At 41.1% G+C, this 124,723-nt stretch overlaps 1 protein-coding gene across 4 annotated transcripts; it reads right to left on the bottom strand.

Annotated features, from left to right (window-relative positions):
- Positions 1-11,528: 11,528 nt before the first annotated feature.
- On the bottom strand, positions 11,529-119,516 carry SLC1A2 (solute carrier family 1 member 2). 4 transcript variants are annotated; one of them, XM_084630759.1, is made up of 11 exons: positions 119,177-119,516; positions 49,753-49,892; positions 47,152-47,304; positions 46,205-46,455; positions 41,637-41,805; positions 38,623-38,749; positions 32,189-32,422; positions 27,589-27,783; positions 23,321-23,455; positions 15,812-16,043; positions 11,529-11,692 (listed from the first exon to the last, which is right to left on the bottom strand). In XM_084630759.1, the coding sequence occupies exons 1-11, from the start codon at positions 119,191-119,193 to the stop codon at positions 11,618-11,620; spliced, it is 1,728 nt and encodes a 575-aa protein (XP_084486885.1). In that variant the 5' UTR covers positions 119,194-119,516; the 3' UTR covers positions 11,529-11,617. The 4 variants fall into 4 exon arrangements, with proteins under 4 accessions (XP_084486885.1, XP_084486886.1, XP_084486884.1 ...); XM_084630760.1 differs by lacking the exon at positions 119,177-119,516 and adding an exon at positions 79,254-79,316; XM_084630758.1 differs by lacking the exon at positions 119,177-119,516 and adding an exon at positions 74,495-74,561.
- Between the last annotated feature and the right edge of the window lie 5,207 nt (positions 119,517-124,723).

Here is a 124,723-nt window from a genome sequence, read left to right on the forward strand (position 1 = left end):
GATTTAATTTTTAGTAGACAGCGGAAGGAGGTCAGGTTGCTAAAGCAACTGCATGTGTTCAGTGTTCTCCTTTATTTTGTAACAGGACTCTCAGGCTTCTCTAGAATTAGAATTTCAGTTTAAAAATATACATTGAAAATAGGACATAAAATATGCCACTGGGCTTCAAACCTCCCCGCCCCCACCAAGACATGTGTGTATCTTGGTATAACTCCACATTCTGCAGTGTGATATCAATAAAATAACACTCATGTTTCTTTACAGTTAATTACTATTTATGTACTACAAATATTGGGAGTATACAGCTCTGGATTGATATTTCTGATGCTTAGACAAATACAGATCCAACCTCTACAGTTTAGAATAGAAAGCCAATCAGATCATTCAATTTTATTCAAATTCATATCCAAGGAATGGTAAATAGTTCAGTAAGGGAGTACCAGCTAGCAGAGGTGACTAGCAATAAAAATTGATTGAGCACTCAAGTCACATGGCTTTTTTTCTGTGCCCTGCAACACACAGCAAGAAGGCCACAAAAGGATTCCTGGCACCAGGTGAGCACATTTGCACGAGCACACAACTTTCCACCAGTCAATCGTTTGTGCAAACAAAATATATCACTTGCATGAATGCTCCCTGAAACAACTCTAAAGGAGTCACGTCAAAGCGATCACAGCTCCGGTGACAATTTTGTCTTAGGCCTTTCTATAGCTCCATGGCTGTGGTATAGAGACATTCAATTAAAAGAGTAAAAATCACATTATTTTTTGCTCAAGGATTTTCAATGCTCCTGAGCCCTCCTAGATTTAGCAAACTGTAGTTGAATTGGGGGTTGTTTGTAGTGGCTGATCTCAGTCCACCGCCTACTAAACAGCTGTCCACATCATGAGAATCACCTTCACTATTAACATTAGCATCTTAACCACACCCCTTTGTTGGCCAAGCATTGGATTAAATGGGCATGGAGAGTGAAGTTCAACCATAAAGATGACGAGTCCAGAGCTGGATAAGATGCATTAGCAGGGCAGGGAGGAGCTTGCTACTACCACTGTGCTATATCTGTTCTGTGCATTACTGGAGTACTTCAGATTCAGTTTGGTATTCTTTAGTGGAAAGGAGGAATCCTTTAGTCTGTGGTTTCAACAAATGAATTGGTGTGCGTTATATACAAATATCAACCATGAGAATTACGAATCAACATTTATTGAAGATATATACATAAAAGGTACAACACTTAGTGAAATATTGTATTCACGGATTATTTCCAGTATATAAAGAATGTCCAGTTTGTTTTATACATGAAAGTTACAGAAATCAGTTCACACAGTAAGAAAGCATTTAAAGCAAATGGCTAAAGTATTACTGTAAGGAAGAGAAGTTCTGAATTACTTAGGCATTCCTACTACACTATAAAAGAAAGGGGGAGCCCAGAGTTAGTAGAAATTTTATCGTCTGCATCCATTAGTCTTCAAACAAAATGTGCTACAGATACTGTACAATACGTCACTTCAAGTCCCAGATAAACATTTACAATCGAAGGAAAAGATCAAGCTTCTTTTGTTTTGTTTCTTTTTACATGAAGGAGCCAAGCTAGTGAGTGGGCCTCTCTTGAGAGGAAGCACGTGAGGAAGCATGTAAGGCCTAGAAGTAAGCAGGGAAGACATGGAGTACTGTGGAACATTCAGTTTGAATGGAAACATAATACATCTCATAAGAAACCAGACATCCCCCACTGGTTGGGCCTGATTCTGAACTCATCCCAGTTTTACCCTGGTTTAACTCCATTGACTCTAATGGAGTTATTTTCAACTGTGAGGAGAATCAGGACCATTGTCTCCGGGAACTAATTGGCTTGGTGCATCTCTCCCGAGGTGTCTCAGATCCACTGAGCATCAGTTGCACTTCATAACACTTTCAGTTTTCAGTCCAGAAATGAGGATTTCTTCCTTATAAGCTCATGGACATGACTTATAGCACAGGTTTTACAATATCCCTGCCATTATATATTTGCCCTATATGCATTGTATGGATGTATAATTCTGCAAATCAAATAAGCATAAATGAACACCAAAGACCATTTTTTGTCTTTTTTGCATAACTGACATGCATTTGGTTTTGTGCTTAATTCTCAATATCTATTAATATCCTTATTTGATAATGGAAACAGCATTAGTCAATCCATTTACTTATGGTTCTATAAATCTTATGCAGATTGTTTCTACAGAGGAAATGAAATGAAGGTTCATGCTTTGCATTCCAGGGCACATAATAGAGTAAGCAGTCAAGCATGTGCTTCTGTTTAAGACTAAATGTCAGGCTTAGTCATGGTCTTCTGACTTTAGTTTCTTCACTGGAGTCTGCAGTCAATGAGTAACTGAAAGTGAGTCACAGGAATCCTGAAACTCTGCTGTGTGAATATGGATTCCTTGTTGTAAGCTACACATATTGCCAAAGATAGACATGGTGCCGAGAGGGAGAGTAAAAGTTAATTTTTCCTTCTGACCATTGTGCTAATTTACACAGTGACTTACTAACCTTATGTTGCTACAATTCCAACATGTCAAGTGTACAAGAAGCATCTACTCCTAAACTAAATGAATCATGCACATGCACATTAATTCATAATGTATTAACTATTGCATTCACGGTGCAGCATATCCATACTGCAATCACTTTCACTGAGGGCCAGGGAATTTCAGATGCAATGCCAGTTAGATAGTTGAAAACTCACAACATATCTACGAGTGGGCTGTGTATAGGATTTGACCATTATCAAAACAAGATATGCATTGACATGTTGTTTATATACATAAACATACAAAGCCAGTTATCAAGCTATGGCAATTATTCAGTTAAATGTCTAAAATAAACACAACACAGACAACCAAACCAAAAACAACCAGAAAAGAGGTTTTCAAAACAGAGATCAAATTTTCTACTTTATCTCAATGCACATCAACAAACTAAATTACATGAAAATACAGCTACCTGTACTGTATGCACCATTTCACTGAAATTGCACATAGATAGCTATGTTATCTACGCAAAATGGGGAGAGGCACTGATCATCATGCTTAAGCAATGAGTAAAAACTGGTATTTATAAGTATGCCATGCTTTGACAGCTATTAATACTTCAGCTACACACTACGCTACCTTCAACTCCAATTAAGAGAATACCTGATATGACTGATTTAAAAATATAAGGAGATTAAAAAATAAGGGCACATCAATACATAAATATATATCTTTTACCCACATAAACCTCAGGAGACTATCAGGGCCCTACAACAAATTTCTGAAAATGTATCTGCTTTGTGGACAGGTGGCATTTTCAATTCCATGTTCTTTTTTGTCTTGAATTGTAGGCCATGTGGTTGATTCACCACATAAGGAATTTTCCTTGATGTAATTTTTATTGTTGATTTTAACTAAGCAATTGACTGTAGTCATTTTTATTTACTAATTAAATATGCTTCATTAATTTCATGACCTTAAGTCCAACAGGTATTTGCCTACCAAGAATTGATTGTTATAAAAGAAAAATAAATCCCACTTGTCCTGGTCAAAAATATATGGTTTGTTTTTCTTATAAATGTTTAAGAAGGCAGGAGGTATTTCTACAGTGCTACCCTATTAAAGTGGTCCCATTGTTGTGTCATTGGTCCATTTACATGAAGGCAAAGCTAAGAGGCCAAATACTGAATTCTTTACCGAGGCCAAACTCATACAAGTTTTGCCTGAGTAAGATCGACTGAGTGGCTGATCCTTTACTCCTTGCACATGCAGCTCTCCAGCTCATAACCCAAGCGTTGTGGGTAAATCAGTTATTCAGGATCTGACCCCGAGAAACAACTAAGGATTTGGCCCAGGTAAAACCATGCCAAATGTCACACATAAGGGATGAGCAATCCATAAAATTGTCAATCTAGAAGATTGTTTAGGATATAATAATACAGTGTTCCATAGTGAACTGCAGCATTTAAGGACACCTCGAAATTCTTAATTCCTAATTGCATTTTGTGCTTTGCTTATAATTCATCACTAAATTGCTTTTCTTAGTTCATTAAACAAAATACAGGAAAAAAATATTAATCCTAAAATGTTGTTAGAAAACTGGTTTTGCTCTAAGGTATGGATCACCTGTAAGAATTTTTTCCCTTATCTTATATGGTCATATATAAAATATTATAAGAAAATATTTGTGTGTCTGTAAATTACAGATACTAAGTAATTTAGTTCCATCTACACTGTAGTTCTTTCTGGTTTCTGGAGAATAGGTACACACCCATAAAATCTGTATTAACGGCTGAATCAGTTTTGAGCATATCATATTTAACAAGTGTAATTACATGTGTAATTCTTTTCTCATGCATTCTATAAATTACAGTTCACACTAGAGTATTAACTGGATACATTAAGAAAGAAAGCAGGATAGGTAAGAAAGAAGTCTATAGATTTTTGTTGCAATATTCTTTAAGAAGGAAAGACAACCTGCAGTTCATGAGAAGTTACAAGCCTACATGAAGCCAAAAATGGAAATACTTGAATCTATAGTATTGACTGCAAAATCTGTTTGTAAATATGCTTTGCAAATGGTCTTCCAAAACTCTAGAAAAGAATGATACAAAAATCCCCATGAAGTATCCTATTTATGTACAAAGCACTACGCAGTAATTAGACCATCTAGGTTATGTGATGCTATCTATGAAACACAATTTTGTAAGTTTCCTCTCTACTTAAAGGTGTATGTCTCAGAGTATTTATTGAAAATATTGAAGACTCTGCTGTCTTTAGTTACGAAAATCACACTAGAAGCATTAAATACTCCAACAACGGCAGGTGACCGCTCTGTACAAGAACCTAGAATGACAAATACGTGATTTGGGGAAATAAACCAAAAAGCTGGGTGATGTCATAATATTATACCTCCCTACCTCTCTAAACCCTTCATTAGCACATTGGTGAGTGGCATCTTTAACTAGCAGAAAACCTATGTAGTGCCTCAACAGTATGCTTAAACAATGTTACCATATGGAGTTCAGAGTTTATAAAGGACCATGGCTTTAAATGCATCACTGCCGTATCCATTAGGAACTGTAACTGTGGGTAGCAGAGAGCTGCCAGGTTTCAACTTATCAGATGAAGATGTCTCTTGGGTAGGAAGAAAGGCTGGGGGTTGGGTCTAAAGAGTCTTGTGTCACTAAACCCATGCATTCCACAGATAAACAAGTTCTCAGTGCCTTGGCATTAGTGAAAATTAGCAGCATTGTGGCTCATTACAGCAACAGATTTCAATTCAATACCAAACAAGAGCCTAGGAAGAAATAAGGGGAAGCAAAGGGTAACTATTAGTGTGGACCCAATTCTGCAGTCCTCTCTCTGGAACAGCTCCCATTGACTTTAGTGGAAGTTTTGCCTAAGTAATGCCAGGATGGCAGAGTCTGCCTGAGAACTGCAGGATTGGTCCCTGCATGTGTGTGTGTAGGGGTAATGGAAGATTACTGGAGAAGTGAAAAATATATGTTACAAAATATTGCTTCTAGTGAATATTGAGCAAGAATTTAACACTTGTGGAACACCATCTCAGGGCAAAGTTCAGCAAATTCGTTTCACATCTCCTCCTTATCCTCCCTTCCCTTTCTCAACCTTGCTGTGCAGGACAATTGCTTTTTGTAATGTCTGTAGCTATAATCTGTACGTCACTCTTCTGCAAGACAAAACTAGATAAAAGTCTTTTCTTCAACATCATCAGCATGACTGAAAAAGATCACTCTCAAACCTATGTTTTTTCAAAATATATTCTATGTGTAGCAGTAATTTCAACACAAGATGGCCTAAAAATTAATAATCATGCTACTGCAGCAGGAGCAGAATTGCTCCCTGGTGTAACTCCATTCAGATCAGTAGAGTTACACCAGAGAAGAATTTGTCCCAATGTGCTATATGCTTATGACAATAACCCACAAGGCAAATATTACAGTAATGGGCCAAGAATTCACAGTAATACGATCAGCTGTAGTCCTCTGGCTCAGTACAGTAGAATACTGCAGTGTATTTTTATAAGTTGCCTTTATTTATTATTCTGTGCTTCCTGGAGTAAAACCAAATGCAGTCAACAAAAATGGAACAAAAGGGACTTAATCTAATGAGAAGGAGATGTACTTTTAAATATTCATAATAGGGTTTTTCAGGCCTGGTACTGAAGCTCAAAGCCTTTCTAAAGGCATTCACAAGAGGCTGTGGAAGTCAGAGGGTAGATTGGCAACTGATGCTGTTTTCAGAAAACGGTTTGCTTTCCCAGCCTCATGCTGCTGTATGATGCCTGTTGTAGCAGCTCAGCAGCAATCAAAGAAAAGACAGGCAGTTGCTAGTGTAAATTAATTTGAGCTCTGTTGGGTTTTGCTGCCGCTTCTATTGTAAGACAAGTAGTTTGCTCTGCTAAACATCAGCATCCATCAAAGTACCAACCCAAGGATTGATGATGGAAAACAAATCAGAACTCTCTGTTGCTCATAGATCTTTAAAAACCCGTAATGTTTGGAATTCTGTGTTCCCAGAGGTGTTGGCAGAGTCCACTTACTAGGATTCTAGACAAAAATGGACACTAGCTATATGTCGGGGTATAAACAGAGAAGAAACTTAATGAGAGTGGTCTGAATTCAGATGCAGAGGTTTAAACTCACTGCTGGGATGGGAAATTATTTCCCTTTATTGGCAGAGACCTTTTGGATGGGGGAGGCATCGTCAGCTAGAGAACCAAGAAAAGATAATTCACTGGGATCAGACGGAAGGAATTGCACAGTCTGTTTCCATTGGCTGAAGGAGGTGGGAGGGTCCACTGTTGGACCTTGACCCTTCTTAGATTCTTCTATATTGCAAGAGTTTAAAAAGCTTTCAAAAGGTGACACAGACCATTCAATCAGTTTAATATGAATCCATATTATTGTTTGTTGCTTACCTGCCAGCATTGCCAAAACAAGCTCCCACAATAGCCCTATTTATGAACAAATTAATCCCTCATTATTTTAGCTTAAAGCATTCATTGATTTTCTTCTGTCTCTGATGTTGTGGCCCATATTTTGGTCTTTGCAAGTGGAGGAAAGATGGTGTATTTATAATTATATATGACTGGGATTGCTATATGTACAGAAACTGAAAACAGACCATTTCAAATAAGACAGCATGGGCCTCAACATGAAATACAGGCTCTGATCCTGCTCCCACTGAAATCAGTGATGAAACCCCACCTGCTTTCCAACAATGCAGGACCAGGGCTAAAGTCTCCAGCTAGCACTAAGAACAGACAATGTATTAATAGCAACTTCTCTGGAATGGTGCAGGGTGAAAAATAACAATCCTTCTCCATCTTAAAATTAACAGGAGTTTTTAATGTATATAGTTGGGTTGATCAGGCTCTGTACAGGCTGCCAGGTGCTAAGTGCTTCTGGAAGGAAGCATACATCCTCAACTCCCAAAGGGAATTCAGAGTGGTCCGCAACTTGCAGGCTGTTTTCAAAGAAACAAAAATAGTCTCTCCGTTCTAAATGACAGGGGCCCCCCTTACTGTAATACTGTCTAATTGGCATAAATATAGGGGCATCTTAATGCATGAGACCTGTGTAAATTTGTTTTATACAGGGTGCTGGTGAAGTCTTTGTTTTTCTGGAGGAGGAGTACAGAAGAAGGAACACATTCAGAAGCAAACTGTTTCCCCAAGTTAACTATAATGTGCACTGGGCCTTGAAGACTAGCACCAGAACAAACCCTAACAGAGTCATGGCCCTCATTCAGCAAAGTTCTCAAGCAGGTGCTTAAATACAGTCCTATTCAGAAAAGCACGTGCTGCTAAATTTTAACCTAAGGATGCTTACCAGTATCCAGGCTTCCCATGTTCCACTGATGATGTCAGTGTTCTAGAGGGCACATATATATCCTACTTCTATAAGCAGCAGGGCAATAGCTAAGAGCAGAGCAAAGCAAATGACTGTAGAAGGGAACTTCAGTTCATATGGAAATAACTCCCAGCATGTGCTGCTTTATTCTGTGCACATCCTTGAGTTTTGCCATCCAAACAATGGGGAAATGAGTAAAGGAAGAAAACATTCTGAAGGCCACATGCAAAATAATGAGACTAAAGGAAGGTGTGACAGTGACAAGCATTATCCACTCAAATGTGAAACTTGCATTAGCTCGAGTGGCCATTTCCTGGGTTTTTGTCTTGTTTGTTTAGTTACGCAGCAACCCAGCCTCATGTGGAATGAACAAATTACCAACTACAAGCCAAGTATGAGTTACATTTCCCCCCAAGAAAGCTTTTTGATGGTTAAATTCAGTACTGTGCCAGAGTAGCTACATGTTAAATATTACATGGGAGAATTCAGCCTGGCAGATAGCCAAATTGTTTCCCATAAGCAGCACATTTCTAAGTAGAAGAATAACATGATAATTATCTTTTGAAAGTTCCCTGAGTTACTGCAACTAACAAACTATAAAGTCTTAAAAGTCCTACAGTCTGCTTTTTTAGTCAAAACTAAAGCCCCAAATTTGCTCTCTGTACGTGGGTAGAGTTACTCTAGATTTTCACCTCCTCCTCCTCTAGTCCCATCTGAAGAATCACTTTTTAAAGGGAAATCTGGCCAAAGCCAGATACTCCATAGGTGTAAGGAAGGATGTCTGAACCCCTGTTTCTCAATAGGTAACTGTGTGGAGCGGCTTAGTCACATGGTGCTGGCTCTCCTACCTGTTTTCAGCTATCATATTGCTTTAAAAGACAGCTAAAAATAGACTAAACACTTTCCTAATGTTACCTTTCTCTGTAAGCAGTTGGTGTAGCTGCCACAGGGAAGTTAGATTATTATGAATAGGGTGGAAGTGGTTTAGGAGATCACCTCTCTAAAATATGGGCCAGGCTATGAAAGTCTTTGAGAACCCAAGCTCAACACTACAACAAACACTATGTTCTAGTCTGGTACAATTGCAGGGTGATCATATGTCCCGTTTTGGCTGGGACAGGCCCTTTTTTAAGCCCTTTAAGCTCTTGGCTGTCCTAACTTTTTTAAAGGAGGCATTTATCCCGTTTGCTCTTGATGACTTGATCAGTTGGCACGAGCAAATGGGACAAATGCCCATTTTTGTCCAGAAAAAAAAAAGCAGGGTGTGGTGCAGAGAGGGTGAGCAGAGATGCCAGTCCCCGGTTGTGGTGGGAAGGCAGAGCTAGGGGGGAGACAACATTCCAGCATGGGGGGGGGCACCAAGGTTCCAGCATGGGCAATAGCCTTCTGAGTGAGCCCTCCTCCTCACAGGGTTCCAGCAAACAGCTTCCTGAGGGGGCCCCCGGAGGGCACCAATGATGGGGAACAGCCTTACGTGGCGGGGAGGGGGAAGGGGCTTCAGGTGAGCAGCTGGGGGTGTCCTGTTTTGTCTTTTGGAAATATGGTCACCCTATACAATTGCTACTTAGCTCTCAGTGACTTATGAGATGAGCCAACAGCCCAAATGTTAAATAGAGTTCATTTTAGAGAGTGTTAGAGCTTCTCTTGGGCAATTGATCCCTTTCTGTGGGGATCAGGGAAGTGAACTCTTCCTCAAATCCAGACTAGGTCCCTGATCCTGAGTTCTGCGTACCCACAATTTCCATTAAATATGTTGAACAAGATGGAACAGAATTCCATAGAATGGTACAAAAGACCTACAGAAAAGGACTAAATTCTCTATTAAATTCTTTAGGTTGTCAGAATAATGTCCATAGAACTCACAGTAATTTAATAGCTATTAAATTCATTAGGACTTTTCATTTAGTGAGACAGCAAGGGGATGTCAAAAGAGCACTAATATTCCCAAGGAAAATACTGCACAGCTACAAATATTTGAATGGTGAATTTGTTGACTATAGGTTTGATTCTGCAAACCATTAAACAGGTGAGTAGTCCTTACAAGCAGGGCAGGGGCCCATAGTGACTTCAGTGGAATAGCTAACACGAATACAAATTAGCAAAACCAGACTGGATTATTGTTTAAACTCTACATTCATACATGTTGTTCCTGTTTACGTCCATGGTAGCATTGCACTATGCATGGACAGAGAGAAGCACATGTGCGTCATTTCCCATCTCACCTTGTAGGTAGGTTCATTATAAGCTCATAGGCTGGACAGCTCAGAGAACATTTTAAGAAACACTCACATCACAGAAGGTTTGTTCAGTGGGCAGGGTTTCCCGCAGCTACCTGGCTCAGCTTTGCTGTAAAACATTATTAATTTCATCATAGAGTTCACCTATGTCTTTACAAAAGTGAGACTGATTTTTAACAAGCACCTTTTAAACAACCTAAGAGAATGATTATTGCACCTCTACATCTTACAGATGAATGAGTTAGTTATACCGTGTCAACAAAACTCTGCCTTGTTCATTCATATGCCATGTGGACTAGAATCACTGCTTGTCTGACATCAAAGACATTTATACAAATTGTTGCTTCACAATAGAGAGATGGGGATTCAATTTATTGGACTGAATCCTGAAGTCCTGGTTTACTTTTCACTCAGTCCTAACTCTGGCAAAATTCCCATTGACTTCAATGCAAAATTTGACCAGGTAATGACTTCAAGATTTAGTTCATTGACTCAAATCTAAGACGTACTTGAGAAGAAAAAATAGTTATCACTTCAAATTAAGTGTCCTAAATATACATTTAGTTTAGCGTAGTTAATAAACCGACGCATGCTAAGCACCATTACATTTTAACACGCTATTAGATATAATTGCTTGATATTGAAAAAGAATGTTCAATAACCATTTGGGGACAGATTCTGGTGCTCTTCCTTAAGTTAAATAACACCATTCTCCTTGAATAGTTTCAGTGGGACTACATGGGCTGTAAGGTCCTATTTGATGTGAAGAGAGCATCAGAATCTGGCGCTATCTGAGAGAGGCCCAAAATCTGGCCCTTTGTATTTACTCCACTGATTTTAATGAAGTTATGCCTGGGATGAATTTTGCCCCCAAAATCTAAATGAAATATTTATTTGAGAAACTTAATTTAAAGCGTACCTGGTGAAGATAAAAATTCTGAGTCCCCCCCATGCCAGCTGCTAGTTATCAATAAAACTTATAGAAAACCTTTAGAGACACTTACAATAAATAGTGTAGTTACACAATGTTGACTGTACCAAAAGGTACACTGCAGTACGGATTTGTACATACATCACAAGAAGAGACACTGAGAACAATTTAAGGTTTATATGATACTATATGTTCATTACCCTGAGTCCCTGGAGAAAGCCATACCGGCTTTTTGATCTTTCCATTTTGCATCATCTACATTTTCTGCATTTTGAGCAAAAGGGAGAGGCTGGTGAGAATATATCTCTTAACTCAGAGTGTTCTCCAGCTGCATCCATTCAAACAGTAAAAGTGAGACAGATAGTTATGGATCACTGTTTGGCAAAAACACGGTAGCTACAATGACTTGATGAGATCATTGCTAAGTTTCAGTTAAATTAAATAAGCAGAAACTTTAGATGTTAAATAAATAGAGAAATATTCTTTAATCTTGATATCTTTTACCATAAGATAGCTTCAGGGGTTTATTAATGATGGAGATGGGACTCGCTTTCCTTAATTTTCAGGTTTCCAAGGCTCTTCCTCAACAACATTGAAGTCTGCAGATTTGCCATTGGTTGCCAGTGTCACCTGCAAGTAATTATCATTGACATCTAACTTAAAGGCCAAGGCACTTTGACAAGATAAGTTATGAGTTATATGGAGAAGCATGATATTTATAGGAATAACATACTCCATGTGTGAATATATATGTATTTTATATTTATTTATTCATAATTCACAGTGTCCCCAAAGTGTGGAGAGGTGCGGGGGGGGAGAGGACGGTAATTTTAATATTGGCTAGAAAACATTAGTGAACAATTTTATTTTCCCTTCACTGTTTGAAGTCATATAGTTTTCATAAATATTTTGCACATATAGACAGTCCTGTCACTTTCAGATTTTTCCTAATTTGCAAGAAGAGTTTAACTTGAACTAAAAAATTTTCCTATAGAACTCATCTGCATTTCAGGACATCTACTTGAGGACATTGAGGAATGTGAAAGGGACAGAATGATAGAGAAATGTGGATACATATATACACACACATTACAAAAACTTCAAAGAAAATAGCAGAATAGTTGCTCCACAGACATGTTGTAAAGCATCTTTCATTGTGCCACTATTTCTACTCATGCATGTGAAAGGTTCAGTTACAATCAGGCCAAACAATTCTTATTAATACTATATTTTATACACAGAACTACAAAAAGATCATTGTAGCATTTCAAGGTTCATGCTTCAATATTAATTTGATAAGTATACTGGAAGACCAATATTGGTTTATCAGTTCATGGGAAATGTTGGTCGCCAACAGTCAATATAAAAATAGCCATGTGAAATCCTTAACAGGAGATGTGTGGGGCTCTAGCTAAACTATTTTGTTTGACTGAGGAAAAATTAACTGGACCTTTACATAGTATGTGAACCTTTGGTCTAATTCTAAATGGATGGCCTATTCTTTCCTAGCTTACCTTCCAAGTTACTGTCCTCAGCTTCATATGAAAACTTAAAGACAGGACTGATATTCCAAATGATGGGTAAACCATACGTATGGAAGCATTGGGACAGGGAAACATTACAAAAATGCACCAATGTTTAAAACAAAGCCAACCTTTTTCACAGATAATTGGAAGGGAAACACATGCAGTTACAAGAATAAACAGCATATTTGGAACTGAAAACCACAAAAAGTTGTGTGAAATGTGATCATAAAAATAGAGAAATATCATGTAATAAGAGCCACTATACTCCAACATAAAAAAATAGGCTACTTATTATAAATGTACAGTGGCTGCACAAGACTATAAACTACTTGAATTATATGGAGTATATTACAGGAAGTAAATAGAGATGTCATGTTAATATATTAGCTTTTCAAAACTTTGATCAGAGTTGCAGCAAACTTTTCTCCCCTTCAGTGAATTCTGCAGGATAAGGAAATCTCTCTTCAAGCTCAAGACCTTGGTATTTGGAGCCTGATATGGTAACACTACATCATCATCACCACCAGAATATTTTGCAGTTGTAGAGCACTTTACATGTTCAAAGTGCTTTCCAAATATCAGCTAATCCTCACAACACCCCTGTGAGGTAGGTAAGTATTATTATCCCCATTTGGCAGGTGAGGACACTGAGCCAGACAAGTATTTGCCCAAGGCCAGTCCTGTGTTTACTCTACAAGGTCAAGGTTCCTCTCATACACCTGAATGTACTAATTAGGGTCCCAATGAAGAGCAAGCCTAAAACAATGACAAGTGTCAAATTTTGCTAGCTTAAGAGTCAGTGGTATCCAAACAAAAAAGGCCTGCTGATATAATTCAAGAATTGTGTTAAATTCATGTCTGGTAAACAAGAACAGTGTGGGACTGGAAAACAATGAACCAAAATTGGTGTGTTTGAAATTAGAGCAAACTGGTGAACAAAATAATGAGGGGATGGACTAGTGCATCCATCACTCCCTTTTGAGGTTCTTAAAAGAGACTTGGGGGCGGGGGTGAAAATTAGCTGAGGGAAAAACCTGGCTAGCTCAGCACTGGTAGAGTGCAAGAAGGGGGAAGGAGCAAACGTCACCATTATGAAAGACAAAATTAGGGAAGTTCTGTTTCCCTGGGTTCTGAGAGTTCCTGTAATGAGGAACCTTTGTAGCTCAATCCAGTTTCTCTGTGGATCTGTCCAACAAAAATCCCACCTTAAAAAGTTCCTGGTAGCAGTGTCACCAGAGCATCATCTGCAAGTGATGACCTAAACCTCAAAATCCCACTGTGTTTGGCGATTGTAACACAGCCAGTAATTTATGGCTTGTTGGTATCTTTTAAATGAAAGACGGACTGGTCCTGAAAAGTCCTGAAGTGGTACATGTTCTGAACGCCTTTTAAAATCAAGCCCAGAGTGTATCTTCAGGTTAGGGTGACCAGACAGCAAGTGTGAAAAATCAGGACAGAGGGTGGGGGGGTAATAGGAGCCTATATAAGAAAAAAATCCCAAATACTGAGACTGTCCCTATAAAATCGGGACATCTGGTCACCCGACTTCAGGTGCTTCCTAGTAGCACTAAATCCAATAGAATCAGCCAGTAATTGTCAGGCCAAAAAACCCAGGACTGATTCTAACATCAAAGGTAATTGGTTCTTTCCACTTCTTTAGGAAGAGGAACAGTTTTATCAGACTGTGAAATGGTTTTTCAAAGGAAGTGATAAAAATCCCATCAATCCGGTCTAGAACTGGTAAAAAAAAAAAATCGATTTTTTTCATGAAAAATGTCTTTTTAAAAGAAATGGATATTGCCAGACAATTTCTTTTCCTTTCAAAAGAAAAACACAAAAAATTGTATAAAAAGTTCATTTTGTTTCAATTTTCAAATTTTTATTTCTTTCCCCGCACCCTACTTCCCCCATTTCTTCTTGATTTTCCAGTAGAATGAAAGGGAAGAGAAGAGAAGAGAGAGGGGGGAAATATCCCCCAAAATTGAAAACCAAAACAAAATGATTTTTTCATTCAAAATGAAAAGTTTCATTCATCTTAACTTCATCAAAAAAAAAAAAAACTGAAAAATTCCATGAAAAAAAAAGTTGAACAAAATGAAAGCTTTGGTTAATTCAAAATTTTTTCAAACAAATCATTTGACCCTGGATAGGGCAAACCTCTGAAAAAATGTACTGTGAAGAATGGTCTTTGGCTTAGGGGTGGGGACAATGACATCATAAATCTTTTCCATCTCCATTGTCTATGATAATTTAGCAATTGGATTAGTAGAGATGGGACTCATGTCCATATTCTAAATCTGTTGTGGAGACTTAAAGGTGCCAGAGAAACCACAAGCTTTCTCTTTCTTTCTGTAGACAAATATCTGGATGTGGTTGACTCACTAGCCAATCTAGACATGTTTTGATAAAATATGGAACAGGTCACTTGATATACAATCAGGTGGGAGGAGCAGGAGAAGCAGCTAAAGAAAAAATTGGCCATAACATGAAAAGTTTTAATTTGGTTTTGAATTTTTCCCTTTTCAATTAAATATTGTCCTTTGACTTTAATCAGGCCTGTCTGAGTCCTGGTTGCCTTGTAAACCTTTATACACAAATCACTCAACCTAGCTTTTCATTCAACTGGTGGGGTTTCTGAAGTTCGCTTCACTCTAATCAAGACATTTTTTTCTTTTTAAAATCCAGGTTAGTTACAGTGAAGATTAGATAGAAATTGCAAAGTTTGTATTTTTACAATGACTACCAAGAATGATGATGAAAGAAAAGCATACATGTGCTGTATGAGTGCTGGAGCGATCAGCTGATATGGTGCATTTAACACGTGTGTCTCTTTATGGCGTATCATGGAAGACTGCCATCAAATAACAATACTTGCACTTGGTTTGCAGCTAGCCTTCATTTGAGCAGCAATAAACTCTCTGTTAACAAAGGAAACTAAGTAGATAGCCATATTCTGTCTGTCTTGGAATATTCCATAATACGCTGCATAATCCCTTAGTTTTTGATATGTAAACATTGTATATGATTTTTCACCTCAAATACCATGTTTAAGAAGAGTGCAAAAAATCTTTGTAACTTTTTAAACTTACTTAATGTCTGAGATTCACAGAGACTGTCACATTTGTGAAACAATAAAAAAAAATACATGCAGGTTAAAAAATGAAGTAAAACACAGCATGCACAGCTATATACAAGTCTCAATATCCATAAATGTGAAAGGTACCTTGCATTCATCTACTATGACAGAGTTGTGAGCTGCATAAACACATTGGTTTGAGTTGTTTTCCCTATGATTTTTCATGTCATCATAAATTGACTGAGTCTTGGTCATTTCAATGTCTTCATGCCCCTTTTGCTGGGAATCTAGGTTTTCCAGCTCTGCCTTGGAGAGGTGATACACAATGCCAGCACCGAAAGAATCTCCTACAACATTTACTGATGTTCTCATCCGGTCTCTGCAGAAGGAGAGACAGACAGGTTTGATAGTTAATGATAAATCAGTTTGGAGTTCACTATTAGGGAAAGCGGAAAGTTCAGGATGAAAGGAGTGCCTAATTTTGCAGGTGCTGCTGCTGCTGTCATTTATCCTCTACAGAACGTTTATGGGATCTTTAGAGTGGAAAGGATTTTAGCTTTCAAGAGAAGTTGAAAAGAATTGCCTTCCCAGGGGACTATTCAAACAGAAACTATATACAAACTTCCATGGCACAGATGTCCACAGTCACAGATCTGGTTCCCTGATGTGGCAGAGTGATTGTCCAAAGAAACACCAAACTGTATTTTGTATTTTGCTGAGATCTGTAAAGTGCCTGCTTCTTGGGTTGGAGATTTCATATCGATATGCCCTTCCCACCTCACTGTCAGTAAATTAACCTGAATTCATCAGGGTCACGAATTCTCTTTACACAACCAGAGGAAATGATTTTTAGATTTAGTGATGTATTCCAGCTCTCGGGTGGTATAAATAAATAGCCTCTCCCCTTTATTCAAACTCAGGAAGCTATGGGAAGATGATGTGAAATCTCGCTATGGGACTCAAACCTTCAATGCACCTATTGGATTCTGGTCACTTCGCACCATACAGACACATGGCCAGCTGTTACAGTGGCACTGTGCCCATTCATACTGTACTGCCAGTATTGATCGGGTGTATGTGCCAACAAAATATAGGTCATAACCTGTGAAATGATAAACCAGTGACACTTCTTCAGTAATAAGAGCCTCCGGGTTGCAAGTTGATGCCAAATTAGGCCCACATGCTTCTTTACAAGGAAACATATTTGTTGGCACTTGCAGACATTAGACCATACAGTGGAGGCCCTACCTTTCTCCAGTATCCTTTTTACACTGCTGGTGATTCTGACCATGAAGGAATAGATTCTCCCCCACACCAGAACCCTGCTGAGGTGCAAGTTTTTCAAGGGAGGTTGTCTGAGAACAGGTTTCAGGGCTCTGATTCCATGCCTCCTGCCTATAGCAGACACTTGAGCTGCTCCATTGCACCTGATGTAGTCATTTATGTCAGTGTAAATTAAGTGCAAGTAGATGTAAAATGCTTTCACTCTGGTCTGGTGCCACTTTACACTGGGTTTACACTGATGTAAATGACAACAACAACACTGTGGGACTGTTAAAACGTCACATTTCACCCCAAGAGGCAGCTGTGGTTCCGGGGCAGAGGAAGTGATCCATGTATAGTGTTGTGAATGTCTATTTAACTTGAAAGGTGCTTTGAAATTCTTTTAGCGTCCAAAATGTAAAACATAATAATAATAATAATAATAATTAATATATCTGTAGCCCTCTACCGATATTAGCTGGACAGAAGCATCCTCAGAAAACTCTGTTAATTCTAATCTAACAAACCCACAGCAAGCAAGGGAAGAATCCTTGTGGTGTCCTGGTTTCTGCTTCATCAGGGAGTCACTCAGAAATGGGAATACAGAAAGGCTGAGGTGTATTTCCAAAAAACCCAAGTCTACTCAGGAAGATTGAGCAATATGAACTTTGATCAAATGACAGAAAAGCAGGCATGTACAATTCCATGCTGGTAGAATTCCTTTCCCCATGACAGTCATTGATTTGACAACATTGCTTTTTCCCTGCTCTTTCTAATATTGCTGGTACTAGGTTTGCATTGTACTGCCGCTCAGCACTGTGCTAAAAGTTTAAATCTGATTTACAAATCAGTTAACTACTACTAATCATTTTATATCCTTATGAGTGAAACTTTTGTTTAGCGCTTTGACAAAAAAATTCAGTGTAAACATTTACAAAACCCAATTGAATCTATTTCACAAGTGTTTTTCATTATTTTGCCATTGTATCTGACAATTATGGTGGAATTTCATAAGCATATCAGCAAATTTTTTGCAAAATATTCATCAAAATAGTACCAAAGTGTGAAAAACATTTTTCATTTATGGCCAATACTCACAACAAAACATTATAGAAGGAAAAATCCCTCCAGTTTTGCTTTGCTTGAGTGAAAGTTTTTACACAGTTATGTCATGCACGTATGATCCTAATTCTAGTGGAAGTGGCAGACTTGGAAAATATTACTTGCAGAGGGTTCATTTTTTAATAAAACCCATCAAATATACTGTACTCAGCAATAAGATCTCCATGGAAACATTATAGAACGCCTGAATAATTTTGAGTGAATAGTGTTACATCTTGAATGAATTCATTAATGCCGCTCCAGGGTGCTCAGAATGCCAAGACAGGAGGTGGAGACCAGAATCCACAAATATAGTTCCAGTATGTTTTATATTTAAAAGGTGAGGAGATGCCTCAATCTATCTGTGTCTGTTAGTAGACAAGAAAAGACATTCAACTAAGCTAACGGCACAATGTTTCAGAACTATTCACTTTAGACTGGGCTAGATTGACTTAACGGAAACACGGAGTGTGAAATCCTGGCCCCACTGACTCCCATTGACTTCAGTCAGGATGATTACATCCAGAGAAGAAGGATGGGTAAAGAGAGAAGGTTCCATTCATTTTTTTCTTAAAAACAATAGACCAAATTATGTTGATTACAGTGGTACGACCCCACTGAAGTCAATAGGGTTGCATCAGTGTAAATAAGAGGAAAATTTGGCCTAGTAAATTATTTGTGCAGCATATCGACTTCAATGTAGCCTGAAACATGAATTCTGAAATGAAGACTGAGAAAGGGAGTCAACCTGGCTTCTGCTGAGATACAGCAAATATTTTGGGAACACAAGGAGTCTCTCTCTCTTCCAACTACCCAAAATACTTAGTAATGTCAAGATCAGAAGAATCAACACATGGTTGATGGCTGGGTCAGCAATGATGAAACCCAGAGATCTGAAGAAGAAAGGATTTCTCATACTTATGTTATTTCTCTTGTAGAATCAGATCCAGCTCCCATTGACTTTTATGAGAGTTGGATCAGGCTCATAGGGTCTGACTCTGTATTCCACTCACTCCAGTATAAATCAAAGTTAGCAGCACTGGAGGCAATAAAGTTATACCACTATATGAGTGAGAGGAGAAGCGGGTCCACCAAGTGGTGTTGGGTGTTATTATTAATACTAGTATGTAAAAAGACGTTGTCCCTTCCAAGGAGTTTCTTGACTAGATACTCTAGATCCTAGAAATGATCCTAAAAAGGAGATTAAATAAATTCTTCAAGGCTCCCACTGACTCAAAAAGTGACATGCTTAACTTGCCTTCATCTTGTTGGCACTTAGGGGAATAGCTACTTCTGTTTTTCATATTTCATTCTACTTGAGTTTACATTCTAGAGACAGACCTAAGCAATAACATTCAAATCTCAACTTTCCCAAGGAATGTGGGCCTAAGCATTTTGAATTTAGACCCATGTTACACAAGCTACAGAAAAGATTCAGATGTCATGCAGACTTTACCAGTTGTGTTTCTGAATGTAGGTGTCTGCTTTAGATGTTGGATCTGAGCAGTTTTCCCAGTGCAAAGTACTTCCGCACCTGGGCCCATGGTATGGCATTTGCTAAGCTGGTCAGTCTCACAGCTGGAAGGTAGCCAGCTCTTGGCTACAGCTAATGATGCTGGATTCATTCCAGATGTTGGCATATAATGCTTTCCTATTAAATGTCACCACTGTGTTTTGTTTAGTTTTAAACTGAGAGAGTTGTGAAAGCTTGGTAAATTTGCCTGATAAAGTTCTGTGTGTCTGTCTTTCTACCCAATCTCTCTGTAAAAGAGAGGGACCAATGAGGATATGATCTGCTCTAGATCCAGAACTCCCTTAAGCCTCAATTTGAGGGGATGGAGAGTCAAGGCTGAGATCCAGTCAAAACTCAGGTTTGGATGTGAGTGTTCTGAAATTGTGAAAGCTGTTTTCTGTGAGATTTCAGCCTAATCCTGTCAAATCAGGTTATTTTGTGATCTTTCCTTTCATCTTGAACAATAAAAAGCTCACAAGATGAGCCATTTTTGCAAGATTTTTTCTAATTTGACCTGAAATGCCAGGATAATTGCTATTCTTAAAAGATTTCTACTGTATTGATTTGCATCCAGTTCCAAGACAAGTTCCAGATATCAGGCTCATCATGATTGTTTGTACCTGTATCCATCTCCTGTATTTATATCTATCACTCAGTCAGTTAATAGAGAGCCTGATTCTGATCTCACACAGAAGTTAATGGATTTACACTGGTGTAAAACTAGCATAAGCGAGGTCAGAATCAGGCCCTGAATGTTTCATTAGCTTTATCAGCATGACAAGATATACAGAACTTGCCTCCTTTTTTTCTCTCTTGAGCCTTGACACTAAGCCTGCTGAATTGGAATTAATTTGCAAACTGGATACAATTAACTTAGGCTTGAATAGAGACTGGGAGTGGATGTGTCATTACACAAAGTAAAACTATTTCCCCATGTTTATTTCCCCCCCTCCCCCCGCCCCCGCTCCTCAGACCTTCCTGTTAACTGCTAGCAATGGCCCACCTTGATTATCACTACAAAAGGTTTTCTCTTCCCCCCACCCCCCGCTCTCCTGCTGGTAATAGCTCATCTTAAGTGATCACTCTCCTTACAGTGTGTGTGATAACACCCATTTTTTCATGTTCTGTGTGTATATAAATCTCCTCACTGTATTTTCCACTGAATGCATCCGATGAAGTGAGCTGTAGCTCACGAAAGCTTATGCTCAAATAAATTGGTTAGTCTCTAAGGTGCCACAAGTACTCCTTTTCTTTTTGCGAATACAGACTAACATGGCTGCTACTCTGAAATAAGCCTCTGATATTATCACTATGGATTCCACTGTTGCTTGTCAGGCCAAAGAACCCCAAAGCCCTCCCAGTCTGGGAGAAGGTTCCAGGCTTGTCTTTCACTTGGAAACAATCCTGTAACATTCCTTTCAGAGGTTCCTTCTCTGACTCTGGCCTTGTCTATACTAGCAAGCTTCATAACTGGGATTCACCACCAACACAGCTTCATGGCACAGGCATTGCTACTCCCCTGTCGTTTAACCCTCCTCCGAGCAGGGCTAGATGACACAGAGGTAAAATCGTCTGAGCCCTGCCCACACTGTAGCTCCCACCAGTGGAGCAGCACTACTCATGAATTACGGCTCTGAGGTTCGCTAGTGTAGGTAGGGCTTAAAATGACATTTCCCTAAGAACCCAAACAAACCACATGCTGTATTTACGCATCCTCCTACCAGTAGCAGAACGCTATCTACTTGGCCTATTTTGAGTTCCAATGAAAACATATATTTAAAACCTGAACATGGACCTCTGCTTGTCCTTCCACTCCTAGCTGCAAATTCCTACGCCGCTTTCCTGTTTTGAGCCATGACTTCACCAATATATTTAAAACCACATAATATCCTCTTTTCCCTTCGCCAGCTGCCTGCTGAGCCCCACCCTGGTTCCCCATTCTGAGCTATGATTTCACACAATTACAATATATTTTTAAAAATCATGTTTTCCCTTTGCTTGCCCCAGCTGTAAATTCCTGCCTCATTTTCCCCTATAACTGGGACTGGAGCTGTGAACTGTTCTTAGACACTGGTGTGTCACAGACAGGGTGATACGCTGGCTGTAATTGAAGAAAATCCCTCATCTCAGATCTAGCAGATATATCAGAGAAGGATGGCTAAAGGAGCTATGTTACGGTGTGGATTGAGACCTTGAATGCTTCCCAATACGGCAACAAGGGCCAATGGCAACAAGGGATAAATAGCATATTATGTCACTAAAGTTTCAAAGCCAAATACTCAGCCCTGCTAAGCCCCTTCTGCATAACTCCAATGGCACAACGCACTGAAGATGCGTCAGTTGGGCTACTGGGGATTCCCCTGGCCTGGGGACATCAGTAAGTGGTATAAAGCTGCATAGCTAGAGTTACACTTCTTCCCAGCATTACTGCCTGCAACCTTATAGCTTAGGCTGTGTAGTGGTGTGCTGAAGCAGGAAAGGCAGTGACCGGAGAGAACTGTGCTCCAGTAATTCAGGCTGATGTAAAGGTTTCTAGGGGTCTGTCACCAATCAGTGCAACTTAGAGGAGCCCTGGGACTGCTCTAAGTTGTGTTGATGGGCTGAACTGGTCCCTGGGAACTCTGTGGCAAGGTGGCACAAAGATATCTACACCTCCAAACTAAAATGCACCTAAGGATCTAACTCTGGGTGTATTATTATTGTTATAATTATTAATGGGGCTTCTAAATCCCAGAGGTGAGGGACAGAAAGCTCTGGGAGAAGGGTGGAACAGGTTGATGTCTCTTGGCTGACTATCTGCAATGGCACTGAAAGGACTCTAACTCCAAGACCCTGAGGTTGATAGGTAGGTAAGGTCATATATTAGAGAATTTCCTGGTAAAAACTGACCAGGAATTTCCTTCCATTTTCCAGTCTGCTTTCTCATTTCATTCAGTTTGTGGGCTCCTTTAGGACATTCATCCTACAGTGTCTTTGTTGAGAAGAATTTTATGAAGAAACCTGATTCTATTAGGAATGTAGAACTTGCTATGCTGGATCGATCAGTGGTCCATCTCATCTGTAGCTCCATAAGTACCTGATGCTTCAGAGAAAGATGTAAGACTCCTATAGCATAACAGACAACTATTATCATGGGGGTAGGGTGGGAGGATTTCTTCCTAACCTCAAGCAGTTGCCTGAAGCACTTTCATTCTAGCTAATGTAACTGGAGATTATATTATTAATACAAATGCCCAATGCCATATAAAATCCTTCTGTTCTAGACAGACATCATTGCAGTGTAATCCACAGACTCAGTACCCATCCCTCAATTTAGACAAGAATTATAATAGGGAAACATAAAAGCAGAGATGAATAACTGTTATTGAACTGTGTTTGTAGTTTGGAACAACAGCTTGGAAGGTTACGTATCTCTAGGGAATGTAGTGGCTTTGGCAGGAGTCTGTGAGTCAAGCCTCTTAGGGACAGAACCTCAGCTGGTATATGTTGTCATAGCTCCATTGAAGTCAACTGACTTCAATGTAACTATGGCAAGTTACATCAGCCACAGTTTAGATCTGCCCTTTAGGTTCTATTTCTTGTTCTAATGCTGACTTAAGTGGCCCGTATCAAACCACTTCACCTATCTGTTCCCCACTTGCTCCATCTGTACAATAGGTATATTGTAGAGTGCTTTGAGATCCAGGATTGAAAGGTAGCAGAGAAGAGTAAATCATTATTTGTTACTTGAAGAAAGTACATGATGACTTCTTCGGAATCATGGAGTCACTATTACTTACAAGAGCCAGTCAACAGCAACAAGCAGACTGATGTCCTGAGTGGGGAGACCCACCGCGGTGAGGATGAGAAGCATGGTGACCAGTCCTGCACTGGGTATACTGGCAGCTCCAACACTTGCTAAGGTGGCTGTCAGACTGTAAGAATAAACACATTATTGGGTAACAACAAAGAGGGTGTGACTTTCAACGTGTACTCACTTGATCAAAACAAAAGGTTGGTTTTCACTGACATTTCCCAGAAAATACAGGGCTGCATAGCTACTAGAGATGAGATCAAGCCACAGTTTGGAGGATTCTGTTCCTCCACCAACTCCAATTTAAGAAAGTTCAGATCTGGGGGTTTTGTTCAGACTACTATAAAGATAAAGTCAATTTGCAACATTCCTACTGTTAGCCTGGTTTTGATTTTCAACCTTCTTCCCTACATTTCAGGGATGTTTGAATCCAGGGCTTTTGCCCAGATCCACATCCCCATTCCAACTGGAATTTCTGCAGTGTAGGGGCTGCAGGCTGAATTTCCAGTGCAGTTCATTAATGTTAATTTATGGAACTTGCCGTTTGTATTGTGAGATAACGGCGTGGGGGAATTGGTTGTTATCAATAAGGAAATGGTGAAAGACTATGTCTCCTACAGTCACATGCTCCAAACTCTGGGAGCTTGTGATAAACCAAGCCCAGATACAAAGCTCTCTTGTTCTGGTTTGCAAAACCAACATTCAGCCAACTAGGTTTTGCAAATCCAAAGCCATGTCTGCTTTTGCTCCAATTAGTAGAATGTGAAAGTCAAGTACAGTGAATGTCTATGCTACAAATGCTGGAAGTTTGAAAAACCAGGCTACAGAGACACTGGGCATTCCTTTGTAGAATGGAAAATACATTAGGCAGTGAGGCAGCCAAGGAACAATAAAAAATATAAAAGAAGTCTCTGTCTTTCTGAAATAGATCACACAATTTACTACTAAATTTGAGATGCTGTGAGTTCACCAAGGAAGATTTTAAAGTGCTTCCAATAAAGGGGTGGGGGAATAAGTGCCTCCATGGGGTAAATACTTGGCTACAGCCATGGTGCTAATGTGAGGACACAGCATTTGAGCCCCTACCATTTCCAGGATTATCATCTCCAAGGGGTAGGTTGCTTTGCCAGGTCTGGTTGTTGGGTTAAAGCAGAAATGCCAAAACGACAGATATGAGGTGCAAAAACGAGAATTGCTAAGCCTGCCTGAGCCTGCATTTGGGTCATTTGAACCTAACCCCAGCATTGCTAGTTGGGTTTGGCAGATATAAGAGAATAACCTTCTAGCCATTTGCATTGTCATATCAGGACATAGTATGAGTGTCACAACACAAATGTCATCCCATCATATTGCACTGGGGAAAGAGTTGCTCTCTGCCAAACTCATTCAGATCTCAGACCAACATACATCAAGAATCATTCTGGGAAGTTCAGGGGGTCAACTGCACTAGTGTACAAATGGTGCAAGATCTGAATCAGGCACAGTGAGTCAATTCTTTAGAGTAGGAGCAGGAGGAATAATTCAGGTTCACCAAGACTTGTGGTCAACAAGTTCCAGAACTTCCTCTGGCAGCAAATATTTTATTAGCAACTCACCACTAAAAAGAATGTTCTTATTTCTAAAAACTAAATTGTATTATTCAAGGTCCAACTTTGCAGCATCTGCCTTTGAGAGAAGCAGCCTAACCCCTTTAAAACCATATGTTACTATTGTAAGTAACCTGCAGGAGGCAAAGAACTGGAAAATATGTTACTAATATAGTTGGGCAAGAAATGCAACACTAGAAATTCCAGTGCGGGCACTTCTTTATCCTGAAAAGGGGTTAGCTAAGACGAAGGTGGGTGGATTAGAGACACAAGGAAAAGGCAAACTTGGCAGCATTCATATGTGGTTTGAATTATTATGATTCAAAATGTCAAGCTTGGTGCATCTGTCATATTTTCCATTGTAAATGAATTCAGCAGCAACAGTCATAACTTTGCCATTCTCTTTTTTTAGTCACAGGATCAAATATGACTTTAAATTGGGTTACAGTAAAACATGCCAAAATTATACTAACCTAATTTAAATGTGTGTATTCCTTTTAGCTTCCAGATATTTCAACGTAGTTCTATATGTACTGATTTGACATAATAGGGATATATCTACTGTACTCGGGGTTAACGAAAGCACACTGAGGTAGAATTTAAGATCTACAATCTCCAGTCTATTTTGCTGTAATGGTAGCTCAGGGGTGTCAAACTCATTTCATGTGACAGGACTGATCTGATACCCTGCCACTTGGAACAGTCAGCAAAAGTTATTAATATAGAAATAGATAAATATAAACCCTGTTGGTAGTTACTTACATCCCCCCTTAGACTTATCTGAAGTTTCCTTTTCTTTGACTTGCCTGGTTGGGGTACCTATTCTCCAGCTGGCAGGTAAGCTGTCTTCAGTGCCACTTCCCCTCACCCAGACATGTTCCAGCTTCTACCAGACTTGTACCCCTCTAGTGCCTCTTGAACATGACCAAGTGGTTCTACACCTGCACGTGAGATTTTGCTGGATTGCTGTGCCAGAGTCTGGACTATGGGGATATGAACTGAAGAGCACACAAGTGTTTTCCTCTCCAACTCCCCTGAGTGGACCCTGCTGGAGCACACTAAATGTCCCTTAGTGAACATTGATGTAGTCCGGGTGGGGAGGACTGAATTAGGCCAGGCAGACCCAATTAACCAATTAAGTGGCAGACAGGAGAGAGATTTAGGCTAGGAGACAGCCACTAATTGGAATCTAGCTCACCTGTGAGGGAACAGATGGGGCTTACATAAAGCCAAGAGACTGGCAACAAAAAGGAGGCTGTGGGGTGAAGAGTGGTGGTCTCTCTTCTTGAGAAAAAGAGGGTGAGGAATCCCAATAGGACCTAGTAGACCCTAGGAGAGAGGGACTTGACTAGTATGGGTGGAAGCAGAGTAGGAAGTAGTCCTAGGGCAAGAGCAGTAACGTTAGGGAAGCTGCAGACCTTGACTGCTTGGTAAAGAGCCCTGGGCTGGAACCCAGAGTAGAGGATAGGCCTGGGTTCCCTTACCAACTAATCCTGCCAGAGTGGTATTGCCAGGGACAGTGAATTAGCAGACTGTTACAGGGGTAAGGCAGTGGATGTGAGGATTGTTGAATGCTATTTGTCTAGAGGTACCTAGAAAGTATCATACCCCGGAAGGGAAAACCACTTAGTGTCCTGTCCAGGAGGCTGAATCACAAAGGGGAAGCAGCAGCTCCTGGAGCAACAGAAGGGCTGCAGACAGAGAGTGAGGGAGTGCAGCTGCTGGAAAGGGGTGTTAGCTGAGCAGAACTAATCCCCAGAACAGCCTGGAGGAGGAGCTGTCAAGTGATGAGTAAAGTACCCTGTGACTCCTAGCCTTGCCTCTAGGAACTCAAGGGCTACATCAGTATTTGTGCCACAGCAACACTCATTGTAAATGTCGGCTGGGGAGGCATATATGGCCCTCTTCCCCGTAATCAAAGGGGCTGCCCAGAGTCAAACTGGCCCTAGGACAAGTTTAAAAGTGCATGAGGGCTGCTCTCATGTCTACTGGCAGATCCCAAGAAATCCCTCTGCTCATCTGGACTATGCCAGAATACATTACACAGCAGCCATCTCTCTTTGTCACCATTGCCCACTCACAGTCTGAAAATGCCTTGCACCAAGGCCATTATTTTTATTATTAACTGGCAAAATGAGAGGAAATAACACAAGCTAACCATATGCATATGGATACTTTTTATGGGAAAGTCTTTTTCTATTAGTACTCAGATGGACTTTCTAAATAATTAATGTCCTGTACCTACCTTGGAGCATCCCGCTACATTTAATTAAGTTTATTATTATGTTGGACAGACAAGACCATTGCCTTGCTCCTCGTGTTGTCATTTACTCCTGTGCAAAATGAGTTTAAAATGTTACTAACCCAGAAGTCACAAATGATGACACACAGTGCAAGGCAGTGGAGAATCTCTTTGGGAAGTCTTATGGCCTGTGTTAATAAAGGAAGTCAGATTAGAGGATCACAATGGTCCATTCTGGTCTTAGAATCCATGAATTGAGGCCACAGCTATTTAACGGTCTTATCCATTCAATACCACTGTGAGAAGTCAAAGTCCATACATTTCACTGTATAAGAATCCATAGGCATTCAGAAGCCATCACTGCATCTTCATACTATACAGCCTTCTAAATCAAAGACCCAGTTTGCAGAAACATATAGAACCCACCTCACAGTGACTATCTGCCCACCATCCAACACAATTCCATTCATCTGTGCTATGAAGATGGCAGCAACTGCTTCATACAGGGCCGTCCCATCCATGTTAATTGTTGCTCCAACAGGCAGGACAAATCTTGTTACACGCTTATCAATACCCAAGTTTTCTTCAAGACAACGGAAAGTGACAGGTAATGTACCAGCACTGAAAAAATGAGCAAAGACAGGGTTACGTGGTACACAATATTCTTGCATGATGGTCATAGCAAAATTGCAATAGTTCTGGTCTTGTTCCATTTCCTTTCTCAAGTCCAATACATGCATTAAAGAACGTGCAACCAAATAGAAGTTACTGAATTCTATAGAAAAGACAAGCACAGCGCTTAATACGAGATTTTTAGTACCTAGAAAGCTGGCAACATTACATATTTCCCTTCCTTTGCCAAATTTTGTTTTTTTCAGTCCTCCTGTGGCCATAAACCTTTTTTCAATCAAGACATACTTCAGTATTAACTGGAGGTCAGATTCTGGGTCACACAGGGGCTAGCTGGACTTTCTACCCAATGTATGAATTATTTCTTGGATTTTTTTTCAAAGCACAGAGCCAAATGGTTTTTTGCAATGGGAATTAAAACCAATATTGAAGAGTCAAATTCTGCATCTCTTCAGTTGAGGAGGTGTTCTTTGCAGAGGAACCAGTGGCCTGTGTACTCCTCGTTCACAGAGCTTGGGGGACAGCAAGGTTGGCATTGAGGAACAGGTGCTTGTGTGGATCTACCCTGCCACCCCTCTGTAGGGGGCAGAGCAGGCTATTTCACCCATTAGGCCTGAGTATCCTCAGCAGAGTAGTTCCATAACCACTCTTTCTGTCTAGTGAGTTGAGATTCCTTCCTCTGCTGCCTAAGTGTGCTTAGCTCAGCTGAAGGATCTGCCTCTAGATTAATGAATCCAATTCAATTACATATATTGATGTAATTTTCATTTTCAGTGTTTGACTCTGATCCAACCTTCACTAAATGAACTTGGTTACATCCTGACCAGAGTCAACTCTGAAAATGAACACTGTTCTGGGGAAATTCCTGTAGAGCAGTTGCTCAATATAAAGATAGGTGAAACATGTCTGTACCAACTCATTTGCATACCCCCAGATGAGCTAATGGAAATTTCTCAAAGGTCATCCTGATTACTGTACCAATACTAGTTTTGGTCTGACAAGAATGTTTACTATTGCTTATAGTGAGCAGAACAAAGGGCTGAATTCACTAAAGTATACTACAATAAATCCTTACTGCATATTGCATATACTGCCTTGCAACTTCAGTTTTTAACATTCAGTACTTAGTCCCCACAGTGACTCTCTGAAGTACAAAAATATAGATATCTCCATTTTACAGAAGGATAAAATGAGAAACCAAAAGATTAAGTGACTTCTTCAATATCACAGATGGAGTAAGAGTCTGAGGTCAATTTGGTTCTTGTATTCCTGGCTCACGGTCCTGTGCTTATAATGCCACCCTGCTCTTCTCACTTGCTGAGGGTTTTTTAAAAAGAGATCCATGAACCTGGTAAATAGGTTCAGCCAACTCTGTTCCGGCACCCATGTGGTTTAGTTATAACATGCAATGTTTTTTACCACAGCCAATCAAATATTCATTCTGTGATGTGACACAACTAGAGTATATATAAAAAATCAGAATAATCTCACTTCAAGATGGGAAATGTAAGGCATGTTCCCCCATGAGCTGCTTTAGTAGTCCATGTATAAGACTGCATGTATGGAGATGGCTGAATGTATAAAGGAGTACTCCCTGTTTTTTCACTCTGCTATGCTGTGCTGGCTTCCATGACAAAGGGATTTCCATATCTTATTCCTTAGAAAGGGAAAAACAGTTCTCTGACACACCATTGAAGTTCAGTTAAATAAGCTTCATTTTCTCCTCCATGAGTCACTTTTCACAACTTGGAGCAGAGATGAAAGTGTGTACATAGTAGTGGCCTACCTAGGGCTGCTGTAATTGACTCCTCCTGGTTTTGCCATTTACACTGAGGTGTTGCTTTGTCATTTGGAGGACAAGCAAGCCTTTTTCCCCTTAATTTTACTCTCTTTTTTAGCATAGATGAATTCCGTGCTCATGAATGGTGCCAGATTGACTGCCCCGGGGCTGGAAGTGATTTTTATCATCTCTGGAAGAAAGTGCAGGGTAGGTAGAAGCAGTACAGGATTCCCCATCTTGTCCTAACAATCTTAATCATGGTATGAGGAAGTGTTTGATTGTCCAAGAGTTTTGGCTTCTCAGTGAGGACCCCAAACAAGAGTGCCAGCTGCAATACTGTGATGTGATGTGGACACTTGTCTATAAGAATTTGGACTGAGAACTACTGAATCATTTCACACAGGCTCTGAATAGCTGTCAGATGTTAAAGACTTTCAATCACTGCTGACCCAGGTTATATGTGAACCAATGGGTGAGATCTGGCTGTAACACAGATTATTTTTCCTGTGGAAAATTGTGATTGTTTTGGTGATAAAACAAAACATTTTGGACATAACACAACAATTTTCAGCCAAAAACTTTTGGTTGAAAACTGAACATTTTGATTCAGAAATGCTGCCTGAGTGCCACATGGCTCCCAGGCCAGATATCTCCCAAGATCCACCACAATCTCCTGTCTTGTTGAGCCATTGCAGTGCATCATAGAAGTCACCGGCTATGGTGCATCATGGGAGATGCAGTCTGGCTCTGGGGAAATAGGGACAAGACTTTATTTTAGTCAAACCCAATTTTCCATTGAAAACCAATGATCCCTAGCAAAAAGCACCATATCTTATTACCGGTTCCTGAGTCATCCAGTGTCCTACTCCCTTTCCATTTACTGATTCACAGATCTGTGCTCGATGAAGGACTAAACAATTCAGATCCTTATCCAAAGCCCTTTAGCCTGCCAAACATGGCCAAAAGACACAGAAAAATAGAATTTTCAATGAGATTTTGAGTATCTCCTTCCTTCTGATTGGGCAAAATTTAGTTCCCAGTCCTAATTTGCAGAGAGCTCATGGGATACCTGTTGTGTCCTTTTTGGTAGCGAAGAGCTGGGAGCTGAGTTCTTAAAAATATAAATAGAACTTTTACGTCAAAATGCACAGACAAACTCTGGTTCTCTAGGTCTCAGACTAACTAAACGGCTTGTGCTATTCAATATCATCACTCAAGGTATTCCTAAATTCCAATCTGGAGGAAGCAGGCATGGGTGGAACTGCTGGTGAGAGTGCAGGACCTTCATCTACCTCTTGTGTTCCCTACTTGTAACCTAGCATTGCAACTTCATTTAGAAGCAGCAATGTGAATATTGTGACAAATGTGAGACCTTGAAAACGTGGAAAATTCAAAATATTTCTATATTGAGATGTACCATAAGCTATGAGCAAAGGGATTACTCATAAATGTGTGTCTATATTTACCTTCATGAGATGGGGATTGTATGCTAGCTCCAAGGAGAAGGGTTACTGTGCCAGCCCAGGGAACTAAAATCAGCAGGGGTAACCACTGCAGATCCTGGGACAGATAAACAGCTCCAGAGAAGTACCACCTCTGGGGCAAATTGCACATACTGGTTCAGACCCAGTTCAAAAGGTGTGGCAGACAAAGTAAGGGCTTTTGGAACAAAGGGTCAGCCTGAACTGGCTGGGGGAGCCTCACTTTGATCCTCAAACTTTCATGAAACTGTAACCAAGAGGCAAAAGCCCTGCTGGAAGAGTGGGAAGCAGTGGAACCTGCCAGGGTCTTCGTGTGGAAGATGGGTAACACCTGGTAAGCTTAGCTTGCATGCAAATTGTTTGTTTCAGGATATATTTCTCTAATGCTTTTGCCCTAAAATAAATGTACTTTACTTTGTGAAAGCTGGCTAGTGATTGGTAAACACTGTCATAGCCCCTGAGAGACAGCGGAACTGCAGGTGCTAAACTGAGATCAGAGCTGTTGGGATAGTCTACGTGAATTGCAGGGGAACAGCAAGGCTAAATCCCTGGTCTGGAGAGAGAGGGATGTGGGTATCCACCCACAGACAGGTGCTTCTGGAGGCCTGCAATGTAAAGGGGCATACTTGAGTACACCACAAAGGAGGGCAGAAGTGCAGTTAACCCCAGAACTGTGACAAATATGTAGCCCTGTGACAATTATGGCTCTGTACATTTCCATTTAATAACTAATAACACTCATAGCATTTCATCCACAGATCTTAAAGTGCTTAACCAAGGTGGGTAAGTAACATTATCCCTATTTTACAGGGCAGGAAACTAAAGCACAGATGTTACCTTGTTTGCACAGTGAGTCAGGGGCTACTCAGGGAACAGAAGTCCAGTCCCCTGACATTCAGCCTGGGGCCACTATCCAGCCTCTATGCCACTATCCATACTGCCTCTCTTTAAGTCTAGAGAATGTGAGGTAAAGATTTTTTTTCAAATAGAAATAAGGTGATCAAAAGCTGTTTACTGATTGGTATTAATGACAAAATAACTTTCTGGTAAAGGTCAGAACAGCAGCTGCATAATGTCTAAATGGCAGCTAATGAGCTGCTAAAATATAAATAAGGTGGCAGTTCACATGGAGTACCTGGAAGCTGTGCCTAGAGCTGTGATCCATGCCTGGAAAATGCCAGCAAGGAATGTGAAGGGGCTTTTCCTTGTTATCACGAAGTACAGTGAGGGCAAGAAGATCCCACCGTGGATGAGAAGGCCCACGATCACTGTTACCATGTACATTCCAAGTTGCCTGGCAACCACTTCTAAGTCCTTAATTGCAATGATTTTCCCGCAAATAAGGCAGGCAATGCCGAAAGGAGAGTACCTAGAAAAAAAAAAAAACAGAACAGATGGAACTGATCCTTGCAGCATGCAGCCATAAAACCTGTGCACAAAAACATGTGGGACTATGGAGAGAGATCCAGGCTTCTAGACTGAACACTTTGAGATGTGAAGAGGACACAGAACTACTGAATGATGGTGGTTCAGTGGCTGTCCTTCATGCCTCTCTTAATATAGTATGAGTAAAGCCTATACAGAGGAACCTGCCATACTACAATACTTTAGGGGCCAAATCCTAAGGTTTTTACTCAATTTCTACTCAATTTTTTTTTACTCACCACCATTGAATTCAATGTATGTTTGCAGATTAAGGCTTTGGCCCTATAGTAATATCCCATAAGCAGGTAGTAACTGTACTATACATGCAAGTGTTTTGGATCTTTACTGAAGAATACTGTATTTTGGTTAAAATACTTAACTATTATGTAGTATTTTTCATCAAGTTCAGGTTTGAAATATTTGTTGAAGATAAATGATCTGACGTATCTAGCCATTTTTGCTGTGAGCCAGTCTATTTTATGCTCATTGAATGGTTTCCACAAGCAGTTTTCAATCTATGGATTGTACATTAACTATATGCTTTCGATGGGGGGAGGGATAGCTCAGTGGTTTGAGCACTGGCCTGCTAAACCCAGGCTTGTGAGTTCAATCCTTAAGGGGGCCATTTGGGATCTGGGGCAAAAATTGGGGATTGGTCCTGCTTTGAGCAGGGGGTTGGACTAGATGACCTCCTGAGATCCCTTCCAACCCTGATGTTCTATGATTCTATACCTGTGGTGTGTGATTGGTCACCTAAGTTACATGGTATTTCTTCTGCTCCTTGATTTTAAATGAGAATAACACATTTTGGTACTACATAATTTATAAGAACATAAGACTGGCCATACTGGGTCAGACCAAAGGTCCATCTAGCCCAGTATCCTGTCTTCCGCCAGTGGCCAATGCCAGGTGCTTCAGAGGGAATGAACAGAACAGGTAATCACCAAGTGATCCCATCCCCTGTCATCCATTCCCAGCCTCTGTTTGCCAGAAGCTGGAAATGGACAAGAACTAGCTAATAGCTATTAGCTAATAGCTAATAACTGCCCATCCTAGCTAATAGCCATAGATAGGTTTATCTTCCATTAATTTATCTAGTTCTTTATTTAACCCTATTATAGTTTGGGCCTTTACAACATCCTCTGGCAAAGGGTTCCACAGATTGAGTGTGCATTGAGTGTGTTGTTCATTTATTATACTTCTAATAAATGACAAATAATGTGGATGAGGAATGCCTTCATGTCATGTGAATGTGAGTTCAGACAAGGTAACATTTACTCCACCTCAGGGGGATCAGTATAAAGTTTATAAGTCACTTCCATACATTTTTACCCTTGTCAGGAAGGTTTAAGTGGGACATAAATGTTGCATAGGTTTCGGCTGGGCTCCACTGCACAGGGATGAATTTAGTCCACATTGAAAAGCCTTTCCAAAACATTCATGTAAACAGTCACCGTTTGTGAAGATTCAATAAAGGGGATTTAAGAAAATCCTCATCATGTTTGAAGCAAGGAGACATTTTTCATTGTAAAGAATGTTTGCAAATGCTGGTTTGTGGTATTCATCTTGCTCAGCTTCTTTTTATAACATTCCTGCTGTGAGGAAACTGCACTTCTAGAGGAAGAGCAAACAATAAAATGTCCCTCCTGAATAAAATAGGGAGGGGTCTAAGTTTTCAGAAGTGGCTAGTGATTATGGGTGCCTAACTTGAGACGATTTGAAGGGATTTGAGTTTCAGAGGGCAGGTGCAAAGGGCTTTCTGAAAATCATGCTCTTTCAGTTTTCTCAGGTGTCACACCCAAAAAATGACACCCTACTTTACTAGTCACTTAAAAATTTAGGCGTAATATTTCAAACCATTTCACCAGTTGCTGTGTAGTCTGTTTTTTCTATAAGATTCACCAAGGATAATCCCTGTAGAGGGATATACAGCATCACCACTGTAGTAAGATGTGGCCCTGAAACATAAGCCTTGTATCAGAGGCCCGGAATGAGGCCTGACGCCCCAACTAATGTAATGGTCAAGACTTTGCTAACATAAAGCAAAGTTAAGCTCTGAGCCAGAGGCAGGCCCTGCTCACAGAAGTTGGCAAGAAGGTGGCTGCTAATTGCACATATACAAATCTATAAGGTATAAAGTCCTAAAAGAATGAACGTGTGCCAGGATGGCACCAGAACATTCTGGTACGAACACATTCCACAGAAATAATGAGGAACAGGCTGACCCATCCTAAGGACAGGGTCAAAAGGCTAATATAATGGATAGAGTTGTTTGTTCGAACCAACATGTACCAGGAGAGAGGCAGCACCCTAACACATAGAGGGGTTGTAACTCAATACGTCAGGAGTGATGCGTAACTTGTTTGTACCTGTGTAAAAGAATGCATCCCTGAGTGGATGTCTGGAGTGTCCTGCCACTGACTGAGCTGCGTCCATTGTCAGGAAGCACATATGTACTAGCAGAACCGTAGACATCTGATCCAGGGAGTTAGAGACTGTGTTTCGTTTGGCAATAAACCTGGCTGGGCGCCTTTGTGCCTTATTGGAGTCTGTGGTCATTGGGGGTTCTCTTGAGATCTGCTGTGTCAGCTATCTGCACAGAGCTGGGGTAGCACACAGAGGGAACACACGCATTCAGCCGACTGTTATCAACATTGAACAGAGCAGAGCACCACAATGGTGATGTCTGACAACACTGGTGACTCCGACCACTGATCTGGTGAGTAAGCGAGCTGTCCGCTATAGGACTCGTGATCTAAGATGACAGAAAACCGCGAGCTAGGGAACCCCCTTAACCTCTCCCTGCAAATCCCCACAGAGTTTCAAAAATATAATGGGGAAGAAACATGTAATATAATTTGTAAAGCTAGGGCAGAGACTGTAGCCTTAAAATGTAAAATATTGCAAACTATAACCATGGCTGTTAAATGGTTAAAACAGCATGCCACAAAAAACACTGCATCCTAACTGAGGCACATGTTATTCAAAAACATTTTGTTCAATTGTCAGAGGTCACCGGTGTGGTGCTCTGCTCTGTTCAATGTTGATAACAGTTGGCTGTATGTGTGTGTTCCCTTTGTGTGCTTCCCCAGATATGTGTATATGTGCAATTTGCAGCTGCCTTCTTGCCAATTTCTGTGAGCAGGGCCTGACTCTGGCTCAGAGCTTACCTTTCCTTTATGTTAGCAAAGTCTTGACCATAACTTTAGTTTGGGGCCTCAGGCCTCATTCTGGTCTCTGATACACAACTTATGTTTCAGGGCCTCCTCTAACTACATTCTCCCACTTTTTTTCTTTTTATGAAGAGGAGGTTTACCTATTGTCCCGGAAAAGCATAATGCATGGACTAAAGATAACCCAGTGGGCTATTATGTGGTTACCTTATTTTACCATCCATACACTCATGCCCCACCTGTCTTTTTTAGTCTGCACATTCCCTCATACGACTGATATAGAGATTTTATTATCCAATTATTTTTAGTCCCTTATGGTAGGCCTAGGAATGTTAGGCCCGGGACCATGACTGAGGAATGTAGTATGATGATTGAGCCTTAGAGGCACTCCCAAATAATTAATATATATGAATAATATGGATATGGCGTACATATTTGTAGTGTATATTTGTATAGTATGTATGTGTGCATATGACACCACCTTATAGCCAAGCATAACCGTGTTTTCCAGTCTGGCATTGAACTCTGGCCCTTTTACTTCAGTGACACAGATAGAAACACACTCCTGTTAGGGCATTGCAGTTATCACCAGTATCATCATTAGTAGTAGGCTGAGTGTTTTGAAAAACTGAGATAGGCATTTTTATAGTGTGTTCCACAGTATTATGTATATGAGAAGTAAAAACAGAAATTTGGAGTAGGGACACTACAAATGAGGCCTTTATATATAAATGTCTTGTAATTAGTTACTACCCAGTACTGTGCATTCATGTTATGGGTTACCCTTACTGCTTGCTGTCACCCTCTGGTAAGCTATGCTGGGCAGGAAACAGGAATGGCTAGCTTCTCTGTTCCATGGATTGCATTGCCCCTTGATACACCAGTAGTTGATGTAGATCCAGTTGTTTTTATGGATGTTGTTTTTCAGAAAGCCTACTGAATGGACAGTAACTAATTTCTCAAATATTGCTGTGTCAGGATTTAGTATTGGTACCCAAACAACCAGATGCCCAACTTTATTTTATGTTCTTATGGCTCATAAGAGTCTCAAATCACTGGAATTGCTCGAGGGCCTGGAGCTTTCTTCACAAAGAAATTTTAAATAGCTGGCATGACGACACCTCTGTATAAAGGAGGAAAGTTTTTATCTTTATGAACACAAAAAGCTGATTCTCGTCTCCTGCAACAATAACTTTAAAAATTCTGGGCCAAGATGAATAAGAGGTACTGCTGGTATCGCTCAGTCTCCCTCCTCTAGGACAGAGGAACGTGCACTTCATCAATGAAAAACTAATGTTGTTCTACTGGTAAGGCTCTAGTTATTACAACTCTGAAACCAACAGAAGCTTTACATTACTGATTAGACCAACATAAGTTTTGCCCTGGGTGTGCTGGCCAGTACTGCTTAAATGGAATATTGGTAAGCCCGGTTTCTTGGAGAATTTGAAGAATTATATTCATTGCTGGTCTATACATTAGAGAGCACCAGATTATAATAAATGCTGCAATCAAAATGTCTTTCCTCGCTAAAGCTACACTGTCGATTTGTGGTGAGGGACCAGACTGAAAAATAGATAGACTGTAGGAAAATGAGCCTGTCATTATCCACCGTCTCACACAGGTAAGCATCATTCTTATATAGTGCCTTCCACCTGAAACCTCAAATCGGTTACATTCCAGGCCCTAATGAATAGCACCCCAATGGGCTTAATTCATTTAAATCACATAGGGAGGCATATTTTAGTGCTGTGACTAAAAGGAAGTCAAACTTCCAGGGGCACCAGGGGGTCATGGAGAGCAGGGAGTCTTGTTGCATATGTTGCAATGGTGTGGCCAGTTCTATTCTTGCACTTCACAGCGGCTGGCAGTCAGTACATAAGGGACATGGGACTAATCCTGACACAAACAAATGCTAACCCAAAGTGGTATGTGAATTAAAGCTGCCAGAAACCCTAGAGTGTTCACTCCTGGCATTCCCCACCACTGCTAGCCAAGGTATGACATTGTCCTGTGCTGAGTGGGTGAGTGAAGGGGCTTTTTGCTTCCTCTCTCGCTCTGGTTCATTAGTGCAGGACCCACAACGTACCAAAAGCAATAGGTTTTATGCCAAATGCTGTGGAGCATGTTCTGTTCTGAAAAGCTATCTGTAGATGACACAGGCATGCTTGGCACCTGTATATAAACAGTAAATAGCTCTGGGGCAATTCTCAAATAAGTGATACAAAAGGAAAAAAATCCTGCTCAAGAAATGTAAACAAGGCCTCCATCCCAACTGGCTGGAGTCACTCTGTTGCTGGGACGTGGAAGGGAAGTTGTTTTGAATGGGCAGGCCACACACTTTCCTAGCGAGACAACTCAGTTCAGTGCTTCTTATTCTGCTGATTTTATAGAATGAGAACTTTGCATGTGGACTCAGAGGCTATGGGAGGAGACTTTCGTATATTGACGCAAACCATTGGAATCTCATTTTGGTGGAATGCATATTTTGGGCAAGCCAATTTTGCTGTAGAACACTGGAAATAGAGCATGCCTCTTGGCTCCTCTGTAATTATACCTTTGAGCCTACGGTTTATTATTATGCTAGACTCACAGGAGAAGCTTAATGTTATGTTTTGAAGGGATGTTTGTTTTTTACTGTAGTGAACCACTAGAATAAATGTGATATTTTTACACTAGAGCTAAAGGTCTTAAGCTGGTGCCTGCATGTCTTGGAGCCCTGTATGCAGAAAATGACAGCATGCCTGTCATCTTCAGAAATGTTTCAAAATGCACCTTAATTATCACCCCACCCCACACCCAAAAGGAAACAATGTTATTCTAGTGGTGCCGTCTTTGTCATGGTTTAAAGAGCCAACCCAGTGAGCCGAAATCTTTAGTTGTATGGATTGCCAATAAAATATAATGTGTCCAGTCTGTGGCAGGATTTGTCTTGTGTGTTTTTTGTATCTTAGAAGTTACGATATTGACTTACCACATGATCATAGTCACTAGTTTCATTACAATCTCATTCAGGATGCTGAAGAAATCCACCATCATTTTGGCCTGCTCTCCCATCTTCCCCATAGCAACGCCAAAAGCAATGAAGAACCCTATCAGGCCTGTCGGAGGAATCACACCACAGAGAACCACCAGTTAGGACGTATGTTTTTTGGTCTGAGTCTCTGCAGCTATGTCAGAATAAAGTCACCCTGTTAATTCAACCTTCAACCAACTACACTGTATTTCATAGCTGAAATGCTTTATCTCTTGTTAATGTGATCTTGTGCTAAACTTCCACAATGAAAACCAGGAAGTATTCTTCATTTTCTACTAGCCTATACATTCCAGGGCATAGAGATTGTTTTTTCTTATATTATGTCATAATATAGCACCTAGATTAATCAAATAAAATAATAGTTAATTAATTTACAGTATTTGATTTGATTCAGTTTGAAAGTAGGGGTACTGAGTCTCCATTGCATGGCCCCTTTACACTGCTCTTGTCTGTTCCTTTGGTTGACCGGTCCACCAAAGGAACACTCATAACATAGGCTTCAGTATGCCATACAGACTGCAGAGGCCTCACAGGCCTGGCAAAGGGGTGTGGCCAGACTCCAATTAGCTCTGGCTGCCATAATACCTTCTAGGGGCCATGTCCAGCTTTACCTAAGTTTAGAGCAGCCCTGATGCGGTTCTACCTTGTACAGGGGCCAACCTCAGAATACAGTGAGGTTCAAAGGGAGCATCCCTTCCCCATATCTCAACACACACAATTTTTGTCACTAGTTCAACCAAAAGGAATAATTGGGGTTTTATCTTTCCCTGTCTTAAAATATAGATATACATATTAAGGGACTAATGCTGCTCCAGATGAAATGATCGGGAGTTTTCCCTTTAAATCCAGTGGGAGCAGGAGCAGACCCTATTGTAATATAACAAAGGAAATTGTAACTGTTTTAAAAAAATGGAGGAAACTCTTGGATATTAGAAAACCAAACAGAGAATCAACTGAGTGAATGAGTACGCTAGGGACTATTTGATGATCTATATATGCTGTTTAGGATTAGTGTGCTCTGATGCAAGGCTTTGCTACCTGGGAATTTGCAGGGATCAAGAAAAAGTTCTAAAGCTCAGCAACCCTCAAGAGATTGAGCTGTGAGACATGATGAGAGTTTAGCATTTACCTAGTGTGTGAGCTCAGTTGGGAATTTCCCTTGTCAAAAAGCTAAGTAAGTCCCATTAGGATACAAAAACAGAGGAAGAAAGTGGTTGCAGATGTCAGAAATGACCAACTTGGCTATCTAAAAAAACTTACTCATTACTATGCGGGTGTTGTACTTGAGTATCACGAGTAGAAATAAAGGATGCATGTCTGTGTGTGCTGTAGAGCATGGAGGGATGTGTTGCTGATAAACTCTTAAATAGTCACTGACCAAGTAATTTCCTGGAATCCCAACTGTGGTCAGAAAATGTTAGTAGGGTTTTTTTGGTCCACTTAATGCCAAACTGGCAGTCACATTACTCATAGCACTCAAATTTGTTTGTGTTTGCTCGAATTTGCCCAGCAACTTTAACTCATGCAGCTATGAGGCCAATCCCCCTACATTTTCATTTTTCTTATAACCCCCCCGACATATTATGTCATCATGGGCCAAACTACTGTAGTAATGGTATCATGTAAGCTAGTGTTATTGGACCATTACTATATAAAACGGTAGTAGATTTATTTTCTTCTGCTTCAGCAATGTATTGGCCTTTCGGTCCCTCTTGTTGTTAATAAAAAGAACAGGAGGACTTGTGGCACCTTAGAGACTAACAAATTTATTAGAGCATAAGCTTTCGTGAGCTACACCTCACTTCATCGGATGCATTGTCAGTAGGATACAATTTCCTCCAAAACCTAGTACCAAATCTAATGTATCTCTCATATTATCCCTATTGTCTAGTGAGCCCGGTAGCATTCTGGCTTGGAATGATATGTACACATATATAGTAAGTGTGGATATGTGTTCAAACAGCACACATTTATGGCTGGGTTGTTATCTGGACTATACACAGGGGAGTAAGCAGGAGCAGGAACCTTCCTTAAGCCCTGGCGTGGCTAATAGGACCACGTGTCTCGGTGCATAGGTGCATGTCTGCCCCCTCTTTCTCTCCCACAGATGAGGTAAGCGGGCAGAGATGGGTGGGGAATGAGCAGAAACTTAACTCCATCTCTATTTGCTGGCCAGTACAGCTGAGATGGCATGGGGGAGGTTTGTAATTTAGTGCTTTTAAAGGTTACTCTCCCGTGAACAAAGAGGAAGCAGGGAGGGAATTGTGACTCCGGGAGGAAATTATGACTCAGATTCATGTCAATGTCCAAGGGATTCTCCTCAACTTGTGCAGTTTACAACCCCCCAGACTCCTTGTTTAGGGCTGTCCCTAAAGTTACAACTTAGAACAAAGTGCCCAAGAAAGGGTGCCCAGCAGACTGAAATTCTTTGTCTCCATGAAACAGTTAAAGCCGGGGGACCAGCTGTTCAAGCTTTCCCCGTGCATAGGATATTTTGGGTATTCACAGAGCCTAACACATTAATAGTAACAATGTCTTGATCATTTCTCAGCCTTTCTATATGGTTGAGAATTAGTGATACTTGTGGTGGTTGAATCTGTGATGTGGGCACATGGGCACTAGGAACAGGACTGAGACCATCAGATTTGTATCACTTAGGCCAACAAACAGTCAGCAAGTGGTAGCCACTTTTGGTGATGCACTGCGTAGGCCAAATTTGGGCTCCAGAATGGATCAGACGAACCCGGTTACTCACTGAGTGTCACTGAAAAGCAAGAGCTGGTATGTTATCAATAGAAGTTTCAATAGGAAACAAAAAGAAAAGGAGTACTAGTGGCACCTTAGAGACTAACCAATTTATTTGAGCATAAGCTTTCGTGAGCTACAGCTCACTTAATCGGATGCATTCAGTGGAAAATACAGTCAAACAAATAGGAAACAAGTTTCTTTACCTAAGACATTCATTCCATCTTTAAACTCAAGCCCCTTTTTAATGACCAGCTGGGCTTCTGGTGGTGCTTCAGTCATCGTCTCGTTCATCAGAGCAAAGACAGAGTCAGTGACGTTAGCTGGTTCTTCAGTTTGTGGAGGCACCAACACTTTCTTAGTGACAGTTTGGATCTGAAGAAGTTACAAAATGGGATGAGAATGGAATCACAACTGGATTTAATACATATGGGGGATCAGAGAATAAAATAATACTCCCCTTTCCAAATAACCCCAGGCAGTGCTGTTTTTAGAGGATCAGACTATGCAACCCACCACCTCTAACCCCTCTTCCAAAAATAAGTTAGTTTATAATGCTTCCAAGTTTAATTAAGTCCTGGGATCCTATTCCAAAACAGCAGCATAATGAGGATGGCAAACACCTTCGTCTTAATTGTTAATACTGTGACGGGGCAAGGCCAGATGGCTATAGAAAAATAGTCGGAGATAGATCTATTAGCTCCAGGCTAAACAAATCCCTGGTACCAGGATAAGTGAAATGGAAGCTTCTCCAGGTCAATTAAGACACCTGGGGCCAATTAAGAACTTTCCAGAAGGCAGAGAGAAGGCTAGGTTGATTGGGACACCTGAAGCCAATCAGGGGCTGCCTGAAACTAGTTCAAAGCCTCCCAGTCAGTCAGGTAGGTGTGCATGTCAGGAGCTGTGGGAGGAAGTTGTGCTGTTGGAGAGGCTGAGTAATACACACCATATCAGGCACAAGGAAGGAGGCCCTGAGGTAAGGGTGAAGTGGAGCTTGAGGAAGTGAGGGCTGCTGGGAGGGAAGTAGCCCAGGGAATTGTACATGTCATGTTTCTAAAAGGTCAGCTACCGTAGCTGATACTATTAGGGTCCCTGGGCTGGAGCCCGGAGTAGAGGGTGGGCCCGGGCTCCCTCCCCCACCTTTGCCCCCTGATTAATCACTGAGACTGGGAGACAAGAGACTGTGCAAGGAAGGATAACTTCTCCTCACCTCCCTCACTGGCTTATGATGAAAATGGCTCAGTAGACTGTGACCCTTGTCTCTAGAGAAAGAAGGGTTACGTGGAGGGTCACAGTGAGCCTCTAAGGCTAGCGAAATCCGCCAGGAAATGTGGGACCCATGAAGGCAAGGACAGAGCTTTGTCACAATACATAACATCTTACATATAGGCCCTTTCATCCAGAAGGATCAAAAAGTGCTTCAGGCACTGTATTCCGTACAGACGTTTGGAACAGGTGATAGCAGCAATTCTGCCTCAACAATGCTACACAACAAAGACTTTTACCCAGAGGGGTACCTCCGATCTAAGGTACCATGGTAGTTTGGTTCAAAAACATGTTCTGATATTTCTAACACATCTCCACCCATCATGTGGCTGGTTCCTTTCTAGATTGGTTCAAAGTTCCTATCTAGGAGAGTTCAAATAAAACTAGTATACATAGAGACCCTTCTGGCATGGTAATTAATGACTCTGAGAGCTGGACTGCAGAAGAAATATCTAACCTGCCACACACCTGTTGCTAGCACCACAGTGGATAATCCAAAACATCTTACCACGGCAACCTGGAAAAGCATCTGCTATTTCTATATGTAGAGATAGTAGGATCTCATTAGTGATAGCACTCAGAAAAAACATTGCTACATAACAGCTGGATAAGTTACGGTGAAATTAAATTATTAGGGATATAGATGCCCAGATTCAAAGCCTTAACATCTTATTTTACCCCTGTTTAAAAATGTGCCTCCTCTAAATATAGAAAATAAAAATATTCAGCTAGAAAAGTACACTGACAACGTGTGAGACACTCTTCAGCAACCCTGAAGCCAGCGGACATTTTTTATCTGATTTCATTTTTATCTTGGTAATTTTATTGTCCTGTGATTTTTATGTGAGATAGATGTAATGTCAAATCAGAAATAAATAGGGGGATTCTGAGCACTCACAACTCCCACTGGAGTCAATGAAAGCTGAAGGTCCCCAGCACTTCCCAGGATCAGACCCATAATTACTGGTGCAGGTTCAGATAAGCATCTTGAAAGTAAAAAATGCTTATCTGGACGTTAGTCATCATTCTAGAGCACACATTTAAGTGAGATGTTGTAACGCTTTTTAGAGGTACATAAACTCACAAACTAAGCATGGGTGGGTAGGGAAATAATGGGTTTCATTACAGGAAAATGAGGTTCACAAATTGAACTGTTTTTAAACCCAAAAAATAATAATTCAAGAAGTTCACAAAAGTCCCAAACTCAACCAGATTCAACTCTACAACCAAGCTGTACTTTCCATGCAACCTGAGAGCCTTTACTGTCATCTACCTGGCAGCAAGGGAAACTGTCTCTCTCCCTGGTGGATCATTACAATTCAGTGCTACTGCCATTAACATTACAAATTCATTTTAAATACCTGGTTGGAGCTCTGCAAAAAGACTTCTTGCATCCAAGGCCACCAGGACATGTTGAATGGCCACTAAGCTATTCCCAATAACCATAGGAAGGGAAAGCAGCTTTTGACACCACCCAAACTAGGTGAGGAGGGGAAAGGACCCCAACGTCCCCGGTAACCAAGAGAGAAAACAGGTAGAGGCCAACTCCAAAAGCTGGTATGTGAGGGGCTACAGCTGAATAGTAAAAGAGGTGTGGCTTTATGGCAGAAGCTTTGGTGGAGGCTAGTTTGGAATTTGTTCAGATAAAATACGGAAACACTAAAAAGCTCATTTAGGCCCCCATCCAAAGCCCTTTGAAGTCACTGGGAGTCTGTCCATTGACTTTGGTAGGCTTTGGACTGGGCCCATATGGGGCAATGTTAAAAAAGGGTCAGAGTGATAGCTGAGTCATAGGTGGCAAGATGAACTGTGCACACTAGCCATTAACACTATGCCGACTGAACAAGTCCAAGAAAAAAAAGTGTTGGATATTAGCAGCTTAATTCACCCTCACTCTTTCCAACTCATTCCCTGTTCCTACCTATGGATATTTGATCCATTTCCTACAGATCAAGGGCTGAATTCTCTTCCTCTCTATGATACAAGTAGGAGCAAAGAGGGAAAAACAGAACCCCACTTATTTTATGAGGACACTTCTCAATTTTCAAACAAAACATTGTGGTTTTTAGCCAGCCACGATTTGGCCACATGACTTCTATCTCCATGATGATTTGGGAATATTCTGAACATGCTCTTTTTAAACGCCAAGGACTCTGTGTTTTTATGTGAGAGCATGGGGAAGAAATAAAGCTCTCTGGGTCCTTTTGGCAGCTTAAGTCTGCCCCGTCTGTGTTCTCACTTTACTCCTCGCCCAATCCTCCCACCTGTAGCCACAGCTCCAGTTAACATTCTATTTCAAGTAGTACCATTTAGGAACATCTAATAATGGGTTTGGCAACAAATCTTGTTTGGTTCAACAAAAATAGACTGCATGATTGCCAAACAATTTAACTTTAGGAAAAAGCATCTCACACACAAGAAAGCTGCTGACAGAGGAACTGGGAAGCATATGTTCTTTGTAAGCATTTCTTTTATCTCTTACCAACACTGTGTTAATTTAATGCTGGTGAAAAGTGATTAGAGACTGAAGTATTTAACTCCAGAATAGGCAACAGCAGTATAAATCTCCTCCCTTCCTAGCCACTGCCCCCACAAGATGCCTTACAGCTGACATTGTGGAGCCCTCTATAGGCAGTTCAGCCATTTGTCTCCATTATCCATATAGATCTTGGTCTCCAGACAGACAATGAACTTGCGGTATGGGACAGTGGGTTTTGTGATGTGGACACCTGATCACTGGGAACTGGCCTGAAACCACCAATACATTTCACAGAGGGCATTGGACAACACTTAGCACCCGGACTGAATTCAAATTCAACCAGCAGCTGAGAGGTGAAATGTTCCATGACTCAACCATCCAGAACCCAGCATCTTTCTAGAGCAGGGGTAGGCCACCTATGGCATGCCTCCGCCAGCTGATTTTCAGTGGCACTCACACTGCCTGGGTCCTGGCCACCAGACTGGGGGGCTCTGCATTTTAATTTAATTTTATATGAAGCGTCTTAAACATTTTAAAAACCTTATTTACTTTACATACAACAATAGTTTAGTTATATATTATGGACTTATACAAAGAGACCTTCTAAAAACATTAAAATGCATTACTGGCACGTGAAACCTTAAATTAGAGTGAATAAATGAAGACTCGGCACACCACTTCTGAAAGGATGCTGACCCCTGTTCTAGAGCATTAAATATTGTACATGAAGAATGAGGTGATTTTAAAAGATTACTTACTAGTGAACTGAAAAGACCTTTTTCAAAGAATTGATTCAAATAAAAGTGCTCAAGAACTGAAATCAGGAACAAAATTACGACATAGTAAAAGAAAATAGTTATAAACTATTTCCCTTCCTAATTTACCTGCCCAAAACTATAGTTCTGTATTCTCCCCATCAGTAATTTAATGCCTTTCACGAGGTGAAAGACAGAACTCTGAACACATATCTTGGAATGTAAAAAGGTCTTCGCATTTAAAAAGAATGTTGTGAGGAATAGGAATATTTACCTGCTGGAAGCATGCTTGGACTAGATTTTCAGGGAACAGGTTCCGGATGAGATCCAAGAAAGCATCCAAACTGGATACTTCATCATTTTTCTTTCCTTCTCCCAGCTGCTTCTTGAGTTTGGGATTTCCTGGGTGAATGGCTAAAACCAGAATCACCCCTAGCACAGCAGCAATGATAGTAGTAGACATGTAGTAGACCATGGCTCTTGTGCCCAGTCGGCCACTAGCTTTAGCATCCAAACCTGACAGTCCTGTGTTTAAAGAAATATGCAGTGGGACTAGTTATTATACAATTCATCAAATTATCACAAACCATCTGGAGACTCTGCCTATAGTTATTTCCATTTTAGTAACTATCTTGAGATGTTTTTTCTCCCTTAGGAATTCTTCACAATGTAGATGGTGCCATGAAGAACTTCCAATTTTTCTCCCATCTGAACAACACGCGTTTAAAGCTCCTGCTACCTGTGGAGAAATGGCTAAGACTGAATTCAACTGAATCCTTAATTGAGGGGTGTTATTGAGAAACACTAATCATGTTCATTAGGGCAAAGCAAACCTTGTAGTGATATCCTTTTGCCATTTATTTCCTGGAAGCTGGCCATTTCAAGGATGAGACACAGCTTTGAGCAATCCGTGCTGTCCAAACCTGTGCTACCATTCATACCCACATCCTTAAGTGGGATTTGTAAGACAGTATATTAGGGAAATGGTGACATTCAAGAGAGTATCACATGCTTATTTGGATACAAATTGGTTAGCAGCATCAACTACTGAAATCAATGAAGTTACACCAGAAACTGACTTCACCCATGAAATATGAATCAGCTATTATTAATTGCAAAAGACTCACTGCATCACATAATTATTCTTCCCTTCTCACTAAAGATGAACTATGTAATGTCTTTAGCTAGCATTTTAAAGTATTTATTGCTAATAGATCTCACCTGTGATTAAACTGGATATAATTAAAGGTAGGATCAACATTTTTAACATCCTCATAAGGATATCTCCTGGGAAGGCTATTAACATGATGATGTCAGGATCAATAGGAGTTGCCAGACGAAGAAGACCCCCACACAATGCACCCATTATGACACCTGAAAGGAGAATTAAAAAGGAAGGGTGGAGAAAGGAATCAGAGTCATAGAAGTGTAGCACTGGAAGGGACCTCAGGAGGTCTAGTCCAGTCCCCTGCACTCAAGGAAGGACTACGTAAATAAGGAGGCCATTCGTGACAGGTGTACATCTAACTGTTCTTAAAAACCTCCAGTGACACAGATTCCAGAATCTCCTGAAGCAATTTGTTCCAGTGCTTACCTAACCTGACAGGAAGTTTTTCCTAATGTTCAACCTAAACCTCCCTTGATGAAATTTAAGCCCATTGCTTCTTGTTTTATTCTCAGAGTTTAACTAGAACAATTTTTCACCCTCCTCCTTGTAACAATCTTTTATGTACTTGAAAATTGTTACCATGTTGCCCCTCAGTCTTCTCTTTTCCAGACTAAACAAATCCTTTTTTTGTTTTTCAATCTTTTCTCATAGGTCAGGTTTTCTAGACTTTATCATTTTTGTTGCTCTCCTCTGGACTTTCTCCAATTTGTCCACATCTTTCCTGAAACACAGTGCCCAGAACTGGACTCAATACTCCAGTTGAGGCCTTATCAGCATGGAGTACAGTGGAAACTTGAATCTTTATTCAACATACAGAAGAACAATCTTGAAGAAAAATGGTTTCAGAATGATCCTACTACATTCTGTCCAGTGTTATCTTTCATCTGACAATCCCACAGTAATTTGCAAATATTAATTAAGCCACAATGCCCTGAGAGGAAGGTAAGTCTAGTTAGTATAATCACTGTGCAGGTGGCTGAACTGAGGCACAGAGAGGTGAAGTGAATTATTCAAGACTATACCAGCAGTCAAAGCCAAATACAGTCAGTAGAAGAGCCAGAAATAGAACCCATCAGTCCTGAATACCACTCCTCTGCTTTCACCACTAGAACAGCGCCATTTCAAAACTCCAGTGGTATTACTTTGTCTTACCAAGCATACATTTTGCTTTGAGCTCTCTTCTTACAGAAGAATTGGCAAACAATATCACAGCTCAGCGAGAGATCTGATGGGAAAACTAGCAAGACTTTGTGATGAATATACATTCTACATTTTGTTACCAATATATTTAATATTAACGTTGAGTTCTCTGAATGGATTGCTATTAGTATCCAGTTCACAGACACACAACAGAGCAGAAAAGACCTAACAGATTACCCCCTATCAGGATTGCAATACAAACAGTGCATCTATTCCAATCTGAAATTACTAAGGCAATGGGGCTGCCACTATTCCCCTTCAGAAACTATTCCGTAATCCTGCACATGTCACTGTTAGATAACTTTTTTCAATATACAGCCTAAACCTTTGATTGCTGAATTTCTCCCATTGTTCTTAGTCTCACTATCTTAGATCATCCTAAACAATTCCTTTGATTCGTTTTTACTATTATTTATTTGTATTGCAATACTATCTTGGAGCCCTAGTCAGGGACCAGCACCCCATTGTTCTAGGTGCTATGTAAACAGAACAAAACAGTCCCTGCCCCAAATAGCTTACAATTTAAATACAGTGTTTACATTTTAAAATACTTGAATTTCCCTTTGCACTGTTACTGCATGTTTTTATCTCAGCTGTCTCTGTCTTTCTGATCTCAGGCCCTGTGTACAATCTCTATTGTAATAAGACACCACAAGACAATCTGAATTGTGCTTTGAAACTATTGTTGGAATAACTTATGGTTCTATGGTGATATCAGGTTGGTTCAATGTGAAATAAACTTATTTTATCATTGTGATCCTCTTGGAGAGTGAATCAGGCATCTTGGAGGTACTGGTCCAAGCCCAAACTTCTTGTCTATACAATTTCAGCTATGGGAAGGTTGAAAGTTGCACTACTTTTGAACTAAAGCTGCAGTTGGTCATTCAAGCAAAATGGACTGGGTCTGTGAATTCACTGCATTTGAAAAAAAGTAGTGGACATGGGGCCAATAACCCACAAAAAGATGTCAAACTGATCCCTATTTGGAGGGTTCTAAAACCAGAAAGCACTATTTCAAACTAGGTCACTGAACCCAATGTCTGTGTCAAGAGACACATAGGAGATAAAGCTTGAGTCTCAGCCAGGCTGAGTGGAGGAAAGTGTAAAAGATCAGGTAAAGGGTTTGTTTTTATATTTTCAAAGAGATTGAAAAGAAAATAGAGATTTTCTCTTTTAGTGATGGTGAAAGACATCACTTAAGTCCTATTACAGCCACAAAACACATGCAGCATGGACATTAGCTCTTCAGGATTCCTCCATGCTACTCCATCCATGTGCCTTTTCCCTGAACTAACAGAACCATGCTTACTGGGGGAAAGGGTAAATTCAGTCTCCATTGCCCATTCATTCCTTGGCTGCCCAGCTGAGATTGGCAAACTTGCAGGCATTGCTGAACACAAGTACAGTCTGTACACAAAGAACCATAGGATGCATACAAGCAGAGTATATCTTACCAAATACAGTAAGAGACAAGAGCAGGTTTTTTCTGAGTGATTGGCAGAACCGCAGACATACATTCTTGGGCCTTGGCTCCATAGGGCTCAGTTGGCTTTCATGCATCCGCACTTCTACCTGCTTAGGCATATTGTTGGCACTAGAAGAAAAATGAATACCAGGTAAGCAGCTATAGTACCAGGTGCCAGAAGTGGGAGAAAACAGTTGAACTTTAAATGTACCACTGTCACATGTGTCTGGCAACTCTGATTCTGATAGCAAGATTTGGAACGTCCCATATCTTTGTAGGGTTTGAGTCCCAAAAGGCACAAACAGGTCAGCTGAGGTGGTAGTCTGGTATTGTCAAGGAAGTTCCATACAAACATGGCCAAATGCACAACAGCTAAAGTACTACGGCATCCTCAGTGGGGAAGGGGGAGGGGGCAGGGGGAAAGAGGCCTAAGCTCTGTCGATGGTGCCTTGTGATGTGCAGTGCCCAAGCAGCAGGGCTCTCAGTGTGTTGGGTGGATCCAGGTGAAAGACCACAAAGAGAAGCATGTTGAGCAGTGACCCCCACACTGGCAGCAGAGAGCTGCAGCCCGTGCTCTCTCTTGGAGGATGTGGGGCCCTGTATAACTGCCTGGGAGGAAGTTGCACACTAGCTCTGCTGCGTCTGTGCTCAGAGAATGAGTAGCAACAGTCTGCCCAGCTTCTGAATGGCTATGCTAGAGAGCATCCACGTAGGACAAGACAGAATGTGTCCCTAAAAATATTCAGATTAAAAGCTAGGTCTATATAGAGCAGACAGGATATGCTTACACCGTATGCAAAAGCTGGTGCAGTGCCAGAGCTACTGACAGTAAGACAAATTCCCCTTTCTGCTCCAGCCATTTTGCACTGCCCGAGTGATGCTAAGTGCTTGGTTCCTTGTGAAGACTTTCCATGGTAGAGTTCGATTTCCCCACTGGTGTAAAGTTAGCACAGCCAGCACAGGAAAGGCATCAGGGAGACAGGTGGAATGCCAAAGTGGGGGATCATGGTGGAGCAGAGCAATGCCATACATATGCTTCACTGGTGTAAAGTCCCTTCCACCACGCTAACTAATGCCAGGTCAGGCGGCGCCAAATCAGAGAGCTGCAACTGGCTCCCTCGGGCCCCCAACTCTTCTGTGCTGGGCACAGCTCAGGCATGGGAAAGAACTGAGCCAAAAATGCCTTTTATTTATCCAACGTTTTAAAAAGTCAATTGTTTGTGCATTATGGCCCTCATTCTGCCACCCCGCTCACATTGCGTGGTACCTTACACGCTGAGAGGCCCATTGAACTCAATAGGCCTACTCATGCAGTATAGGTACTCCTACTCAATATAAGGAGGGCAGATTATCGGGGTCCATAATGGGTCACATTCTGCCCTCAGTTAGATGTGTGCATCTTCCATTGATTTCCATAGAAGTTCCATACATTAGTGTGAGAGCAGAATTTGTATAGGCATTAAGTCCCAGGTCACTCTGGAAGACCAAATATCATTTACAAGGTAGAAATGGAGCCCCAAAAATTATATAAACAAATAACTCAGTCAGTCAGTCAGTCATCAGTCCATGTCAATGCAAATGCTATGATTCATAGAGAGAACAGATGTTTGGTTCTCAAGTAACCACAGAAAGATAACAAAAGTTGAACACTGCACTTGGGTTGTGATTTTATCATGTGCTACACAATCTATGTTTTGTTCCAAGATGTCGTATACTATATGCAGCTCACTGAAAACACTGGGGCAATATTTTCTCTGTCTGACCTGTGGATAAAAATCTCACGCCTAACAGCAATGTTAAAAATTCAAATGCTTAGATCATTATCCTTTGTGGCCTATTTTATTACATGCCGATTGTCATCTAGCACCCCGGCTTTTAACAGATATTTACACCTTACAAATTTTAGCAACAATGATTATTCTGCCTTATACAAGACTTATTGGTTAGAATTTCCAGAGTCAATGCATGCTGCCATCACACTTTTCACCCTAAGACCTAAAATATGTAAAGCTTGTCTTCTGAATGCATTGCAAAGGCCTCAAGTGAAGCACAGGACACCAAAGTGGGACTTGATCCGCTAGTTACTGAGAACTCCTCTGAGGTGTTTGCAATAATGTGGGGGATCTTTTCTTTTTGATCTTGCCTAAAGTTTCCTGTCAATTTATCTTCAAGGTTTCACAGGAATATAGGGTGAGAGAACACTGGGTGTGGGGTAGATATTTGGTCTAAAGTGAGTGACACATTCCATTTGGAGGTGGAGTGGAAACCAGAGATGAACCCTAATTGTAAAATTTTAGTCAGAATTTTCTCAGGGTGTTTGCACTTGGAGTTTTGGTTCAAGCCCCTCTCTAGCTAAAAGCTGGTGATGTGCATGAGTATCTGAAATTTGCAAACACTGGCACACCTTCTTTCTAATAGCTTCTCTCAAACAGACAATTCTGGCATACCATCCCCTGAAAGACAACAAGTTAGTGCAGGAAGGGGAGGTAGTGGCTGGCCCTCTTCCTAGTTCAGAACAGAATGAATGCCCCAGCATGGTGGTACTGGCTACTATACTGATATTTTTGATGAGACTTGAAACTGAGACAAAACTACTTATGGTCAGCAAAGACCCACCATAGCACTTTGCACGAGAGTAGAGGCAGTAGGATCAATTTCCTCACTAAATTCCTATTCAAGTGTTTATTTGATAATAAAATTTGTTTTGGTGGTGGGGGAAAAACCATGTTTCCCTTTTATGAGTTAGAAAAAGGAAGAAAAAATTAAAAAGTGAGAAAAAGTGGAATTTTTCCCACAAAAAGGAAAATAAAAACTTTCAAAAAATTATACCAACTTTTTTGTTTTGATACCAATGGGAATTTTTGTGCAACGTTTCAATTTCACTGACCTGCTCTAATATAGTAAGGAGCACCCGCCTGGAGAGGTATATCTGAGGCTTCCATAAAGGCTCAATCTAGCCTTAATCTATGAGTTTGCTTTGGGATATTCATTTACAAAAAATAAAGCTAAACATTGCTATATATTCTGTTAAAACTTTTCTAGAAGGACACTTAGTAAGAGTCTGAAAAGCAGCTTGCAGTCCTATAAATCAAAGAAAAAGCCTACCACAAGACATTGAGAAATCCAACAATTCTGCTACATGTTATTCCAACTTCAGCAGCATGACTTTGTATCTGAGCCCAGCACTGTAAAATAAATGCATTATTTAAAGAGCTGTAAAATCAAAATCACATTTTCCTTTTTAAAAAAGTTTTGCTAACTGATTTTAGGTCAGTGTGAGCTCTTCATATAGTGACCTTGTGTTCAGCAAGCATTCTATTTTGCTTTGAATGAGATAACCATGAATGTATTCAATGGTTGATATTATTTGCAACCTAATGACCTACTTTTATTAGAGTTTCAATTTTCAACACTCTGCCATGAATTTACATTAAGAAGACCATAAACTGTCATGTATCTGATTTAGAAATGCTTTGCTTCCCTGGACACTTCAGCTTTTTGCTATTTGATGTTGTGGTATTTAACATCCTGACAGTGATATGACCCAGGGAAACCTAATATGCAGTAACAGGACCTCTTAGAAAAGAGCCTGCAAAGGGCTGTTTGTTCTGTTAGTTTTTAAACGCTACATATGTGTCCAGCAGTATATAAATGATGAGCACCAGTAGTCACCTGTGTATCTATCTTTGTTCTATAACACTCATCACTCCAGTATATAAGCACTGAACAGGCAAATTTTATGGCCAGGATGGACTTTTTATCATAATAATATATTTGTCAAATGAATGTTAAGACCCAGTATCTGAGAAGGGAGTCACCCAATAAAGATTTCTTCTGGGAGGGAAAGTGGGACATCCATCCTAGCATGTGAGAGCTCTTTTCCAGAGTGTCTAGAGAAGCACAGGACTCAAAATCCTGTGTAAAATGTGGTTACATGGATATACAGTAGAGCTGGTCAAAATATTTTTCTATTAGAAAATATTGATTTGATAAAATCAAAATGCTTCTTGGGAACATATTGATTTTGTCAATATTTTTATGGGAAATTATCAAAATATTTTGTTTTGTTTTGACTTTAACATGCCAATTTGTATATTATTGTATCACATTATATTGAAATTGAAACAATAAATTTGAACAAAATGTTTTGATAAGGTGAAAAAATATTTTGGAATCTTTCATTTTGTGAAAAATTCTGAGATTGACATTTTGTCCCAATCTGGGACAAAACCAAATTTAAAAATCTCATCTTTTCCTATGGGGTGGAAATTCTATTTTTTGTCCAGCTCTAAACTATAAAAAGAGATGAACCCAAACTCTAACCCCAGGTACAGAGCTGTTTCATTGCTGTGTAGACTTCTGGGCTTGGGCTTGAGCCTGGGCTCTAGGACCCTGTGGGCATAGGCTCTGGCTTCCTCTGGGCCTGGGGGATGCTCACCACAAGCCCTGCCCCCACCCAACACCTTCCCCCAAGTTCCCACACTGTCCCACCTCTTCCCGCCCCAGCTCTGCCCCAAGCCTCGCCTCCACCCCACACCTTCCCCCAAGTCCCCACCCCCGCCTCACCTCTTCCTGCCCCATCTCTTCCCTGCCTCTTCCCGCCCAGTTCTGCCCCCTCCCCTGAGTGCACCCCATCTCCTCTCCTACCCCCCCCAAGCCTCCTACATGCTGCAAAACAGTTGATTGTGGCAGGTGGTAGGTGTGGAGGGAGCGGGGGAGTTGATCTGCAGGGTTGCCAGCAGATGGGAGGCACTGTGGGGAAGGGGGTAGCTGGCTGCCAGTGGGTGCTAAGCACTTGCTAATTTTTTTTTGTGAGTGCTCTAGCCCTGGAGCACCCCTGGAGTCAGCGCCTATGCCTGTGGGATTTGCAGCATTAAGGATATTATCTACAGTAAATATAGGGCAGTATATAAAGCATTATTGCAGATATGCAAGTAAATATGTCTATTTAGTTTAGGTAAATTGCAAATTTTAAATGGCAGTTTGTATTACTTTCTGGTTTTCATGCACTAATACACAAGTGCAAAAATGGTTTCTTGCTACCTCCCCATGTGGAAGGCTTCTATTTGCTCTCATTTTCAATTGTTTCTTTCCTTCTTGCATTTACATTAATGGGTATAAACTTGAAACTAAGGAAAAGCTGCTTTTTCTGAGTCATCGAGTCATTACCAACCCCACAAGTTAAGGGATAACAAATTGCATGTTGCTGAGAGTGACAATTACCCTGTTCCCCAGTCACGGAGAAGGGTTCAGTTCCTCAAAAGTATTTATGTGCCTAGCTCCCAAGAATCTGAGCCAACATATGAGTGCTCATACAGATGGCAGAAACCTAGAGTGGATGCACATGGAGAAGAGTAAATTATAATGTAATTGAAGCCTATAAACCAAGATTGTGATGAGGCTAGTAAAAGTAGATTCTGAGTGCTGGGTAAATTAGCAGAGGCTGCATTAATTTAAGGAGCTAGTTCACCTGGGCCAAGTAAGCAATCAAGTATAAAATTCAGTGCTGGCTAAGCATGACTGTACCTATTGAGTTCCTGGGGGAAAGGGCAGGTATCTGAGGGCTGTAAGGGAAACTTAAAGCTTTTCAATAGCATGAATTATTGCTTTAGCATAGCAAAGGTTAGAAAGAGCACAGGAGTCAACTGACTTTAGTGGGAATATTGGTTGTAATATGTTTGAAGCCTGATAGCATAGGCTTGCCTAAGGGCTTTACTACAGCATTAGCTTTTCTCTGGAAAGGAAGATAATAAAGAATTTAGGGCTTACTGAATTTTGTAACAGTTGTCATTTCAACTATCAGGCTGTTATGTTTATTCTCTAGAGGCTATTTGCAGATGATATGGTATATTCTGTTGGACTCTGAACTAAAACATCTCTCAGCTTAGATGCCCGTTAACAAATCCAGCGCCTTCTGATGCGGTCAAATTGTGTAAATGCCTCAATCGCAGTACTAGTTCAGGCCCCCGTCCTGCTTAAAAATGAGCCTAGGGAGAGGCTTTCTTGAACCCCAACACTTCTACTGGCAAAACAAGACATGTGAGAACAATGAAAATTTCCCAGTATGTCACCAGCTATCACTGTCTAAGAGGAGCAAAGTTAATGTGCACTTCTGCTCTGAAAAAAATCACGGTAAAAATGGCATTGTAAGGTTGTGTGTCTACTAGAGCTTAGTGATTTCAGGCCAAATTTGATCACTCTGACCATCAGTGGAGTTGTGTGTGTGCGCTACTGAGGACTTAATTTGGCCTGTATGATATTTATTAGTGGTATTAAGGCTCTTTTCCCACTCATCAGTATTTTGGCTTACAAATCCCAAGTGGAAGATAAAGGCTACAAGAGAAGAGCTCTAAAGTTTGTAGAAGAATGAGTGAGGAAAAAAATGACTTTGCTCTCAGGGTATGAGGGTATATGGCAAATTTCCATAACCAACAATAATAAGTGACTAAGAAATTAGGGCTCAAGCACCACAAAGCCTGCTTATAGTGCAACTCCACTCTGTAGCTGAAAAAAAGTCCCAGACTGTTTCAGTGCATTGCAATGGGGTGACTACAGTTCAGCTTCTTTAAAGAGATGTTCTGTGACCAAATGTAATTTCACTATTGGGATATACACCATTGTCCTGTGTATATTTTGCTTTAGATAAGTTTTTCATTACTTTATGATTTTTGGAAAATCCATTGGCGCAGCCCCATGATCCTTGCAGGGGAAACTGAGCGCAGAAATGCTATTGTGTCTGTTTTCAGAGTAGCAGCCATGTTAGTCTGTATCCGCAAAAAGAAAAGGAGTACTTGTGTCACCTTAGAGAGTAACCAATTTATTTGAGCATAAGCTTTTGTGAGCTACAGCTCACTTCATCGCTGGATTTGACTATCACTGTTGCTATGTGTTGGCCAGTTATCAAACAGTGGATTATGTACTGCTAAAGCACATGGGTCAGGTTTAAGCCATATGCCTCTTTGCAAGTATCAAAAATAAAATAAAAACCACCCACCAAAACAAAAGCAGAATATAAGCATTAGTCTGCATTAAAGGATTTTTTAAAACCCCCTATGCCGTCACTGAAGACCTTGATGGAATTGCAATCTTATTATGTATGTTATTCCTTGTTATGTTTATGAGAACAAATAAGCCATGGCCCAAATACAAACCTCTGTTAAAGCACTTAACCCAGGGCTGGATCGGGCCCAGACGATGGCATTACCAATGACACATTTTGAAACGTGACTTGTTTTTCATAGTGGGAAGAAGATCTGCTCTGTTTGGCTCAGCTTAGGAGCTTGTTCTTTCTTCTTGGTTTAATCTTTTCTACAAGCGTAATGTCCCACATGTAAAGCAACTAAGCTGCAGCACACATGGGTGCACATGGGTGTTTCCAAGGGACTGTGCAGTCATTTCCAAACTGAATTGCTACATCTGCTCACTCATCTTTTGTTTCCTATTGTTTCCCTGCAGAAAAATTAAAAAAAAAACCAAAAACTTATTTGCAAAAAAGACTTTCACAATCCACTTGAGTTGGCAACATTTGAAATGAAGCCCTGTTTGTTTAAAATCCTAGTGAAACTGCCAGGAGATTTTTTGCTGAGCGAATAATTTCTTTAACAGGTTCTCCAGCTTTTGAACCTGACAGGGAGTTTTGAACGCAGAGAATAAAATATTTTTAAGAGAACACTTTTTAAAGGAACAGAGAAAGTGGATGTGTTCTATGATTGCTTGCTGATGAGAGTGGCCTCCCTGGGTTTGACAAAAAACTAGAGCACATTGAGGTAGAATTTGGGAGGAGTCTATGGGTATGTCTACAGAAGTTCACAGACCATTGAGGAAAAGGGAAGATAGTAAAAAATTGCAGAAAGCTGGGAAGTATCTGATGCATTATCCTCATCGCTGGCTGAGTGCCAACAACATGGCACACCACAGAGCAATGGGTCTGCAAATGTCATACCATTGATTCATGACTTCTGATCCTTAATTTCGGGGCAATACTGAATATGCTGGAATCATTGTTTGTGCTTGTGTTGCGTAGCCATAAAAGAGCTAATGATGAAATCTCTTAAAGGATTTGTCTGTAAGTTTTTGGCATGGCAAACCTTGGTAGAAGTGAGCATGTTGTAGGGTTAGTTCCTAATGAACAAAACACAAATACCTAAGAACTTTACCATACTGAAAATTGACAATATGAAATGTGCCTGTTGTAGAACCATTTAAGAACCGATATATCCATGTTGTGTCTGCAAACTGCGGCCAGTCCTAGAGTGGCCTTAACTAACAAACGAAGTATATTGTATACTCCAGTCTCTGTGGTATGAATTAAAGGTGCTTTAGTAGAAGCCACCCACCTCTTTTAAGAGACGAGAAAGTTATACTATATTTCACATATTGGTACCCAATGGCAAAGCTCCTATTGACTTTAATGATCCAAGATCAGGGTCTCATGAGTCACAAAGTATTTAGATGAACTTACGAAAGGTACATATATACATGAGGGATCTATGCTGTTATCTGCTAGCATAACAGAGCCTTAAATGATGATCAATATTATAGTTAGTGGGCCCATCTTCAGATTTCTACTTGCTGAAGATCTCACCCTTGGTAATTATTTAAAATCTTTAAACGTGACAGTGATATATATGTGTGAAACTCTGGGGATGCCCTGTTGTCATATCATATTTTCACTCTTTGTCCGTGAACCTTGTGCCAGAATGACTTCATATAGGAAATCCCAGTGCAATACTGCAAAGGTCTGCTCTGAACTCCAGGTCCTAAAGTGACTCTCAGTTCTGTTTTTTGTACAAGCAGGGTACAGAGCAAACTATTTTAAAACACACTGTGCAATAAATTGCAATAAAGTTTGACATGTTTTATTTATTGGTGCATGGGTGGCATTCCCTTCTTACTGCCAGATTTCTGATGAAGCTTTATTATAAATGGTCTAAAAAATTAGGCAACACTCTACCACAGAAGATCAGGACCTAATGCTTAATTACTGTGGTAATTAAGCTTTGAGATCGACATGGAGACCAGAAGAATTAAACATGAATCATGTTATGACAAAAGGTGTAACAATGATGTGCCTCTTGGTGCAAAAATTATATACTCAAAAACTCAAAGGCAAATAGGTTCATGATGTTGCCTTGGCTTCTGAGGTGTGCCAGGTGGCATAGAAGAAAAGGCAGTGATATAATGCCTTATTGGTAATGTTTTCAAGAATAGTGACCGGAGCTCCTTAAAATAGTTGTGAGACAGGAGGGAAGTCAGAAATTGTGGAAACTCCTGGATATGCCCGTTGTGGATGGTCCCAAATTGTAGGCACTAGAAGCAGTGGTGTGGGTTTAAAGAGTCATGATTAAAAATGTTACAGGAAAGATGGACTGAGGAGCAAGGAGCACCTCTTGCTGTGGCCTATAATGATTCATTCTCTGACCATGAGTGGACACTGAATAAGAGCTCAAAGTTCTAAAACGTTTTTAATTCTAGAGTGTATGATGATCTTGACAGATCTAGACTGAGGAGTCCTTAGCATGCCTCTGGCTGGACACTTTGGAGTAAAGAAGATTGAAACCCAGTTGATCAAAGCTTCTTCTGTCAAATGTATAAAATGGCAGATTATTGCCAGATCTTTGATATGTGTTAAAGAGTATGAAAAATAGGGGCTATGGGGGAAACTGTCCTTGTTCTTACATTACGTGCACTGTTGGTATCCCTTTTCAGAGGGTATCTATGGCTGTCATAGCATCGCTGAAAGCCCCATTGAACTCAAACTATCCTTATACCTTAGTCGTGCAGTCGTCCACTATGTTGTGAGGTGCTGTGAGCTGGTGGGAGGTTTCACTAGCCAAGGAAAGGAAATAGAGGCCCAAGTATTAATCTTTTTAAGGCCCTTTCCTTGAGCTTGTTTTACTGAGCTTAGAACAAAATAAAATAAAAAAAACCAAAAACCAATCAACTGAAATAAACTGGGAAATAATGTCCAGGACCTTTTCCTGCTCTGACCAACCAAAAGGACAGAAGTACATCCCTTCCTTATTGGGGGGAGGAAGAGCTCAGTGGTTTGAGCATTGGCCTGCTAAACCCAGGGTTGTGAGTTCAATCCTTGAAGAAGCCATTTAGGAATCGGGGGCAAAAATTGGGGATTGGTCCTGCTTTGAGTAGGGGGTTGGACTAGATGATCTCCTGAGGTCCCTTCCAACCCTGGTATTCTATGATTCTCTTACATCCATCTTCCGCTTCCCTTTATACAGCAGCCATGTGTCCAGCCAGGACCTATGATTAACCCTTAGCAAAGAGCTGCACCTTTACCTTGTCACAGGTACCCTGAGCCTTCTATGTGAGTATTTTTCCATTGTTCATAGCAACCTACCAGCAAAACTAGTAAAATTCAAATAGGGCAACACTTCAGGGTTTTTTTGCTACTGGTATAATCCCAGAGAGACCTGGACCTTTCTTGCCTATATAAGTGAAAACAATACTGTTATAGTCAAAGCTAAACACTGATGTACTCATAACAGCCCAAAGACAATAGCCCTTTCACAGAGTTGTTTAGAACCAAAGCATGCTCTTGTTTTTTAAAAGCCACATGGGTTAGGCTCTTAAAAAGCAAGAAACTTCATTATGAGAAACACTACCTTCCTGGAATATGTTAAAAGGATTGCAGAAATTAAGTGTAGCATAATAGAATCTCTTGTGACAAATTATTTTAGGTCCTAAAGCTTAGCATGTCCTGTTTTATCTTTTTTGACAGCTGTTCCTTGGAGCAATATTTATGATCACAATGCAGCATGCTTTGATGAGCGCATGCCATCTGCTGGAACCGAAAAGGCTTTTTACAAAGAAAATCCTAAAATGCTCCACTAGTTTTCACCCAATGCAGGGCATTTTTTTCTGTCTGATTGTACTTTTTAATGGTCTCATTTTCTATAAACTCCCTTCTGACCAAGTCCTCCTTTTCTTTTAGCATATACACTGCTGATCATGCTGGAAAAGGAGAGAAAAGATGACTATCAGGATAGACAAACATTTGTTTTGGGTAGCTGGGTGAGTTAGGTTGGGCATTCACATAAGTAGGTTGTCCAGGTGGTCTATTTTTATCCATTCCTTCCTTCTGTTAGACATGTCGGAAATACACCCTCTAAGAACAGCAAGCTAAACCGGCTAAGGCATCAATATTTTAGATAGGAGTGTGTGAATGTTGATGTGGAGTGAAAATCTTCTGTTGTACACAGGTGTAAAGTTTATGATTTTCTATATATCTGTATATAGCTGGATGGTGGTTGTTATTGTTACTCCTGTTTGGTTAACCAATATTTGGTGTGTTGTGCGTTTTTTCTATTATGAGAAGAAATTGATGATAGTCAGGTGTTCCTTTGATGCAATCCTCTTTACTTACAGAGGATGTCCACACAGTCGTGTTTCCCTGAACACAGTAGGAATCGAATAACCATTTCTTTGCTCACAATTCCAAGCCTCTTTCCAGGCAACACCCAAAAAGTACTCTTAGCTTCTTCTCAGGGCCCTGCTACAAGTGCTTCTCTGTCTGTCGGGCTTCCTTGCTGCCTTCTTTTTGTGCTTCTGTGGTGTTTCTCCTGCTTTTGTCTCCTGGTCTCTGGCTGCCTTTTGCACACACAGAGTATGTTTTCACTGCACAGGTAACCTGGGTTTTTACGTTGGTTTTTAGCCTAAATATGCCTCCCATTCACACTGAAAAACCACTTTCAGCTGATCTGGCTTACTTGGCTGAGGGGTGGGTTTGAGCCCATGCTCTGCTTTCACTTAGGCCATGTCTAAACTTACAAACTTACAGCAGCACAGCTGTACTGATGCAGCTGTGCTGCTGTAAGAGCGCTCATGTAGCCACCCTACGCTGATTGGAGAGAGCTCTCCCATCGACCGAATAAAGCCAGCTCAATGAGTGGCAGTAGCTATGTCGGTGGGAGAGCGTCTCCCATCAGCACAGCGCTGTGCATACGAGCACTTATGCCGGCAAAACTTATGTCGCTCAGGGGTGTGAGGTTTTTTTCACATCCCTGAGTGACAAAAGTTTTGTTGACATAAGTGCTCGTGTAGACGTGACCTTAAGGCTGGAACCTGCCCACTTTGCAGTGAGTTTCCAGGCAAAATTGCTTGAGTGCTGATAGTCATTCAATGTCCTTCTCACAATTCCCTTTGAAGGATAGACAACTTCTCTCACAGCTGACTAGGAAAGAATCCTAGAGCTTGTCTGTACAAAGAACTGTGGAATATTCCCCCAGCTGTACGTGGGCAAGTGCAGAAACAGTCAGTACACAGTAACGCAGGCAAGGCTTTGCAGTGGGAACCCCAGACCTGGGGTATGCTAACGTGGGGGTTCACACCCATGTGCCAATCACCTGAGTTAACTGTGTACTAAAGACCTATCCCCAGGCACACAGCTGAAATCAAATCAATGTCCTGCCCCTGTGTTTAGCAGAGCCCTGGAAACTTTTTTGGACCATATGGCTTAGCCAATGCCTAAAGTGGTATGTGGTCTAATCTCTGGGGTGGTTTTTCATTGTTGCAGCTATCACTCAATAAAGAGACATTTAATTGTTTCCTCATTTAGCCTGAATGGAAGGCAGCTATCACTCCCAAGAGCTTCAATGAGGTGGTATGATTACCTAACCCCAGAACAACATTATACATTATTATGTATTATTTATACAGTGCCTTACTTCTGCTAACACTCACTCTACAACCTATCCTGGAAAACGATCCCTCACTCTCACAGACCTTGGGAGACAGGCCAGTCCTCGCTTACAGACAGCCCCCAAACCTGAAGCAAATACTCACCAGCAACTACACACCACATCACAGAAACACTAACCCAGGAACCAATCCCTGCAGCAAACCTCATTGCCTATTCTGTCCCCATATCTTCTCTAGTGGCACCATCAGAGGATCCAACCACATCACCATCAGAGGCTCATTCACCTGCATGTCTACTAATGTGATATATGCCATCATGTGCCAGCAATGCCCCTCTGCCATGTACATTGGCCAAACCGGACAGTCCCTATGTAAAAGAATAAATGGACACAAATCGGACATCAGGAATGGTAACACACAAAATCCAGTGGGAGAACACTTCAATCTTCCTGGACATTCTAGAATAGATTTGAAAGTAGCTATATTTGAACAAAAAAACTTCAGAAACAGACTTCAAAGAGAAACAGCAGAACTAAAATTCATTTGCAAATTTAACACCATTAATTTGGGTTTGAATGGGGACTGAGAGTGGCTGGCTCATTACAGAAGCAGCTTTGCCTCTCCTGGAATTGATACCTCATCTATTGTTGGGAGTGGACTACATCCACCCTGATCGAATTGGCCCTGTCAACACTGGTTCTCCACTTGTGAGGTAACTCCTTTCTCTTCATGTGTCAGTATATTTATGCCTGCATCTGTAACTTTCACTCCATGCATCTGAAGAAGTGAGGTTTTTACCCACGAAAGCTTATGATCAAATAAATCTGTTAGTCTTTAAGGTGCCACCAGACTCCTTGTTGTTTTTGACTCTACAAGAAAGAGTCTCTGTGTAACTTATATGCTGAGGAGGCAAGAAAAGGTTGTATCTTACAGTACAGGGCAGGCTATCATTAAATACCAAAGTTTTCCTGAAGTGTGAGAGAATTCCCAGCTTTGGTGGGAGCCAGGTGATTTCTGGCATCAACCTTCCCCAAATATCCATCCATAGTCAGACATTTTTCTGCAGCCCACAGACCATTGTCCACATTCCCACTGTAAGTGAGTATGGGTGAGCACACTTCTTTGTGAATGTTTGACAGTATCATAAAACTACTGCAAACTTGGCAATCTTAGCCCAAGAAAAGCCTGGCAGTGCTTTCATGGTTCAGGATGGAGGCGCACTGGCTCAATTATATGAGAAACTGTGCTTGGTGGCTGTTCTTGTCCCATATTACAGATAGCTCCTTAAACCATAGTACTGAGACACAATAGTGAGATGCATAACTGTAAGCTGCAATGATTGATTACTTACACTGTATAGATATTCACACAATGCTGACTAAATTCCCAGTCCTGTCTCAGCATGGAATAAGATCTGTGGAAAACCTGGGATGGATTCCCTGGGCCAAGGTGTGTGTGTGTGTGATGAAGTGTTGGTGAGAAATTTGGAAGGGGTAATATACCCAGAGACATTACCTTGCCCTATAGTGTGTGTGTGTGTGTGTACATACACACACAAAGGCCAGTATTTGATCAATAGATACCTTCAGATTAGTTTTGATAAATGTTATAAAAAGTCTCTATGCATGAAGCACTGAAAACCTGTCTTATGTAATGACTATTCTAATTGCCACCACTTCAAAATGAGGCTGCAATGTGTGACCCATGCACTGAGTCATGGAGTAAATACATAAAGCTCAGAGCTCACTACAGCAGATGTCACAAACAGATGCATTTTCTTCTCTTCTGATCCCAAGTACTGTGAACTCTGGTGCTGCTGTAGCATGTTAGCTTTTCTGCTCTGACAGCATTTCAGCCCTGATATAGCAAAGCACTTACGCGTGTGCTTAACTTTAAGGACATGCTCAAGTGGTTGGCTGAATTGGGGACTTAACCAATGGAAACACATCAGGGTAAATATCAGAATGTTTTGCCAAAGAAAGGACCTAGCATCCTTGTGGTAAAAAGGGAACAATTTAATAGCTGTTGAATTATTCACAAAATTACCAAGGAAAGCAGACCTTTAGCCAAAGGCTTGGACACACCTTTGCCACTCTATTGTATGATAGGCTGAAAACTTTGTGAGTCCTTCATGCTTGAAAGCCAAAATACTGTGAACCATTGATATATTGATTAGCTAGGTAACCATGAACCTTAGCAAGATAGGAGTTGGGTTTTTGTTGTTGTTATATATAAGGCCATTATTTTGGTTATTTGAAAATGTTATTGGCTGAAAGAATATTTTTGAACAGTGCTTAAAAATAGCAATATCGGAGCAAAGAAACTAAAATTCTATTTACTGGTTCTGTTGCAGATTTCTAATAATCTGACGAAAGCTCTAGTTCCAATGCACCACACTCCAGACATTATTCAGTCAGAACAGAAGACCTCTGGATCATTTACATTTATGGTCATTCCCTGCCAACGGTTTTAGGGAAAGGATTATTCTGTCAAAAAACATGGTGCATGGATACTATGATAATGGACACATTAGAAATGTGATACATTAGATAATGTTGTGGTAATACCCACATTTTGGAGTAAGATTAATGCCCAAGTTAGGGTAAAATTTGTGGTGTCTACCCTTTTTTCTAGTTAATAGTTGGGTGGCTTTCCATAGAATCACTTTCCAAGTTTATTTTTAAAGCAAAATAGGATGACTGTAGTTTATTTAAATCTGTCTCACTGTAGAGAAAAACAACCCAGTAAATGATAGTTTATTGCTGATTTTGCAGCGGATATTATTTTATGTATTTAAAAGTCTGTGTTTTTCTGTAAACTCATTAAGAATTGTACAAGACAAAGTAGGATGGGGGTAGGGACGAGTTAAAGTTGACATTGAAACAAACAGTCTGATCTTTGAATATTCTAAAGTGACTGTCCCAAAAATCCTGCAGGTAATGATGTAATCAGCCAGTTTAATCACTGTACTTTTCTGCCTTATTAACTAGAAAGTTATACCAATCAAAGGACATCAGCCTATACCTGAGACAAGCTTTACATGCCCTGGGGCTTGAAGAATTTGCAGCCAGGCATTTATTGTGAACTATCTTCAGTTGTCATAGATATATCTCCTTCTAAGGTCAATGCATAACTATCAACCTATAAATCTCATACTCACTTCATTAGCTTCTAATACAAAGACCCTCTCAGTTATAAGGCTACAGATGTAGAGCTCTTAATTCTATAAGGACTGTGGTTACATTTCTGCTATAAAACCAATTCAATAAACAAGTTCTTGCTGTCTTCGTGGAATGTTTTAATCCGGCCACTTCCGCTCTATTATGTGTCTAACATGTCAGTACTGTCCAAGTTCCATCACATTCTTCTGCTAGTGCGTAGCAAATCATTACCCGAGCCATTCTCTCCTGAGATAGTATGCATTTAAATCTGTGCTTCATGCACATAACCTATCTTGCTAAGCATTACAAAATAGGCAAATGTGTGTGCATTTACAAGAGAACTGTGACCATCACCAGATGTGACAAGCAAGCTCCTTCAGCTGGAGGAATGGAATGGATAACGTAAAATCTAAGCGTTCCCCCCACAGGAATTACTTGAAGTATCTGATTTGAAAAGGAATGTTCAGCAGTTTCTTTGAAAAATCTTATTTTTTTTCCCCCGCATCTGTTTCAGTTCCTTCTCATCTAATGCAGTTGTTATCAGTTTCTCATTGCTTGGTGGCCTGAAATACTGGGAGATGAAAAGTTAACTGCATTGTGCTGCACACTCTAGCTGTACTCCTGCCATTTAAAAAAAAATTAAAAATGTAAATTTCTGGATTAGTATAAAATCACTGTTCTGGGAAAATGTCTAAACCAAGCCTAAATCAATCACTCTTTTCTTTAATTTGATTAGATTGAATTAAAATAAGTTACATTTCTTGCCAAATTCACTTGACCTTAAGGGGATTTAGGAAAAGAACTGCTTAGTTCAATTGGTGTCAATAAGAGTTTCTCACCAGCCATGTAAGTGTGAAATATATTTGTTACAATACTGTCTGCTTTCCTGTTTAAATTGCAGTTATGCTGTTCTGAATTCAGGACTTGTATGGTAATTATCTAACAAAGAGAAAATCTCTTCTATCGTTTACCATATATTAGAGATGAACCTAAGGGAGTGTAGGGACTGATCTAAAATGGAATTGGACCAATTTATCCCAGCAGAGAATTTGGCAAAATTCTAATCCAACTTCCCCTCAAAGCCTACGGGGAGTTGGGAGTTGGGATTTTGGATCAGAGATGGGAACCAGCCAGAGCTTCCTCCATTTTTGAGGTGTTCAGCTTTGGGCTTTTGGTTTGGGCTCTTCTCTATCACGATGTAATTAAACTATAATCACTCCATCCACTTTGTTTTAATAAAGGGATCATGCTGACTCCGACCCCTCTTTCCCTATCCCCTGTACTTGAAACTTGTGAAAATGAATTTTAGAGTGAGTTGTAAAGGCCTTTCTAAGTCAGACAGTGTAGAAGCCAAGTTTCAGAGGGAAGAAAGCCAATCTGAACTAGTCACGATGCTCTGAAGTCATGCTAAAATTTGGCTTTAATGAGAATCCTTTCTATTTCCTGCTCTGTTTTTAAGTTAGTTTTGGAAGCTGTATGTTTAAAAGAGTAGTTCTGGAAATCCTTAAAATCCCCACTCCTAGTGTGGCTTCATTCTGATGTTTAGCTACCTTAACTTCATTGACTTCAGTGGGGTTTTGCCTGATTTACACTGGTGTGAGAGCTCAGACACCATGTCCCTGTCTCGAGTGCTGAACACTTCCAGCCTGATTCTCCAGTTGCCATGCATACTGTGGAGTAACTTACGCCCACTTCAAGCTCCGTGTAAATGCTACCAGCTCAGAATTCTCACTTACATCAGTGATAGTGTTTTACACCCACTTTTCACTCATGCCAGTCATATTGTTGTGTCCAAAAATGTAGCAGGATTAAAAAAAGATGAGACATTTCTGTGAATAATAGGAATATCTACAGTTACTTTAGATAAAAGAATTTTTAGAAGGGACACCCTCATATTTTGGGGCATAAGCCAACCACTTAGAGTATGTCTACACAGCAAAGAACAATCTGCAGCTCCTTCCTCTGAAGCAGCTGCTAATGGCCACTGTCAAAGAGAAGGTACTATGCTAAATAGTCTGTTTTACCCAATACATCTATTCCTCTGTTCTTAGGTTCCATTTTGCACAGATGGAAATGATCTAATACATGCAAGGCAGCAGGGAAACAGGCCTTGACTGTAGCATTGTCTTTATTTATTTCTTCCTTCCACGCCCACTGGTGTCCTAGGTAACTCACAGAAAGACAGACAAGCATGGTACCTGCCCTAACAAGTTTACATTCTAGAATTCTGACAACAAATGAAAAGGGAGAGCTACCTAAACAAGATTACACTGTGATTCTGTTTCCTCATGTGGTGTTCTTTGTGAGCAGAGCTTTCTGTGGGGGGTGAGGGGTTGGAGAGGTGAGTAGTGAGTCCAATTCTACATTTCCTGGCAGAAGTTTTATTAAGTTATTTGATTTAATTTTTACATTTACAATAGTTGTCATTGAAATCATAACAAATATCTTTGCAAATCATTAATGTTACCATGGTATTCAGGATGCTGCTTTGGTAATTCCTATAGTAAGTCTAGTAAATACCGTAAGCACCATGGTAATATTATAGATTGCACTTGTAAAAGTGAAGCACAATGTATTTACTGGTGACCCTGTCACCTGTGTTGTTCTGGTATCCAGTTAGGAAAATATCTTGCAAGATCTTTAACATCTGATTTTTCCAGGCAAGCAAAGGATTCCAATGTTGTTTCTCCTTCCTCTGCTCTCCCCAAAACATCCTTATAATTGTGTAGGGAGACCAGATCTTGCTGTTTGCTACAATTGAGGGTGGTGAGAATGGGCAATAAGGCAGGAGTTGGTCAGCTTTAATCAAGTGCTGTTGATTTGAAGGGAATGGATATAGATAGACCGCATAGTGTTTACAGCTCCAGAGCCATCTGGGATTCTACCATTCTGTGTCTATATACTGCATGTTCTGTCTGGCACTGGAAGAGTTTAGCTAAATTCCAATATTCATGGCCTCAGCCCATATTTTGAATGCAAATTAAAGTACTCTAGTCTCAGAAAATCTTCTTAGCATTAAGTACCATTGAAGCTGTCTTTGTTCATTTTCTAAATCCTCTTTCCACTCTCTGGGAAGGGTGATATGGTTTATTCTGGCTCATTACAAGAGACTAGAAGACTCTTTACTGTAGTCACAAAGAATCCTGGAACTGTAATAAACTTGGCAGACTTCACAAATGAAAAAAGTGTACTCTAGTGGGGGGGTGCCAAGGGAGGGAGCTGAAATACACAATGTCCAGTTTTTTATGGTGAGTGTGTGTACAAAAAGTGGTTGCTGAGTGTGATTCTCCTACTTGAGGTGCAATACTATTATGATACATCAAAATAATTATCACCTGGAATTACTACCAAAACCACTAACAATAAACCAGTGATTAACAGAAAGAAAGTGATCTTTCCACAGAAGAAATAGCTGTATGTAATACAGCACTCTACGACGTTCAATACATATTAATAGCAGATAGTAAGTTGATATATTTTCTGTTAACTGTACTTTTTCCTGTAACAGTCATATTTCACCTGTAGCTTGTTGGCAACATATAGCTTGTGAGCTTGCAGTCTGAGACTTCCCTAGATTGCAAACCAGGCTTCTTAAAGTATCTCATTAAATGGATTTTTAGTACTGTTGAAGACTCAAGAAATTTGAAGCTGTGGTCTGATCTATACTACGGAATTAGGTCAACAGGAGGCAGCTTAGGACAACCTAACTATGGAAGAATCTACACTTTGTTCCTGCCAATGTAACTGCCCCGCAACCCCGACTTAATAACTCTACCTCCATGTCCGGTGTAGAGTCAAGGTCGAAGTAGTTACGTCGATGCAGCGTCACTGTAGATATGGCGTTGCTTTTGTCGACTGCTACTGGCTTTCAGGAGCCATCTCACAATGCCCCACGCTGACAGTACAATCAATACAAGTGCTCCTGATGAGGTCATGCCTCACTGACATAAGGAGCCACGTGCAGACACACACAAGTGATGTCATTTCTGTGGCAGCTGTATGTAGTTATGTCAACTTAATTTTGTGGTGTAGGCATGGCCAGAAGTTCTTTAACCACACGACAAGCACAAGACAGATGTAGGCTTCTCCTTGCCCCTGCCCTACAAACTCACTCAATGCTTCAGTCATCTTTTTTGGGTAAGACCTAAGCTGAGACCCATGTTGATTTGATTTTTGCCCTCGCTGCTGAAATGGCTAACAAGATTTTTACTGTCAATGCTGATTTTTGAAGGATGTGGATATTTGTTCTCCAGGAATTAGACCATGATCAACTCTTTTCACATGGGATATCAGACATCAAAAATGTTTGGTCACTCCTGATCTGTACTAGATTTGAACCGCTGCCTGAGAAATGAAAAAAAACTCTGGGCTTGTTTACATGAGGATCTTGACCAGAATAGCTATTGTGGAATAGTTTATTCCACAATAGCTATTCCAGTCAATTTCTCCATGTAGACAAGCCCTCTGTATTCCATTATAAGCACCCACTAGTGACATCTACTATCTCCTTATCTATGCTTGTTTCTGAATTTGTATTTAACAAAGAGCAAAGCGAGCATCGCTATATTTATAGGAGTAGGATAAATTCAGATAAAGAGTGAGAAATTCTATTATCTTATACACATATGAATGACATTCATTTCAATGGCAATTTCTTCCAGCCTTATGTATGGGTACAGGACTCAGTCACCTAACCAGCAGCTTTTTGGTCAACAGATGATCACAAATATATTAAGGGCTAGCATGAGGGAATGGACAGCTCAGTGGTTTGAGCATTGGCCTACTAAACCCAGAGCTGTAAATTCAATCCTGCAGGGGGCCATTTAGGGATTGGGGCAAAAATTGGGGATTGGCCCTGCTTTGAGCAGGGGGTTGGACTAAATGACCTTTTGAGGTCCCTTTCAACCCTGATATTCTATGAATACTGGTTCATCCATGAAAAGAAAAGGAGTACTTGTGGCACCTTAGAGACTAACCAATTTATTTGAGCATGAGCTTTCGTGAGCCACAGCTCACTTCATCGGATGCATGCCGTGGAAACTGCAGCAGACTTTATTTATACACAGAGAATATGAAAAAATACCTCCTCCCACCCCACTGTCCTGCTGGTAATAGCTTATCTAAAGTGATCATCAGGTGGGCCATTTCCAGCACAAATCCAGGTTTTCTCACCCTCCACCCCCCCACACAAATTCACTCTCCTGCTGGTGATAGCCCATCCAAAGTGACAACTCTTTACACAATGTGCATGATAATAAAGTTGGGCCATTTCCTGCACAAATCCAGGTTCTCTCACCGATGCATGCATCCGATGAAGTGAGCTGTGGCTCACGAAAGCTCATGCTCAAATAAATTGGTTAGTCTCTAAGGTGCCACAAGTACTCCTTTTCTTTTTGCGAATACAGACTAACACGGCTGTTACTCTGAAACGGTTCATCCATGGCTATTCTTGGCCACTGAACTGTCATATCAAGACCCTTTGCTTCCACCTAGAAAAACACTACTGGAAATAAGAAGAAGCTTATTTCTTCATAATAGCATACTGTCCAATAATTTCCCACACTGGTAATAAATCTCACCAAAAAGAGCTCATGTTCATGTTGAACTCCAACCATACAATATGCTTTTCTCCTTCTTTAATAAGCTTTCCCAAGTTAACCAAGGTCAGTGCATGTCTCTCTGTCTCTTACTTGCGTGCCCCTTTAATCTCCTTATGTTTTCTCAGCTGCTCCATGTCACACACAGACACACCACTAGTGTAAGTTTCTTTTAAGGCTTCAGCATATCATTCAGCCCAGCTACCTTCTGCTGTCACTTCCCTGGAGCAAGAGCTCTCCTCCTCTTCCTCTCAATTATGCAGGTGTGTCTAAGATGTGAAGATCTGGCCAACTGATGGACAAAAGATAGGAATACACAAACAAAAGGACTCCAGTCCACCAATGCTCACCTTCCCAAAATGGAAGGGAAATGATTGTGTGGGATATGACCACTCATCCCGAATGTATGACTCCTAATTCATGTTCTCTTGATTTAGTGCTCTGTTACAAATAAATGACTAGAGTCGGGCGGAGAAAGGTCACAACTAAAACTGGTCAAAAATTTCCATTGAAACAATTTTTTGATGGCAAACTTGGGTTTTTCACAAATTTTTCATGAAAAGTTTGTTTTCTGCAAACAAATTTTGATTTTTTTTCTCCAGAACCAAAATATTTCCTCTTGAAACATATTTTTATTAATATATGCTGCAGCCATACCTCCTCGGATTTATTGTTTGGTTATCTGATCTCCGCATTCTCCTCTATGGTATGGGCTCCCCAGCCAGACTACCTCTCCCATGGTGCACCACCTGCCCTCACCAAGAGATGTAGTCTGACCAGGGAGCCCAGCCTATAGAGTAGAAGGAGGGTAGGAGGCACCACAGTTAAGTTCCCAATCAAAATACTTTGGTTTTCAGCCCAAATGTTTCAGGTTTTGATTTTTCTCCCAGAAGCCAATATTTTCCATGGGGAGGGGAACTTTTTTCCCAACCAGCTCTAGTCAGAACCCTCAAGATCCCTGCCCACATGCCTTGGAAGTAAATGCCTTCCTCATGCAATATTTTGCCAGCTATTTCAATCTTGTGCCATATGACCTGGAATGACCATGTTAACATTTTGGATCCCATTTGGAGAGGTGCTCCTGAACCAAAATCTCAGATCCAAGCATCTTAACCAAATCTTCACAATTCTACCTTATCTCTAGGATAGGTTGAACCATAAGATGGTAGCCAGATGTCCTTGAATTTTAGGAAAGTTTGGATTATAGTCCAGGTTCAATTATCCAGGTTCAGCTCAGTCATAACCTGAGATCCCTCCATTATTCATTTAATGTTGCCTTTTTTCCTTGAAGCCTAGCCATGCAGATTATGCCAGTACCTCCTGGATGCACAGAGTGACACACATGTGCACTGCATCTTTCCTTTGCTTAAAATCTTGGTAAAAATATGTTAAAAGAAATCCGAACCAATCAACCATCCTCTGAATGTGCAAAAGGGACTACTTACCCCATCACAACTCACCCAAATTCAAACCAGTCTCCATCTGAACACTCAGAGTCCCACCTCCTGTCTGAGTGGCTAGTTCCCTAGTACATTTTAAATTTTCTACTCCTAGGCTTCATAGCTGGAAGTTGCCAGACTATGGTAGTGGCCAAAGTGTAAGGCTTTTTCACACTCATACTAAAAAATGGTTTTGCTCAAACTTTCTAGAAAAATTCACTTTTGGGTGGAAACCAAAACTCAAAAATTTCAGCCACAAAGGGTGAAACTTATGAGCAACTGAAAACAAGATTATAATGGAATAGTTTTAGTTATCCACCCATAATAAATATTGTCACTAATTCTCCAGGTATAAAACTGAGATAACCAGCAATAGAGACTGTTAATTATTATGATATAATGTGATAAGTTATGATATATTTAGGACTTATAGAACAAATTTAAAAATTAAAACATATATTTTGTAATTTAAACAATGTGTTAATAAGGATGTCACAATGACATCAAATTATACCATGAAAAATATATTTAGGAAGAATGCAAAATACATATTTACTCATTAGCTAATGCAGGTTCTATAATAAAAACAATCCTTTGGACTTCTACAGGATCTCAAAATGCTTTACAAACATTAAGGAACATAAAGTATCTATTGAAAATTTATTCATTTTTCTGTTGGTGAAAATGAGCCATGGAGAAGCTAAATCATTTGTACAAGATCATACAGAGAGTTAGTTTCAGAACCAGGAATAAAGCCTGCATATCATGACTTCCATTGCAATATTCAAAAGACTAGACATTTGCTATAGCAAATGGTTCAGTTATGTTATATGGAGTTCAAGTTATCCAAGTAATTAATAGATCAGAAAACTTTTCTTCTGTTTCCACTGCTTCCAGCAAAGTATTACATAAAATTTTCTAAGATTCAGCTATCTAAACCAAGAACAAATTAATGTTTCTTTAAATCTCCTTAATTCCCAAAAGAAATCTATAAACCTGGGGTTTTAAAGATAACCTGCTAACAAGAACAGTTATTCAGACTCCACTGATGTGATTTATTTGTTATTGTCGATCTATGAAAGTACTCACTACCCCTCTCTATCTCTTCTTTGCAAAATGATCTTCAATGTGCTATGCCTGACTGTATTCTTGGTTTTAAAAAAAATTACAGTGATTGGCTTAGAGATCTATGTAAGCCCTCCCATATGCTTGATTTTTCAGGATTTAAGGCTCACATTGACAATGCAACTTGTTGCAAGTCCACAGCACTCCAGAACAATCAGAGTGGTTTGCACAATAAATTCCATGGACCAAATCCCGACCCACACTACATTTCTTTACAACGATTACACAGACATTAAGCTGCCCCAGGTGGGCTCTTGAGGATTTTCCCAATAGGAGGAAATTTCCAGGTGGCTAAAGCTGTGTTTGCTGGCTCTGAGCTCCACCTCCAGATTCCTCCTTCACATAATGGGTGTGTCATGGGTATGGCCAGAATGCTGCTGCACTCTAGCAAACCACTGGCCTTAAATCTGCCCCCAATTTATGCCAGCAGCCAAAGTGGCCCCAATAGCCCCAGGGATCTGAAGAGCATGATGGTAACGTATAGCCCCCTTTGATTTGTTCCCTGAGGTCATATGCAACAATCACACATCCTCTCTGCCACAGTCCTCAGACTCAGTGACAACACGTTGCATATTTTGTATCATTCTACTATTTGCCTTTGTTTATTCTGTAACCTCTCCCTGAATGTTGCAGGTTCCCCCCGTCCCCTTACCCCCACTTACAATGGGGAGGGAAAATATACCAATCTCAGCTAAAAATAGAGACGGATAATTCCAGAGAAATCTGGTCTGACCACTGACATTTCTACTTACCGATACACAAACATTGGTTCCATGACTTACAGCAGAGAAGGTCTGACTCATCTTTAGTATTCTGATTTGTAAGAGGCTTTTAACTAGACTCTCTTATCAAACCTCTAGTGTTTATTCACTCCATTCATGATGTCATGTCAAAGACTAATGATGAGGAATTCCTATTGATTACTTTCCTGGCTTTGGAGCTCAAGGCTGCTAAATGATTATTTGGGCAGTGTGTAATGCAGGCATGGCAAAATCATCTTACTTCTTCATCATTGTTTTAAAGATATAAGGGCTAATTTTTCAATGTGGGCATCTGAAGTTAGGTACCCAGAACACCGACCTTTAGAGGCTCAAAACTTGAAAATTTGGACCACATGACCTTCATTCCCTTTGTTCAAGACCATTCCTATCACTTTGGTTGAAATGCACACCTGTCCTCTATGTGTAGGTTGCAGCCTGCAGAGCACATGGGCTGGGTAATAATGGCGATTCAGCAACCTACATATGAAATTATTTTTCCTGGATCCTTAACTTCTCTTCTGAGGCATTCAGAATATTGGCCTGTTCCTGACTCATGAGGTGACTACCAAGTTACTGGAATGTCCCATAATACCTGCTTAAAGAGATCACAACTTATCAAAATAAAAAAAAAGTACAACTTGTATTATTTTTAATATAAGCAATTTGGAGCCTGAAGGGTTCAATCAGATTAAACGGAGGATCAAATTAGTCAGTGATTTAATTACAGCAAGTGGAAGGTGGAATAGATCAATGGGATCTCACCTCAATTTCCCTCTTAATCCTCCTTTGTCCCAGAAAAAACACTCATGTTGGAGGGATCTCTCCTTTGGGCTGGAAGGCTGGATGAGGCTGTTTTTTGGAGCTCCTCAGTAGAGGTCCTGGCTCATTCAGTGGGGATTGCTGGTACACCTCACCCCAACCTACATGTATCCTGGAGCTGAATTAGCTGTATCAGCAGTCCTCTCAAGAACTGAACTCCTCTGAATATGCACCATCTTAATGGTGCTGGAGTGAAATTAATCAGAGCAATAATTTAGGGGAACACCCTCAATAAAAAAAATGTTGCCTAAAATTTCTGAAAAATCAAAAGAAGATGGAGAAGGAAAGAATGGAAGTATACATGGAGCTTTTCTTTACACCTATGGAAAGCAACCTTCCTGTTCAATACTCTCCCTGCTATACATCTGCCTTCTCATTGTGTAAGTCACACCCATTTGCGCATCTATTGAATATCAAATAAGCACAAGTTGCACCATCATTCACATTACCAGTGAATTTGGGCCCACATGACTACCTATAAAATACAGAAGAGAAACCATGCTATTCACAAGGTTGGGTCAAAAGCCATGTGAAAAGACTTTCCAATATGTAACTTATATGTAAACCAAAAGGAAGTAGTTAGCAATCAAAAGCTTCTCATCTGCTGTTATCACCACATTTACTTTAGTAAAGTTCAGAGTGATGAATGCCATATCATCTATCTGGCCTGAATTCCACTGAGGTTTATGGTTTGGAATGAACAAGGTCTTATCTTCAGGACCAGTCACTAAAAGCGTTCCTTCTGAAACCTCCACTTATTACTGGGGTTTACACTGTAGCCAGGAGTGCTGCTTCCTTTCCAGCAATAAAGCTATACAAACCCTAGACTCCTTGCAGTTTGTATCCAGCAGCAGAGCCCAGACAAGAGATGTTGCCTGTGTTCCGGAGTTAAGACCTATTTCCTTATGCTTCGTCACATTTCTTTGCCTTGAATTGGTCCTATCATGTACTGCTACCCTCACGTTTGGCAGGCCACTGTCATGATAACTTTGAGAAGATGAAAAGACAACTAATAATGGGAGAATGGAAGCAGAATGAGGATTTCCATCCACCCAATAGCTTTCTCCATTCTCCACAGAATGCAAACTATATCCCTGTTGATAAAGCTGGAGTTGTTGAGAAATTTATGAGAAACCATACTGCTCTTCTGATGTTGTTATGCATTTTCCAAGTGTCTTCTATCTGAAAGTCCTCAAAGCACCATTCGCAGGCATGAATTAATTAAGGCTCAGCTCACCCTATGTGAGACACTGGTGAAATTCAGAGCAGAACTGGTCCCTCTGGGTATCAAATACAAAACCTATTGCCCATGTGTGATTGAAAATGCTTTTTCTATTATTTTGCCTGTTATATAAAGTTATATCTACCCATTATCCATTTATTTTGAAGATTGCAGTTAAACTTACGCAATTCTAATAAAAAGAGAGATTCATTAGTCCTTTGTTTTTAAAAGAAAGCCCTATCTTCTGTCTTCTTACATTGAAAAGACCGCTACTTATTGCCTAACTTCCCAGGTCTCTGCCTTCCATCCTATGCTTGCAGTAATGATATCTCCACCAAGCAATGGGGCATGGAGATGACAATAGGTTTTTATCAGGTTCTTTTCTTTTGAAGTGGAAATTCTAAAGCTTTAACAATGTCAGCACAAACTGTGGCTAACACCCCTTCCGTCTTTCCCAGGGCCCTCCATAAAATGGAAAGGACAATGCCAGGTATCAGAGATTAGTCCTGACACTGGTGAACTTAATCCTTGACAAATGACGAGTTCCAAATGTCTGTTGGGCCTTCCAGTATGAGGACAATGTTGTATCGATATGTCAGCCAGCATTGACCCAAAATTCTGAAGTGCATATTTGTCCCAAAGGATCAATTTAAAAAGGAATACCAAGCCCTCAGGTCCAACAGAGCCACATTCAGCAGTAGAACCTGAGGAGAATGCAACTGTATCTTAAAGCCACCTTCGTATTCTTCTGATCTTATGAGCAGTCAGGGCTGATTCTCCCCCAAACACAAATTATACTTTGCTTAAAGTCTGTGGGCCAGAGTCTGTTCAGCTTCAGGTCTGCTCTAATTTATGTCAGTAACTGCCTCCTATGGATCATTTTATCAGCCTGGGAATGCCAACAATTCTAACCTCATCCCCTCTTGCCTGTTGCAAGTGTGTGTGTGGGGAGGGAGAGGTGAGGGGAGAAGGGGTAGGGAGGAGGTGCCATATAGCAAGCTCTGCTAGCTCTGGGCCATCCAGGACTTCCCTGATACAAAGGCAGCATTCCATCCTCTTTGTGCCACGGGTGCAGCAGAAAAGGGACAGAGCAGAGACAACGGATTTGCCCACATTGAATATCAAATCTGTGCAAGTTACAGCACTTCACCACTTCCACTATTATTTGTATCCCCATTAAATAACTCATATTCATAGGGCTGTTTCTAAGGCCGCAGGAAAAGATCTTGCAACATTTCATTAGGTGTAAACTAGAAAAAGAATACTCAGGCAGGAGTTTCCTATCTGTTGCCCTTTTACTTGGCTGCAGTTCAAAGTCTTTCACTTGGCCTGACTTCCATTGGGTGAGGTTTTGATGGGGAGTGGATGGGATCTTATCCCGAGGCTGTCACTGGAAGGGGATTAGAGGGTGACACCGTAACATTCAAGAGTAGATAAGTAGCAACGGTCAAGATGTGAAGGGCGAGAAAGACTATGGACACTGCCACCTTGAATAGAGGCTCACAAGTACGGTTGGGCTTCATGCCTTCACGGGAGAACTCAGTAAGGATGAGTCTCCTTGTGCCTCTCTTCCCTGCCACACCGCCACAAAGACTGAACATAATAGAGAAAGAAAGCCCCTCTTGAAATTGACTTACTATGGTCCTGATTCTGCAGCCCTTTCTGATGTTGAGCAGCACTTACTCTACAAGAGTAGTTCTATTGACTTCAATTGGATTAGTGCTTCTTCCATTTAGTAAAGGTTGCAGCATTGGTAAATGTCCTAAGGAATCAATAAAATGCACCAGACCCAGGATCCCATTTAGTTCAGTACCAAATCTAAGCATGGGAAATGTGGGCCCTTAACATTTAATATTAGCTAGTGTAACGCATCATAAAAATTGAGTGGTCATTTTTAAAAACTATTTAATGTCCAGTAAACGTGCACTAGCTCTCAAGCTGCCTGGCCCAAATGGAAAGAAAATACCAAATGGGGTGAAGACTCAAAATGAGGGGGAGGAGAAATCAAAGCATAGTGAAGTAAATGGTTCTGGCAACTTAAATCAATGCCTCCTTCACTTCTTTAGTACGTGCTGACACACACATATCTAACTTCAGTTTCACAATTTAGCTTTTTGACATAAATGACTTATACAACAGAAAGGAGAGAAAAGCACATTCTGATGGAATACATTTAGATCTAAAAGTTAGGAAAGTCTGTCACTAAGATGAGCACTAAAAAGGTATGAAACTCTCATTAATATGAAGGTAGAAGCATTGGAGCTAACAAAATGCAATTTATTAGTCATATGGAGTGGTTTAGGCTTAGATAATATCCTTTTAAAGATTCAAGAAGCTTTTCTGTGACCTGAATGGGAATGAATCATGGCAGACAACAAACAGCCAGTGATAACTACTATAATCTCTTTGCAAATTTGCTCTGCTTCCCAAAGCAGATTTAACCATTAATTGGTTACTTACAGGGAAATTCTGGCCAATCAGAATGAGAAATAGGTGGTGTGTGGCCCAGTGTCCGGTCACATTCTGTATTAGTTGTACATTTGTGTTCAAAACTGACCTATGTTCACAGTTGAAAAAACAAACAAAAAAATCAATCCCAGTTTCAACAGAATTGCTGGCTGCCATGTGACCTCTGAGTTGCTGATAATAAGGACAGATCTGGGTCTGTCCAAGTCCAGATTTGTTGATCTTTTGGACTGTAAGACTCACCTTGTTTTTCCTGGCTTATATGGGGGGAAGGAGGCTGGATAGGATTGTCTGGAGAACGGAGAGAGGATGGGAAGAAATGGAGAGGTCTTTTCTCTATCGTCTATTTTTATATACTTTGCTTGAAGCCTGTGGGTCAGATTCTCAGCTGACTTCAGTGGAGCCATGGTCATGTACGCTAGCTGAGGATCTGGCCCTGTGGATGAAATTCACCCTACAAACACAATGAAGCATGCATACTGATAAGCTGGGGAGACAGAATTTGGGTTTCACCAGGGGACAGCAGATTTACATTTCCATGGAAAATTAAGTCATATCCCAGCTGGCCTGGTCCTGCCCCTTCTCAGTTCATAGGTTATGTCCTGGGCTCCCCAATGCAGCAGGGATATATATGTATATTGTCAGCTGTATATGCCACTCTCCACCTACCTTGTCAGACTTTCTGCTACTGAGGGTGTGGGGTTTGAAGCCCAGGGTCTTGGGTGAACCAAATCCTGAGTTTTTAATTTTTGTATCGCACTCAGGGAATTTGAGAGGCATCATTGAAAACTAACCTATTACCTGACAGTCTGGATCCTCCTTATGCTACCTCATTCACAGACTGAGCACAACAGGCTGAGGGTCCTGTGTTGGAGCAGCTGGGCACCCCATGTCTCTAGCAATAACATGAGGACTCATGTTACTGTGACACTAACTCACAGGCTTGTCTGAAATGAGAACTATGAAGACATTGGGGCAGCTTTCTGCCATTTCACCTGCACAAAGTTGCCCTAAAGCTGACTTAACCAGCTCTCAGAGAATCTCCCCTTCATAGCTGGATCCTTGGGTGACCCTTTCTGAAGTCAGCCCAGAGACCAGGGCCAAGGGCAGTGGGGGTAGCTGAGTTTCCCTTGGGGCTCATTGAGAGTCAGCATAATTTAGAATTTCAGACAGATCCAAGTTATGCCAGGGACCAGCACTGTTAAGTGCTTCATCTGTGCCTTATAGGGACTATCCCTTGAGTCCATGGCCTACTCAGTGGTTGACATCTTTTCTGAGACTTCTATGTAGGACCCTGCCAACCCTTAGGGACAAGAGGCTACATGAGGCTAGTGTTTCATGGGCTGTAAGCTCTTCAAAGAGTTGGGGAGAGACAGCTATGTAACCTTTCACCCTTCTGTACTAGCGTACAGAGCTGCCCAGCCCAAGACAGCAGTGCACCCTGCACCCTGCTAAGTAATAGCACAAGGGCTGTGTCTCCCTGAAACACATTCCCACAGAACCTCAGGTCTGTGCTACATGACTTGTCCATGGTGAAGCAAGTCAGGAACAGCACCCAAATCTCCTCACTTCCACAACTGCACTGTTCTTCCTCCCTTGGGGTCTGATCTAAAGCCCATTAAAGTCCATGATTTCCATGGGCTTTGGACCAGGTCTGCAGTCCTGCTTAAGAGGGTGATGGGCAAAACATAAGCTGAGAGTCAAGGAAGGAATTAGTCTTAAGGGCGGGGAGGAGAGGAGCTTCCCCTTCATGTGCTATAGGATGTAAATACACTATTATGCCACACTCCCTTTTTGTCACTGTTTTGCTGGCTTATGCACAAACCATGTCCAACTGCTCAAACAGAACAGCACAGCTGGTGAAATATATTTCTTTTTATAACTCATTCTGGATATGTACACAGAAAACTGATGCAAACACTTTGGTTCTCTCCTGGAGTGAGATGGGGCATGCATTTTCAAACTACAGAAACTAAAGGCAGAAAAGACTGCTTATAGATCAGATTGTGCCCGGCTGCTCCCAGGGATTAGGGGAGAGAAACAAGGGAGAGAGGAAACAAAGAACTTCCTCCTCATCATTTTTTACCCTTCACACAGGCTGGGTAACCATTGCAGTCCATATGCATCTCTCTCTTGGTGCATCTTCAGGCACAAGCCACCCAAACAGGGGCAGGCAAGTTGGGGAGCCAAGGTTTCTCCATCCCTTCCATACTGTGATGGTATACTCAGATGGAACCACAATGCCTTCCCTGAAAGGAATACCCCCTCTGGGTGCTGAGGAGCTCCAGGAGGGATTCCCAGGCATAGTCTACCCCAGAACTCCCCTGGTATGGGGTTGTTCCACACCATCCCCAATACAAGCCAGTGTCTAAAAAGAATGGTTCAGTTCTGCACTAGGATCTCTACCTACTCTATTCCTTCCCACTCCACCTCAGCCTTTCTCAAGGCTTTTCCTACTGTAACTCTCCCCAGTTTTCTCTAATGCAGTTTTAAAGGACTCGAGTGACAATACATACATTCTGCAAGGAGTCTGTCCAGTGGGCGGTTTAAACTTTTTCAAATATTAGTTTTTGCAAAGGCATCAAAGAGTACTCCCATCCCCAAACTCATGTTACTGCAGCATGGAAATAATTATCTATGAAAATTCCTTTGGGGACACTGGAAATGGATGTACAATCTGGTGAATAAAAAAATGCACCATATGATACTGTTTCTCCCCTATCAAACACAAACACATGTATAATTATCGTTCTCAACTGACTGCCATCAGACTTAATTGGAGTCTATAGCTTAGTGAGCTTCAAACAAATGACTAGACTTGATTAAAAATAAAAGAGCAACATCTAATATTATATGAGCTGAGGTAAATTACAAGAGCAATCAGTGCTCCTACTTCAGGGCATATAGTTATCATCAGCAGGGCCCAAGAAGAAATCCCACTATGGTAATTTCAGGGCAAGGTGCATTATTGGGGTTTAAGTTGGATCATCAGGCATTAAGTGCAATAAAAAGCATGTTATTAGACCAAACTAGTCCAAAATTTCACTTGAAATTTTATTCACAAAAATGGCCTTTTTCAAACCATATATTTTTGCTGGAAATTTTTGTTTTTCTAATTTTTTCATTTTTTAGATTAAAACCCATAAATCAAATTGTTTTTCACTGGAAGGCCAGAAAGTTTCTGTGAAAAATTTGGGGGGGAATTTAAAATTTTTCATTTAAAATCTTTTTTCACAAAAAAACCCACATTTTCTGACCAGCTTTATTAATAATTTTAGGGAATAACTGATCTGTTACAGGATGGCAATTCCTTATGTTTTTAAACTTATGCACATACTGATTATTTTACTAATGTCTTTCCATCTGTGATCATTGTTCTGAATTTTTGAAAACATAAATAGCTGATTGAGGGTCACATCACGGGCCTGCTGAAGACAATGGGACTTTTACCAGTTGGTTCAGATTTTGGACCTTTAGGTCTAGCTAGGAAAACTGATAATGCTAAGACAAAAAGGACATCAGAGAGGAGTTGGGTAGCAGACTTAATAGAAAATCTCTTTGGACCTAAAACCAATAAAAGACTGGTATGACATCTGGCAACCATTTGAAAGGTCTGTTAGAAAAGAATCCACAGCTCAGAGACTGAGAGGAATGACCAGATATTCAGTTTGGCCAATGGAAATAATTGAATAATGAAGATATATAGAGGTTCGTGTGTGTGTGTTTACTTTTACTTAATCATGCAGTTGGGCCAGGGTGGAGACTAGAAGGATAATTAATAAGATGATTTCATATGTATTTCTAAGGCCAAATTTACACTGAAGTAAGCTGGCTCAGTTCGACTGAATTCAATGGGGTTAAATTTGCTTCTGCTAGTTATGAATTTGACCCCCAGCAAAAAACAAGGACATGGAGTCAGGACCCCTTAGTTCTGTTCTTAGTTCTGCCACTGGACTAAAGTAGTATAGTGGTTAAGTTGCTGAACTGCTGTACGCCTCAGTTTACCCTGCTGTAAAATAATATTAATATTACCTTCTACAGAGGTGTGCTATGATGTTTAACTAAAGCATTTTTTAGAAACTAGTTTGAACGTCATAACAGAAGTACAAAGTACTGCATTACTATCATCATTTTATCATTAGCACTGCAAAAAAAATTTTACATTTTAAAAAAAGAAAAAGGAAATTCATCTACTGGCATGAGAAACCGCTGGAGCGTACTCTAATAAAGACCTCCAGAGGAGAATCATAAACAAAATTACTCAAATTGTCTTACTAGCCACATACCCACCATGCACCTCTCATTGGTAAGCTTACACACTGTCTGTCATTTTCTATTCTTAGAAAGACTCTGGAGTCTGGGAATCACACAAACTGTGGCAAAACAGAAATCTAGAAGAAGGCCTCAGGGAGTCCACAGCAACCTCTCTTATCTTGTAACAGACTGGTCTTGGCAGGCTGGGGTGCCTCTTCAGGTAATCCTCAGACAACCCCAGAACTTTCCCTGGGCTAATTTAAAATGAGGGTAAATACGTCCTTATGTGAACTTTACATTTCTGTTCCTTTCTACCTTGGTTATTATTCAAGACAACAGAAGTAGCGAGCTATTGATAAAAAAAATACATAACCATATTTACAGGTTTCAGAGTAGCAGCCATGTTAGTCTGTATTCGCAAAAAGAAAAGGAGTACTCCTTTTCTTATAACCATATTTCGGACAGTTGCAGAGTATCCTCTTATGATTTCAATTTTATAGTCTCAGCTCCCAATGCATTTTACACCCCCCACCCTGCAGATGTCTCTACGGGAGCCAATTAAATGATCTATGTTTCAAGTTCCTCATTACAAGCACAGTTACAGACTTAGCAAATAACAGCCAAGTCACTTTAGTCCATGTGTCTTTTGTCTAGAGTGTAAAAACAGGATTAAAAAATAGTATAGAAAACAGTAAGACTGACCCACTGCAGAGCCTTTCTGATGTATTGTAAGCACGGTTGTACTCCATCATATGTCATTCTGAATCTGATTTTTATTTCATTGCTTTTGATATCTCTGTATCATGTTTGTGAATCAAAAATAAATGCACTTAGACCCTCATTATCCACACATTCCTACTTTATTTAAAGCTGTGCTCTATCTAGGGTAGAAAAGGCAGAAGGCCAGATTCTGATCTCAATTACCCCAATGGTAAGCAGGAGTAATTCAGTGAAAAACCAGTGAATTCAGTTACACAGTTGGTAATTGGGAGACATGGGAGTTACATTTGATTTTCCACCCACATAACTGAGATCAGAATCCGGGACATAACTTTACATATATATAGAAGAGTGGGCTAAACAGGAAATTTATGTATTACACACACACACACGCACACACTGGTCTCTCTTATACCAGTTTTACAGTAGTGTAACTTTAAGTCAAATTCTTCTTACATTTACGTAGTGCTGTTCCCATTGAAGTCAATGAAAGTTGCATGGCTGTAACTGAGAAGAGAATTTGGCCTATTGATTTCAGTGCAGTTACTCCTGGTATATAGAGGCTTAAATTAGAATCAGGGCATGATTCTGCAGCACTTTTTGGACCTGATTCGCCACTGGCACCATTCCTCTTTTACACTATTACTCTATTAAATTCAATAGTTAAAATAGTAAAAAACTAGATTTTAACTGACAAACATTTTGGTGTCTGCTCACTTAACTTAGTTTCCCATGGATGGATAATTTTCTAAATATTTCTCTTTCCAATGTTCTGGATGACTCAAACCTTTGGATTATTAATACCAAATTCCATGACAAATGTGTTTGAAAAGCAGGGAGTTTTAACGCAGATCATGCACTAAACTCTTTGTTCTAATTATACCTCCCAAGTGACCTCTTTGGAAAGAGAAAACAAAGAGGAAGCTAATATCTCTTACCATATTAAATCACTTTTGCGTTTCACAGAAGAACTACTACAAAATATTTTGTTAGAGAAATAAATATTCCATCTCATTTTGCAAAGAGCTTATTCTGGTGATAGATTCTGATACCCTTACTCACACTGAGTAGCACCAGGTGTTATTCTAATCTAAGTGTATCAGGATCTGGCCTTTTATATTTAAACAGTTACATGTCATGTGGCAGGCTCGTCTCAAAATGCAGCAAAATGTTGGACACAGAAACTCTATAAAATATGGTGCCAACCGAATAAATCCAATACTGAGAAGCAAAGTAGAAACCCCATTGGTCTGATTGTGCTAAAATAGTTTGAATCACTATTTTCATTCTAAATATATGTATCATGTGGTGTATGTGTAACTGTATTTCATAACTCACTGACCAGTGCAGTTGCTTCCATCTTGTAAAGCTAATAACTTTCAGTTTTCTGACACATGAAAGGAAAGCCCAGTGCATTTTTGAAAGCATAAAACACTGTGCAGAAAGCAAACTAAGCCAGCTTTTCATCCATAACCCTTGTTTCTGCTTATTCCAAACTGCAGCTCGAGTATTAACTATTCTAAAAAATATATCCTATGGTTGCTCCTTCTCCAGAGGTAAAGCTGAAGCTGCTAGAATGCTGCAGGAAGAACGGTAATAAGGCAAAATCTGCCATTCAGAATAATGGCGGAGTTTAATCAATTCATCAAGCTCTAAGATGACATTTTAGTAAAGCAACCCATCTGTCTACCACATCCATAAAAGGTCACAGTCTAGGGCAAACAAATAGTAAAGTATTCAGTTATCATTTTCCAGGATCCTTATTGTATGTGATAACAGCATTTCTGATTTTCTTAGATCTAATGGGAAGAGAAATGGGTCACCTGATTATAGTCCTTGACAGATCTGATGATAGAATCTCAGGTAAAGTGTTCAAATGTGCCTAAGTGACTTAGGAACCTAAGTCCCATTGACTTTCAAATCTCTCAGGTACTTTTGAATATTTTACCCCTCCCCCATCTGACTGAATCTCATGATTTGATTCACGTCTCCTGGACAGTGAGCCAGCCCACTCATAAATCTACCAAAGACGTAAGTGGAATACAAGTCTCAGGTGCATGTCCAACACATTCCCCTCCATTCCTGATCCTATTAATAAACTTTCCCAAAGACTCTTCTGGGAGAATCAAGGGATCATAGTCAGACTGGAATAAACAGTGGAACTTCCATGTAAGTTTGAGCCATCTTCCAAACATTGATGACAGTATTGTAAGTAGCACATCAGGTGCAAGTTATTCTGAAAATGGACAGGAGTGTGTTGAACCATTTGTTATGGAATGGGGCCTTGATCTTGCAAAGGAAACCATTCCCATGGACAGGTCCCATTATTAAAGTCCGGTTCGAGGCATGTGTGAACTTCAAAGAGTGCGTTGCTTTACCTTAGTTACTTTTCTTGCCACATCCTCTCCATCTGCTTGGTGTGTATATTACACTCGTTTTGCACACCCACTGAAAGCCAAATTGGTCAAGTCATTTTCTGATCATCTCATACCAGACAGGGCCCAACAGTACCCCCTGATCAGCTGCCAATGATACTTCACTTGCATCTTTGTTTACATCACCAGTGAACTTGGCCCAAGGTGATAGATCCACAAATAGCTCAAGAGACTGCAGTAGGCATGTGTGAAAAGATACCTTGCTGATATTCTTAAATTTAAACAAATCCTACATTTGCAATTTGGGAGATTAGCAGAATTTTCTGAATTGAAGAAAAAGCCAGTGATTTTTCCACAGAACGACATGATCTGATGTATCTGATCTTTTTTTTTTTTTTTTTAAGGAGACACACTCTGTCTTCATTTCATCCGTGGATGGCAACAGCAGCAACTTTTGGTACATGTAGGCTATGGAATTCACTCATGCTGAACAGTAAAATCCACCATTAAAAACTAAACTTAGAATATCACCCAAAACAAAACAGGTAATGTTTTCCTATGACAGGTGCAAATGGAATATTCACTATCCAAGTATTACTGTAGAAATATTGGTGCTCCAAATAACTAGTGTGTATGTTTTAAGGACTAGAAAATGTGTGTTTGTACAGTGCGTATCACAATGGCTATTTGGTCCATGACTAGGTGTTATAATGCAAATATAGACTTAATGGGTTGCTTGCTTTTTTTAATTGTCTCCACTAAAACTATCTAATGTCACGTTAAATCTAATAAACTTTACTACAAAACAAACAGTAAAGGCCTCGATTGCCTTCAGTCTTGCTAATCATCATCCTTCACAACAGCCATTTGAGGCTTGTTTTAAATCAGTGTGTGTTTTCCCCATTTGTGCTGACTTGAGAAGTCATACTGTTTACTTTTCAAACTCAACTGGCAGAATCATTCCATCTCCTATCCTCCCCTTTAATTCATTAAGGGGTCCCCTAAATTACAAATAAATGTAAGGATTTGTCAAATTTACAGATTCACACAGATTCATAGATTCGGAGGCCAGAAGATCAGGATTTCGTCTAGTCTGATCTCCTGTATAACACAGGCCACAGAACGACTCCAAAATAATTCCTGTTTGAAACCTGATTCAAAGAAAACTACTGTGGCACCCAGTATATTTCAATATCTTGTTGCCTTTTTAATTGAAGAGTTCCACTGTATGCTTACTTGTTGGTTGGTTGGGTTGTTTAATGACAGAGCACCAATTAACTTTTGGAAGTAGCGTTTAGAGTTTGTAAAATATGTCACTTGAATATCATGAGTACCAGATTTCAGAGTAGCAGCTGTGTTAGTCTGTATCCGCAAAAAGAAAAGGAGTACTTGTGGCACCTTAGAGACTAACAAATTTATTTGAGCATAAGCTGATGAAGTGAGCTGTAGCTCATGAAAGCTTATGCTCAAATAAATTTGTTAGTCTGTAAGGTGCCACAAGTACTCCTTTTCTTTTTATGAGTACCGAGGGAGCTAGCCCATTGGGGTCCTAAACAGCAATATTCCCCGCCGCTCACACACACACACACAAACACAACACATAATAAAAAGTGAATGGCAGGGGGGAGTTTACTTTTAGTGAACTTTTTCAAGGAGTTTTATTTTAAACCCTGGCTAATCTTTGCTGTTCCATGGACAAGGCTGATCTCTTGATAAATCTTAGCTCAGATTTGTGGTGAGCTGCAAGAAGATACCAAATGGCTTTTCAATTAATCCTCCTTTACATATACCCCACTGAAGAGAAGACCTATTGTAAATGAACTACAAAAAGTCAACTAGAATGATTGTGACACTTCCCTGTTGAAGATTCTAGTGTAATCTTAATAGTGTCTGGAGGAGGGGGGCTTCGCCCAGCTGTGTTTTTCTTAGTTTGTTTCTCTCTCTTTCTTTGGGTATTTTTAGACTCATGAGGGAGAAACAAATTCACACAGCTCTGCCTGTAATTACTCACTGTATTTTAAGGAGGCAGAACTCACACCTGTCTCTAGTTTTCTTGCATTAGGCATGAGATTTTGTTTCCTTTATCTTAGCCTATATAACTACCAAAGGTCTCTTTTCTCAGCTATTGAAGAGGAGATGAACTTATGGCAGACTTATGGGCAGCCATTGATATTATATTGTGTTATAATGTATGAGAGAGGCTCCCTGGCAAAGGGTGGGCCCCTATAGATTGGAAGATTAATACTAAATCATTCATATTGTTTAAAGCCTCTCTATTTGACTCTATGCCCCGTTGGATAGAGCGGTTCCACAGACTTCCACAGCGGTTCCACAGTCTGAGAATATGCTGTATGGAGACTTATTTCCTTTTATTTTTCTGTTCTCAATCTTCCTGCCATTAATTCTGAGTGCTCTCTTCCCCTGTACTGCAAGAAAGCCTGATCACTATTCACTGCATGCACCAGGGAGCCGTTTCCTTGCCCCAGTCCACTTCCTTCATGCTGATTTGATGGCACAAAGGGAGCGGACACTAGCCACAACCCTCTGGAGACCCCAGTAGGCAGAAAGCCATCCTAGCTACTCTCCCTGAAGCTCCCAGTGCAGTGGGCATGCTGGAAGCAGAGAAGGGCATGTTAAGATCAGGGAGAGGTGTGGAGGATGAATAGCCAGAGTGGGCAGTGCTCTTCTATCCTCAGCTGGCAGACAGCTCTTAAGGATTATTACTAGTGCAAGTTAGAGAAGCCAGGGTTGGCAGAGCCTCAGCCAAGAAGCTATAACAGGCTCCCTCCCAGACCCCTCCCTGCTTCACCAAGCATCAACTTTGTGAGGCAGAGAACCTGGCCCTACAATCTTAAATATCTATAAAAGGCTCAATTCTGCAACTCTTATTTATGCACGTAGCCCTATTGGCTTCAATGGGACTGCTTGTAAGAGTGTCAGGAATCGGGGCCTGCAGCAGAGCTAGTCTCCAGGAAGCCTCATCAGTACAGCTGTCCTACAGCAGACTGGCCACACCACCTGATTGGCAGCAGGGGCAAGCAGGCCAGCTCTTAAGCCAGCAGGAGAAGCAGCTTGATGGTTTCTCAATGCTCTTACCCACCACTGTGCATGTTCCTGCATTACCTTGTTCTTTCTGCTCCTGCCTTGCACCCAGCCTTGCAGCTGTCCTACCCTTGCCTTAAACTCCTCCTTGCCTGCTACCCTGCCCACTCCAGTTACTGACCTCCAGTTTGACCCTCACCTCTGGCTCTTGACTACAGATTCCAGCTTGACCCTGGGCTCTGGTTCTCAGTTTCTGCCTTCTGGTTTTACCCTTGGTTTTGGCTCTGGCTGCCCACTTGGCTACACCACTCTCATCCCGGTCAGATGACAGAGAGCAAACTTTGCACAATTGGGCTATAACTCTTCTCTTATATGCTACATAATCCCAGCATTTTCATCTTCATTTCAGAGACAGAGATACAAATACCTATAAGAAAAGACTGCAGACTTTGCAATTTTTCCTAAAATGAGACACCAATCTGCTGCTAAGCATGGGATGTTTGTTGAATTACAGGGCAGTTGAGTGCCTTGTAAATACAAGCAACTATCTCAGTGATACTCCACTAGAACTCATAAATGAGACTGTAGTGGTAGTGTTTTTGTCCTATTTTGGGCATGAATTTCAGGTCTTAGATTCCTGGCAGCAATTCATACCATCTCTGAAGGGGAAGTCAGCTTGCTGATTATGGTAGGGTTTAACTCCTGCCAGTCTGTGCAAAGAGAACCATGGATAAAGTTGTTGGAACAACAGATGACTTGGCTGCCTGCTAACTGGAAAAAAGGAAAAGATCTGAAAGTTAGTAATAGGAATGGGTGGAAAATATCAGCAAGAAGAGGAATTATTTTTGCTAGAAAGAAAGCCCCTAGAGCTTGCAGTAACTCACTATTTATCTCATTCATGTGAAGCAAAGAATGTATGCAAAAAAAAAAATTGTACTAATCACATCAGCTGAGAGACCTGGCCCGTTCCCATTCACCTACATATTGTTGCGTTAGAAGGATTTCTGGAGCATTAGCCAGCCAGCCATCCTTTAGACCCATTACATCAGGCCCCCTGGGCTTTGCATGGTAATAATGATAGAAGAGCTGAGAAAAAATTCCATGCTCCAAAACCCCAAAGGCATTTCCTGAGTATTTTATTGCATTTCTTGCTATTTGATTGGTAATGTTTCCTTTTACAGTGATGAGGAAGAGGGAGTTGTCTGTTATTTCTGAATCATGATTACTTCTGCCTTTACTGAGCAGTTAAAACATCCCCTAATGGCAGTGTAAAGGTTTGGACTCACCCCTGCAGCACCTCCTGCTGGTTGTTGTCAGGAATTATCTCATCCAGCCATCAGAGTACCCTCTGCAGGCCAGTGATCCACCTTACCACCAGCCTGATGTCCCTCCCAGGACCCAGTGCCCCTTTCTCTGGGGTGCTGCCGCCCTGGCAGTACCCCCACACTCTCAGGTTCTGGGTCTCCCCACCCAAGGGAACCCCCACCCTCTAACCCCACCTCACTTTGAACTACTGCCAGTCCCCACGTAGCCCCTTATATCGGGGGCAGACTGCAGTGTATATGTCACTCATTACAGGCAAGGGGGTTTGGACCTGCTGCCTCTCCACAACCCTGCACCTATTCGGCCTGTAGTCAGGCCTGGGGCCTGGCTCCTCTGGCCCTTCCCCAGCCCTGCTCCAAACTAGGTGTCCTGCTCAGCACCTACAAGCAGAAGGAGACTGACTGGGCTCCTAGCTCACAGCCTCTTATAGGGGCCAGCTGGGCCAGATTGAGCTGGCCACAACTGCAGCTGCTCCCTTAATCCGGCTGGGCTTTTCCCCACAGCCCCAGCCCTCTCCCCGGGCTGCCTTCAGCCCTGTCTGGGCTGCAGCGGGTAACCACCCCACTACAGGTAGTCTGAGTGCGGGTATGATAAATCGCACACACTGCTCACATGCTGAGTCTCTTTTATCCCCATTGTTTAGTATCCATTGACATATGGTTCAGGATCTCCCATGGTCCTAGTCATTAGGACGCATTTACCTCAGACTGGCAATCTGAGCCTTTTTCATGCACATAGTGCTAAAAGACATACTTTTCCTCCTAGAACAAAGCTGGCCTTTTGAAAGTGCTCAGACATCATAGCGATGAGCATAGACTATGCAGGTGGATAGGTGATCCTTCTCCATCAGTTGTGCTGTGCCCACTGAGTGTATCCCAAAAATATCCCCAAAACATTCCAGATTTTAAAGCCAGTTAGACTACCCATTTCCTAAGGAGAATTGATGAGAGGAGGTGGGCTCCTAACTTCCATTGTGCCCTTGAAAATCACCCCCCAATGAAATAAGAGATAAAACAGACACACGTTAGGCCATCTAGGCCATCACACATGACAATCTAGGATCGTTCCCTATAGTATAGTTGAGTGATTTGGCCAGTCCACTGTTAAAGGATGAAGTAATGGATCTTCTACTATTTTCCCTGGGAAACTATGCCACAGCCTAATGAATCTCATCATTAATAAATAAATACAGCCATCCATTAGGAATTTTTTCTGGATACTCAACCTAATTTCTACTTTGTTTCATTCTATCTCACTGTTCCTAATTATATCTCCTTGGAGAAAGCTAATTAATTCCTTTCCCTCCTTGGAGCTGAAAATGCATGTTTAACTCTGGAGTTCTATATCTCAGGATGCTGCCCAAATATTAGTGGAAAATCCTGTGCTAAGCACATATACTCCATGATTCTCAGATACTTAAAACTTCACACAAACTTATTGAGTTTTCTCCCCCTTGCCTCCAGTAAAGATAGGTAACAACCCTGCTTTGCTCTCTTATTTTGGTGGACTAATATAGAAAACTTCCCCATACTTGTGTATGCATAACTCTCCCTCTACCTTTCAGTGTCTCCAAGTAGCCAGCTGTTATGCTACCCTGTATATTCTAGGTCAGTTGCTGGGGTTATTTTGGTTTTTATCAAATATTGAATTCCTATAGTATTCTCAGCAATGGGAACACACATTCCTTTCTGTCAGAGTGCAGTGAAGTATAAGCTGGCTTGAATGACTGTCAGCAAGGCCGCCTGCGCTTCAGTTTGTCTTTTTGATGAGCAATGCACCAGGTGGGTGCCTCTGCAAAGCAATGGCTGTTACCTCTCTGCTTCCCCTGTTTCATTTTTTCAGTGTGCTCATTAAAGTCCTATGATGGGCAACTGAGCAGATATGGTTCATGACTGTTTGGCTGATGAGGAAGCATCACCTGCCCTAGACCCCTAGCACTCTTTTTCCATCCAAGTACATCAAACCTGTCTTTGATCTTGTTCCTGCATAGTAATGCCCATCTGGAGTGTAAAGAGAGCTAGAGGAGAGCTGTGGGGAAAATCTGCATCCTCAAGTTTATAAAACTCTTTGTCAACATATGATGAAGCTTGAGCATATGCACCATCACCATATGGAAAGCTAGGAGTGGAAGCACTCTCTCTATGAGCACCATGTAACAGACGTAGAATCAAGATATCACCAGGAAATGGAATTGGTCTAGTGTAGTCAGGTTCAGCTCCCCTAGACTTCAGTCAAGTTGCTTCTCAAATCAAGCCTGATTTTATCCCCAAAACCTAAGTAGCTCCAAACCTAAATCCACAAAGAATAAAGACAGAGCTAGCTGCACCCTGTACCATGCTGAATTACCAGTTCTTGAAGGGAAATAAAGCTCTGTGCTAGAAAGGTCCCCTTCATGATCCTAACCAGGACCTTGAAGATCACAGATAATGAAAGACCCCGAAGAACGCATCCCAAATTTAACATGAGAACATTTTGGGGGCTGGATTAGTTCCAGTCAGATAATCAGTAAAACTATTAACATTCATTAAATCATCCACTTCTTTGCAGCAATAGTCAGCCTTAGGCCCAAATTTTGCCCTTTTATACTTGAGCGTAACTACAATTGACTTCATTGGAATTTGCATCCACTTATGCCAAAGTTGAATTTGGTCCCTAATGTATTAATTAAAGGCCTTCAGTTACCTAAGGCACAAGTATAATACCCTCACAGACTGAGGGTATGTCTATACTACGGAATTAGGTCGAATTTATAGAAGTCAGTTTTTTAGAAATCGGTTTTATATATTCGAGTGTGTGTGTCCCCACAGGAAATGCTCTAAGTGCATTAACTCGGCGGAGTGCTTCCACAGTACCGAGGCTAGAGTCAACTTCCGGAGTGTTGCACTGTGGGTAGCTATCCCACAGTTCCCGCAGTCTCCGCTGCCCATTGGAATTCTAAGTTGAGATCCCAATGCCTGATGGGGCTAAAACATTGTCGCGGGTGGTTCTGGCTACATATCGTCAGGCACCCCTTCCCTCCCTCCCTCCGTGAAAGCAAGGGCAGACAATTGTTTCACGCCTTTTTTCCTGAGTTACCTGTGCAGACGCCATACCACGGCAAGTATGGAGCCCGCTCAGGTAACCGTCACTATATGTCTCCTGAGTGCTGGCAGACGCGGTACTGCATTGCTACACAGTAGCAGCAACCCATTGCCTTCTGGCAGCAGACAGTGCAATACGACTGGTAGCCATCATCGTCATGTCCGAGGTGCTCCTGGCCACATCGGCCAGGAGCACCTGGGCAGACATGGGCGCAGGGACTAAATTTGGAGTGACTTGACCAGGTCATTCTCTTTAGTCCTGCAGTCAGTCCTATTGAACCATCTTATGGTGAGCAGGCAGACGATACGGATTGCTAGCAGTCGTACTGTACCATCTTCTGCTGGGCAGGCAAGAGATGAGGATGGATAGCAGTCGTATTGCACCATCTTCTGCCGAGCAGCCATGTGATGTGGATGGCATGCAGTCCTTCTGCACCGTCTACTGCCAGCCAAAGATGTAAAAGATAGATGGAGTGGATCAAAACAAGAAATAGACCAGATTTGTTTTGTACTCATTTGCTTCCCCCCCTCCCCTGTCTAGGGGACTCATTCCTCTAGGTCACACTGCAGTCACTCACAGAGAAGGTGCAGCGAGGTAAATCTAGCCATGTATCAATCAGAGGCCAGACTAACCTCCTTGTTCCAATAAGAACAATAACTTAGGTGCACCATTTCTTATTGGAACCCTCCGTGAAGTCCTGCCTGAAATACTCCTTGATGTAAAGCCACCCCCTTTGTTGATTTTAATTCCCTGTTAGCCAACCCTGTAAGCCATGTCGTCAGTTGCCCCTCCCTCCGTCAGAGCAACAGCAGACAATCGTTCCGCGCCTTTTTTCTGTGCGGACGCCATACCAAGGCAAGCATGGGGACCGCTCAGCTCACTTTGGCAATTAGGAGCACATTAAACACCACACGCATTATCCAGCAGTATATGCAGCACCAGAACCGGGCAGAGCGATACCGGGTGAGGAGGCGACGTCAGCGTGGTCACGTGAGTGATCAGGACATGGTCACAGATTTCTCTGAAAGCATGGGCCCTGCCAATGCATGCATCATGGTGCTAATGGGGCAGGTTCATGCTGTGGAATGCCGATTCTGGGCTCGGGAAACAAGCACAGACTGGTGGGACCTCATAGTGTTGCAGGTCTGGGACGATTCCCAGTGGCTGAGAAACTTTCATATGCGTAAGGGCACTTTCATGGAACTTTGTGACTTGCTTTCCCCTGCCCTGAAGCGCATGAATACCAAGATGAGAGCAGCCCCGACAGTTGAGAAGCGAGTGGCGATAGCCCTGTGGAAGCTTGCAACACCAGACAGCTACCAGTCAGTCAGGAATCAATTTGGAGTGGGCAAATCTACTGTGGGGGCTGCTGTGATGCAAGTAGCCCACGCAATCAAAGATCTGTTGATATCAAGGGTAGTGACCCTGGGAAATGTGCAGGTCATAGTGGATGGCTTTGCTGCAATGGGATTCCCTAACTGTGGTGGGGCCATAAATGGAACCCATATCCCTATCTTGGCACCGGAGCACCAAGCCGGCGAGTACATAAACCGCAAGGGGTACTCTTCAATAGTGCTGCAAGCTCTGGTGGATCACAAGGGACGTTTCACCAACATCAGCGTGGGATGGCCGGGAAAGGTACATGACGCTCGCATCTTCAGGAACTCTGGTCTGTTTCAAAAGCTGCAGGAAGGGACTTTATTCCCAGACCAGAAAATAACTGTTGGGGACGTTGAAATGTCTATAGTTATCCTTGGGGACCCAGCCTACCCCTTAATGCCATGGCTCATGAAGCTGTACACAGGCAGCCTGGACAGTAGTCAGGAGCTGTTCAACTACAGGCTGAGCAAGTGCAGAATGGTGGTAGAATGTGCATTTGGACGTTTAAAGGCGCGCTGGCGCAGTTTACTGACTCGCTTAGACCTCAGTGAAACCAATATTCCCACTGTTATTACTGCTTGCTGTGTGCTCCACAATATCTGTGAGAGTATGGGGGAGACGTTTATGGTGGGGTGGGAGGTTGAGCCAAATTGCCTGGCTGCTGGTTATGCGCAGCCGGACACCAGGGCGGTTAGAAGAGCACAGGAGGGCGCAGTACGCATCAGAGAAGCTTTGAAAACCAGTTTCATGACTGGCCAGGCTACGGTGTGAAAGTTCTCTTTGTTTCTCCTTGATGAAATCCCCCACCCCTTGGTTCACTCTACTTCCCTGCAAGCTAACCACCCTCCCCTCCTCCCTTTAATCATTGCTTGCAGAGGCAATAAAGTCATTGTTGCTTCACATTCATGCATTCTTTATTCATTCATCACACAAATAGGGGGATGACTACCAAGGTAGCCCAGGAGGGGTGGTGGAGGAGGGAAGGAAAATGCCACACAGCACTTTAAAAGTTTACAACTTTAAAATTTATTGAATGCCAGCCTTCTTTTTTGGGGGCAATCCTCTGTGGCGGAGTGGCTGGTTGGCCGGTGGTCCCCCCACCGCGTTCTTGGGCGTCTGGGTGAGGAGGCTATGGAACTTGGGGAGGAGGGCGGTTGGTTACACAGGGGCTGTAGTGACAGTCTGTGCTCCAGCTGCCTTTGCTGCAGCTCAACCATACACTGGAGCATACTGGTTTGGTCCTCCAGCAGCCTCAGCATTGAATCCTGCCTCCTCTCATCATGCTGCCGCCGCATTTGAGCTTCAGCCCTGTCTTCAGCCTGCCACTTACTCTCTTCAGCCTGCCACCTCTCCTCCCGGTCATTTTGTGCTTTCCTGCACTCTGACATTATTTGCCTCCACGCATTTGTCTGTGCTCTGTCAGTGTGGGAGGACTGCATGAGCTCAGAGAACATTTCATCACGAGTGCGTTTTTTTTCTTTCTAATCTTCAGTAGCCTCTGGGATGGAGAAGATCCTGGGATCATTGAAACACATGCAGCTGGTGGAGAAAAAAAAGGGACAGCGGTATTTAAAACGACACATTTTATAAAACAGTGGCTACAGTCTTTCAGGGTAAACCTTGCTGTTAACATTACATACATAGCACATGTGCTTTCGTTACAAGGTCGCATTTTGCCTCCCCCCACCTCGTGGCTACCCCCTCAACCCTCCCCCCTCCCCGTGGCTAACAGCAGGGAACATTTCTGTTCAGCCGCAGGCAAACAGCTCAGCAGAAACGGGCTCCTCTGAATGTCCCCTGAAGAAAAGCACCCTATTTCAACCAGGAGACCATGAATGATATCTCACTCTCCTGAGGATAACACAGAGAGATAAAGAACGGATGTTGTTTGAACGCCAGCAAACATACATTGCAATGCTTTGTTGTACAATGATTCCCGAGTACGTGTTACTGGCCTGGAGTGGTAAAGTGTCCTACCATGAAGGAAGCAATAAGGCTGCCCTCCCCAGAAACCTTTTGCAAAGGCTTTGGGAGTACATCCAGGAGAGCCGCGAATGCCAGGGCAAAGTAATCCTTTCACATGCTTGCTTTTAAACCATGTATAGTATTTTAAAAGGTACACTCACCGGAGGTCCCTTCTCCGCCTGCCAGGTCCAGGAGGCAGCCTGGGGTGGGTTCGGGGGGTACTGGCTCCAGGTCCAGGGTGAGAAACAGTTCCTGGCTGTCGGGAAAACCGGTTTCTCCGCTTGCTTGCTGTGAGCTATCTACAACCTCATCATCATCATCATCTTCTTCGTCCCCAAAACCTGCTTCCGTGTTGTCTCCATCTCCATTGAAGGAGTCAAACAACACGGCTGGGGTAGTGGTGGCTGAACCCCCTAAAATGGCATACAGCTCATCATAGAAGCGGCATGTTTGGGGTTCTGACCCGAAGAGGCCGTTCACCCCTCTGGTTTTCTGGTTGGCTTGCCTCAGCTCCTTCAGTTTCACGCGGCACTGCTTCGGATCCCTGTTATGGCTTCTGTCCTTCATGCCCTGGGAGATTTTGACAAAGGTTTTGGCATTTCGAAAACTGGAACGGAGTTCTGATAGCACGGATTCCTCTCCCCAAACAGCGATCAGATCCCGTACCTCCCGTTCAGTCCATCCTGGAGCTCTTTTGCGATTCTGGGACTCCATCATGGTCACCTCCGCTGATGAGCTCTGCATGGTCACCTGCAGCTTGCCACGCTGTCCAAACAGGAAATGAGATTCAAAAGTTCGCAGTTCTTTTCCTGTCTACCTGGCCAGTGCATCTGAGTTGAGAGTGCTGTCCAGAGCGGTCACAATGGAGCACTCTGGGATAGCTCCCGGAGGCCAATACCGTCGAATTGTGTCCACAGTACCCCAAATTCGACCCGGCAAGGCTGATTTAAGCGCTAATCCACTTGTCAGGGGTGGAGTACGGAAATCGATTTTAAGAGCCCTTTAAGTCGAAATAAAGGGTTTCATCGTGTGGACGGGTGCAGGTTTACATCGATTTAATGCTGCTAAATTCGACCTAAAGTCCTAGTGTAGACCAGGGCTGAGGCAAGCAGCATATGTTGTTATCTATAAATTCCTTAAGTCAAACTTAAATGAACTCCATGTTCCTCTTTAAGAACAAATGTTCAATATTTTCTCCAATAATTTGAAAATGTTACTGTGACAGGAGCCATCAGTGAAACACTTCAGTGTAGATAAGAAAAGACTCAGTGCAAAGACAAATTGGCTAATCAGAGAAACCTATTGTCCAAACTCTGAGAACTCAGTGAAGAAGGATCAGGCTTCATAATGAAGCCGATGAAGTGAGCTATAGCTCATGAAAGCTTATGCTCAAATACATTTGTTAGTCTCTAAGGTGCCACAAGTACTCCTTTTCTTTATAATGTTTTAAAGGAAGCCTACAGTATTCAGTCACTCACATCTTTTGAAAAGCTTAACATTCTGATATCCAGTTTTGTAGGTCTTGTAGGAATAGTTCTGGACCTTCCAGGACAACTGGATAATGTGTCTGCGATAACAGAACAAACTTACATGATTTTAAAGGTAAGGATAAGGCCTGCCCTCAGAGCTATGCCTGTGGTTCCCTTTGATTACATTTTGAGATGTGCATCAATCCATACAAAAATTTCAGTTTTAAGCCTCTTAAAAGATTTTTTGGAAATTTTGCAAAACAGAATGTTAGGAGACTCTTTCTGAGGAGAATAAAGATGAGAAATATATTATTTAATTAATAAATAGTTCAACTAAAACTTGAACCTGAACACTCTATTTACCCTCATTTAGATAATCCAAACATCAAAGTTTATCCCTACCTGTATACTGGCCTGGAACAAATGCCTGGATCTGAGCATCAGTGAACATCTGGAAAGTTTTAGTCTACACCCAGATCCAAGCTCGGAGTCTTTCAGACTCATCTCTACAACCATCCCATTGCTGCCAAGAAAAGTTGTGTAAAAAGCCAGGAAATGCCAGCAACATTATTTCTTGAATCATCATTTCTAAAATTACTGATTAGATTATAATTTAAAGTATTAGTTTATTAAAGGGCAAAAAGTATTTAGACATAAAAATACTCTGATTTTTTAATGAAATTGGTTATTTGGTTTTTGAAACTTGAGGGAAAAATATGAAAGAAATTAACTTTAAAACATAGCCCACTCTTTGTGTTAATTAGAGGGGATAATGGATTAAACTGCTGTGGCTGCTTAAAGGCTCTGAAAATAGATCATATAGTTTGTGGATAAAATAAATAAATAAAAGAAAGAGGCTTATGGCTTACATAGCCCAGTGACCTTTTCTGCTACAAAAGTCTCCTAGTGTTTTCACAACGAGACACTCAACATCACAGTCCACAGCTACAATGAATGTAGTATTGAATTTTCTGTTGCTGAAAGCCATTAATAATTCACTCTTGAATAATCAACATGACAATGTTAGGTTGCCATGGTAAGAGCCCTATTTATAAAAATGTATTTGGGCCATTTGAGCATGAATGCTGCATACTTGTCAAAGTGTGCAGGTGTGTGTGTGTGTGTATGTATGTACAGATAGTTTCAGTTGGGGTTGCCTCAAAATACACAATCTGCAACTCATTAAATATTGTATTGTACTTTTTTTTAACCAATCAGCAGAGCTCCACTGAAGTTAATGGAACTGGAACAATTTACCCTGGTAGAAAATTTAGCCCTTAAACTGTAAGGCAGTTTAAACTTCACCAGTTTGAATGGAGTGAAGTGAAGGATTGTATTTTACATGTATCTTCTAGTTGCACTCATTTGTGGATACTTGTGAGTTTCATGTTCATATTGTAATAGACCAATGAGAGAGAGAGGGTGACCATTTGTATATCACTGCCCTCTACTGTATAGAATCAGAAATGCTGAACTGTATGTCATTGGGCCATGAATTTGATATATACTAACGTGCTGCTGTAGAAAGGTCCACGTCATATTTTTGTGTGAGCTGAAGATAATGAACAGATACCCAAGTAATCACAAAACACTACTCTAAACAGTACCCACCTGGGCAGTCCCAGGGCTGAATAGGCTATAGATACTGAATTCCCTCATGCTCCTACAAAACAGCTAGGGAAGCAGGGGTTTTCAAAGGCATGCTTAGAATTACAGACAAAGCTACATTTTAAATACATTGGGTCCAATTCTGCACTTTGATACATCTGCGGGCAGAGTGAGTTTTGGATTTTTATCTTGACAGTGTCCCTTTAAATACAGGGAAAGCAATACTCTACAATCATTACTTGGAAATGGTAGAGTGTCTGTTATTCCCTTAATTGGGCTTTATTATCTTACTTAATGGCATTTTGTAAACAAAACGTCCACTTGCCATGTGTGAACTCTCTCCTCACAATCTCATAAAGGAAGTTTCTGCTTGGCTTGCTTTGGCTTTCTCAATCCATCATTTTTCATGTTAGTTACACACTTTCATATAGCTCCCATATGTCACTGAAATTATATTCTGTTCATATGGCAGTATTCATCACTATCCGAAGGCCATGTGATGGCAGATCTGGGAATATTGTCATTTTTAGCATCAATTCCTATACACAACATAAAGGGTTGCTGAACAGTACACAGGGATGCATGTTACCTTTCCAAACGGCCATAAGCAACTGTGTGCTTCTGCTTTCTCAACTTTTGATCTGTAGGTAAGGTCTTCCCATGACTGGAGAGATTCAACTGTGAATCTCTATCCTGTTCCTTATACACCCACAATAGGGTGTGTAGTAACCACACCATAGACTGAACAAGCAAAGGCCTGTTGTTCTGACACAGAACTGAACGATCTTTGTTTAATAAGTAGGCATGAGTCAAATTCATTTTGGGTACTGGAAGTTTCATCCACCAGGTTCAAACTTGCAGAGCATTATGTATGCCAGCTGATACCCAGATGCTAAAATGGATTTGACCATTAGTGTAACCCCAGTGCAGGTTGGTGAAACTTCCAGCAAGCTGTAAGAAGGTGTAAGTCAAAGTAGTCCTGCCAACTCCTTATCTTGTAAGTTACACCACCTTGGATTCCCTTGGACAGTGGCAGAATGTGTGTGAGTAGTTCTAAAAGAGTCTCACTGAGTGTATGGAAGTTAATAGAAGAGGACCTGACTTACACATTACGTCTGAATTTGGAGTGTGTTCATGTCTTGTGCATTATAACTGCTAACAATCGAGCAGGGACCAGCAAGGTCCACTGAAAGCAACTTTTCCATGTGAATGCAATAGAAGCCTCTCTGACTGAACCAGAAAGAGCAGAGGGGCAAGTAAAAGTCCTCTCTGTGGACTTAACAGAGCTTTGTGGTTCAAATGTGGGGGAAAGTTCAGCTCTGCATTCTGAGAGAGTCTATAATGACAAACCCAATTAAGTAGTATGTAGCTGGCCATTGAAATAATGGTTAGACATGTACCACATCCCGCACATACCTTTCTAAATCATTCTTGTGAGGAGGAAATATAACACAAATGTAACATACTGGTGGAAACCATAAATTGCAGCGATGAAAATAGGGATATGGGAAGCACTGTAGAAAATTCTGTAATGCCTTAATTGAGTTTATTTTAAAACAGACCCCTGCATTGTTAGATATAACCCTGATATATTTTTAGCACTAATCCACAGTCATGTGTGACTCAGATATATTTATATTTTAACCGTTGTTACTACAGTGCACGGACAGAAAAGATAAGAGAAAGAATCACTGTGCAAAGCACAAATATGATTAGCAAGTCTGAAATACTGATTACTGTACATTGGCACAGGCTTGTGGTGGAAACAGTACCTAGGACTGGTAGCCAGGGTTCCTGAGTTCTATTCCCAGCTTTGTAGATGACTCACGATGTAACCTTAGTCAAGTCAGTGAGGGGCACGGGTTCACAAGTAAGTGTGCTAACCTGCACATTGACTTTTAACAAACTTTCAGTGCATGCACGCAACCTTGATTTGTACATGCATCGAGATATTTTTACCCACAAGCCACGGTTTGTACATACACACAAACACCAGCTTTTGTTTAATGACCCCACCATGGATCATCAGTGAGAATTAAACCTAGGACCTTCAACACTGAAAATACAAGCCACCTCCACTCGAGCTATAAAAGTAACTACATTAGGTTGAAGCAGTAGTAGACTCCAATCCGCAATGGGCACCAGCCATTAGAGTAAAACACTTAACCAATGAGCTACATTTGTATGCTCACACCTAGCACATTTGCATGTGTGCAAGTGCCTTTGAAATTTTGTCCTTCAGATTCTGTACTTTAGTTTTCTTCATAACACTTATCTATTACCCAGGGATGTTGAGAGATTTAGACAAGATGTATCAAATGCTCGAAGATCCTCACATGAAATGCACAATTGAGCCCCAATCCAAAATCCATTGAAATGAACAGGAGCCCTTCCATTGACTTGAATGGGCTTTGGATAAGGCCCTAGAAGGGCAAGATGTTGTTGTTGTTGTTAAATACCAACAGTAAGTCAGAGTGTTTCTTCTCCACCTTGGAGACTGTTTAATCAATAGTTCTTTGCTTGTGTGTGTTTGTTTGTTTTTGAGGATGGTAGGGATACTCAATACATTATTTCAGGTCAAATATTTATGCACCAAAATAACTAGACTAGCTCTTTGTATTTGCTTTTACAATGGAGAATTATACTAACTTCCCTAATTATATACTTAAATCCCTGATACAACACAAAGATCCTTCTTGTCTGCCTTATTACTGCTTTCTGACTTGTTTTCAAATAATCCTACAAAGCTCTGCTGTACCTTTTGGCACCTAATGAAAACAAACACACATCCATCTAGCAAAGTATAAATACTGACAGCTTGGAAACATCTATAATCATAGACAATGGAATAACTTGTCATGGAATAATTTATGGCCACGTGGCATTAAAAGGTTTTAAAAGGCGACTAGATTAGGGGCCAGATTCTCTGGCCTGCTCCTGTGCTAAGGGAATTGAGACTGCCTTTAATTCTCCTGCTACAGGAGCTCCCAGTGAGCACAGAGATGTCATAGACCCTGGACTCTTTAATTCCCCTCTCTGCCTGTGCTAACATTATTCTTCAAATGGATATTTCTTCATTATGTACAGTAAGCAATGTTGGGTCTAGTCATGATCGCTTTAAAGTCAGTGAGAGTAGCACAAATCCTTTCTTGCAATGGTGTAGAGCTGGCCATAATTACAAATATTTCCTCTAGGCTTCAGTAGAAATCTGGGTCCCCTCTCCAAACAGGGAGAACTGTTTAATGCACAGCGCCAACAATTAATTGTTGCCTGTTTCACAGACACACACCATTACATTCTTTCTTACTCACATTTTTCCACGAGAAATTGGACATCTCCTGAACGGCTGGTTGTCTTTCATGAATGATTATTTAACAGATTTGGTAACTTTTCTTTGCCTCGTGCTGCTCTGTTCTGCTGTACAGGATATGATATAACATCATAGAGCATAAGTAATGAGAGAGAATCTACTTTTGCAACATGACACGTTGAACCTTAAATTGTTAAATAAGCCATGGTTTTAGGGTGGGGTTTGACTGCATTTCTTGAATATTTTTCTGTTAACCCCCAAAGCAATACCAAACCAAGTTTTTGTGGAATGCAATGAGCTGGCTATCTGCCATTGTAGACATTTCCACTCTGCCCTTCTTTGTATGTTTCACAGTGATACATTTCTAGTCACAGGGAAGTTTCTGATCCAGTCTTCAAGCACATATTGCTTGATGCCTTAACGTTGGTTTCGTTTCTTCCACTACCTTTAATAAGCACATCAATTGCAGCACAGTTAGAAACTGCAGTTCTGAGAAATGGAATCTGTCGCTGCAAATAAAATGTTGTCTGGTTTTTCAGAGGTCATTTTAAGCCACAGCAAAAATGATCCGGAAAAAAGAAAAGAACCTCATTATTCCATAGTAATTTGCGGGGGAGGGATAGCTGAGTGGTTTGAGCGTTGGCCTGCTAAACCCAGGGTTGTGAGTTCAATCCTTGAGGGGACCATTTAGGGATCTGGGGCAAACACTGGGGACTGGTCCTGCTTTTAGTGGGGTTGGACTAGCTGACCTCTTGAGGTCCCTTCCAACTCTGATATTCTATGATTCTTGGGAAAACAAAGAAAGGAAAGGAAGCCACAGCAGTCCTACACCAGAAAAATGGCTTAATTCCCTCAGTTAGGTCTCTCTCCTCTGCTGCCTGCCCAGAGGAGAGGATCTACCTTCTCAAGGTTGAGATGTATGAAAGGGTAGTCTGAAAGGAACTGATGGTCTTGTTTTTAAGGTCCTGGACTGGGAATGAAGGTAATCGGGTTCAATTCCCAGCCCCACCACAGACTTGTGTGACTTTGGATAACTCAATCTACCCTATTCTTCAGTTCCCAACCTGTAAAATGAGCATGATATCCTTTCATTTGTCCCACCTTTTGTGTAATTTGTCTGTTTGGGGCAAAGACTGTCTTTTAGTATGTGAAAAAGTAACTAGGCTACAATCCCATTTAGGCTTCTAGGCACTATGTTAATAGAAATAATTACTAAGAATGGATAATGTGAAAGGAACAGCCTGCATCGCTCCACAGTGACCAATCTGGCCAATCTAGCTAAGATACTGAAGAGAAAAACGGTTTAAAAAAAAACACAGGTCCTTGAGGGAGGGAAGTGGAAGCAGAAGGAAAGCTGATGGAGTAACGGGATGCCATGTATATTTCTTCTTCCTTCCAACCCCATGTAAAAGGATACATGTTGAGGGATACAAGTTTTTGTGTAAAATAACTAGTTATGGAAATAAGTTAGTCATGGGGTGATGTATGCTCATTATCCACTCAGACCTCACATGGAAGGATCACTTCTAGGTATTAGAGGGGGTTAATTTACACTTCAGCCCTTGGCCTCTAGGTTGAGACAACCCATACAGGCATTAATTGTTGTCTTTGTTTGATTTTCTGTATTGGAAATGCATATTCAATAGAGCACGGAGTGTTGAAGGTTACCAGGCTTATTCAGAGACCAGTCTTCAAATGACAGTGGCTTTTAGTCACTATTGACATAGGATGAATTAGAATGGCTAACCCTAAGGTGAAATGCTCTGTATCTCATTAACAGTCAGTTGGAGCCATCCAGCAGCCCATGCTCTTCTTGTTAGGAATGTTTTAACAATCTTTGACCTATGATGGTTGGTGTAATCCCCTCAGATTTGCAATGACTGCTGTACTGATTCACAAAGCACAGGGTTTTTCTACCTGCTATGTGACACTTGAATAGAACAGACGTATTATGAATTATTACTACCAACTAGGATTAAAAATGTCAATAAACACTTTTTAAAGTCAATTACATTAATTAAATATTGTCTTTGTGTCAGCTGGCCAATATCTCTGCATAACGAATCCATTTCATGCACAATAGGTCATGGGGAATTCTGTGCAATTTTGGTGCTGAACTTTCAAAAATTAATTGCATTTACTAGAGCAGAAAAAAAATCCATAGCAAATGGTGGGGGAAACACCTAAATAGTAAAATATAATTGTTCAGTTCTATAGTATCATGAAAGGGCTGCATACACTGGCCTACTAAGATGCTTCAGTGGACCTTGCAAGTCAAAAAGGCAAATAATAATAGCAATGCTGGCATTTGATCTTTTTTATTATTACACCTTAACTTGTTCCCCCATGATATAGAAATTTACCTTCTCCTATACAGTCAATGTGCCTGGCTTACTAAATACGACAAACAATGTTGTTGTTCTGAAGGTGACTTGTGTCTATTTTGTAGTGAATGAATAAATGCTACAAATTAAATTTGTCATAGCCCACCTGAGCCCTTTTATACAGTGATGTCAAAGCATCATGGTATCAATTGTTGGTGATATTTTAATCTAGAAAAAGATTTTCAGAACAGGGACAACTTCTGTTAATAGATGTTGGCATGTTCTCTCTCTATGGCTTTGAGGGAATCTTGACATAACATAAATAGAGATTGTAAATTGTTTAGGGCAGGGTCTATTTCTTTAATATATGCGTGTATGGAGCCTAGCACACAGTGGTCCCCAACCTGAGCCTCTAGGTACTTCCATAATACTAATGAACAATAATAATATCTTAAATGTAGAGACCTCCTTCTATTCAGATGATCCCATAACGTTTTACAAGATTAAATTGATATGTAACTCACCAGTTTAATTAACCTACTGTTGGGGTGACATTCAACAACTGTTTCATAGGGCATAGCAATACCACAGTTTAGAAAGGAAGTGGAGGATACAATTTAAACAATGGGTACTATTTGGGTATGCAGGCTGTAATTATCCATGTCTGAATTTGGCCATGGCATTGGAGTTAACATTTTTGTTCTAACAAAAAGTGTCTTGAACTCCTGAACTGCCACAGGACCTTCGTACTGTCTCTTTGAACGATAGCATTTTCAAAAGTATAGTGCCTCAACAAAAATAGCATTGATCAACATATCACTATCATCTTATTCATGTAGAGCTCTTTCTTTCCTTTTTTTTTTAAAGGTAATTGTCATATGTGAGTATGAACCAACCTAGTAAAAGTTTACAACCCCTCTTGTACTGTTGCTTTACCTTTGATCATAACTTGGTATTTACAAGCAAGGTAAATCAATAAACTCCCTTGGAAATTAATACAAATTAACCATGAGTCTTATCTTAAATAGATAAGAACACTGTGCAGAATTTTAGAAACATGCAGTAAAGACAATAGGTACTCTCATGAACATACTGACATGTATTCCATTAGAATTTGAGGGATTCTCTGAAACTGCTGTTGTACAGATTATCAAATTAGTAGCCATAAGAAAATTCCCATATTTAGCAGAATTCCAACTGAGATTCAGGAACTCTGAAAACAATGTATGACTATATGTGGTTTTGAATAAGCTGCAGTTATAAATGTCGTAAAGGTATTATGGATTTAAAGAGCTAATTCAGAAGAGTTTGGGTTTTTTTCTAAATAAAAAGCCTGATAGCTTTTCAGAGTGGAGAAAGTATTGACATTTACTGCCACCTGTTGGGAAATATATAAAATTTCTTCTCCCACAAGTATGCAGCAGAGATACCAATATATACTGATCCCAGCATGCATCCAGTATATCTCTTTGTGTTATCACTTTAGTCTGTCGGAGGATTGAAACATCCAGTTTTTCTATACAAAACTTCTTTCTTACTTCTATTTGAGGGCAAATGAACAAAATGAAACCTCACGACTTAGCTTACAAATCAACAGCTAAGTCGGGAGCACAATCAGTTTTTTGAAATACTTCAAAACCGTGAATCTTTGCATGTAATAATATACACATGAAACGTATCTGTTTGCAGGGATCTTTTTGACATTAAAGTATATGACTTTAAGTATAGTATAAAGCATATTTCAGGGGATCTTTGAGATTTTCCTTTGGAAAGCTACTATTTTCACCCCAGTTCAATAGATCATCAAATAATTTATTCCTATGATCTTCAAAAAAGAAAAACTATAGGTAGCAAATGTTAATACTAGAAATGCCATCGATGTACTTTAATAATATAATGAACAGAAAATTATAATGTTTCTAAGTGCTGTGGCTGTTAATGATTCCATGGCACTTTTTATAAGAATAGGGGCATTGCCCCAGAACAAATTGCTACATGGGTAATTACAATATGCCCACTTTAAATTCCCTAATATCAATTGGGTGCTGTGTTCTTCCTGTCCTAAATTGTCATCAATACCTGTAGTAGTTATAACAATAGCTATTGTAATTATAACAATAGTTATAGCTGTATGCTCTAAACAGCCACCACATTCCACATTGCAGTAGTGTGTTAATTGATTCCTGTGCATATAGGGCCAAATCTTTCCTAAGCAAGCACAGTGTGGGCAGCAGTTCTGATACTCTCGAAGCTCCAGATAAATTCAGTGAATGAGACATTGTGCCATCACAGAGAAGGGTTATCAGAATCAGGGCAGGGCTAGCTATTTGCTATGGAAAACTGTAGATTTTCCCTCCAACCATGCCTCTTTTACACTGGTCCGTGTCCTCTGCTATGAGTAGTCTGAGTCTCGTTCATTAGCAGCATGAGCCCGTTAATGCACCATGGCAGAGCCTCATCTTCATTCCCACACCTGTTGCAATGCAGCTTGCATGTGCACTTGGATCAAATGAGTCTAAATGAATCCAAGGGCTCAGTTGTGGAACCCTAATATAGGTGAGCACTTACCAGCATAGTCCCATAGGCTTGAGTGGAGCTAGTCTTATAAGTGCTCGGCAACATGAACAAGGGTTCCACAGCTGGGCCTTAATTGAGACTAACAGGGCCACATGCTAAAATGAAAGTTAGATTCCCTTAGACCTTCTTACACCCATTCTACAAATGTGTAAGACAGGTGTAATTTAATGTATTTTGCACCTTCTTCCAGCTGACTATCCTCTCACCTACCCTGGTTTTATACTAGGGAACTCACTGATGTACCCTTGATTTGCACCAGCATAACCAAGAGGTGAATCAGTCCTATTTAATCTGACCTAGAAATACCTCCTTTCAAATATGGCATTCACACTCTCTCTCCATCTAAATTGGGCCCATTTAACACAAGGGAGTCAATGATGGCGTAATTCACATGCTGAAGGCCGAGAAGAAAAAAAAATAGCAAGACAGGAAAGTGTAAGAAGGTGCAAGTTAAATCGTGTGAGATTTACACTAATTTACATGTTCTTACATCTTCCTTCAAATTATCATAGTGTAGGCTACCCCAATCTAGCATCCCTTATACATGACTGAGTGTAAATTGGTTTAAGGGATTCTATATACAATTAGGGAACATGATCATCTAAATTTGGCCTCTCGTTTTCCCTGTATGCCAGTGCACATACAGTCAGAAATTAGCTTTAAAGTACTTTGAGATCCTTTGGAATGAACAGGTTTCAGGGTGGTAGCTGTGTTAGTCTGTATCAGCAAAAACAACAAGGAATTCTTGTGGCACCTTAGAGACCAACAAATTTGTATGTTAGTCTCTAAGGTGCCACAAGGACTCCTCGTTGTTTTTAGAATGAATATAAATGCATAAATAAAAATATAAACACATATAAGCAGTTTTTTTAACTAAATGTCCAGATTTTAATGATTGCATGCAGTGTTGCTGTAGCTGTGTTGGTCCCAGATTATTAGAGAGACAAGGTGGGTCGCTCCGATCTTCATGAGTTATATGTTGTATTCTGTTGACAAAAACAAGTGTTTTCATCAGCAGAAGGCCAATCCAGAGATGCGACCATTGAAAGGTTTGTCCAATATTTTGAAGCACTTGTAATTAATTCATCTCAACAGTTCAGGACACCAGGGGGAAAATGAAGAGAGATTCAACAAGGAAGGATCAAGAATTGAAGCATTCTTCTTAGCATAGGGCCTTCTCTCCATCAGTTTTCTAACAGAGTGTCACATTGTGTGCAAACATGAGCCCAAGGCCTGAGGTTTGGATTGCAATATGAATTCAATATTCCCTCACATTTGAGGGTGTTTAGATTCAGTCTGGTTTGGTCAAATACACAGAAAAGGGACTACGCTGTGAAGTAGAGGTCTGGATTTGTATCCTGACATCCCCAAAGTCTGTGTGGGTTCACATCCAAACTTCTAGTTTGGGCCCATCTCTAGGTCTGCCTATGCTCCGTTCAGTTAGCTGCTCTCCAAATCACGTGGAAGTAAACTAGGAAACCCTAAACTTGACCCTGAAATCTAGTTTTTGCTTGCCAGTTTCACAGACAATTTCAAATTCTTGGAGAACATAGCTAGAAAAAAAATAAAGGAACTTAAAATAAAGCTTAAAAGGAAAAAATATAAATTATGGGCCAAATCCTCAGCCATGAAATGTCCCATTTGCACTCCTTCTGGCTATGCAAAACCATTGAGCCATCCTAAGCTGACAGATGAGGATTCCCATCCAGGCAGAGTCAGCCCTACACCACTTTCTCTTCATCACACTGTCATGTCAGGGGGATGGGCTGGCACTCTGGCAGTTCCCCTCCAAATTAACAGCATCAAACAGCCTAAAACAAACCAGTTTAACTAAAGCATCATTGAGGCTTTATGTTACACCAGGGATCAAACTGTCCTCCAGCTGGGGATGAGGTGGTTTAATGCTGCACCACCATTACCCACACCTATAACCTGCACCAAATGCAGCCTGGCTGAACTTGGGGATTGGGGACCACATACACAGAAAGAGAGATTATGGCATATGTATAATTATACAATGAGGGATGTGGTTTAAGTTTTATTTGCTCTTGTTTGGGATGGCCACATTACCCATGAGTGCCAATGTCATGAGTCAATAAGTCTATGCCACACATTTTACAGAAAAACTCCTTTTGAAGTGTTTGAGAGCTTAAATTCTCATTTCCTTCTGCTTATAAAACTAGATAGGCCCTACTTAGTATCAAGAGTCCAAGTGCATATGTGAAGGGAGAAAAAAAATAGCCAACTATTTTTAAAGCCTAGAAAAATGCTGTAAATGTTATATTCTATAAATCAGGGTGTACGTTGTAAAGTCCGATATTTTACAACTAAACCAGGGCTAGCAATGGATGCTGCATACCAGGATCAATCTTGTAAATGGGAATTTTGTCAAAATATGGATTGCAGTACTGGGGTTATTACTGCAAACCTGTGCTATGTTCTCCAGGCAAAATAAAGCCAGTATTTCTAGCCATGACATGTCATCAGACATTAGAAGTGATGCAGGTCAAGAAATGGATATAGTACAGCCCAGACTTCAAGCCAGTGATCTTCTGCCATATTTGAGACATATACAACAGAACCCCAATTTTACGAACATCTATCTTATGAACAATGAATTATAGGAACCATTTTTATGCCATATAGTTTTTTTTTTTTACCACTTAATGTAACTTCAACCCAAAGTTCAAGCAGCTGTTCAGGCTTGAACAGCCTGAGATCTGGTGGCAAAGAAGAAAGGCGTTTCTCTCAAACACAGTAAAATCAGGCACACTGCATACGTCTGTTACTATTCATCCCGACTGTAATTTTGGGATGTTACATGTTATTTTATTTTTTTTATGAACTCGATCCCCCATTAGCTCATTAAATAGGGGTTCTATTTGAATAAAATCTTTTTGTAGCAGTTTTTCTCATTGAAAAATGGTGGCTGTTTGAAAGCTCCCCAGAGATTTGCAGTGTTAGAAGCAGTCTTGGTGGAGGTGGATTAGTGGGTTAGAGCAGAGATGAGGAAGTGCTAGGGGTATCGTAGATACAGTTAGTTCCATGGTTCTGCCATGGCTAGAAGAATAAAGTCCTGTGCTCCAGGGCTATCAGAACATATGCAGTGTCTCTTCATATGCTTGTGCACGTATCTGTGTGTGTTTATGTTTATGGAAATATGCTTATAAGTGTAAATATAACATAACTGGAATATGCTTTATGCTAGATATGCCATGTGACATATCTTTGCAAAGGTTATGATCTGCTGAATATATTCATCCTATTTGTGTGCATGTATCATTTTTATATCTGAAGTTATGAGCGTTGGCTCTATGCTTGTATTTGAAGTGTTTGCTGTAGGAAACACACAAGGGAGGTTTGGCCAACATATTGTGAAGGGGCTATTCAAGTAATTGGGAGTACTCAACTAACAGTGGACTTTGGGAGACACCAATACATATCTGAGCTTTCCTGGGAGCATTCAAACTAACATGTAAACAATGGCATCGGCCTGCAAAAAGCTGAATCATTCAAGGACATGTGACTTGCCCAAGTGGCTACAAACTCCATCTTGTTGCTGTGATTTTGCACAGAAGAACAAAAAGGTTTCCGCTCATGAAAGAGAATATAAAAGGCCCTGGAAGCCTCTTTATTTTGTCTTCAGCTGGCTCAAGAGATGGCCTCTCCAACCCAAAGAGATGCCTGAAAGAAACTGGAACAAAGGACTGTAACTGTGGGGGTCTGAGTGATTGCTGGACCCAGGCCATAAACTACAAAGTTGGTCTGAAAAGGATTTTACCTGAGATAACATCTAGGGTGAGAAGTTAGTATTTGTAACTAGATCCTTAGTGTATTAAGTTAGCCTTGCGTATTTTGATTTATTTTACTTAGTAACGTACCTTGTTTTGTCTGTTATTACTTGAAACCACTTAAATCGTACTTTTTATACTTAATAAAATCACTTTTGTTTATTAATTAACCCAGAGTAAGTGATTAATACCTGGGGGAGGAAACAGCTGTGCATATCTCTCTATCAGTGTTATAGAGGGTGGACAATTTATGAGTTTACCCTATATAAGCTTTATACAGAGTAAAACGGATTTATTTGGGGTTTGGATCCCATTGGAAGCTGGGTGTTGGAGACAGGAGCACTTCTTAAGCTGTTTTCAGTTAAGTCTGCAGTTTTGGGGGCGTGGTTCAGACCCTGGGTCTGTGTTTGCAGCAGGCTCATGCGTCTGGCTCAACAATGCAGGGTTCTGGAGGCCCAAACTGGCAGAGAAAATGGGCTCAGAGGTAGTCTCAGCACACCAGGCGACAGCCCCAGGGGGGTCTCTGTAACTGAACCCATCACATTTTGTATAGTATGTTATATATACGTTGGTGGGAGCAGAGTTATGCCAACACCAGGTGCTTTATAAAATCTCACACAACCTTTGTAAGAAATGGCTACCTAACTTTTGGCTTTGAGATTCATATTTAGTAATTCGGTTTCATATTTAGTAACTTTAGTATTCAAATAAGTTACTCAGTTTTCAAAATTGCCAAGAATCCAGAAGTTCCCATTGACTTCTCTAGGAGCTGCTTCTGGATGCTCAGTGTAGTTGAGAGTCATATTTAAGTGCCTAGAAATGGATTTTAGGTACCTAAGGTACACAAGCTTGACATTTTTGGCCTAAGATTATATGGTATCTTTAAGCCCCTTTGTTTTCAGTTTAAACTGAACTTTACTGAAAAAATCCCAGGCTTTACAAAGAGTATGATTAGGTTTTTTTCCGATTTTCACCCTACTTTTGTTACATTCAAATATATGAAAAATAACTTGTTTTATTAGGACAATACAATACATTACATGAGATATTTGTATTATGATAATACATTAGTTTGTGTTAATAGGCAAAGCTGCCTGTTGAGGTACGGCTATGTATTAGTCTAGAAGATACACACAATAAACAAACGGGCACGCTCGCAAGCTCTGAAGTGCATGTGCATCTGAATGTTCGAGTGAATCTCGCACCCACCATGTGCCCATTTCAAGCTGTTAGCAGAGAACAGTTTACAGATCTGACACACTAAAATGGGAAGAAAACGAAAACCTGTACCAGAATACATTTCAGAACACAAGGAAGTATTCTAAAATTTTAAAAAAGCAAAAACAGGACAAAAGGATGAAGTTGAGTGTATGCGCTGCAAATGGTGTTGCCCAATTATTAAATGTAACTATTTATAGGCTAATAGTTCTAAGTCTACAACAGTCAATCATTTATTCAAACGAAAAGTTTTATTTGGGGAGTAGAGATACATTGTTTTCTTAAAAAGAAAAGGAGTACTTGTGGCACCTTAGAGACTAACCAATTTATTTGAGCATGAGCTTTCGTGAGCTACAGATGAAGTGAGCTGTAGCTCACGAAAGCTCATGCTCAAATAAATTGGTTAGTCTCTAAGGTGCCACAAGTACTCCTTTTCTTTTTGCGAATACAGACTAACACGGCTGTTACTCTGAAACCTGTCATTGTTTTCTTAAACTCAGAGGTGGCATTGTGTTTTGAGTTTTGTTTTACTTCTGCAGCAAACCACCCTGATGAACAGAATTCAAAGCATTAATCTACTGAATACTTTTTCCTGTGTCCTTCTGTCCACCAAAATAAACCCCAATATTTGCCTAGAAAAATTATTAATAGTTCTTTCCACCAATTTTTCCTGTTTTTGTTGTTGGAGTAATAAACACTGATAAACTCCCAGGAAAAAATTAAATACAATAAAAACCGAAAACAAAGGGCCCTAGGTATCTTCTCTTTGAAATTGTTACTCAAGGTTGAACTGAAACCTGGTGTCTCATGGGCTGTAGTGTCATCAGCAGTTAGTTTTAAGGAACATGCTTTATATTTCACAGGGCCTAATCCTGTCCATTGAATTCAGTGGGAGTTTTGCTATTGACATCACTGAGAGCAGGGTCAGGGCCATAGTCCATGTCTTTCATTTATGTGCTTCATCCGTTCCATCTGCCCCACAGATGTGGAGACTGAACACAAATTAAGTGGTCTACAACACTGTTTGGTGCTGTGTCAATAATAAATAAAGATAATAATGAAATACATTGGGTGGATTTTATAATCCAATGTATTTAATCATATGTGCCAACACATTTCAACTAATGTCCATGTATACATTAATAGAGTTGTATGAATAAATTATTAAATGAAAATCAGGTGAAGGAAAATATGTGTGTGTGTAACAATGTGGCCGATTCTAGGATCCTGCATGGGGATGAAAAGCTCTTCTATGGAATCACCCTGATGTTAGCTGCTTGAACCCTGCAGACAAATGCAGAGGTAGTTTTTCTGACTCACTCTGAGGTTAAAATCAGATGTGTCCAATCTAGGAGTAGAAAAAAGGCCGTCATGCCTCAGAGCTGGTGAAACTAAGGGCTGAGATAGAGTCCTGAAGGAAGCTTAGGGAGAAAGCTTAGGCTGCAGTTTATGTTGTGCTATTGTTAATTGAGTCAATAAAGCCAAACCCCGGGAAGGGATAACTTGAACTATATACTACATTTACAACAGTGAGAACGCTGCTGGCATACAGTCTATTAAATAAACTCTATGTATATAAAATTATAAAGTACCTGAGATGATTTTACCAATAAGCTCACAGGACTGGATAAACATCTTGATACATCTGTATTGTTGAATGTCAGGAGAATTCTAGTGAGCTGTTCCATTTTCACTGGTTTTTATTTTTCATATTCATATATAATACAATTGTTTCTTTTTAACATATCTATACTAGTGCTTCTCTGCCTGTGTCTTTCTTATATGATGAAGTGCTTTCTTTTGCTGCCTGCATCATCACACTTTCTTGTCTCTGGGTCATTCATGAGAATGTTTTGTAATGCCACAAAGAGAGTTTTAATGGGACGTTTTAAGGAGTAATGGAAATTGTATGAGGAGGGCTATTCTGGCTTTGATTAGTTTGGACATTGATTGTTTAGCACTTATGTGACACCAGAAGCCTCACTATGGTTACAGTCTTGTTATGGGTAGATCCAAAACAAAAACTCTGGAAGTTAAGTATTTAAAATTCAAACCCAGACCCATATGCTAATTTTGTAAATATCCCCTATTGCAAGAATAGCCTAAAACCAAAACACCTGAGCTTTGGGAGGTCTTCAAAATATAGATCCAAATTTAACAGCTTCAGTCCATCTTAGATTGTAAAAGTAAGCTTTAAAGCAATACTTATGTACTAGGCCAACTCCCTTTAAAAAGAATAAACGTATTAAGAGATATAGAGCCTGATCCTGCTCTCCATGGGAAAACAGCCATTGACTTCAGTGGGAATCAGATTAGACTGATAAGTAGATACTATGGGACTTGATCCCACAAGGTGCCGAGCACTCTGACTCTGACCCAAGAATCACATAGGCCTATGCTTATCTTTAGAGGTAGGAGCGGTCCCCTGTAACTCAATGGGGCTACTCATATGCTGAAAGTGAAGAACATGTCCATCAGGATTAGAGTGCTCAGCGCCTTGCAGGACCAAACCCACAGAAATTAAGTGCTACACTAGACAGTATGGTAATAGGTATTTTAGGAATATGTAATAATGTGAATGACTCTTTGAACTATACAGTACAACTGTGAATGTCAGTACCAGGCTCTGAACTTTCCTCCCTGCATCACTTGTTAGCTGTTTCCAGTTTGAGACAGCAGCCTAAAAGTTTGGTAATGCTATTCATGTCAGGGGACTCTGTGAAAGGAAGACTCAGCAATCAAAATACCAGCCAATGTATTTAGCATTAAGAAAACCAGCAGTGGCTGCAATTAAAGGAACGTTAATTCTCAGCCTTCACAAGGTTTGATTTTATTATTTCAAGGGACATTTCATTCTACATTTTCATTTTAGTTGGGTTTGTTGCTAGCAAAGAAACTTATCATAACAGGTTTCAGAGTAGCAGCCATGTTAGTCTGTATCCGTAAAAAGAAAAGGAGGACTTGTGGCACCTTAGTCTCTAAGGTGCCACAAGTCCTCCTTTTCTTTTTATCATAACAGATTTTTCCAGACAGTAGATTGCTTTCTTTCTTCAGTTTCTTCAGACTTTTGCCTCTGTGGCAATCACTATTGAAAGGGGGGAGTCAAGGAAATCTCCCTCCCCTGTGAACACTGGTTGTACATAGTCAATATCCTCTGGGGAATGGAGTGCATATTTGCCCTCCTCTATGTATATTTTTGGTGCTTTGTGTTATTATTTGCTAAATAAATTGTGATGTTTTTTGACTCATCCTCAACTTTGAGACTTTCGTGCAAATTCCCCAATTTAGAGATAAATTGTTAAATAACTCACAAATTAATTTTAAATACAGGTACAGCACACACACCTCTGAAAGTGTGTTTTTCTGAACGTCAGTGCCGCCCTAACTATCTAACTCAGGAGCAGAATGCCAGATTAACCTGTCTCAGTTCCATTTTGCTTTTTCATACTAGCCTCTATTTCTCTCTGTCTTTTCCCCATTTAGAAACACATACCTGAGAGACTGAGTCTCACGCTGTATACTGCTATACAGTGGAGGTCACCTGTGGCCTTCCAGCTAACAGACCCTCGTGTTAAATGTTGAGGGATTGGTAGACATCCATTCATAGAGAAAGTCCCATGACTCCAGAATTCACTTTCCTTGCTAGTCCAAAAGAGCATGAGTTTGTTGACGTTTAGACCATAGTAGAAGGCTTAGCTCTATCCTCAGATATATACCCGGCAGGGGAAGGGGCTGGAAGTTTTTTGGTTTGATTGGGTTTTTTTTGTCATACTGGAGACAGGTGGTTTGGGAGAAAATCTCTTTGATAAAAGCAGCAGAGACTGAAGTTATGCTTATATCTGAAGGATCCTAAGACATGTTGGTTCATTTTTATATCAAATACACCAAATAAATAGAGATGATGCATGAAGTCACTGCTGCTCCATGCTCCAGATTTTCTTAATCTATATTCATTCCTGTAGGAGTTTGAAGACAATTCTTAAACTTCTTCCTTCTTTTCCTATCCTGCCCCCATTATGTGCTCCAACAGGAGAGAGAGAAAAAAGTGTGTTTATTGAAACCCTTTTCTCTCTCTTTTATCTGGCTGTACAATCAATGTATTTAAAAAGCACTCCTATGTTTGCTTATATTTTGAAAATGTTTACTTCATCTCAAACTGAAAAATCTACCTATCAGCCTGTGTCTTTGCTTATAGTTGATCTGGCTGTTGTGTTATCTTCCCTGTATAAACAATGTCACAGTAGCTAATACATTCCTTTATGGGTCTCTGAAATAAACATATACCTAGGAAATACTTCATAGTTTAAAATAAAAACAGGCATCTGGCTGCATGGTGCACAGAGGAGAGTCAAAGCTGGGGCATGAAAATGCAATGGTAAGAGGTGGCCAACTACAGTCACTGGGACATACTCTGTTTTCCCAGTTTAAATCTGTTCCCTTGCCGCTCCATTTATCTGTTCATAACCTCTAATTAGTCATTTCATTGTCAACGGGAAATGCTAAAGTGCTGTGCAGTTTACTAGAACAGTTGTGTGTATATATATGGTCTATCAATTCCCTCCGGAGGTAGCATGGTACCCAAGGCTAAGCTATTATTGGCAGAGAAGAGAGTTTCTGTTGCTCCCCCGTGCCAGAGCTCTGCTGTGAATACACGTGGAATTAATTTTTTCTGGGGGTATTAGAATGCCTAGGGGGGGAAACAGCGCCTGTAATTTCTACACAACTTCCACAAGTCAGTTGGCCTAACGCCCATCTGCCTGGAAGAAGACACAGTTCTTTGCCCAGGTAGTGTGACACTGAGGTGCCTACGCTTTACAGCAATGTGCCCCTTGGCTCCAGGTTACTGAAATCAGCTCATCGACTCTTTCATCCCAGGAGACACAAACCCAATATATAAACAGAGCCTCCCTTTGCAGTGTGTCCTCGGAGGGTCCTGTCTAGCGCAGATCATGCTGATCCAACCTGACAAGGGCCACGGATAAAGAGGGAGGCTCACGCCAGACGCATTATAATGCTATTGCTAGACAATATCACAGGAGGGCAACCAGCGATCAAAGAAACCTTTTGCGAGCAGACCTTTTTAAACACACACACACACACACACACACATACAGAGCCTAGAGAAGCCAATAAGTGGCTGGTGCTCGCAGACATTTCACAAGAGCTGGAGAGGGATTGTCCTATCGTGAACACATTGTGTTTACTGTACCATAAATAATGCCTCTTGTGTAATATTCAGCACGCCCCAGCATTTCTTATCCCCTCTTACAACATTTCAACTGTAACTGGCACAGACCTTAAAGAGTTTTGCAATATAAAAATGGTTTTGGTTAGTTCCTCTGTTCCCTCCCTTTGTTTGTTAGAGCGCATAATATAGACTAGACATATACACCGAGACCCATTTATTGTTCATTTTAACCATTGATCTGGGCACCTCTCCAGCTTTGAGGCAGGTGGTTTGATCACATTTGCCTTTACATCTGCGGAAGGTAGGCAAATGAGTCCTTCCCAGCGGCTCATTTTTGAAATTCCGTTCTCTCTCCTCGCTTGCCTTTGACTGTTTTCCGTCTTGCGCCCTGGTGGTTTTGTTTAAGGGGAGAGGCGTGAAGGATAAACCGAAACAGATGCAATGAAACTGTCACCCAAAGCACAACACAGCACAGCGAGCGCACACACACACACACACGCTTTCTCCCATCCCACCCTCCAAAACTGACAGTCCTCCTCACCCTTCTGGCGATGCCATGGTCCTGAAAGCCCCCCTGTCTTCTCAAGAATCCAAGGGAGGTGGGATGCAAAGGAAGCTCTGTCTTTTGGATAACCCCCTTTAGCGTCTAAGTAGTAGCACAAAAATTCCTTGTATAATCCTCAAGGCTCCAAAAGGCGAGACTCCAGAAGCTCTGCTCTTCAGATTCCCCCCCCCCCTCCACTTCCACCACCTCCTGTTGGATTGATATTCTCCACGTCTTTTAGGTTTTCATGTCTTGGAGGAAAAAGCACCGCCAGCCCTAGTGGAAACTGAGCAGCGGACGGCCGGGTTAGGCTGTGGAGGACACCTGGGCTTTGATCCCTTGCTTTCTCCTCCTGGAGTGGTGGGGGAGGGGGGGTTGGGGGAGGGGGTGTGCATGTGAGTGTATGTGGGGGAAGAGGTGGTGGGTGACTTCACATTGACATGGTGTTGGCTGAGGCTGGATTGGAAGGTTTTAGCCTTCTAGCTGTGGATTTGCAGTCTATCCTTCTCTATTTTAGGCAAGGGCTGACATCACTAGCTGCTGTTACCCCTATAAATCCCCCTCCCCCCCCCCCCAGCCTCTTCTTTAAAGAAGGGAAACAAATCCCACCGAGGGAATGCATGGATCCAGAGGAATGAGAGCGATTTCAGCTGCTGAGTTAGGGCAGAGATTCAGCCTTGCTCGGTTTTCATTACCTGCCCCCCTCCCCCCTTTGCCAAGGGATTTAAAATGCACAGCGGTGAGGTTCAACGCAGGAGATTAGATCAGAAACATAAAGGACGCGTCTGAACAGCCGCAAACACACACGCTCATGTCCCTTTGCATTGTTCGTGCCGCGCTGCGATCTCAGCAGCTATAAATCTCAGCCGGTCCCTCACGAGGACCCTTCCCAGTCTGCTCGTTAGTTTCTTCTCTTTGTTTCCGTGGCTTTGCCTTTGGGGGGCTGTTGATTGGATTTTCCGGTTAGGAACCAGGGTGGGGGTGCTACCGGGGACCCTGCTGTGGCGGCGCTGGAAGCATAACTGGGAGTGTGGCTAATTAGAGCACATGTTTAGCCTTTTGGCAAACGGGGTGAGTGTGAGACACATTTCTGCAGCAGGTAAACTATAAGGAGAAAACAGGGGGACGGGGGGAGAGAGATCGCACTGGGGAAAGGGCACGGAAAGGGCTGGAGGCAGAGAGTTAATTTCCCCCTGGTCGATAGACTACTGCCACGTCCATGTCCTTTCAACCTGATTAGCAATCGGATTGGGACTCCAAAGGGGCGGGGTGCGGGGAGGGGTCACACTACTGTATAAGTGGGGGGGGGGAGGGAGAGAGAGAAAAGAAAAACACGCAACAGAGAAATAGGAAGCAAGGCAGCAGTTAGAGTTAATGCCGGAGAAAAAGCCTGTTCCTGCATTTCTTCTTTTGAGGCCGAAAATCTTTACCTGATTTAAAATATTAATTTGCATTACTATCAATGAAGAGCCGTACAGAGTGTAAATCAGAAGGCTGGGGGGAAATTCCTCATACAGGAGATCTAAATGTGTCTCTCTCCGGGCCCCCAGTAATAACGTGTCAGTTTCTTCTGCCGCTCTTCAACTGGAATGGGGTCCTTGACTTCTAACTTATTCAGGGCCTAATTTTGCAACCCTTTCCCCCCCGAAGGACTCCTTACGCGCAGACCTGTGGAAGTTAAGGGAAATATTCACTTGCGTAACGATAGCAGAATCCACGTTTCTTTCATTCATGATTTGCCTCTCAAGCTGCCAGAACAAGGGGAAAGTGGCGCAAAACATGTCAATAACGGACTAGGTCAGGTCGATAGATAGATTAAATAAACAGGATCAGATCTGCCTTCAGGATATGAAGCGCGAGAAGACTCAAAGAAACTGCTTAGCTTTTTAGAAACCAGTAATGAGAGGCGAATGTGTGCTTTGGTGATGGCCTTTTCATGTGGTCTGCTTTCAGACGCATATGAAGGGAATCTTTGCAATAATAAAGTATGAATACAGTAAATAAATCTCTCCAATGGGGCTCTGCTGACCTCTGTTGGAGATGTGGATAAATCAGTACTTCTGGAAGGAGACAGTGAATTGTCTAGCAGAAAGGTGAATTGTCCCGAGTATAGTCAATTTTAACTGGTTAGTTTCGTTTAGTTAAATTAAAAAGAAATAGCTAAATATGCAGACACTTCCTGATTTATTCTGGAGTCTAATCCCTGCGTTAGAGCTCCTAGAAACAATTAAATGGGGAGAAGCAGCAAGAACACAGATTGCAACGCCACAGCAACTAATTCTGCCAGTGACTCTGGAGCCTCTGACTCTGCCCTCCTGCTGGAATTCTAAAAATAAACAAACCTCTAATCATGATAAGTATTCATAAAAACATAAGAATGGCCATACTGGGTCAGACCAATGGTCTGGTCCATCTAGCCCAGTAGCCTGTCTTCCAACAGTGGCAGGTGCCAGATACTTCAGAGGAAGTGAACAGAATAGAGCAAATCATATTTAAATAGTTCTCCATGAGGAAGGAGGAAAGCTGCACACACACGTTCCAGTGTCATTGAATCAGAAAGCTGGTGTTATTTGTCACCACAATACAACATAACTGATCATTTTAAATGGTAGCAATGGTAGGTTGTTATCCTATGTGTGGACTAGGCACTAGAGGGGGATGAGGCATTCACTGTGCTAGTGTGTTTTGCCAATATTTGCTGTCAGCAGAGGATAGTAAACATTCAAGACTCCTACATTCAATTCCAGTTTCCTGAGACCAGTGTGCTATAGTTGTTATAGACACTGCTGTCTAGTCCTCCTCAAGCTTCTGTCCCCACCCCCATTTTCTCCTGTCTGTCTCCCATCCAGCTCCTGTCCCCTTCCCTTCTCTTTCTATCCACCTCCTCTGCTCATATTCTACCCAGTCCTACTGGATCCAGTCCCCTGTCCCTCTATCCACTCACTGGTTTATTCCTCCCTGGTCCTGCTCCACCACATCACCCCCAGCTCCTGCATCCCTCCCCCTCTGCTTCTATCTGCCACATCATGCCCCAACTCCTGTCCCTTTCCTCCTCCCTCTCCTCTTCTATCCACCCTCACCCCATGGCTTCTGTCCCAGTCTAATCTTATCTATTCCCCCTCCCCAAACTCTTGCTCCCCTCCCCTTCTGCTCCTATCCACCATCCAACCTAGCTCCTGTCCCCTTCCTCCTCTGCTCCCATCCATCTTCTCCAACCTTTTGCTCCTGCCTACCTCATCATTCTCCATGTTAGTCAGGCATCCTACTCCTTCTCTTCCATGTTGCCTGGGCACCACCAGGAGGAACACTGGAAACGCAGGAGAGTCAGTCTGTCTATTCTTGGTTCCTGTGCCTGGCATCTCAGCAGCAACTGCGGACAGCAATTGCAAGGAAAGTCCTGCTCAGTCCTGGACTGGCACATGCTTGATGCAGATGGAATCTTTGGAATTCTTAGCAGTGATGCTGTAGGAATTCTCCACTGAGTTTATGCAAACTGAGATTTTTTTTCCCAGAGGCTTATCACTTGGCCAAATTAGGGCAAATTAACATGGGGACAACAAAAGGCACATCCATGACACCAGGGTGACCCCTCTCTCCCTGCCAAATGTTAAGCCCCTGGTCTAAAGTATGTTGATGCTAGAACTTCTCAACCAAACAGATGTAAGAATTTTTTTTAAATAAGCAAAACAATGTATTTTCCCCTACTCTCATTCTTGGAAATGGCTGACCAGTTTTACTGAAACTTTCTCAAAACAGTCAGCCTGAGGCAGACACCAGGGGTAGAAAATTTCAACCGGAACAGTTACATTTTTGCAAAGTTATAAGCAACTAAAAACAGCTTCTTATAATGGAAAGCACTGGGCAACCTTAACGATAGGCAGTGCTACCAGCTCCACCTATAATATATTGTGGCAGATGCTAAACTGATGTCAATCAGAGTCTCTTCATTATGGAGTGACATCAGTTAACACCAGCTGAGAATCTGGCTTCTGATCTTGGCACTGCCCTCTTAATTCAGGGGTGTCCAACCTTTTTAGCCTGAAGGACCAACATAGTATTTCACTAAAATTAAGGAGCCACAGTGTAATACTATGGATAAATTTTCTGCTCTGGTTCATTCCCCCCTTTGCACTGATTAGGCAGTACAAAGGGTCAGACATCACCCACAAGTACTCTGCTGGAGATTACCCCAGAGTAGAAGAGTCCCCAGCAGCCATAGAGTCAGCATAGCTGACTCTTTTGCCTCCCACTCCACAGTCCATGGTTCAGAGGCAAAGGCAAGGGGGCGGGGGATGGAGTGTGCTTTGCTTCATCTATCCCCAGCTGGTGTATGTTGCCAAGGGTACCATAGCCAGCTGGTACAAGTTAGAGCCGACCCCAAGTATGGCAGGGAATCAGGGAGTTGTATATGGTGGTTGGTTCTCAGGTTTTCCTCTTTTTCCACCTTTTCTATATCAAGAAGAGGAGCCATCACTCCCATGGGCTCATACAGAGCAACCAGACGCCTATCTTGCTTTCACTTCCTTCCTGGATGGAACTGGTTCCAACACTTCTATTTAAAAATTGAAACTCAGAGGACACACTATCCATGCAGATTCATATGCAAATTTCCCTCTTAACACAATCACTCTGCAAGGTCCTGATTTAGAGTCTTGAGTGTCACAAATGCAACAAGTTTGGACATCACATTATTCAAATATAAGCACTTACGTCTGACTAAATCTGCTTGTAGGTGTCTCAAGTGAACATTCAGGTGCCTAAGATGGATATAGCCATTAAATGCAGGTTTAGGGGCCCAAGGATCAAATTAATCACTGGGTAATTCTATTGAAATCAACAAAATTACACCAGGAATGAATTTGGCTCCCTTTTTTTGGCTCCTATAGTTAACTTCAGATGTTCACTCTGCACAATACCATCTTCTACCACAAACACCCCCACTCCTTTTAGAGGTATTTTAAAATGGTAGGCATATGCCAACCTTTCAATCAGATTTTGCCCAAAAGACTTATGAACAGAAGACAGAGAGAAGAACCAGTCACTCCAGTGGAGTGAGAAAGAGAGGGTAGAGATTAGCTTTAAATAGGGATCTCTTTATGTAGCTTCTAAAATTCATAGACTTTCCCCCTGGTGCAAACGAATTGCTATCCCTGTTGTGCTATTTCACAGCCTTCCTTTAGCAGATGGCGTAGATTCTCACCTGCTTAAAGAGGGACGTTTGAGCCAGTTTAATATTTTAAAAATAGGTTCTGGTGAAAAAAAGGAGTTGTGATACCAGCTTGTTTTCCAAATGTATTTATTTATTTATTTTGTTAATTATCTGAGCTTTGTGTTTAATTAGCATTTTGCTCAGGCCACACCATTGGTTTTGACTGTACGTGAGGCCAGAATACCAGAGCTGTGACAGCTTGATCATTTCAACTACTAACTTCCTGTGACATCACAACCACAGGGTCAAGCAGAAGTTGAAGTCTTGTTGGAAGAGTCTCTCGTGGGAACTCGCAGTAGCCCCCTCCCTCAAGATATTTAAAACTAGACTCAGAA

The sequence above is a fragment of the Lepidochelys olivacea genome (assembly GCF_965140295.1).
Source record: "Lepidochelys olivacea isolate rLepOli2 genome assembly, chromosome: 6".
NCBI lineage: Eukaryota > Metazoa > Chordata > Testudines > Cheloniidae > Lepidochelys > Lepidochelys olivacea.

What these genes read in the sequence shown, in the direction of transcription:
- SLC1A2 (XM_084630758.1), bottom strand. Translation starts at nt 74,517, where the DNA reads ATGGAACCAATGTTTGTGTATCG. An exon ending in GAACCAATGTTTGTGTATCG is followed by an intron (nt 49,893 to 74,494) that starts GTAAGTAGAAAT and finishes TTTTTCTTCTAG; the next exon opens with TGCCAACAATATGCCTAAGC. An exon ending in TCCAAGCATGCTTCCAGCAG is followed by an intron (nt 41,806 to 46,204) that starts GTAAATATTCCT and finishes TAACTTCTTCAG; the next exon opens with ATCCAAACTGTCACTAAGAA.